This window comes from Triturus cristatus, chromosome 4_2, assembly GCF_964204655.1.
Source record: "Triturus cristatus chromosome 4_2, aTriCri1.1, whole genome shotgun sequence".
NCBI lineage: Eukaryota > Metazoa > Chordata > Amphibia > Caudata > Salamandridae > Triturus > Triturus cristatus.
The window spans coordinates 907146727-907290905 of NC_140586.1; positions in this window are offsets into that span (position 1 = coordinate 907146727).

A 144179-nucleotide genomic window follows, 5' to 3' on the forward strand; every position below is an offset into this window, starting at 1 on the left:
GGGGAACTGGTTTAGGCTGGTGAAAAATATCACACACCAAATGCAGCAGGCTGTTGGGGAGGTAGTGAAATAATTATATATTGATTTATGTGTCCTCTGCCCCAGACTTTCCCAGTTGAGTCCCAGTTATGTCAGGCCTTGCCTCTGGGTCAAACTCCTCTACGCTTCACTCTCTCAGATTCAAATTCAAACAAGCATTGTTAAAGCCAATAGGCCTGGCTTTAATGTACGAATGCATAAAAACGCAGGCATGCACAACTGAGCATGGGCTATTTGTATCTGTGCAACTGGCAACTACATCTCTGCCATACTTTTTATTCTAAAGAAATGCTGTGCTCTGTAACACCACCACAGCCGTATCAATCTATGAAGAATAAGCACACTGTATCTTTGGGTATAAAAAAAACTGTCACACAGAGACACAAAACAAATTGTGTGCACTTGTGCATGCTTGTAATTGCATGCTAGTAATAGTTAGGATGTTATAGCCATCCCTATTACATGAATGAATGAAAGAAATGTCTTATAAAGCGCAGCAAATGCCCGGAGGTGTCTTGGTGCTGTGCGAAACATAGAAGATGCGATCAAGATCTTAAATTTTCATTACTCTTTAATGGTTGATTAAAAAACTGTGTTTTAAGCTGTTTTCTAAAAACGGAAAATGATGGTGGGGAATCGTCCTTTAGGACGAAGCCGGAATCACGCTGTGCCTTCACAGCGCCAGCAACAGAAGGAATGCGTCTTTAGCACGCAATCGTTCTGCATGCAAGCCGTTACATCAACTTTATTTAGGGGGGCGCAATGGTGGACTGGTGTTGGAATTAAAGTCCAACATCTTCTCTACTGTTGCGCAGACTGGAGTCGGAAAAGTAAATGAAACTATTCCAATATCCAGCGCCCCCCTGAGGCAAAACTGTAAAACCACTTGCGTGCAGAACAAATGCGTGCTAAAGACGCATTCGTTCAAATGATGGAGTTCCTAAGGCATGGGTGAAAAACGCATGCGGAACTCCATCATACATTTGTGATGGTGCTGTTTTCAGTTCAAAGACGGTTAAATTGTGAGGCCGTAGATCTGAAAAAGCTTCTTCCGCCCCATGAGGCATGTTTAAAAGCCGCGACCACACTATATCTTGCTGAGCCTGAGCTGAGGATTTTGCCAGGGGTATACTATTTAAGATTTTTATAACCCTATTACATTTGTAAATGCTTGCTGTTAATGTGTTTGAGGTCTCTATATTTTACAGTTACCTTTACTGGTTTAGATTGGCTACTGAATGTTAAAATTGTGATTTTTTTTTAATGAATGAAGATGTCGTCTGTCCCATCTTGTTTGAGAGGCTTAGAGATTTTTATGTGAAGTTTCCTCATGAAGAAATACTAGCAGTATATCAAGCTTTAAATATAATGCCATAAAATATTGATGAAAGAATATTTACTACCAATATATTTGAAGGTAGGTTTTATAGGCTCTTTCCGATATCAAACAGTGTGAGGAGGATATATAGATGATAGCCTAGGTTTGGATATTACCCTTCCCAGCGCCTTGAGACCCTACGGGTATGTAGCGCGCTCTATAAGTGTCATTGATTGATTGATTGATTGAATTTTTGACAGGATTATGTGTTGTTCACATGGTGGTTATGGTTACCTCATATGGTAAGTTGTATTCCCATAAGTCATTTTTGAGTTCCTTAGGACTAAGAAAAAGGCCTTGTGCATTGGTCTATGAGAGTACTCCTCTAGCAAAATTGTGGGTAAATGTTAATGGAGACTATTAGGCTGTGATTACGGTTTTGGGGGTTGTCCTCGGGGCTCAATGTGTGTGGTATTTGAGGGTAGTTTTTTGTAAGTAAAAGGGTGGGATCTTTGATGTGTTTTTCTTGCATCCTGTTGGCTGGACTGGAATGAACCTTTCTTTGTTTTAGGCTGGTGGCCATTATAAGATCACGTGGAAAATGGGAAGTCTGTTGATATTGAGAAGATTCCATGTGTGACAGCTGAAAAATCCAACCTTCACTGATGTCTCAGTCTAGTGATAAAATACAGTTGTCAGGAGCTACACTCGTTTTTAAAGGTGTGCTTCAGTATCACCTGATTTGTGGCAGGCAAAATCACCTTTAATGCAACGTCAGCATGTCTGTAGAAGACCATTAGGAGCACAAATCACATTTAAGTGCTAAATCACATTAAGCTGCAAAAATAACTTTTAGGAGAAAATCACATTTAAGTACAAAGTCACTTTGGTGCGACATCAAGAGGAGTCTGAAAACACTGGGAGCAAAAATCACCTTTTGAGTAAAACAAAGATGTAGGAATAAAAAACATATAGATACAAAAGTGCCATTAGTGCTGCAGCACCAAGAGTCTGCAAACACTTTTTGGAGCACACATGTGCGTCCATTGTGTATTGTCACACCAAGAGCCACTCACCTGAATTCCCAGGGCTACTGCGGAAGTGAATGTCTTCCACCACTTTCCCTTGAGGTTAATCCTTAGTATCACAAGAGATGACTGACCCCAGGGGCGGGGGGGAAGGAAGGTTGGAGAGAGAGAGAGAGATGGTGTTGGTGTACCTGGATCCCCCGTGAATAGGAGGCGGATGGGTATTAATACTTTTGAGCAGCACTCCTCAAGTTCTTGTGGCCAGGTCCACTCCTTCACTCAGGAGAGGTACTCAGCAAAAACAACACAATCACTTCAGACAACCACACATGAATACTTTACAATCAGCCTAAGATGTGAGTCCTCAATGACACATACCAAACAAGCAGTGCTTAATTTGAGCCAGTGGTTTCCGGTGTTTGGTACTGGCCCTTAGTTATCAACTCTGGCAGGTATGACACTCTGCCACATGGTAGCACTGTTTGTCTAAAGAGATGAACACAACAAGAGTTGTTAATTATTTCAATATACATGAAAAATGACTAATGCCTGTGGCCCAAGCCATTCTATCAGCTTTGGGGGCCTGGAATACTCTGACTTATCACACTTGTAGGGTGAGAAGATTAGCAGTCATGTTGAATCCATCATTGGCGGAGCTGGCAGGGGCTATAGGTGGTACAAGCTGCAGTGGTACCCTGACGAGGGCCCTGGCACTTATGTTTTTTTACAAATTAAGCACTGCAAACAAGAATTACAATAAGAACTTTGAGTCCATATGAAGGGCCCTTGAGCACTGACCCTTGTGCTAAATACTGAGCATTTGTTCTTTAGCCTCGGCTCGGTTGATTAAAAAATCTTTATCAGTCCTTCATGTTGTGTTACATCACACAATTAGTCCTTTTCCTTTAGCCAAGGTTTTCTTATTCAAACTCAAATTGCTAGGGTGTCCTTGAAAACAAGGGTATAGCAAAACTAAAAGTGCCCTGAGAGCTGGTGCCAAAGATCTTGCCAAGGGGTGATGTTGCTGCTGATAGTAGGAGGTGGGATGAAAACTTTAATGATGCAGAAGGTTTCCTCTCTGCTGTTTGTGGTCTGCCGGAGCTGTCCACTTGGTGCTCTGTGTATGCTGGTGGTAGCATCTTAGGGCGTATTTGGAAATGTCTTTATACGTGGTGCCTTGACTTGTTCATCATTGACGCTCCAGTTGTATGCAGTGGTGCGTCGTCGGCCATAATTCCTCTTTGCACCAGCTGGCCTGTGGTCAGGCTCTTACAGTGGCATAGCTAGGCCTTAGGGGGGGAGGTTGCTGTCGATTCTTGCGACCGCAGTTAAGAGCGGGGAGGCTTGGCTTTAGGCAGTGCTGGTGATTTTTGTGGCTGCAACGGCCGCAGGTAAGACCGAGGGGAGGGGGGGCTGCCACCCCCAAAACTCGTGCCGCCTAGGGTGGTCTGACCCCCACTAGCTATGCCACTGGGCTCTTACCATTGGGTTTGCCCTTGCGGGGAGATAAGGTGTCTGCACATGCAGTGATGTACCTGTCGATGTTCTTAATGGCTTTCAGAAGGTTGCTGGTGCGCTTGGGCCTGTGCACAGAGAGGATGGAAGCCCAGTCCTCTTCTGTGATGCTTTTCCAGATACAGTTTCCTTTGCAGATGATGGGGAATGCAGTCCTTTTGCTTGACTTCTTCTTTCAAAGATGGTTTTGGCTGGAAACTAGTGATGTCGCTTCCTGTGCAGATGGATAATGGGAAATGCTGTGATATTACTTCCTGTGCAGACGGATGATGGGAAATGCAGTGATGTTACTTCCTGTGCAGACGGATGATGAGAAATGCAGTGATGTGATTTCCTGTGTAGATGGATGATGGGAAATGCAGTGATGTGACTTCCTGTGCAGATGGATGATGGGAAATGCAGTGATGTTACTTCCTGTGCAGACGAATGATGAGAAATGCAGTGATGTGATTTCCTGTGTAGATGGATGATGGGAAATGCAGTGATGTGACTTCCTGTGCAGATGGATGATGGGAAATGCAGTGATGTGACTTCCTGTGCAGATGGATGATGGGAAATGCAGTGATGTGACTTCCTGTGTAGGTGGATGATGGGAAATGCAGTGATGTGACTTCCTGTGCAGATGGATGATGGGAAATGCAGTGATGTGACTTCCTGTGTAGGTGGATGATGATGATGGATCATTTTATTTGCATGTAGAGTTTGTAGCATTTTAACAGATGCCATCAAATGGTGCTCTGCAACCGTTGTCGGTAGGCAAGTGAGGGGGGGATTGAGAAGTGAGACATAAACCAGGTGAGTACCTTCTCAAACTTTGCACAGTGGGACTTTTAGGTACACATTCATTATAACATTGCCTCATTTATTTGGGCAGCATGCATTGCTTCTGGTAAATTATTTTCTTGGTTCGGGCAGCTTTGCAAAGAGTAGCCTTGTGTGCTAAAGTCCCGGGTTGCAGGCCTCGTCTATATTTGGTGATCCGATTAATCGGTTTATTGTGGGACATTTCATTGGGTAAGAAGTGATTTGCCTGCTATTTATTCTTTTCCTTTCCCATTTCTAAATAAATTATACTATTTGATTATAGTTGATATAGTATATATTTGTACATTTGCAAATGTAATGTTTGAATATTTTTGATGAACTGTAAAGGCTTATGAAAAAAATAAAAATTCTTCTATAAGTCTAATTTCTTTGTTTGGGGGTTAAGTGTGGGGGATATTGCATTTACTGGTTTGGTCACTTTGGATGGTTTAGGTGGAATTTAAAGACAGTCAGAAGGTTTCTGGGTTCGTCGGTCAAAGCCTTTCAGAACACAGGGTGCCCAAGTTGCTTGAAAGCACTGAACCTTCAGGGGTCACTGATGGCCCAGGTACAGCCAGGAGATGAGGGGTGTCGGAGCGTGGGGGGTGTGGCGAGGTACAGCATGAAACCAGCGGGCAGAGGTAGAGGTAAGAGGGGACACCCCATGGAAGCCTTTGAATACCACCACGCACCCTGCACTGTGACCATCACGCACCCTGCACTGTGACCATCGCGCACCCCGCACTGTGCCACGCTTTAAGAAGACAGAAAGATCGCCGGGTTTGAGTAGAGTGATGTGAGTGGTGTCTGTACTCGTCAAATAGTTTGCTGGTGGCAAAGTTAATCATTTTTTTCATTTATTGTGAATACGTAAAGGAGGTCCCATGGGTCAGATATTAGAGAATGCAAACATTCTCATTACCAAAACATTGATCAAGGAAGTGGTGAAGTTAGAGAGTGCTCCCAGGCTGCGGGAGAGGAGAAGGGCGGAGACAGCAGATGGCACCAGAGCTGTTTACCACCTCAGCCTCTGAAAAGCAGCTAAGATCAATGTTGTTTATCAATAGATACACCCCCCCCCCCCCACCCTCCGGCCATTACGTCATGGATTAGGAGGCCAAAGTTCAAATTAGTTCTATGTGTACTATGCCATTATTACATATATACCTATGAACATAGGTACATACACACATCACATGTATTAAAAATAGAACGTTGATACATAAATTGTCAAGATAAAGCCATTCTTCACAATCACTGATTTTACTCTGCTGCGACGTATGCGTATAGTATGTTTTTCCATTTCCAATGCAATTGTTGAAACTCAAGAAAGAAAAGCTATTTTCTCTGAAACCTTAAGAGTCCATGAAGTAAGTTGTGATCACGCCTGTCATCCTAAAACTACTGGATAAAGAAGCGGTTGCTAGGAAACCAGGTGTAGTGGCAAAAGAAAACTCGCACAAAGGAATTGGTTACAATTAACTTCTATTTCCTCCTACGAGGAGCGGTGTGCGGTTATGACATACGGCGAGCTGCGATCAGAGCCGAGCAGCGCGTGGGATGATGCAGCGGGAATAGCTTTGCATATCTCAGGTGAGATGTGCATCACCGGGTACCACCACCAGCCCACGGCCGGGTCTCGCGAGAAGTGGCTTCAGGCGAGAAATGCGCAGAAGCCATCGCTGCCACGTGCCGGACTGCAGAGGGCATCGTCAGGATCAGCAATTGGATCATTGGTGAGAAAACTTATTGGTAAACGTAAGGATGAGAATGAACCCTAGTGAACGGGAGATTTACACAAAGGACCTGAATTATGGGATTTTGTCGTAGGGCAGCACCAAAGTGAAAGGGCAGGTATCAGGGGCACAACACCCATTGGACTCAAAGAGATTCAGCCCCCCCGTCGTGTGTGGCAGCCCGGGATGAGACACCTTCCTGGCCAAAAAAGCAGCCGCACCCGAGCACTTCACAGGTCTTTAAAAGACCATTTGAATGTTAATGAGGCCTTGCTGTTGTTTCACCCCTTTCTAAGAGCCCCTGCAGCTCCACTCTGCCTATTGCTTAAAGTTCAGCCCCCCCCGAAATTTTTGACCAGCCCCCTCCCCCCCCCCCGAAATTTGGCTCTAGTTGCGCCACTGGCAGGTATACACTGTATTTATGCAATATGTTGTGTTCCTGTCCTTTCTCCCTGCTCTGGCACTGTTTTGGCTGCCTGGCATCAACGCAGGCACACTTGCTCCACAATGCAAGGGTGCCTGTGTTGCCTGCAAAATTATTTTTGTGCAGGAAGGGCCACCTTCCTGTACAAAAACAATCCATTGACGCGTTTTGCTCTTTCTTTGTGTGTTGAAGAAAGGACCACACATAGAAAGAGGAAAAAGCGTGGAGAAATAAATATATTTCTCCTCATTACACCTCACCTCGGGAGGCGTACGGATTTGGCGCTTCTCCAGGTTTACATAATTTTGTAAATCTGGGGCAGCATCAAAATCCATAGGTGTTGTGTGGGGAAAACCTGAGCGCAGAGTAGGGTGGTGCAGCAATGTGCGCAGCGTTGCCTTACTCAAGATTTATGAGGCCACTTAAAGCCAAGCAGTGTGGCTTTGCGTGGCATCATAAATCGGAATTGTGAGCCCTTTGTCACGCATATACCACTTTACATGGTGCAAAGTTGATGCAGCGCTCTCATAAATAAACAACAAAGTGTGCCCACACCCATAACAGGATGGTAGATGGATGGGTGGTAGAAAACGTGTGAGAGACAGAAGTAGAGGTCTCTTCACCGGTACCACTAGATGAGAAGCTTCCTGTCGCCCTCACTCGGGCGAGCTCGGCCCTTCTTAACTGGGGTCTTTAGTTCTGTTTAAGAAGGGTTCTGTTCTCATGGATGTGGAGGCAACATCATGACCCACAATGTCGTGAGAGGTCTGTCACTGGTCCTATCTCTAGAGACCAGGTTGTCGTTTGGAAATTACATATGTTCCATCGATATTCTGGTGTTGATATTCAGGGTGTACACTCCTGCGATAAGGTGTCTACGAAAGGGGAGAATTGCCAGCTCTTCCCTGAAGGAATCTAGGGAGGTGCGAAGCCTTGGTGGGGAGCGTTGGGTGCAAAATAATTACAGACTCTTGTGGGACTGACAGAAAATGACTGTGATGTGATTTTTTTTTTTTTTTAACTGGGGGGCTCTCAGATAAGAGTTTCCCAACTTCTCTATGTGCAAAGCCCACACTGTTTTCCATCTGAGTGGTGGGATTACTGATGCATCTTCGGTTGAACCCTCTGGATCACCTTGGCGATCCCAGCCCTGCTGTCCAGGAGTGCAGTCCAGTTGAGAAAGCTACCCAGTATCATTAGTTAACTGGAGTGTGGGCTCCAAGCCTGTAGTAACCCTGTGAAGAGTAACTATGCTTTCGATCCACTGGTCACATTGAAGCACACAGGGCCCACTCAATAGGTTAATACTAAGGTACTGATTACGATCTTGGCGAACGGATTACTCCGTCGCAAACATGACGGATATCCCGTCTGCCATATTACAATTCCATTACATCCTATGGAACTTGTAATACAGCGGATGGGATAACCGTCATGTTTGTGACGAGTATCCCACCTGCGAAGATCGTAATCAAGCCCTGAGTCATGTAAATAAAGTGTCAGCTTTCTGGGTACTTGTCAGTGTTACAGACATCCTTGAATTCATCCCTGCCAATGGTGCTCGGACATCTGTTTATTCATGTTTTCTGCCTTTCTTTATTGAAGCAAAGTCTTCCTCTCTTGAATAAATAGCACTGACTAGAACTTTTACAGGCTTCTCCTACCTCGCTGCAAAGACCTGGAACTCCCGACCTCTGCATCTCAGGCCGTCTCCATCTCTGCCTCAATTCAGGAAGGACCTCGAGACCTGGCTCTTCGACCGAGCAGCCGATCCTCCCACCCCCTCAGAGCCTTGAGACCCTTACGGGGGAGCAGTTGCACTTTACAAGAACACTGATTGATTGACTGAGTACTGTTCTTCACGATACCTGGCTGAAACTTATACCACTCGCACTAAAGTGCTCAAACTTTCATTAGAGAGTGACGTTTACAAAGGGAGACCTGCCATGAGTGATGTAATATGTGAGGTAATTAGCAGTGCACGGTGAGGGGATGCAAGCTATAGTTATTTAATGGCATGAGTTATGGTTACTTCAGATAACTATAACTGGGGAGTTTAATTGTTTTTTTAGTATACAGCTTTATGTTTTAACTAACATTTTCACCTAACTTTAACATTTTCATTGAACTTCTAAGTTTTTTTAAATGTAAAATAGGATATTATTGAAATTCCAAACTATAATGTCACTTTAACCTTTGTCTTTACCAGTGAATTTCCATGTTTTTTTAGGTAAAGTAAGATGTACATTGTCGTCCATGGCGTGGACTTGGCCACCCTGCAGGAGCACAATGCACTCCGCACACGGCCTTCAGCCATGCGCAGAGTGTGGCTCGGCACAGGGACTTCAGGCAGGGCATGAGCCCCAACCCCTCTGGCTCCTATGCCCCTTTTTCTGTTTTATTGTGGAACAGATTCAATAGGGTGACCACGCTAGGGCTCAGGGTTGATCCGCAGATTTTTATAATTGTCCCCTGGGGGTCCTTCTGGGACTCCCCACCACAGGGCCCAGGAGGTCAGGTTACCCCTACCCTTTCATATATTATTTTCTTTTCTTTTTAAGGACTTGGTGACAAAACCCCAAGCCCTAAGATGGGAGCTGCAACTTTTGCTTCAGGTTATGGCTTATCAATCACAATGCATAGATACATGGCATGAAATATGCATAATATTTGAGCCTTAATTTCTCAAAAATGACTGAATGGATTTACACTAAATAAAAAAAGTATGCTTTCTGGATCAAGATCTAGCTTTCTGCCAAATTTGGTTAATTCCCTTCAGCTTCTTTTTGCAGTATCACTGTTCAATTTTCCTGTAGAAATTTGCATGGGAAAAACGTGGTTTAAGACCCCCTTTTTTTCTAGCCGAAGCTGAGGTGGATGAGGCTCTTTCCTGGACATTTTTGTGAAGATGTGTCAAACAGCGCCAAAGATATCAGCCAGCCAAAAAATCTATTTCCTAGATGTGTGGTCCAAATCTTGACTACCAAGTGGTGACTACCACTGAGTAAGAAAAAAGGAAAATACTACTGGAAAAAGTGCACAGTGCCTGTGCTCTGAGTTTTTACTGCCTTCCCACCTTGTTTATAACAACATGTCAAGTTATATCTTAAGATGACAGTCTTATAAGTTACTCTGTTTCAATGTATTGTACTGAATACCAAGCCAATGTAGCTTTCACTAGCGGGGCTCCTCCCCTTCCCCTGCTTGTCAATGGTGTAATTGCCTACATAGTTATTGAAAGACCAACCCGTTGGTGGTATTGATTGTGCTATATTCTTCATCTTTTGTGAAGCTCAACCACCGGCCATGAACAACGTCTGCTCACACTAATGCTTTGATCTAAAACACAAAGCATATGGCTTTAATTGGTGAGATAGAGGGACTATACCGTAACCATGCCTCACATCAACATCTACTTTCTCTCCCGCAGCTTACACATTAAGATATGATCCTATTTCCTTTAGGAACCTCTATCTGCCCAACCTTTCCAAAAATGCTGTAAAAAATACTAAACACAAACAAGTGACCACCCTAAATCCATCTAGCATTAAAGGTAACCATAAACACACCTCATCTTCTCTCACAACACTCTTTGGCCGCAATTATTTGTGAATCAGTTCAATATTAATTGTAAATCAAAATCCCCCATGGCCATAAACTATTGCTCGCCATACTCCACAGAGCCAATCTTTCAATGTCTATCTTCAATACAGACAAGGTGATGAGCCCATCAATTGGCCATAACGTTGAAGACCCACATTGTTGGGCTCTTCTCTGATGTATGAAAGTTCTCTTTTATCCCTCACCACTACTCCTTTCTCCCCCTCTCAAACAAATCTTTTACCTCCCATTCCTACTGCTCCCAAACACCATAGTCCCTTATCCGATAGAATTATCTTGAGCCTTCAGGGAGGTTGAAACTAGGAGCATTATAACATGTTGTGGGGCAGTTCACTACTCTGTCCTACTCCTGGCTACTTATTTCCTACTCCTGGCCCCACAAGCCCCATCAACAAAAGCCCTCCCGCATGGTGGAAGAATGTCCTGTGACCAGTGCCTTATCTCTCCTCAAGGAAATCCCGGCAATATTTATAACCATACACTAAGGCGAAGAAAGACGTTTCTCAGTCACAGCAGCCATTGTTTCAGGGGCTGACACAGCACAGCACTTATTGACCCTATTAACACAGCACTCACCCCTTTGATGAATAAAAGAAGGGATGAAGACAATACAGGGCTGTATTCTGCCCAATAGGCTTACTCATTGGTTGGGGCTGTTAATATTTGAACCACGTAGCTTTACACATGTTAATAACGCCACTAAACTAATATTGTCAATCCGCTTTTAGATGGCCAAGGGAAGCGCCCTTGCACTTGCTCTGCAATATTTATTTCTGTGATCAATTATGCATAAATACAAGTTTACAGTTTATTTTATCACCATGACAAACAGTCTTTAGCAATAGTCATTGCCCCTTGGTGTCTTCTGAGATCCTTATGCTTTGTGAAGGGCGACATGCAATTGCGCCCCCTTGCTAGCAATTTTCTCACCTTATATTAAGCGTGTGATATACTTTATTAAAAACCTTCAGACTTTTACATCCTTTTTGTTGTATAAAAACATCAAAGTTTGTATCAGTGTATTTGCAAATGAAGCTTATCCCTTTTCGCACGGGTGCATCTGACGGTCATTGTTGTTGCCGTGGAGGGTTTAAAAGGACCCTCTGGTGCATGCACCAGAGGGATTCATTTTTAATGTGTTCTACTATTGCTGCCTCACCTAAAAAATATTTTGCCCAATCTGCCTTACAGGGGGCGGGTGGCAGAAAGACCACTAGACACCAGGGAAAAAGAAAAACACATAAGGGTGGGGTCGGCCTGCCATGTGCATGGTCATGCTCCCACCTGATAAAAGGGTGCAACAGTATTTCTGCTCTCGAGGTTGCAAATTAGGGTATTTGCCGCAAACTGCCCCCAAGGGATAACATAACCATTGGGAAAAGGAGGGTGGGGGCTGCCCACTATGGACATGGCCATGCCCTTACCCCAAAAAAGGTGGAACAGTCTTTTTCCCCTTGGGGGCAGATTGAAGGTTTGCCCCAATCTACCTCCCCTGTGGGCAGGAAGCCCACTAGACATCAGGGAATTCAAAATGCCACCAAAGCAAATAAAAGGCGGGGGCAGCTTACACTGGCTTTGAGCCACACGCCAGCCCAAGACGAGGCAATAGCGTCTTTCTGCCCCCATGAGGGCAGATAAAATGCTTGTCCCAATTGGGGAAGGTGCACCAAATCTGCCCCCACCGGCAGGGGAGGTTAGAAAGCCCACTATTCAACAGCGATTTTGCATTTGGGGCAAAAGAAAGGAGTGCAGACAATGTAATCTGTCATTGCCATACCCCAGCCCAAAAAGGACAAACAAGTCTTTGGGGTTTCCACCAATCTGCCACTGGTGAGCCAGAAAGTCACAGCTACTCACGTTTTATTTTCATTTATTTGTTTATTTTATTTTATTTATTTGAGTTTTCTATAGCGCTAGCCAGAACCAAGGATATCAGAGAACTTTACTGGTCATGTGATGAAGTTTACAAGAGAGTCAACGTTATATAACAGTACAGCGTTAAGTGGTTAAAAAGTCACAAAAGTATATCGCAGGGACTGTTTGAGAAAATGCATTGATGACAGAATAGGAGACTGAAAAAGCAATGTGACCATCTTGAAGGAACCAGTCAATAAGGGAAACATAAAACAGCTTGTGCTTGTGTTGAAGTAGTTATTGAGCAGTAGAAATTGAAGGTCCCGTTTGAAGGAAGGAAAAGAGGAGCTGCAGCAGAGATCCTGGGGAGTGAGTTCCAGATCCTACGAGCATTTCCTGAAGTGCGCCTGGGAGGCTTTCTTCTTCAGAGTGGGAGAAATGAGAAGACGAGAGTTGAAGCTTCTCAGAGCCTGGACTCTTCCTGCTCTTGAAATTTTGGTTTCTAAGGGGCAGATTTATAAGCCCCATGCAACACATTTACGCCGCTGTTGCGTCACTTCTGTGACGCAGCGGCGGCGTAAATCATGCGCCATGTTGCGCCGTATTTACAACATGACGCATCTAGGGAGATGCGTCACGTTGTGAACCCCTGCGCCACATGAAACCTGCGTCAGGTTTCATGTGGGCGTTCCAGCGCAGGGTGGGCGTTCCCTCGCAGGTACGCCTCGTAAAAGTGACGCAGTGAAATCTACAAGATTTCACGGAGTCACTTTTACGGCCATGCTGCGTCAAAACCCTGCGCCTGCTTGAAGCAGGCGTAAGGATTGACACAGCATGTTAGGCATAGGGCACCCCCGAGCCATGCTGGAGCCGCGTCGCGCTTGCGACGCAACTCCAGCAATGCGCTGCATTTCCGCCAGGGGATGCGACACGCATCTGCCCATCCATGCGCCACGGCGCGCCGCATTGTAAATGCGGTGCATCAGTGGTGGCGCACGGGTGGTTTTGCGCATCGCAAGTGTTCTGGCGCATTCCTGCTGATTTGCAGAGATGCGCCAGACCTTGTAAATCTGCCCCTAAGTATTTAAGGTTTTAAATGTAAAAGGCTTTGTGGGTGATACAGGCTGTCTTGAAGATGCATCTTCCTTTGACGGAAAGCTAGTTAAGACTCTTGAGGGCAGGAGAGATATGATTGAATCTTTTAATTCCTGTGAGGAGTCTGGCAGTCGTGTAGAGAACTGATTGAAGGTGCACAAGGTGAAATTTCCGAGTTCCGGTGAGGAGGGCAGTGCCATAGTCAAATTTTGAGATGGCAAGTGATTGCACTACTGTCTTAAGATTGTCTGGGGGAATAAGCTGTTTGATTTTGTTGCATTGTCAGGTGTGAAGAGCGCTTCTTTGGCTGAGTTGTTGATGTACTCTCTCATTTGCACAGGGTGATGCCCAATTATTTAACGAAGTTAGAAAGCAAAAGAGAGCAGTTGGGCAAGAGAGCAGTTAAGCACGTCCAGAATCTTGATCCATTCTTGGACATGTAAAGGATGGTTTTTGGGGGAAAGGAATAGTAGCTCTGTCTTTTTGGGGTTCAGTTTAAGGTTAGTTGATTTTTAGCCATGCTTTTCCTCAATTAGTGTGGTGTTTAAATTTAGGAGGTCATTTTGTAGTAGAGTTGTGTGTCATTGGCATATAGGTGATATTTGACCCCTGCTTAGTTCAAAATAGCAGTGAGGAGTTCCATGAAGAGATTATAAAGGGCTGGGGAGAGGATTGAGCCTGAGGTACTCTTTGTGTAACTGGTGAATGTTTGGAGAGACAGCTGTTGATTTTTATTTGTTGAGAGTGATGTTTCAGATAGGACCTGAACCATCTGAGGACTATTCCATTGATACCAGTGCTATTTTTGAGAGTCTCAAGTAAAGCTGGACGATGTACTGTATCGAATGCCGCAGATAAGTCAAGTGGGATTAAAAGGCAGGCATTGCCTTCATCTAAAAATCTATGAATGTCATCGGAAATATTGAGCATAACAGTTTCGGTGCTACAGCCTTTCCTGAATCCTGATTGGAAAGAGTCATGAAAGTTGGATTCCTCCATATGTTGGTTGAGTTCAAGCAGGACACACTTCTACAATGTGTTGGCTAGGAAGGGAAGCTTGGTGATAGGTCTGAGGTTGTTGAAGTAGTTAGAGTCCTGGTTTTTTTAGAATGGGTGTGACTTGGCCTAATTGGAGGGATTTAGGAGCACAGCCCGATGAAAGAGAGGCGTTGATTATTTTGCTCCAAAATGGGGAGATGATATGGTTGAGGTACTGTACTAGGGTGGAGGGCAGGGGATGTGGGCTTCAAAAAAAGAGTCTGTTCTCAATGGAAAAATGTGATATTTCCATGCTGTGTTTTGGGCCCTTTTCTGTTGCAGGCACTAAGCCTACCCACACAGGTTTGGTACCATTTATACATGGGAAACACAGAATAGTAGCACATTTGTTATTTTCAGTTGAATTTCTCTGCATTTGCGCCTTCCACTTGTAAGTCAGTGTGTAAGAAAGAAGACATTTTAAAAAATTCCCTCTGAATCACATGCTATTATGGGTACCCACAAATTCAGAGATGTACAGATCACCGCAGATCCTACAATCAGTCTCCTGTATACATTTCAGAAATACAGAGGTTTCCTTCATACCGATTTCTGACTTCGTATTTTACCATATGAATTGCTCACTAATTGTACAGAATGAAAAACCATTGTAAGTCGCAGCTCATTTATTGGCTCTAGGTACCTGAGGCTCTGTACTACCTACAGACCTTGTATATCCCCACAACCAGAAGAGTATAGTGGACATAATGGTATATGGCTTTTGTAAAACAGCCATTGGGACAAGAAGTTACACATGAAAATGTTGTCACAAATTTCCCTTTTACTTACCTATTTTCAATACATTTGGTTTTTTTTCAGCAGTTCTTTGGGAAAAAGTTGAAGGATTTATAAACACGACCCCCTGACTGATTTCAGATTTTTGCCTACCTTTTAGAAATCTGTAGCTTTCCAGGATCATTTGTGCATTTCACACTGCTTTTCACCACAAAGTAGGTTCAAAGTTAAAAAAATCAGAAAAATGAACTACCTCTTAAGAAAATGTGAATACTGTGGTAAAACAGGGTTTGCTCCTGAATGCTGGGAAGATGGTGACTTTAGCACATGAAACCTTTTGCTGATGCCACCAAATGGTAGGGACATGAAAATTCCAACTTTCTAAAATGTACATTTTTAGGATTGTGACTTAAAATCCGAGTTTACCAATAAAGGTTTTAAATTACCATTCCTCAAATACCAAACATGATTTCCCTACCTGCTCCCAAATAAAAGTTATCACTTATTACATGTAATAAGGTAACCCACTGTTATCCTATGGGAGATATAGGCCTTGCAATAGTGAGAAACAACTTTGAGAGTACCTCACTACAAGGACACGTAAAACCTAATGTCCAACTTAATAAATATATTGCACCATGCTATATGAGCTGTCTAGGGACTACCCTAGGCATGACTTATGTGTATTACAAAAGAAGGTTTAGGCCTGGCAAATGTTTTATTTTAGGTCAAAATGGCAGTATAAAACTGCATATACACACTGCAATGGCACGCCTGAGACATGTTTAAAAAGGCTACTTAAGTGGGTGGCACAATAAGTGCTCACCTCAGCTCAATGTAAGTCTTCGCTGCACCAGCAGCTTCATCGATCTTGAGGCAGCATGGCACATCTCGGAACCGGACTCCGCATCGCAATCCCCTGTCGATAGCTCCAGCGACCTTGAATCAACTTGATGCAGGACATCACATTGCAGCTCCAGTCAATTACTCCTCTATACCTGTGCCGCGAAGGCCAATGCAAGGACTTTACATCTTGACGCACAAGGAGGACACTAGGTACTTTTACCAGTGGACTAAACACAGTCCTGTATCATGCCCACGCTCCTTGTGACTTGGATACGTTCCACCATGACCAGAAAACCGCAATTGACACTTCTTGCTTATCAGAGCTGCTTGCCTCCTGGAGCTTCAAAACATTTAAAATTGCATGTTTCCAGTTCTACTAATTGGAAGTTTGTCATTTGGGTCTCACATCATTTGTTACATTCTAATCTATTGTTCTAAATTGGTGTTTTCACTTTATTACTGTTCCTGTGCTTCGTAAATAATTTACATATTGCCGTTAAGTTAAGTGTGACTGCATTTGTGCTGTGCTACCAGAGGGTTACTTTAGTGACTTTCTGTGGTTCACACTGAGAAGGATTCCGGCTGTTGCTCGAGAAGGGTTTCACAGCAATCCAAATTCTCAGATAGCCAAATGCAAATCAGTCTTGACCTTGCTCTATTGGAACAGTCCAGCCCGAACTGTCAGGCCAGGTTTTCCTATCAAGGGTCATCAGCCAGGTATAGCTTGCTTCCAGTGGCACAGTGAGCCCGGGGCCCATATCTGGGCATACCGGGCACACTTAGGGCAATAAAAACAAGGTGATGGATGGACTGCTTGAATTAATCTCAGCCTCTGGCAATTGCTCAGGGTCAAACGGTAACATGCAAAACTGTAAAGTGCCATCAAATGTGTCTTAACTTCACCATCTACGGGGCATATTATCAAGAAACAGCGTCAAAATTATCGCCGATTTAGCGGCAGAAAACTACCGCTAAAGCGACGGTAATGGGCTTGATAATATGCCCTTGAGAATTCCAATAGAAGCCCATGTTCTGGTGTGAACATGGACTTCTATGGGAATTCTCACGGGCATATTATCAGGCCCATTATCGCTGCTTTAGCAGTAGTTTTCTGCCGCTAAAGCTGCGATAATTTTAACGCCGTGCTTGATAATATGCCCCTAAATTCTTCCAACTCACCCTTTTCAGCTGGATTTGTTCTTGTGTGCTATGAAAAGAGGACTTTTTTTTATCTCATCACTGATGAAATATTCGAGTTTGTAGAGTCAAGAAAAGCTTTAATCACAGAGCTATTAACAGGGGTTAGTGCTAGAACAGGTACAAATCAACTCCTGTGTTTAAAACGTCAATTCAAACCAAGCCCAATGACACAGGTCTATACACAAGCTGAACACTAAGCGGCACGCCATGAAGCAAAGAGAATACAGCTAAAATATTATGCAAAATTATTAAACAATTGCTGTATTATGTTGATTATGTGAATATTATTCCAGTTTTTCTGAGCACTTTGCTAAAATGGAACTGAGTGAGCAAGATCAAGCTGTTCAGTGCATGAACGTTGAAGTAATTACTGAACTAACACTGGAGCCATTAAAAATGACAATGTGCTGTGACGGCAGAAGTGAAGGCATATCGTTGAGCCCTACTGTTTCAGCTAAATGGGCCTATGGATCAGAATATTGAAATATTGATATTTCCCTCCCACCCCCACAAAATGGGAGAAAATGTCTGTGCTGTGGGGGTCATTCGTTTTTTTTTTATTTCCCAAAAACAAGCTCCCACTTTGGGAGTTTGTTTCGAAAAATAAAAAACTTTGGAAAAGTTTGATAGCCAGCCATCATGTTGAATGGAGCCGTCCATCAAACTGTTCTTACAGGCCAGGCACCACCATAATGCCATCTGCCAAACCCTGAATCCCACCCTCTCTCTAGAATGGCACAGTGGGTGAAAAAAGGATAGTTTAGAATGCAACCCCAAGCGATTGCCAGTGGTTAGACTAGTTACAGCAATCGTCCCATCACCTTTTGGGTATTAATTGCCATAGTAAGCCTGGAAACCTGAGACTGGCACAGTTTTAAAGGGCCTACTCCTGCTAATGGTTGCAAATTCTAAAAAAGTTGCACATTTGTGTCCATTCAATGAGTACATCTGTGGGTGGAAATTTGCCACTTTTTTGGTAGCCCGACCATTATTTCTATATTTAAGTTGATGACTTAAAAAATAAACAAGTTAGGACCTCTTCGAGAAATAAGGACAGCGAGAAAAACCAACACAGACAATGCAGACCCGACGTAGAGCACCCAGACCCAACTACCAAACCAAGAATGCATTTATTTGGGGGCTTTGAAGGGAACCCCAAACACCCCACTGAAGCTATAACATAACATAACATTTTTAAAGCGCATGTTCACCCATAGCTCTCTTGGTGCTGAATAACAGATGTTTATTATTACCCAACTCAATGGTACTCATTTTAACGAGCTCAGATGGATGAAAGGCTGAGTGGACCCGCCGGGATTTGAACCTGTGACCATGAGGTCAAACACAGGCCCCTCCAGTGGATGCATTAGTCCACTGAGCCACCAGACCCAGATTGCCCCGGCACTCACGTGCATGTATTAGCTCTAGAATTACCACAGTTATTCTAATAACAAATGGAGCAATCAAAGGAACTATGACTGATTTAATTAATTATTCGCATTTTCGGTGTACCAGTCGTGCCTTCTAACACATGCAAGTCAGGACTTCCTACACAGGCGAAGAATAGGAGCCCTCCCATGGTCTGCAGATCCTCATTCTGGTCACTTTTCGGCTCTACAGATGGGCAAATGGAACCCAGGAACCTACACACCCAGGCCTTTTGGTGCTCTGACTGGGAGCCCCGCCAGTTCTTTCCACCCAGCCAAGGCAGGGGTGCACCCCTGGGTCAGCAGAACTCTATCCTGTGAACTTTGTGGCACCACAGGCTGGCAAATGGAGCAAAGGCCCATGGGCCCTTCCTCGTGGGGCTACTGGAGCTCTGAGGGTGGCCTGATCACAGACTACCACTTTGCTAAAGCAGGGGAGTCCTCCCTAGGCTTGTGGAACCTTATCCTAGGCACTTTGTTACACCACCCGCCATGGAATAGAGTCCAGTCCAGTGTACCGCACCCCAGGCCTCTCCGAGCTCTGACAGAGGACCCGATAGTGCTTTCAATCAAGCACTGAGTAGGAGAAGCCTCTCTGGGCTTATGGAAGTCTATTTTATGTAATTTGGGACACAAAGAGCTGGTGCCAGGAGCCCCTGGTCCCTATCAGAGTTTTTAACCATGCAGGAGCTGGGGAGCCCTCCACGACCTGTAATTCCCCATCCAGGTTCTGGAAGGATGCCTCTAATTAGTCGATGAACCTGGCTATTCCCAAGGAGAATAAATTCAACTTGTCAAACCAACTGGACTGAAAGGAGCATCTGGTAGGTTTGGAAGTCCCTCTCCTCCCCCAACAATAACTATCTGGGGAGGAAAGTAATGAATATTTCTTGTAATCTGGGTGTCTTGGCTGCAAGAACATTTTTAATGTGCCCTCATCATTGTGGCTTCCATTGCTCCTCTTTGCTTGAAACAACAATGAAGGCTGAGTGAGTAGCCAATCCCTAAACAGACCAATTATGCCCGATTGATCTGAGTACAGTGCTGGGTAATCCATCCCTGAGCAGAACACAATGACTGCGATGTCTACCTTGCATCCCTGCCTCTTTTCTGGGACTGCAAGCACACAAAAGTGTAGTTTAGGAAAGTCTGTAAGGCAAGCAAAGATCCGGACCTGTGGGGACCTAGTACGGGGTGGCTGGGGCCTTTGCACAGTCTGCAGACAACCTTATGAGAAGCAGGTCACGTGTAACATCTCCATACTAATAAGGAGGAGGAAGGCCGCTAGCCTTGTAATCTGTGCACACTGCGTGTGAGGAGGGTTTGTTCAAACAAACTTATGTGACCTCCTGGAACCCTTGATGGGGCTCAAGCAACAAATTAGACATTTGGATTCCAAGGTCAGCTCATCCATTTAGTCACACCAGGCTTTCCTATGGCGTGTGCAATAGATGACTGGAATCAGAGAATGGTCATCTGGTCATACCATGCCTTCCAATGTAAGATGACGCTTGCCATTTGAGGGGTACCAGCGGGCAAGAACAACATATAGTTGGTGGCTGGAGCCCAGACATGGGCTCAGATCATGAAGAGGCATGGGTGCCTCCCACCGCTCCGATGAGAGCCGAATCAGAGCTTTTTACTCAGGTAAGGCAGGGAAGACATCCGATTGCCTGCTTGATGTCTGACAGCTTTGCACCCTGCCAAAGCAGGGGAGTCCTGCGGGGCCTGCAGAACACCGTCCTTAGCACTTAGTGACACCATGGCCAGCAAATGGAGCCCAGGCCCATGGGCCAGGACACCTGTGACTGCTGGAGTTCTGATGGGGGCCTGGCCTGAAGATTTCACCCTACAGAAGCAGGGGAGGCCCCACTGGGCCGGCAAAACCCCATCCTGTGTACTTTGCAATACTACATGCTGACAAAGGGAGCCCGGATCTGGAACCTACTGGAGCTCTGACGGGGGGCCTGTTCAGAGGTGTCCACCCCGCTAAAGCATGGTAACCCTTGCAGGGTCTGCAGAACCTTATCTGGGGCACTTTATGACAACATAAGCCTGTGAAAAAAAACCCGGACCGAGCAGCCTGCACCTCTGGCATGCTGGAGCTTGGACGCTAATCAAAGCTTTCTACCTGGTTAAAGTAGGGAAGAGTTCCAAGAGCCAGTGGAACCCCATCCCAGGCACTTCTGACAACATGTGCCAGCAAATTAAGTTCAGGCCCATTGTGCCACATCCCTGCCATCCTGGAGCTCTTATAGAGGACCCCGTTGGCGCTTCCAATCTGGATGGAGAAAGAGAAGCCATCTAGGACCTATGGAAGTGTATCTTCCATGGCATGGGGCATCAATGGTTGATGCCTAGAGCCCCCCTTCTAGGGCACATAAGTGTGTAGTATGGTTTCCACTTTTCCAGTAAGAACTGCAAGTTTGTTGGGCAACATAAACTTTGGAATTGGTGCCATGCTGGTGCACCCCCTCAGGATATGTCGGCCTTAAGGCCAGATAGCTCCCAGTGCCCCCATAAACCCCCTTAACCTAGACAGGTGGTAGATGGTTTGGACAACCTCAGAACATGACAACCCTAATCCCTCCCAGGAAACTTGGTAACTGATTTGCTACCAATTTGCTCAGTCACTCGTGTGGTCTCAGAGAGATATACAAGAAAGACACAAATGGGGCATTTTCAATATTTATTGAACAATCGTCTTTCTTGTATATAATATATGCGCTCCAATAATCAATAGACAAGATCTGATAAAAGTGATTAGAAGTATAAGGAAGAGAAAGAGAAAGAACAATTCCACCATTGTGCTGAAACAGTGTATATATGTTGGCATATAAGTACTGAGTATAGTATACTCCTACTTTGCGTTCCCTAACCTAAGTGTCCAGGGTGTGTGTGCTTTGGTAAGAATACCCTATAGGATGGTCTAACTCCCCTTTACCTGGATGCAAAGTATTTAGGTCCCTGTCTTAGTCACAGGTTGGACATCCCTCGCAGAGGGATAAACAGGAGCCAGCCGAGCTGAAACGCCAACACAGGGACGATCTCACAAGTGACAGCTGAGTGCTCCCCCTCAGAGCACAGACGCGTGTGTGTGTGTTTATTACAATAGCATCCATTCTTCCGCGTTGATGTCTCAGCTGAGCTGGCATTGTTTATTGAACAAAGTAGCCTCATGAACAAAATAGCAAATACCAACATTTCCATAATGTGCGTTGGTCCTTGTACGAAATGTTCAAGGTTTCCTGATAGTGTTCTTGCAAAGATGTTTTGTAAGCAAAGTGGTTTCGAAGACACTAACCCTGCACTGTCACGCAAGCAAATGTGTGTCAAAAGTCATTGTGTGAAAGAGAAGGCAACTTAAGAAAAGTGTGCATGTTAAAATGGCAGTGTTTCTTACCGGGCCTATCTGAGCGACATGACACCTGGATCTGTCGCACCTCCTCATGGGACCCTGGAGTAGCTGGGGATCCTTTCCCCGACCTGCTCTTCCCCACCCTGGGTATGGGAGGTTGCTTCTGGTGGGTGAATGAGCCTGGCAGCGCCCATGGAGCCTAAAGTCAAACCTTTTACACCCTCTTGCTTGGAAGAAGCATCTGGTAGGTGACTAGGATTGCTATAATCAGAGTACATGGAGTGACAAGAGGGGTTTGTGAGCACAGGCATTTGAAAACATTGGGGCAGATTTACAAGCCCTGTGCGCCACTTTTGCGCCGCCGTTGCGTCACTTTTGTGACGCAGCTGCGGCGCAAAGCTAGCGCCATGCTGCGACAGATTTACAATGTGACGCATCTAGGGAGATGCGTCACGTTGTAAAGCCCTGCGCCACATTAAACCTGCGTCAGGTTTAATGTATGCAGGGTGGGCGTTACGTCGGAAAAAGCCTCGGAAAAGTGACGCAGTGAAATCTACGAGATTTCACGCAGTCACTTTTCCGACGCTGGTGCGTCAAATCCTTACGCCTGCTTCGAGCAGGCGTAAGGCGTGACGCACCATGTTAGGGATAGGGCAGGTTGGACCAGTGCTGGAGTTGCGTCGCGCTTGCGACACAACTTCAGCACTGCGCCAACCTTACGCCGGCAGATGCATCACGCATCTGCTTGTCCTTGCGCCACGATGCACCGCATTGTAAATGCGGCGCATCTGCGGTGGCGCAAGGGCAAACTTGCGTGACGCATCTTCCCTGGCGCATCCCTGCTGATTTGCAGGGATGCGCCAGAGAACGTAAATCTGCCCCATAGTGGCTTGGCCACAAGAACATTTCAAATGAGCCCCCATCAAGACTTCCGTTTGATGTGACAAATCTTAGCCACCCAGGTGGTACTGCCCTCATTTGAGACACCTCAGCTCAATGCCAGTACTGGCTTGCTAAGACGCATTAGACTGCTCAGTCCTTTGACCGACCTGTTGTAGTTAGCTGAGCGAAGTGAAGTCGCGCACGGCCTTGAATCTCATGTACAGGAGTGATCCAGAGGCCATTCTACGTTCTCTACAGTAGCTCTACCAAGATTCCATATTTGAGAATGATCCATGTGGACATTGGGGCTCATTAGAGTTTGACCATCCGCGTACCTTAGAATCTGAGTATAATATGAACCGGCGAGTGCCCGCGAGCCGCCCGCTCTCCTCTCTCCCTCCCTCGCTGGACCCACTTCCTTTTCTCTTTTGCTTAAGGTAGTGTCTACTTTACATTTATTTTACTGGAGATGTACAGCGCTAGATGTAATTTATTTGAAGGTAAGTCTGACCACATTAATAACAATTTCTTTCCATGTAGCTCTAGAACCGAGCAAGGTAGGAAATCACGGTAATGGCTATTTTGATAACGGAACTGACCTCCTCGTATCCATCTCAAAAGAATGAAGGTGCTGAGTGAGATATGGCAGCATTGGAGTGATCTTCGTTCTGCACATAGAGCTCTGCATGTAACGAGGGCACTAAAAGCCTCATTACAAGTTGTGCGGATCATGGTGAGTTATTTACCATAGGTGGTAAATGCCATTAACTGAGGGTGGTGAATGCATTTTTAACTTGAGGCGTAACGTGGAATCGGTATTTACCACTCCGAATTATACATTTGTTGCCTTTTACCCTGTAAATCTCGCCAGGTTTGGCTGCCGGAATCCATGACAGGGGAACATTGAGGGCGTGACAATCATCACGCGAGCCCTGCTTCCGCTTCTTGCGCAAGCACGTGTTTGCACACGGATGGGGTTTTAGTCTGGAACTTGTGAATAGGGCCTAAGGCCCTAACGAGCCGCCCATAAATAGTTTTATATTTATCGCACATGATAACATCCGACTTTGCAGATTCCTAATTTATCTCATGCATGTCACCTGATTACAAGTTTTTGGGGAATAACGTGCAGATTTTGGTGTTTACAGCAGCATGTACTGAGCAATAATGGGTATTTTTCCCCTATAAATTTGTGCAGGTTTGAACTTTTGGAATTTATCAGAGGAAGCCATGAGAAAGTGATTATTATTAGCACACAATTCCTAATGTCGATCCCTGTGCTTCACGGAATTTAACCCTGAAGTCGTAAGGAGGGCCTAACAGTTTGATTCTCAAAGGAATTCAAAAGTCTACACTTGTAGGGCTACACCCGCTTTTTGATTGTAGGTAATGGCATTTCGGAAATTCAATATTGTTTCCAATTTTTTTTTCAGAGCTTCAACTGCAGCTTTGCAGAGTTACTCCTGGAAAACATTTTGGAAGTGTTTTTGCGCGCACTCTAGGATATATTCACAAGTGCGATTGTTCATAATGAACAACTCCAGAGTTGAAAATGACTTTATAGGTGTGCAAGAGCGCTAATACGTTTGAATCTATTTGGAATAGATTTTCCCCATTGAAAATCCCTTTTACCTACACTACTACCACTACACAATGGGGGCGGCAACAAGGGGCTCAGAATACGTCATTCCAAGACCCCTCAGCTATGGCAGGACAAGTAAAAGTGCGCCACCTTTGAAGGTCCTGTCCTCGTATCCCTTTCCCAGCCCCAGATGGCTGATGGATTTTGGCGCTCAGATTGTAAAGTACCAACCTGACACCTGGGTTTTCTACAACCCTGTACCCTGCTGCTATGGGCGACGCAGGTGTACCACAGAGGGCACACTGGCGGCACGCCTGCTCCTTCTACGTGAACACATGCGAAAGGCACACGAGGGACAGACAGGTGCCCCAGAAACGGGATGAACCAGTCAGTAAAATCGGGGATAAGTCGAGTCAGGACAGTGTGGGGCTTCCGGCTGGCAGGGGTCACTGTGATATGTAAGTTGTTACACTTTACCTAGCGCTACAAAGCCCCTCGAGGACGTTAAGGGCGTCACAGAGGAATATGTCCAGGAGTAAGGAGGTAGCATCGAGGTGGTCTCAGAGGGGTAAAGGGAGCAGCCGGCTCAACGAGAGCCGAGTGAGCAGCAGTGAGGTTTTCGTGGTGATGTGTCACACTTCCGTTGGTACTGGGGCGTGGGATGTGGTGCTCTCAAGAATGACGGTGATGCTGAGAGGGACAGTTGAAGACTGTGGGCAATAAGCATCTATCTCAAGATCTTCTGTGTGGTGGTTTATATTCCACAGTTTTCTAGATCTTCCACTAAAGTGGGGTAGAATGGAGGGGTGTAGAGAAGCATGAAGTGGAGGGGCATACCGTGAAGTGGGTGGCATAGAGTGGAGTAGAGTGGAGTGCTGCAGTAGAGTGTAGTAGTGCATCGTAGATTAGAGTAAAGTAAAGTGGTGAGGAGTGGCATAGAGGGAGTTGTGGAGAGTGGAGCAGAGTAGAGTGTCGTCAAGTGGAGTGCCAGGGAGTGCAGTAGAGTGTCGTAGAGTGGAGGAGCACAGAGTGCCATAGAGTGTCGTAGAGTGGATTGGCACACAGTGGAGCAGGGATGAGTAGGATGTTGTAAAGTGGAGTGGCTTGACTGGAGTAGAGTGGTGCAGAGTGAAGTAGAGTGGCGCATACTGGACTGGAGTGGTCCAGAGTGGAGTAGAGTGGCCTAGAGTGGAGTAGAGTGGCGCATACTGGACTGGAGTGGTCCAGAGTGGAGTAAGGTGGCCTAGAGTGGAGTATAGTGGTGCAGACTGGACTGACGTAGAGTGGTTAGAGTGGTGCTTAGTGTTGTGGAGTGGAGTCTTATAGAGTAGAGTATTATAAAGTGGAGTGAAAGGGATAGAATGGAGGGGCGTAGAGCATCATTGAGTGTCACAGAGTGAAATGTATTGGTGTGGAGTGTCGTAAACTAAAGTGGAGCAAAGTGTCATACAGTGGAGTAAAGGGATGTGTATTGTAATAGAGTGCATAGAGTGTTGAATAGTTGAGTGTTGTAGAGTGGAGTGGCTTGACTGGAGTAGAGTGGTGCAGAGTGAAGTAGAGTGGCGCATACTGGACTGGAGTGGTCCAGAGTGGAGTAGAGTGGCCTAGAGTGGAGTAGAGTGGTGCAGACTGGACTGGATTGACGTAGAGTGGTTAGAGTGGTGCTTAGTGTTGTGGAGTGGAGTCTTATAGAGTAGAGTATTATAAAGCGGAGCGAAAGGGATAGAATGGAGGGGCGTAGAGCATCATTGAGTGTCACAGAGTGAAATGTATTGGTGTGGAGTGTCGTAAAGTAAAATGGAGCAAAGTGTCATACAGTGGAGTAAAGGGATGTGTATTGTAATAGAGTGCATAGAGTGTTGAATAGTTGAGTGTTGTAGAGTGGAGTAGCATAGAGTGGCATAGAGTGGAGTGGGCAGTGTTGTAGAATGGAGTGTTGCAGAGTGGCATAGAGTATAGTTGAATGTTGTAGAGGGGCATAGAATGGAGTGACGCAGAGTAGATTGCTGTAGAGTGCCGTAGAATGGTGTAGAATTGAGTGGTGTGGCGTGTCATAGAGTGTAAAAAAGTGTTGTGGAGTATAGTAGAGTGGAGTGGCAAAGTAGCATAAGATGTCATAGCGTGGAGTGTAATAGTGTATCATAGAATGGAGTGTCAAAGATTGGTGTGTGATAGAGTGGAGTGGTGTAGAGTGGCATAGAGTGTCATATAATGGGGTGTCACAGGGTGTCATAGAGTGGAATGTCATAGAGTGGAGTTGTTAAAGTGGAATGCCACAGAGTGGAATGGAATAGAGTGTTGTAGAGTGGAGGAGTTTAGAGTGGAGTGTTGTAGAGTGGCATAGCGTACGCGTAAAGTTGAACAATGTGTTGGCAAGTGGAGTATAGTGTCATAGAGTGAATTGGCATAAAGTGGATTAGAGTGTCGTAGAGAGGAGTGGCATAGTGTAGAGTGGAGTAAAGTGTAATAGAGTGGTATGGCTTTACTGTGGAGTAAAGTGTCAGACTGGAATGGCGGAGGGTGGAATGTTGTACAGTGGAGTAAAGTGACATGGAGTGTTAGAGTGGCATAGAGTGTTGAAGAGTGAAGTGCCATAGAGCGGCGTAGAGTGTTGTAAAGTGTTGTAGAGTACAGAGGAGTGGTAAAGAGTGTCATAGAGTGGAGTGTTGGAGTGCAGCATAGAGTGTCAGAGTGGAGCATCGTAGAGTGAGGTAGAATGGAGTGGCACAGAGTGGAGTGTTGTTGAATGGGCTGTCGTAGAGTGGTGTAGATTGGAGTGCTGTGAGGTGTCCTAAAGGGGAATGACGTTTCATGGAGTGTAGTAGAGTGGGGTGACAAATTGGCATAGAGTGTCGTAGAGTAGAGTGTTGTAGTCTAGCATAAAGTGTTATAGAGTCGCGTGTCTTAGAGTGGAGTGCCATTTAGTGTCATAGAATGGAGTGTCATAGAGTGTTGTTGAGTGGAATGTCGTAGAGTTGAGTTGTTACAGTTGTTACAGTTGAATTGCGTAGAGTGTCGTAGAGTGAAGTCTCATAGAATAAAGTGCCTTAGAGTGTAGTGGCGTAGAGAGGAGTGGAGTGGAGTGCCTTTGAGGAAGGTGCTGTAGAGTGTCGTAGAGTGAAGTTGCGTAGAGCAGAGTGGCATAGAGTGTTGTAGCGTGGAGTGGCATCGAGTGATGTGGAGTAAAGTGTTGTAGAGGGAACTGAGTAGAGTGGAGCAGAGTGTCATAGAGTCTTAGAGAGCAGTGGAGTAGAGTGCAATGGGGCAGAGTGGAGTAGATTGACCTGGAGTTGCACAGCGTGCCATAGAGTGGAGTGGCATAGAGTGGTGTCGTAGAGTGAAGTGTCATAGAGTGGAGTGTCATGGGGTGGAGTGGTATATAGTGAAGTAGAGTGGAGTAAAGCTGCATAGTGTGGCATAGAGTAGCATAGAGTAGAGTGGTGTAGAGTAGAATGGCGTATAGTGGAGTAGATTGGCATAGAGTGGCGTGGAGTAAAGTGTCAGACTGGAATGACGGAGGGTGAAGTGTTGTACAATGGGGTAACATGTCATGGAGTGTAATAGTGGCATTCAGTGTTGAAGAGTTGAGTGTTGTGGAGTGGAGTGGCATAGAGTATTGTAGAGTGAAGTATTGTAGAGTGTCCTAGAGTGGAGCTGCGTAGAGTGGCATATTTTACAGTGGCATTTAATGTCATAGAGTGGAGTGGTGTAGAGTGGAGTGTCATAGAGTGCAGTGACTTAGTGTTGTGATGAGTGGAGTGATGTACAGTGTCCTAGAGTGGAATAATGTGTCAAGGAGTGTAGTACAGTGGCGTGGCAGAGTTGCATAGATTGTCAGAGAGTGAAGTGTCATAGAGAGGCATTTCATGGAGTGTTGTGGAGAGTCTTAGAGTTGTGTGTCGTAGAGTGGAGAAGTGTAGTGTGGGTAGAGTGTCATAGAATGGAGTGTGATAGAGTGCTAAAAAGTGTCGCAGCGTGGAGTGTCATAGAGTGGAATTGTTAAAGTGGAGTGGGTTAGAGAGGAGTGGCATAAAATGGAGTAGCATAGAGTAGAGTGGAATAGACATGCGTAGAGTGGCTTAGAGCAAGGTGGTGGAGTTTCACAAAGTCGAGGTAGCATAACGTGGAATAGAGTAGAGTGACAGTGTCGCACAGCAAAGTGTCATAGAGGGGTGTAGAGTGGTATTGAATAAAGTGTTGTAGAATGGAGGGGCGTAGAGTGGAGTAAAGTGGTGTAGAGAGTAGAGTGGAATGAAATAGAATGTAGTGTCATAGAGTGGAGTAGAATGACCTAGACTGGTGTAGAGTGCCAAAGAGTGGTCGGGTGTAGAGTGGTGTCATAGGGTGAAGTATTGTAGAGTGGAGTGTCATAGAGTGGAGTGTCATAGAGTGTAGTGGCATATAGTGATGTAGAGTGGTGTAGAGTAGAGTAACGTAGAGTCACATAGATTAGAGTGCAGTAGCGTGGCGTAGAGTTGAGTGGAGTAGAATGTCATGGATTGAAGGGGCATAGAGTGCAATAGAGTGGAGTAGAGTGTCAGAGTGCATGGAGTGGTAGTGCACTGTCATTAAAGACATTTTCAATTGAAACAAACATTACATTTGCACAGACAGTTTTACGAATAAAACTATACAGCCCTAAAACCATGGTGTGTGAAAATAGCATTACCCAGTGTATGGATTTGATCATATTAAAATATTTGCTTCCAGCACACTTCAAAATTACAATAATATGTGCTCCAGTTGTGCTTTTCTAATTCCTATATATTCTGAAATAATTGCACAGTTTATTGACATTTAAATTGTGTTGTGTGTTAGAAAAAAGTCTTTAAATTCTCCCCATTGTCACATAAATCCTCTTACTTTGAAGTCAGAGAAAGAAAAGTAAACACCAAGCTCCCTTGATAGAGAAAGAATGGCATTTGACCTCTCTTTTTGAATATGCACAAAAGGGGGCAAGAAAAAAACAAAATTGAATGTCCTTTTTCCAGGAAGCAGTAGTAGGCAGATGTTAAGCAGTTCCAATGGAGATGAAAGAAGGGAGAAAATAGTATGGTATTCTAACAGGCCAGGTGTATTGGAACCAGGAGGGTGATTCCTTCTTGGAAATAGAGCCATCTCACACTCTTGTGAGTGTGATGCTTCATCACAGGGCTTTGCTCCTCGTCAAGCCAGCGCTGCAATGATCGACAGGCACCCTCTAGTGTGCTCTTTGACGGAGATCTTTATCCAAATCCGCATGTCGTGTGCCAGTATAGGGCACAAGGTGTAGATGAGTAAAAAGTGAGGGTTGGGCTGGTGAGTGATGGTGATTTAAAAGAGATCAAGCAAATCTCTAGAATAAAGATTTTTTTTTTTCCAGTGAGTACGCCTGTCTGGTTAAAATCGTGGGAGCCACCTATGGAGACCATGATCTATGGTGACTTTTTAGAATCAAGAGGTCGACATGTTTCGTGCCAAGAGTACTCAATATGTGATCTGGGGCAATACTTCAGGAACAAAGAAAAAGGGTACTCTAATATGCACAATGCTTGGATCCCTGAGTGTAGAGTACGTGATACAAGTAGTAAAGTGTCCTTGATAATAAACCTAATAAGACTGACCCAATTAGGGTTACTTGTATGCCTTCTTGAGTACGACTAGAAATGCGTGCGGCATTTCAGCAAGGTCATCCTGCACATTCTTCCGGTGACCTACCCTGTCTCCAGCGCAGCTGAAGAATACAGTAAAGAGGCCATACTGAATCGGGAGGACTAACTCAAGCTGGGCAGCCTAAGACGAATGAAGCCAGCAAATAGAAAGCAAACAACCTTGAGTTACAAAACACAAAGCAAAAGGTAAGCAATGGGCAGAATGCATTCCCAGGCAATCTTGCAGAATGTCCCCAAGATGCCTTCAGCAAACCAGACATCTGTGCTATCAGATAGGCTTTGACCTAAGAAACTATTGCCCTCTACGGGCAGGTAGAATATGCCCTGCTTGTCAGGGTCATTGAGCTCTTGTATTGCAGAAAAACCTCCCTCCTTTAAGGTTTGTTTATGTAAAACAAAAAATAATGTTGACTTGATCCCCTCCCCCCATCTCCCCGGGTGAAATTGCCTTCACTACTCTGGTGGAATAACTTTCACGAAAAGGATCTCCGGAGACGGATGGATCTTATGCTATGGAGGGCTATCTTCCACTGGGAGGACAGAGAGGATGGCTCTGCCTCCCTTGCAGGTTGATGTCCTTCCATATGGGATTAATGAGGGAACCAGGGGTGGGGGATACTGTAGTACATTTTAATGAAAGATTCATTAAAGTAATGAGAACAAAGTCTGAGGTGAACGCCTCACTCAACACAAAATTAGGAACATACAATAATTAGATAAACTGAAACTAAACAAGTGAAATAATTATAAAAAAATACAATATTTTCCTAAAACTATCCTCTGCCCTTATTTTAGATGTGTTTTCAGTTGTTTTATTGTGACCCTTCTTGTTTGAGTACGTACAGCCATCGGCTACTGCTGTTTTGTGTTTTGCAATTTAGAAATGCATGTACAGAGGGATAAAATAAAAAGACCATGTTTCAGTACTTAGGTTTGAGGGCAAACCAGTATAAAACAATTATTTGAAACAGCCCAGATGTTTTCAATAATTATTCCCCAGAGATGTTGGGTTTCTATGAATCCCCCTGAATCACTCCTGTTAATCAGAATCCAGGTGCAGTGACATGTTAATGAATGGTGGGAGCCTTGGGCAATATATATTTTGAGGCCCCCTGCTTGGAACAACTTTAAACGTATTTCTCCCTTTTGGCTCATTCAAGCCATTGTGATGCCTAACAACTTTGAATCATATGTAAAAACTTCATAAACGTATATATGCAAAACACAGTCAAAGGCTCAAGCTACTTGGGGTCTGCCAGCCGAACAAAACCAAAAGAAAGCTTGAACTAGCATGAGAAAGCCATTTGTTTTGTTAGTTGTGATCTAGGGGCCATATGTAGGAAGCCCAATACCGGTCGGTAACGGCCGATTTTCGGGAAATATCCTGTTACCGACCGGTATTCAGGCTTTTGGTATGTAGGGGGCACATTTCAGGATTCGGTAATTTACCAAATCGGTAAAATTACCGAATCGGTAATTTTACCGATTCGGTAAATACCGAATCCTGAAATGATATGTAGGGGGAGTGTGTGGTTGTTGTGGGGATTCGTTATTTACCACCAACTAAATGTTGGTGGTAAATGACGAATAGCTGGAAAAAAGCATTTCCTTGCACTTTGAAGTGTGCAATGTGGCAGACATACATTCCCTTAGGGCATGTATGTGTGCCACATGTGCACACATGCAGGAATCAGGGGTGCAACAGGGTGTCACTGTGACACCCTGCCACCCTTGATTGTGCTCCCCCCATTACCGAATCGGTATTTACCGATTCGGTAATGGTAACTGGCTTCCCATTGATTCCTATGGGCCTCCTGGCCCATAGGAATCAATGGGAAGCCAGTTACCATTACCGAATCGGTAAATACTGATTCTAAATTACCGACCCATTCCGATTCGGTAAATATTACCGATGGATTACCTACATAGCATTTACCACTTCATAAATACCGAATCGGTAAAATTCGGTATTTATGAAGTGGTAAATGTTAGGCTACCTACATATGGCCCTAGATGTTTTATTTACTTTGCAACAGTAATATTCTATGTGGAATTAAGTGCCTAACCAGCTTGTTATTCCCATTATAGGAAAAACATACTTAGGGTGACTTGTTAAATGTTTATTGTAAGACATATGCATACAAATTGTAACTTTTGCTACCAAATATTCATAATCGCAAATATAATCCCCTTCACTACTGGCGCTCTTGTCACAACAATAACAATCAAAGTGGTACTTGTTCCTTTGGATAAAATCTAATAACTTTCCCCCAATTTCTCTCCCCATGCCTTGTCACATTCTCTTTTTTGTATGTGTGTACTTTTCTGGCTAGACAATAACCTGTGACCTTGCTGAGTAAGAGAAATGGGATGGAGCAGGGTACAGGAGATGGACAGAGGCATGAAGAAAACAGTATAACGAGAGACAGGAAGTAGAGTAGAAGGCTGGAGAGATAGAGTTGACGCAGAAAGATAAGTGAGTTTGGGAGATAAGTAAATAGGGATGATAAAGAGAGGCATTAGGAGAAAGATGTAAGTAGAGAAAGAGAGGTAGAGAAACATGCAAGGTGTTAAAGAGATTGGGAGAATGAAATGAAGAGAGATGTAGAGGTGTAGAGCACTGCACGGGATGAGATAAAGGGAGAGGTAATGTAGATAACGAGGTGATTTAGCTGCACAGACAGCTATAGGTAGAGGTAGACAGAGAGCCTTAAGAAAAACAAAGAGAGGCAAAGTAGACAGGGAGAAAATTATAAGAGGAAGAGAAAGCAGGTCTGGTAGAGAGAGTATTGGACCAAGAAAAAAGTAGACAGAGGAGTGACGGGTCGAAAGAGAAATGTGGTGTGGTGCAAAAAGAGGAAGTTGAGAGACATACCTAAAATAGAGAAAGAGTGATGTTTATACTGATGCAAAGAGTTTTAAAAGGAAGAAATGGCGAGTGTTAGAAAATATAATATTGGGAGGGGTAAGTATGCGCCTACCGCTTGCAATAATGCCAGCAACACAATATAAGGTCCTGTCAAGGACTCAATAAATGATTCCCTAGTTTAATCTTTGGTAGCTGGTAATGAGCAGGCAGGCTTAACTTAGGAACAGTTGTGTGAAGCATTTAAAAACACCAATACATTAAATAAGTAAGACACAACCCACAATAAAAATCCACAACCAATTTATAAAAATGGGAAATACTTTTATGAATAAAATGACAACAATCCAATATGGGGAACCAGAGAGATGAATGTTTAAAGAGCAAACACTTTTTTTTTTTGCAGAGTTTTATATAGCGCGGACTTGACCCGAATCCAATCAGGTATGAGAGCGCTTTACATAGCACCAGTTACGTTACATTAGGACACACATTCATTCTTTCTAAGGCACGGGGAGATTAAGTGACTTGCCCAGAATCACAGGATGTTCAGCGTCATTCTGGAGACTCGAACCCAGTTCCCCAAGTCTGAGGTCTAGCGCCTTAGCCGTTAGGCCAACTCCTCTCCCATTTCTAGTGCCTAAAAACATATAGCACCAACTTGAGACATCTGCTTGCACATGACCATCACAAAGTTGAAGTTTGAGGCCAACCGCCATGGAGCCCTGGTCGGATACATTAAGTGGAAGGCCCGGTCAAAATTTTACCTGCACAATTTGAAACTTTTCTGGAGGATTTTCTCTCTTTGTCGAATGAGGTTCCTCTTCAGCCCAGGATTCGAGTTGACTACAGTGGCTTGGCTCAGCACAAGGCCTCAGTAAAATCCTGGAAGTCTTGACTTCTGGAGCTTTCAGTAGGGGTGGGCGGAATTTGCATAGTCGCTCTACGCAGAGCTCCTCGAAACGGTCAAAAATCTCCGCTAACACGCAGAAATTCTGCGAATACACGGAATTGCTTGTTCGCGATGGTTTTTTCCTGTTTGCAAACGCTGTTTGCGTGCTCGGGGGCTAAATATCTTGGAACACGGATTTTGAGAACGCAAACAAGCAAAAAATTCCGTGAAGCGCAGAATTTTGGGCAATTTTGTGTTCCCCATGGAACGCGAAATTACCCAAATTCCGCGAGCGGAACGAAATTTACCGCCCAGGCCTAGCTTTCAGTAGGACGAATCTGAGATCCAAGCAGGGTCGGTGTTCGACATCAGCGGCTTGACTCTTGTTGACGGGTCAGTCACCTGATGGAACCTTTTCCAAAAGTTGCTCCAAACTTCTGGAACTTCTTCCTGAAGTTCCTCTTGAGGGTTTGAAGTGTCCAAAACAAAATCCAAGGTTCTAGAAGCTCTGAGATGGTCCTAGGAAGTTTTGTACCACAATTCCTACAATGCACCTGGCTAAATCCTTAAAAGTCCACTGGACGCACTCCAGGCTGGGGACTTCTTGGGGGGAGATGGTGCCTGTTGCTTCTAGGAAGTCCACTCCTTAATCATTTTTGAAGGAAGGCAAATTCCTCAGGGCTGTAGTTCCCCGTGTGCAGCAGGAACAGTCCTTCAGAGTGCATTCCTTTGGGGTGCAGACCAGGCTTCCAGCAGAGCAGTCCTTCTTCTCCTTGTAGTTTCAGATAGCAGATCTGAGTTGCCTTTCAGCTCTCACATATTTATCCAATGTTCTGGGGCGACGTGTAGGGGGCACCCCTGATCAATGGGGTACAGGGTAGGGATGGGCGGAATTTGCGTAGGCGCGCTACGCAAAGCTCAGCGAAATGGTAAAAAATCTCCGCGAGCACACAGAAATTCCGCGAGCATGTGGAATTACTTGTTCGTGATGCTTTTCTCCTGTTCGCGAACGCTGTTTCCGTGCTCGGGGGAAATATCTCACAAACACGCATTTTGAGAACGCGGACAAGCAAAAAATTCTGCGTAGCCGCGGACCGCTGAATTTTGGGCAATTACGCGTTCTCCGTGGAACGCGAAATTACCCAAATTCCGTGAGCGGAACAGAATTTACCGCCCTGGCCTAGTACAGGGTACCACCCAAAAGCATGACTGTTTCTCCCAAAGTGTCACATATTCTTTTCCCACAAAGCATTGTACTTTAATATTTAAATGGAGAATTTGTCGCCTTGGAAGTAAGGCTGACTAAGCCAACCTACTTGTTTGGCTCATTTTACGTAACAGTTCCTTTCCAGACCTCCTGCAAATTTCTGTCCTGGGGCTCCCATCTGGATAGGGGGGGTACAATAAGGCCTGGCTAGCCTTCCTTACTGTCCTGTTTTCTTTGAAGCCCAGTTTGTTTACCTAGCCCCCTTCCTGGCCTGTTTTCTGCAACTGCAGAGTTCCCCCACCGGATAACCCCAATCTCTACGCAGACCACTTATCAGCTTATCAAAGCAGTTTGGCTAAGCCTGTTAAGGGCTGGCCAATCAGAAGAGGCTTCTAGAAGGCTGGATTTGGGTTCCCAGAAAACAGAGTTCTATAACAGTGGCAAGTTGTTGGATTTATCATTACTAATCTTAAGTCTTTGAAATAATATTTTAGGGCACCACTGTCAATAGTTACACTGTATTACAGTATTCCTATGCTAGCCTATGGCGCTAAAATACTACAATTGTGGAAAAACGAAATTGGTTGTTTTTCCCTCACCAGGGCATATTAAGCATATTTTAAAATGTCCCTGCTTGTTTTTACATGACACCCTGGGGGCACCTAGGATAGACCTTAGGGATGTCTTATATGTGAAAATAAGGTAATTTATTACTTTGAAAGTACCTTTCAATCCAAAGTCGAATTTAATGTCTTTTCAATTTAAAAGCAGCTTGCAAAGCGGGGCTGCCTTTTAAAATGTTAGCAGGCAACACAGCAGGGCACACTTAAGTGCTTGAAAGCTGCTGGGCCTCTAAACCTACATATCCTACCATTTGCTATGGATTTACAGGTAGGTTGTCAGTGCCGATTGTTTTTACACCTAATTACCATATTCCATGTTAATCAGAACACTGAAGAAAGCACCTCTGAGTCATATTCATTAACAAGCATTTGCAATGCAATAGGTCTCGCATTTACTAGAATTTGAGCTATTGGCATTATAGATTACAATGCCTTTTATTAATGTGTTTGTTTTTTAAACAAATAAATGAAAGGCATTGTCATTTACAATGCCAATAGCATAAACTCTCGCAAATGCGAGACCTATTGCATTGTAAATGCTTGTTTATTTATTTAGGGTGTTTTATAAGGTGTGAACGCGATTTGCGGACATCGGAGCGCTGTACAAACAACTGAAGAAGAATACATATAAACAAAGAACAGAAAGCGAGTAAAAAATATACACATTAATAAAACCTTGATTAAAAGCTAATGACTCTAGTAGTTTATGGTATGCTGTAATAGAGATATTTATAAATGTCCATCCTTCGTTTATGAGGCTCTGTTTTGAGTCTCAAAGAAGGTTTCCCGAGTCATCATCATCAAAAAATCTTTATTCGACCTAAATTAGGTCATAAAAGAAAACACAGAATACATGCATAATAAAGTATAAATGATACATTATAAAAATTCTTTGAAAGTAAAAACACACCTCGTAGAACTGAGCCTGCTCTGACCTCGATCCGTTCCAGTTACCCGGGGGAACAATGTTTATGAGGCGTTCTTCTGGTAGGGGTGCACTTCTGTCCAATATTGGAATTAGCGACAATGTGGCATCCACTGCGTTCCAGGGGACAAGAAAGGAGCCTGTCACCATCCTTCAGGTTACAAGTATCCCCAGCCGCAGTGCATGGATGTTGTACACACAGAGCATACCAGTATGAAAAAATATGCTTAAAATATTGTGCAAAACAAACAGAAATGTGACCAGCCCCTGTCCCACGTGGTGGAGGACGAGTTATCTGAGATGAGTGAGCTTTGAAGGAAAGTGACGTGTGTGTACATAAACCCTCCGCTGTAACTGGATTGTTAACAAAAGTGAAAGTTTGCTGAGGGTGGGGGCTTCATCCCCCCGAGTCGCCCTGCAAACGTTTAACCTGCTTAGATATTTTAGAGCTATAGGGGTGTCAAAAACTCAGGGAATGAGGGAGCGGGCGTGAGTCCTATCACATCCTTCTGGGTTTCATATGTGCACACATGCATCACTGTGCAAGCAAGGGCCTAGCAAATGACGCAGTTGCCTATTGTTTTTAATTTGCCAATCCAAGATGGATCGGTAAATAAAAATAAATAAAAAATTCCCAGTACTTCGAAACTGCTGTTTATAAGGTTGAGTGGCTGATGGCATTTGCTGCCAAACTCTCCTAAATACATGAATAGATATGCATTTGGAAGCCAATATATAGTTTTTGTAGAGTTGTACATTGCGCGAACTAGACCCGAGAAATCTGGTATCAGAGCGTTTACACGAGCACCAGTTTCAATCCAGATGGACACGTTCATTTTAGGCATGGGGAGATTAAGTGATTTGCCCAGTAACACAGGGTGTTGAGCGCCGTTGCCGAGACTCGAACCCGGTTCTCCAGCTTTGAGGGCGACTGTTATAGCCATTAGGCTACATCCAGTAGATCGCGCATACTCGACCCGAAGGTACCTAAGCACTTTACACGAACACCAGTTGCATTGCAGAGGACACATTCATTTATTTTTTTAGGCACGGGGAGATGAAGTGATTTGCCCAGAGTCACAGGATGCTTGAGCCACCCACAAGACTCAAACCTGGTGCTTCAAAGTCGGCCGCTGTAGCTGTTAAGCCACACCCTTTCTTCCACCAGCTGCGTATTTACTGCATGTGAAAACAAGCACAACAAATCCTCTTACGCAATCGAATATCTGCCTTTAGCCTCTTTGCCCGTAGAGTGAAAAGAACAGCAAAGTTAATTATTTCTCATAATCAGTAGTTATGATAAGATAAAGGAGCATCGGATAATGATGCGCTGAAATAATGGAGGACCAGCGCACTAAGAAATATAATAATAGCACATTAGTATAACCGTGTATGCAAAGTACATAGAGCCGCTGCCACAGTTAACCAGGCTTTGAAGGATTAGGTAGGATTCCTAATCAGTGTGTAATTTATTGGCGCCCATGACACCTCTCTCATGGGCGTCGTTCATTAAATGTTGTCTGCTAAACAGGGCCCTCTAGCGGCTCAGGCGTTCCTGCCCCCACAGAAGTTATCAGAGGAAGCGGGTAACGCAGGTCACCCCGGTGGACTTCATTTCACGTGCTCTAGAAAAATCTAATTTAAACAAGGAATCATGCAAAACACGAGTTGACTGAATTTACAGGATTATTCCTGAAATTATTGCAAACCCGCTCTTTTCAGGTGTGAAACTCGCATGGCTGTAATTGTAACGTGTGTGGTAAAAAGTCCATCATTTAATACATTGTTACATCTCTTAGAGAGTGATTCACTGAAATATTCATGTTAAAAGAGTGAGGCTAAGTGTGTAAGACCAAGTTTATGGTCCAGTTCTTCATCCCCATTTAGGAGCCCTGAGAATCATGCATTCATGGTCCTTGGCGGCCAGTTTAGAATTAATTTGAAATTGACAATTTATTTTGATTGCTATGCTATATAGAAAGTTTGTTGAGTGAGAACGCATGGATAAGTAAGACAAACAGTGATCCTGTGCAAATCACTTAATCTCCCCGTGCCTGCAAAAAATGAATGTGTCCTCCTTGTGTACTGTAACTGGTGCTCGCGTAAAAGCGCTTTTTATCTTCGACCTTCGTTCGGGTCGAGTTCGCGCTATAAACAAGCCGAGGGGACAAGAAGGGCTGGGCGAGAAGGGAGGGGGAATGTCAGCAACAGAGGAGCCCGCGAAAGTGAAAGTGATCGTGATTACGATCGCTATGGAGGAAAGACACATGGCGCTGCGCGCGTGCACGTTCACGTGCACTGTAGCTTTAGGCCACGGCAGCACTTTGGGAAGCCCACATATAAAATGTCTCTTCGAGCCTTTGGCTCACGAGACCTAAAAATGGCACTTTCATGCTTACTTTTTTGTGCTGGCACAAAAATAGGCTGCCTAACTTCATGAACCACCTTTGCGGCACGGTGCTGTCTAGCATAGGATTTGTGGTGCCTGCCTATTTTTCCAGTATAAAATCCTTTGCATAGACTATTCTTAAACATTCCACACAATGTATGTATGCTGTACAACACAGTACACGTGCAATGTGTGGAATGTTTGGAGAAGTTAAAACATTTCTTTATGCTTGTGCCTGCTTCAAGGAGGCAGTACTTTTTTTGCATAAAATGCATTCTGCGTATTTTATTAGACTGGGATTTGCATCACAAAATATGGGTGTTTGCGATACCCTCCAAAGATACATCCAAGTACTGCCACCTTGACACAAAGCAATGCAAAACAGCAAAGAGACATTTGAGCTGAGGAAACAGCATCTTTTAAGGGCAAACTAATTATTTTGCTAGAAAGTAAATACCTTTGCTTGTGTTTGTCCTGCTTTACATTGCTTTGGGCCAGATGTACAACTATTCCGTTTTGCGGGCCGCAAATTGCGATTGTTTTGTAATGTAATATAATGTAATGTAATTGGGTATTTGTAATGCGCACGGCAACTCCACGGAGTGTTCCGGTGCTGAAGACCGCTAAAACAGGCAGAGTATGCTCCCAGCACCTGACTAGTACTACTGTTGAAATAGCCGGGTTTTTAATTTCCTCCTGAAGGCAAATAGATCAGATGTCTGTCTGAGAGAAGGTGGCAGACCGTTCCACAATCGGGAAGCCACCACTTGAAAAGAGCGGCCACCCATTCGGGAACAGGAAAACCTAGGGATGGTCGCCAGGTATTGCATCGAGAACATTAGGGTCCGTCGAGCGGCGTAGTGCAGCATCCTTTTCCTGATATAATGAGCCCCTGAGTTGTGTAGGGCCTTAAAGGCCAAGGTAAGAGCTTTAAACTGGACCCTCTTATGCACTGGAAGCCAATGAAGAGATTTTAAGTGGGGGGTCATATGAGCCCTGGGTCCTACCATAAGGATAGCTCTGGCCACCAAAATCTGGATCACCTGAAGGTGACCTAATAGATATTCCGGTAAGCCTAGGTATAGGACATTTGCGTAGTCAAGCCTTGATACAATCAAGGCCTGGACTACCATCTTTCTGAGGGGGACCGAGAGCAGGGTGAGGAAGTTCTTAAGCATTTTTAAAGGCCCAAAGCAGGTGCCGGCCACAGTTTGAATTTGAGTCTTCATGGACATGTCCGTATCCAGCTTAACCCCAAGGTTTTTTACGGTGGTAACTGAGGACGTCGGGGGGGGGGGGACATGTCATGTGGCCACCACTGGTGCCACGCCTCACTCGAATTGGAAACAAAAATAATAATTTCAGACTTTTTGGGATTACACTTTAATTGGTTCCCTCTGAGCCAGGAGAAAACCTCCGTTAGGCAGGTGTTCATCTCACTGCCTCTGAACACGGTGCCCTTCTCGCAGGTGAACTGAAGTTGCGCGTCATTGGCGTAAGATACAATTTTTGCACCATATTCCTCCGCTAGGAGCGCAAGGGGGGCCATATACACATTAAACAGGGCCGGGCTTAAAATAGAGCCCTGGGGGACTCCAAATTTTATGGGGGTGATGGGGGCCGAGAAGGGGAGGGATCATACTGTTTGCTAACGCCCACTTAAAAAGGAAGTGTACCATTTGAGTACCGTGCCTCCAATACCGCAGTCCTGAAGTCTTTCCAGGAGTCGGTCATGAAGCCCGGTATCAAAGGCCGCGGAAAGGTCTAATAGCACCAGTACCGCATTACCCCCCCATCCGAGGTAGTTTTCATAGTTTCAGAGACTTCTAGTATGGCCGTCTCCATACTGAAGTTTGCTCTGAACCCTGACTGACTCAGATCTAATAAGTTATTAGCCTCCACATATTCCGTAGTGATTATGTTTACATATTTCTCCAAGACCTTGGAAAAGAAAGGCAACAGTGAGATTGGCCTGTAATTACTCGCTATCAGTGAGTCTGCTGTAAGTTTTTTGAGCGCGGGAGGATTCTTGTGTGTTTCCAGCTCTCAGGCATTAATCCCTCCAACAAGGAGGAGTTCAGAACCCGGTTGACTGCTGGGTTAATCACTTCAGCAATTGACACCAATACTCTCGCTGGACAAGGGTCCACGGGGAACCGGATATTCAGAGCCTTCATTATCTCGAGGTATCTATCCAACGGGATAGGCGGGAACTGTGAGAAAGACACACCAAAATTAGGATGAACTCTAGGGGGAGCGGCTGTATTTTGACCCTCTGCCCGAGGCAGCTCCTTAAAAGAATCTTGGATGATTTTAATCTTCTCGAAGAAACAGTGCACGAAGCTAATAGTCCAGTCACTTGTCGGTGTAAATGGGCTGTCCATAGCATTGGGGTATGTAAAGTCTTTAACGATTTTAAACAGTTTCTTACTCTTGTTCCAATCCTGTTCACCTTTGGTGGATAGGAAGAGTTTCTTTTCGTCGCAGACCTTGGAGTAAAGGACTTTCAAGGCCTGTTCATAAGTGGCTTTGTCAGAGGGGTTAAAATTCTTCCGCCATACTCTCTCAAGGCATATACATGTGCTTTTACTTTTTCGGAAGGCCTCCGTAAACCATGGTGGCAAGGCCCTACTGGCTTTTGCTTCCCGGGTCGTGGAAGGAGCTAGCTCCAAAGAGCGGAGCTATAGCCAGTTCTCCAAGGAGAGTACATCTCTCTCCAGCATTCCATTTAAAGGAATAGGATGTAGCCTAAGTGCACTGTCCAGTTCCTCTACAGTAAGCTTAATAAAAGGCCTGAAACTATAAGGACAGGGCATGCAGTATGATAGAGGTCGGACAGATTCTTTAGGGACTCTGAATGTAAGCAAAAAATGATCCAACCATATTATGGGAAGAGGCACTTCCATTACTATACTGGCCGTTGAAAAAATCTGGTCTAAGATGTGGCCTTTTTCAAGAGTAGGATGGAAGACATAGGGGGCCAGGTTGAAAATACCCAATGATTAACACAGCCTGGAAGTCTCAGGTTCCGCAGGCTGATCCATATGGATATTAAAATCTCCAAGTACCAGGCAATGCCTGTATTTGGCAGCGATAGTGGCTATAACATGACCAATTGACTCTAAGAATTTTCTGGACGATACCGGAGGTCGATAGATAATGACCCCGGCAATAGATTGGTGTGCCGACACAGTTAGAAGAAAACCAAGGCCCTTAGCTCCCTCTATCTCTGCAATAGGGAGTAGAGAGCAGTAATAAATGTTTTTAAAAATTATGGCCACGGCCCCGCCCCTAACCCCCAGCCTGTCCTTTCTAAGGATCCGATACCCCGGGGGAATCGCACTCGCGATAGTGGTGTTGGAGCTGTTGTTTAACCAAGTTTCCATAACAAACTTTGGGGCATATCAGCAAGGGCCGGCGATAATTATCGCTAAGCGCATTTAGCGCTAGGATAATTATCGCCGGCTATCGCTGCTTTCTATCGCGGAGATATCATGCTATCAGCATTGCTTATCTCCAAAATGCAAGCGTTAGCTGGAAAACAGTGTGATTATCGCTGAAAATCCAGCGATAATCGCACTGTGACCGGCGATACCTTGCTGATAGGGCAGGGTGGTCTTAGCCATGTAATCCACCTTCCATTGGATATCATGGCTAAGTCAGAATTCAAGCAGACTTAAGGAAAGTAGCGATAGCCATGGTTAGCGCTACTTTTCTTATCGCTATGCTTGTTAGCGATTCCCTTGATAATTGGAGAAATGTCGGTTAGCGACATTTCTCCAGTTATTTCGGGAAGGAACGCCCACTTTGCATCTCTTTAGAGATGCAAAGCTGGGCGTTCAGTAAACCAGCGCTAAGGCATGGATTCACGCGTTAGCGTGTCCATGCTGATAAGGCGAAAAAATTATCTTGGAGGGGAGACAGGTTTGATCCTCCAGGGCTTGTGTACCACTTTTGGTTTGAGGGCTGCGTCGGAGTCGGAGGGAGAAGCAAGTTGGGAAACCTGGTTCTGCTGGTTCGGTACCTGCAAACTGCAGGGAAGTAGTACCTCTACTCCAAGGGAGTTCTTTGGTGTTTTGTCAAAGGCTGGAGGTGCTCCAGGGTTCTTGCAGGCTTCACAGTTGCAGGACGAGACAACACACCATGATTGTCCAGTCCTTAAGACAGCAGGCAGGGTTTGGTGCCAATTTTCTGCAACAGGGATTTAGTACACAGGTCAGCAGCTCTTCTTTGTCCTTATCTTTTTTGTGTCTGTCAAATCTAAAGTTCAGTGTCTAGGGATGCCACCTAAGTATTAATTTTAGCAGTATTAAAGGGGGGGGAGGTTGACAAGTAGTACCTACCTTTAGGGTGTCTACACCTTCTAAATGACCACTTCCTGTTGGAAGAGGCCCTGTCCTGACCCCAATTGGCTTCTTCCCTCTCAAACCAAGATGAAGGGAAATGAAAAGTGGTCTCAACATCACCTGACCCACCTTAGGGATAATGCTGGCTGAATGGGAACCCACCTCCTAATTTAACTAATTTTCCTGCCTGTCCTCCCGCCAAATGTGGAACAGGACAGGGGGTTGTCATCCTTCACTATCTGCAGATGCCTGGGTCACATTTCAAATGTGTCAACGCCTTTGAAACTTCCGACCTCGGAAGGTCATCCTGGCTTCGGGGAGGTGTGACGCAACTTCGCCCAGAGCAGGCTTTGTTCATGTGCTCTGAGAGTGCTGGCTCTCACCCCATGAGGTCAGAAACATGTTTGGTGGTGGCATGCTGGCTAAGACTAGTTAGAGACCTTACCAGTGCTTGGTAGGTTTACTGGGGACCCTCTAAGGTGTCTCATATGTGCATTTATTAATAAATCCAACACTGGCATCAGTGAGGATTTATTAACATGAGACGCTTGGTAGCAAACATCTGAGGGTACAGTGAAGCTATCATGGAGCTAGGAAACTCATGATGACAAGTATCCAGCTGGTGTACTCTCTATGGCTTCCATGTGCACTTACAATATCTAAGGATGGACTGAGACATTGTAGGGTCATGTCTGCTCATGCAGATATGTCCACACAAGGGATATAGTGCACACTGCCTTAGGACTCTAACGCCTGTAGTAGTGGTGATTTACGTATACCTCATGAAGTATCTGTGGGCATGCCACACAGGGATGTGTGCCATGTTGACTCTTCATTTTTTTCTGCACCAGGGCACGCAGCCTGCAATGGCAGTTTGCCTGGTCTTATTGAGGGGTCCCTGGTGTGGCACAATTTGTGCTGCAGCCCAAATGAATCCTCTTCAATCCCAATGCACTAGGTACCAAGGGTACCATTTACTAGGGACTTGCAGGAGTTGCTGATGTTGGGCCAACTGTGGAACCATTTTAGGGAAAGAACACTGGTACTTGAAACCTGGTTAGTAGAGACAAAGTACACCCCAGTCAAGGTTGAATAAAAAAACTGAAAAAAGTATGGGGCGGGGGATACTGCAATAAAAACCCAGTTTCCCACAAAACTGTAAATGAATCGATGAGTGATAGAAGGATGGGTTGAAGGGTGGATGGATGAGTTAAAGGACGGATGGCTGAGTGAAAAGGTGTATGGATGGATGGATGAGTGAACAGGAGGATGGATGAACAAAAGAATGGATGAATGAAAGAATAGATGGATGAATGGATGGAAGAAAGGGGGTTGAAAAGTGAAAGAATGGGAGACTGGGGTGAAAGGGTAGATGGATGGACAAACAAACTACTGCCAATTTAGAAAACCGCTGAAAGCGCCCCTAATTTAAAGGGATCTCTTTTCTTGTGGATGCTTGCTTTCTAGCTACTGTAGGCAGTGCCAAGATGCCATAGGGTGATTTGTGCGCTATATTTATTAAATATAAGTAACATGGATGAGTCGCTAGATGGATGAGTGGCTAGATAGACGTAACTAACACCCACAATGAAAATCTATTCCTCGCAATGAAACATGCCACGCCCACCAGTGTGATGTCATTACTCAAGGAAACCCCCGCCCAGCTAACACATTAACCAGGCCCAGACGCCAACCCCGCCCCCTAAAATAAACACAGATTTATATTAATTTGTTACCGTGCAGCAAGCGCACTTTATGCACAGCTGCTCGGTGTTCATTCTCATCCTCTTGTTCCCCCACCCCCAGGGGTGGTAGGGTGATGCCACTTTCACCCATTAACACCATCCGCCCCTGCCACTCCTACATTGTCCAAAGCTGCCTGCCTCACCCCCTGCCTTTAGATGAATGGAGGTCTTCCAACTCCGTCCACGGCCATGTCAATAACGCCCAGAGGCATATTACTCTACGCCCTCCTTCTTGCAATGCATGGGCACGATTTACAGTTTAATGGACAGGTACTCTCACAAACATGGCGGATATCCTGTCTGCCTTATTGCACTTGCTTTCGGATATCATCTCATAATTCTGGAGTCTCTCATGGCTGTGTTTTTCAAATATATCAAATCTATCAATTTCCCCCACACTTGACTTTCAATGCTGCTAGGTTTCTCAATTCCACCATGGTCCTTTCTTACTTTCATTTGAGTTCTTGTATCTTGGTTACACTTTCTGCTCACACATTAGAACATCTACAGTCTATTTTGAACTCTTCTATGTGTCTTCTCTTCTAGTTCTTCCAAAGACACACCTCCTCCCTTTTACTCTTTTGTGATTTATTTGTGTCATCTTTTCATGGGCTCAGGCTGACATGAGAAATCCCTGCAGTTACTAAGCTATGCTTTACTACGTTGTGTACCTGTGTAGTCACAGTGCACTTGAGAATGCTGCAGTGAAAGTCTCATGTAGCCCGGATGACAGGGAATGTGGTGCGGTGGTCACAGGTAGCTATAAGGCCAAACTTATGAATCAGGATTTCCTGTCTGAGAAATCTTGCAGGATCTGATGCCTTCTTCAGTTCAGGCAGATGTCGGGGGTGTTCTAACAAGTGCGCATGCTTAGGGTTTCTTGAATTTCGTTGACTGGTTTTCTCTCCACTGTGCTCCTGTGACTTTGGATCAAGTTTCTCACAGGATTTTCTTTTTGGATTTAATAGATTTTAGTAAATTTTCTTTTGTGACTCTTTTATGTGGCCTCCCTGTGATAGAGGTTTGCGAACATTCCTTTTGGAAAATGCTAAAAAGTCTGTGGGCCTTCAGAACTGAGTCTGGCTTTAACTCTGAGCTAATAACTAATTCATAAGCTGAACTCAGAAATCTGTCTTAAACGGGAACTTTTATTTTAGAGCATCGTTTTATTTTTTGTTGGACAATGTCATGAATGATGAGACATTCTGTTGATGCATGTCTAGGATTCTAATCCCAGTAAGTGTAATGATAGGTACTGAACCTTTCATAAACACGTGCTTATGATATCGATTACCCTGTAAAAAGGATAATTAACAACATTCCTTTTCGTTTAGTTCCTAGGACTACCAACATTGCCTAGACAGATTTAGGAAATACTTTGCCGGGAATGCTGAAAACAAATGAATCTAAAGGGTATTCGGTAATCCCGAATGGTGTTTGGCTTCTTTTTAGGCTGAGATTTAAGTTCTTGAAATCCTAAATGTGGGCCAATGTCTCGTGCTAGTGAAGTGATCCAGTTTTATCTCCAATTCCCCTTTCCTCATTCACATGCTCGGAACTTGACATGTTTCTTGGCCATGGGCTGGGCAGGTGAGGGGCATTGGGAACCACATGCGGGAGTTCCATTTAATTCCCTCAAGACCAAGCCATCCACTGTTCTCAATGGAGGGCTTTCATACCTGACACCCTGTTGGGATGGAAATGCCCCCTGCCTGCATGGTAAAAGGGTGGGTAACCAGCCGAGTGCCCGACTGCATGTGAAACTGCTACCCTGTCTTTTAGTTTGGCCATAGAGTCATGTAAATCTCGCATGTGCACCTTGGGAAGGAGAGGTCCTGAAACCTGTTCTGTGCCCTCATAGTGGAGATGGAAGCTCTGCCCTGAGACAAGACACATAAGGCAGTGGTGGTAGTTTACCGTAGTTTCTGATTCTTTGGTGCGACCAAACTGTTTTCTTCGTGTCAAAGAGAGTGAGTTCTGCTGACCCTTTCTCTTGATATGTTCCTTTGCTATATCAACTCCCAGGAGAGAGAGAGAGAGAGAGAGAGAGAGAGAGAGAGAGAGAGAGAGAGTATGGTGTGTGGGTGTGTATAGTGAATGTGTAGTGTTGTGCTGGAACAGGGCTGCTGCTTAGGTCTCCATGATCACAGCCGTTCGATCTATGGTAAGGCTGGTAGGGTTGAGGGTGGGACCTGTAGTTTTGGTTGTTCAAGATGATAATGTTTCTAGGCAGAACCTGCCTCTCTCTCCTGACTGCTCCAGGAAGGCCGATTGCAGCCATGTGGAGATAATTCACATTACTCTGTATGCCCCAGCTTTATGACAGCCATCACTTTCCACAAAGGTCTACTACGGTGGGTGATGATATTCCGGCTTGCTCTGGCACTCACGAATTACAGTCCAATTATGTCAACATCAATTGGACTGGCAGTGCTCCAAAGGATGAGGAGAATCACCCAACCACCCTGATTGGGACCAAAAAGACCTCTCTACAACAATAACAAGTTTCCCGAGCACACATTTAATCTTATTCAGTAAATCAGTTAATATGACACAATTTTCTTGTATTTTTCTAGATCATTAATTTTCTTTCTTACGATTTGCCCAGCCAGCCAACACGTGTTTCGTCGTCTAGGGTGGTCCCCACGACTTCCTCAGGGCTGTGTCTCTGAAACTTCCTTGTTCGTATCTCCACGCCGGTTCTACTTCCGTCCCGGCAGAATGATTAAAATAAATCTCCTTTACTAAACCTCCAATTTCCTATGTTCCTCATAATCTTACATCCATTATTTCCAGACCTCTTTCCCGAATATCTTCACCAAAGTATTATATATATCAATTTTGTCATGTATCCAAACTACGTGGCCCGAGTAGCTGCCACCTCTTAAGGGGATGCCAGTCCGTCCCATCTCCTCCGTGTACTGTGCAGAGTGCCATGGATACGGAAGCCACACGCGGCACAGTACGCGGCACAGTACTCGGCACAGTACGCAGTGGGTCCTATTCCAATGCGAGGTTGCTGCCATGGCCGCTTCAGTGGTGAAGCTAAGGTAGGTGTTATGTCAGGGGGTTGGGACTTCATTTGCACCTGGGTCCATCAATCCCTATGTCCATAGTATGATCAGCATTAAATACCACCTTTAGCAGGGAGAGAGGGAGTCCTGGAGGGAGGTAGCACCTGCAGAAGTGTGTAACTGAGACAATAATCCCGCTCTTGCTTTCCTATTGAACCGGTGTTGTTGTGAGATTCAAGTTCCTTCTCTTAACTGATAGTTAAGACCTTGGCTGAAATGTATCTGCTGGATGGCTGTGGAGCTCTGACTTCTTGCCCCATCACAGTGCGTCCCTGCGAAGCCCCAGACAGCTCGCCCTCGTTACCCTGAGAGTCACGTGCAGAGAGGGCGGTACTTGGTCCAGCTTGCAGAGCTATGGAGGGAGGGACCCCATGACATGAGGGACAAGCGGCCTCAAGCATCTTGGTCGGGGCCCAGTACTCCTGACAAACACAACAAACATTGTGTGTGACTTCATTTGGTGCTGAGGGGCAAGCTCTTTCAAGAAATCCCAAATGTGTAGCAATACCTGAAGTTTATGACCTGATCCAGTTTCTTCTCTCATTCAGATACACCTATTCCTCATTCACGTGATCAGAAGGACATTCTGATTGGCTTTGAATTGAGCAGGCGAGAGGAGGCGCAGGGAGTCCCCTATCTGCCCCCCCCCCCCCCCCAAGGCGAAACACTGCACAGTTTTCAGGTCAGTGTTTTTCTTACTGACACCCTCCTTCTTATCTATTCCCCCCTAATTCAAATCTGTGGTTTCTTTCTCACCTCCCACACAAAGGGATTAATTTGAGCTGGTGGTTTCCGGTGCTCAGCACCGGCACTTAATCATCAACGCCCACGCATTTCATGAGCACCAGTTAGAGAGACATTAGCTTACGTGGAGATTCAGGGGCAGATTTATGTGGGACTTGCGCCCCTTTTACGCCGCCGTTGCGTCACTTTTGTGACGCAGCGGCGGCGTAAACTCTGCGCCACGTTGCGCCTGATTTACATCGTGACGCATCTATGGAGATGCGTCACGGTGTAAAGCCCTGCACCACGTGAAACCTGCGTCAGGTTTCATGTGGGCGTTGGGACACAGGGGGGGGGCGTTCCGTCGCAGGAACGCCCCTGAAAAGTAACTCAGTGAAATCTATAAGATTTCACTGAGTCACTTTCCCAATGCTGATGCGTCAAAACCCTGCGCCTGGTTGAAGCAGGCGTAAGGGTTGACACACCATGTCAGGGATAGGGTAGGTTGGAACAGTGCTGGAGTTGCGTCGCGCTTGCGACACGACTTCAGCACTGCGCCAACCTTACGCCGGCAGATACGTCACGCATCTGCTTGCCCTTGCGCCACGATGCACCGCATTGTAAATGCGGTGCATCTGCGGTGGCGCAAGGGCAAACTTGGTTGACGCATCTTTCCTGGCGCATCCCTGCTGATTTGCAGGGATGCGCCAGGAAACATAAATCTGTCCCTAAGTGATTAGCCCAGAATCACGGGATGTTGTGCCGAGAATACAACCTAGCTCCTCAGTTCCAAAGTCGGCAGTTCTGGGCATTACGCCATATCCTCTCCCAACTTTGTTGGTTCTGTTTTAGGGCTTATGTTTTTTACAAATTAACCACAGCGGCACACCATGTTCTCCGTCTCAGTTTTATTTCTTCTCACTGCTTGCTCTTTGCGCTGTAAGTCCCTGTCTCTTTCTGTCTGCTCAGCTCCCGCATTTCACTCTTTTCGAACAGAGTACCTTCTGTCTCTTTCTTCAAGCTGATATCTTATCCGATTGATGCTTTTTGCTTTTCATGTTAATGCATTGCTTTATTTTGCTCAGGGCTTTGTGAAATTGATATACAATTTTAATGAGAGAAAATGAAATTAAGGTTTTTGAGCTGTCGCGATCTACGTGTGGTTATTTATGCAAAGCAGGGGCTTTTGATTTTCTCTCTCTTTCTTTCACTCACTTGAAGTCTCTGCTTTTGTGGGTAAGACTTGAAGTGTGGGCAGGTAAATCTGTTTGTCTCTGCAGCTCCACGCCTCCTGTTTGTTGAGACAAAATACTGTCCAATCAGCAACATATGCCATTTGCTCCGTGGTCATTGTTTGTGTGTAAAGACAGAGGATTCTGTGACAATGATTGGCTAGCTAATTATTTATCCTCCTTTTGGGGGTAAGAACAGCTTTGCATAATGAGTCCCTATGTCTCTCACACTCCTCTTGTGCATAGGCAGGAACAGAGCAGGCTCTTCAGCTCCACGAGTGTCCTATAAAGGTCTTAGGATCATATTGATCAAGGCTTGCGTTGCGATTGCACCACGTGTTGAAATGTGAATTATCAAGCCACGCAAGTCCATGTTGTGTGGCCATGATTGGCTTGATAAATCCAGAGTAACGCAATGCAGCACAAATCGTTGGGTTGTGTTACTCTGCCCCAGGGAGGCATTCCCTGGGTGGTGCGTGGGTGTTCCAACGCATCCACCCAGAGATTTTGGTGCATTCCCAGATTTACCTTTACTGATAGACTTGGGAATGTGACAAAACGCTACACCTTCTCAGGGAAGATGTAACGAGAAGAAAAGGAGAAATATCTTCATTCCTCCTCGTTTTTCCCTCTTTCTATGTGTCCTGCATTCTACAGCACATACAGGGGCGGCTCCTCCATTAGGGCGGAGGAATGTCGCTCCACTGCTTTCCAGCAGTGAGAGAAGCAGAAACATAAAATGGTATTTTACATACCATTTTATGTTTCTGCCTCTCGTGCTGCGAGAAAGCAGAAGGTAGGGTATGCTTGGTCGGGGGCAGACTAAAGGGTATGCCTGGTTGGGGGTGGGTATGCCTGGTTGTCAAGTAGGAGTGGCTTGCCCACTGTTGTGGGCCCTGACTGTTTGGTCTGCCCTCTGGGGCCGACCAAACCAGTCATGCGCACTCGACATTTTTTCTATGTAGGCTGCATGCTGCCTACATAGAGAAAATAGCCTCCCTACAGGCCCCCGGCTGGGTGCTGTCCTCACCAATCACAACACTACCATTGCACCATTGTGATAAGCTTAACCCCTTCTGTACTCATGACGGAGTGGTTTCTTCATGAGCCACGGTGGGCGTGTGCTCATGACAGAACCGCTCCATCATGGCACCCACCCATGGGGGAAGCACTGGCGCTACCCCCATGAGCAGCCCATCTACACCCCCAAGCATGGATGGCAGTGGAAGAGTTTCCGCTACCACCCCAAACCCCCCTTGGCGATCCTGTGATGTCTGCGTGCACAGCGCGCGCCGACATCATCGGGAAGCGCTGGACGCCTTAAAGCCATTTGCTTCCAGGCGTCCTTAGAGTAAAGAGGTATGTTTCTATGGTTCGGTGGGACGAGGGGGGCAGATCTTCATGCCTTAAGCCATCGGGGGAGAGGAAAGAGTTTTTCCTCTCCCCTGATGTCTCAATGCAGGGCATTCCTGCTGCATGATCGCGCACGGCGTCACGATTGTGCAGCAGGAATGCCCCCACTAGGCACCAGGGATGTATTTTATTTGTAAAGGAAGCAACCCCTTGGGCAAGGGTCGCTTCCTTAGGGGGCACATTATTTTTAAGACTTTTCTGATCCCCCTGGGGATAGATCGCCTGCATTTTCTGGCATTTCTGGCCCGGGGAGGAGAGGGGGGCATAAACGCCCCCTAAAGCCAGGGATGTTTAAAAAAATAAAACGGAAGCGACCTTGGGGAAGGGTCGCTTCCAGGGGGCATATTGTTTTTTAAATGTGTATTCTGCCCCCCCTGGGGCTAGATCAGCCCGTTTATTTGGCCTTTCTGCCCCCGGGGGGGGGGGCAGAATACCCCACTAGACACCATGAGTTCTTTAAAATTAACACGGAAGCGACCCCTTGGGAAAGGGTTGCTTCCAGGGGGCATATTTGTTTGATATGTGTATTCTGCCCCCACTAGGCACCAGGGATTTTGTTTTGTGTGTAATGGAAGCGACATGGTTGCTTCCAAGGGGGTCAAATTTGCTTAATGTTTTTTCTGCCCCTCCTGGGGACAGATCTGCCCTTGTTTTTGGCCTTTCTGCCCTAGGTGGGAGGGGGGCGGCAGAAAACCCTACTAGGCACCAGGGATTTATTTCTTTTGCAAGGGGGGCACATTTCTGTCTGCTGATTTCTGCCCCACCTGGGGGACAGATCGGCCTGGCATACAACCTCACCCGATCCCTTGGGCAAGATCACCCCCCATTTTTCTCAGCCCTATTTGAAGGCCCATCTGGCAGATTGACCATTTGGGTAGTGACATAGCATGTTATAATGTTAACTGTTTTATTTCTTTTGAATTGAAATTGTAATGCCTTATTTCCCCCTTTTTGTTCTAGTTCACAGCATTTGCTTTTTAGACTGTTCCAGGTTGCGGTTTCGTTACTGATGGTTCTGCTGTTTGTGTAGTTGCATGTGTTTGGTAAGAGACTTTTTTTGTACAATGTAAATGAGTTTCATTTCTCTGCATGAATGTGTTTTTTGCAAATGGTGTAATAATAGCAGGTTGTGTGGCTTCTGTTGTTTGAGTGTCAAAAGCTTTTTGCATTTGTGCTTGATGTGTATTTTGTTGTCTTGTAACTAATTTTTTTTTTCTTTCTTTCTAGTGGGATATCATTGGTTTTGCTGTTTATTTGTTTATTGATTTGAAAAATGTTATATAGCGCTGGCTAGACCCAGAGGTATCAGAGCTCTTTACATGAGGACGAGCAATTGCTCAGAGCATAGTTACCAGTACAGTTACAGAGCATAGTTACAAGTTGCTGGTGCGTAGTTCCATGTGTTAAAAACATATACGTAAGGGAAAAAGCAGGCATGGGGAGAGATTCAGGGGAGAGAGGATAGGGGCATGTGAGGTAGACAAAGAATGAAAAGGGGGAAAGAGGTGGGGGGTGAAGGAAACGGCAACCGGGAGACAAGGAAAAACAGTGTCCAACGTCCGGAGTGCTGTGATCCCAGTGGAAATGGTGTCATTCCCACACCTCTGCTGTGTGTGGCTTCCTTTACGCTGTTGTCTCTCTCAGTGGGGTCTCTGAGACTCCAGGGCATAAAAACTAGATCCTTCCCCAACAAGGGGAGAGGGAGTGCTTTGGCAAGGGGCGCCATTCCCACACCACCGCAGTGTGTGGTTCCCTTGATGCTGTGGACTCTCTCATGGGGGGTCTCTGAGATTCCAGGAAAAAAATTCTGGATCCCTCCCCAACAAGGGGAGAAAAGAGTGCTTTGGTAAAGGGCACACACCATGGTGGTAACTTTAGGTATAATGGTGTATTGCGTTGTAAAACAGTTTTAGAATGGAGGGGACAGTTCCAAAGTCTGCAGAATTGTGAGCAACCCCTCGTTCCTTCCAACAGCCCTCTTGGCGGGAGTGAATCTGAGTAGGAGTCCATGTATAGTCACCATCTTAAGGTCAGGCAGGTCAGAAATAGTGGATTAAGGCACTGGCTAGACCCGGAGGTATCAGAGCGCTTTACATGAGGAAACAGCATGTTACAAGTTGCAAAAGTTTCACAATAGTTACAGAATGAATAAATATAAAATACAGGAGTAATTTAACGAACACGAAAATAAGAATCAGAAAGCCCAGGGAAAGCTGGTAATCCACAGGAAGGAGACAGCAGCGGGGAAGAAAACGAGACAAATGTCCAAAGTCTGGCTGGGTAGGTGATGGCCACAGCGGTGTGCCAGAGCCAATCTACCCTATAACTGTTGGAGCAGCTCCACCGGGAGTCGGCCATGTATGCGTTTCAGGCTCTGCCAGAATAGAGTGAGGAACAGGAGGTGATCAAAAGTCTAGAATCCAAAGACGGGAGGTAGGAGCTGTCGAGGATGGCAGAAAATGAGAAGGAATGTGGTTTGGCAGCCATAGACTGAAGCGGGGTAGAGGACAGAAACCTGAACTTCAAAAGAGATAAGTTCTCAATAGGCCACTCATGGGGACATTGAAGAAATTGAGTCTGGGCGCCATTTTAGAGTCAGGCAAGTCCCAGGTAAGGAGTGATGCTTAAAGGGGACTGCTCAACCCTGTGACTCAGCCGTTTGTCTTTTCTCTTGTACTGAGATACTGAGGCCCTTTCACTTAGCATTCCATTCAAACTGTAAGCCAGCATTCCTGCGTTGAGCGGGCTGACCCAATGCGTGTTGCTGACTGTGGGGGAGGGGACCAGTCAGTATGTTGGGGTTCGGGCCCTCGGAGGGTGGAAACGGGCCGTGAATCCCAAAGAGAATACGCTATGCTAGGAACGATAAGGGGGGAGGGAGATGCTGAAGTTTGTGCAGAGTAGGTACTGGTGAGTGTAGCTGTCTCTTGCAAGTGAATCGTATCGTTTTTGAGTATATAGGGGCATATCAGCAAGCTGGCGATGAAAAATTATCGCCGCTTTAGCGTCCGTTTTCGGAGGAAAGGCGGTGATAGTTTTATCGCTTAATCAGCAAGGTCACGCTAACGCGTGATTCCTTGCTGTAGCTCCCTTTCCCATAACGCCCACCTTTGCATCTCTAATGAGATGCAAAGTGGGCGCTCTGTCCCACAATAACTGGAGAAATGGAGCTAACCGATATTTCTCCAATTATCAAGGGAATCGCTAACAGGCATAGCGATAAGAAAAGTTGCGCTAACCACAGTTAACGCTACTTTCCTTACGCCTGATTTCACCCTGACTTAGCCATTATATCCAATGTAAGGTGGATATAATGGCTAAGTATGCCCTGCCTTATCAGCAAGCTAACACCAAAATGTGTGAGATTATCGCTGGATTCCCAGCGATAATCTCACTTTTGGTCGCTAGCGCGAGGAATTTTATCGCTTTTGAGATAAGCGTTGCGGATAGCACGATATCTCAGCGATAACATTCCACAATAGCCTACAATAATTATACTAGCGCTAAGTGCGCTTAGCGATAATTATCGCCGGCCCTTGCTGATATGCCCCATAGATCTTTGTGATAAAGGCACACATTTTTTTTACTTACTTATTTTGCACAGTGTTGGCTGGTATTGACTTGTTTGTACAGTCTCCTTTCTTAGTAAGGATAATGGCTAACCGCAGGATTACTGCTCAGCAGGTTGTTGGTATGCTTTTTGAGTCTTCCTCTGACCATGGTTCAGAGACTGACTCTGAATCTGAGGCAGAGGAGGGAGAGGAAGATTCAGGCAGTGAGTTTTCTCTCCACATGGAATCATCGGATGATGAACCTACTCTCAGTGCGGATGAAGCTGCTCTTAGTGCGGATGAAGTGCCAGTTTTAGAGGAGGACATTGATGTGCCGATAGTCAGCAAGAGGCATCTGGGCTGCAGCCTGGGGCTGCAAGGCTTCCAGTTGGAAGTGATGACCTCTGGGATGCCCCAGGCATGGTGCAGCCAGCATTGCCAGACTTTATTGGTGTTCCAGGGTGTAGAGTGTATACAGAATTTGTTTTGCCGATAGCATTTTTTCTGTTGTTTATAGACGATGTATTTTTGGCAGATATTGTCGAGCGGACTAATTTGTATGCCAAACAGTTTTTGATGGACAACAGTGCCAGCCTTAGGCCCCACCCCACTCTAGAGCTACCCGGTGGACTCCCACAAATCTGGAAGAGATGAAGAAGTTCTTGTGTTTAACTTTTTGGATGGGCTTGCTAAGGATGTCTTCTTATTGGTCTACTAGTCCCTTGATGGCAACGGCTATATTTCCGTCAGTCATGAGTCGTGGTAGGTATTTGCTTCTGCTTCGCATGCTGCATTTTGTCAATAATGGTTTAGAGTTGCCACAAGATCACCCTGAGTGTGACTGTCTTTTTAAGATTTGGCCTGTCATTGTTCACTTTGTAGATCGATTTTCTGAGATCTATGCTCTAGGGAAAGAAATGGCAGTGGATGAGTCTTTAGTCTTGTTCAATGGCCTCTTGGTTTTTAGGTGTAGGACCTGGGGTCACCGGGCCCTAAAGGCGTAGCGTGACTCGAGCGGTTGGGCACCCGAAGGCTTACGTGTGAAGCAACCATACAGCACACACATCCCCTGAAGCAGAAAGCGCACACAATAAATGACACCACACAGTATGTTCACTTAAAAATCAATCAGGTTTATCTAGTTCAAATGCAATTCATTAGATTCTCACTGGCAGTACCATCATACGTTTAAAGGCATTTCATTACCCTTTAAATTGGCAACCCTTAAAACAGTAAAACGTCAGGTTCTGAGAATATAGGGCTGCGCACAACAATTAATAGCGCTTAAAAATCAGGTTGCATAAACATTGCACATAGTGCTACACATGGGAGTTCACTAGCACGGTGAACCAGGCCCTAGGAATATAGTGCCGCACACAGCAGGTCAATAGCGCTTAGCAATCAGGTTGTCTGAACAGGGCACCTGGCGCTACACAGGGCAATTCATTCGCACTAGGAACCAGGCACCTGGAATATCGTGCCGCCCACAGCAGTTGACAAGCGCTCCCAAATATGGCATTTAACCCCACCCTGCAGCTTACAGGGATAGCGCTTAGGAATCAGCGCCCTGCACGTAGTGCGCCTGGCAGACTCTTGGCGAGTCGAAAATGTCAGTTCCACCGGGCTCTTTCATTAGGCGGAGTTCAGGCACAAGCGGGGGCCGGGGCCCAGTTCTGGCAGGCTCTGCGGGAAGCGGGGGCCTTGTGGGGAGTCTCTCCGGGGGAGGGGCGTGCTCCGGGCCTCAGGGGGGCCTCCCGCCCTCCTCCCCGGAGTTTACCTGAGTCTCTGGCCTTCCCTCGGCCCTGGCGACGGGTTCTCCGGCGGGATCCCTCCTCCTCGCGCCGCAGCTGACGTCCAGGCCGCCCGGCGATGTCCGGGCCGAGGGCCTCCCTTGCAGCTTCTCCTGAAGGTAGGTGGCGCAGGGGGACAAGGCGCGGGGCTCCCGGTCGGGTCAGACGTGACCGGGGAGCTCCGCCGGCGTCACGGGCACTTCTGGGGATTCCTGCCTTGCTTCCGGGGTCGCGCCCGCAGCCGCCAATGGCAGTGCGGACTGCGGGGGCGCGGCTCCGTCCACCAATGGGGATACGGCGGGGGCGGCGTTTGGCAGTCCGCCCCCGTCAGGTGATGCGGGTGCTGGCTTCAGGCCTACGCGGCCGCGGCAAGACGCCTGGGCCCAACGAGGCCTTCCCGGTGCCGGGGATCGCGATTCTTCGGCTGCGACGGCAGCGGCGGGGCCCCGGGCTTCTCCGCGGGCCCCGGTGATGACAGGGGGCAGTTTCCCGGCCCTGGGCCGTAGCGGTGAGTGCGCCTTGAATCCCCACAGCGGGGGGGGCTGAAATAAAGGGGCGACTTCGGCGACCAGCGCCTGGCACAGGACTGACTAGGGGGGATCCCAGGCAAGGTCGGGGAGCGCAGGGGTCACAGCGCTAGTACCTGGTTGATCCCCCAGCAGTCCAGCAGGGAGTTTTTAGTAATAAGTTTCAGTAGTCAGTTTCCGCCCTCAGCTTCAGCCTTAAATTCCGGCGGTCAGCTCCAGCAGAGTTTCAGAAGTAGGTTTTTGTAGTCTTGGTGGCGCAGTTGGTTCTCGCGCCCTTAAAAGTTCTGTTCCTTGGGGGGTGAGTTGGTGACTAGTTCCCTCCTAGTCAGGCTTGGCAGGTCATTCTGGGGTCTCCCTATCGCTGGGCCAGATCAGTGGGTAGTACAGGATCCCTCACTCACTTAAAGGGCAGTGCCTAAACCCTGTCACCTTCAGAGGCATAAGTCCCTGTCTAGGCCCTACCGCCTAAAACTCCTGCGTGGGTTCCCCAGGTCTGCTTTACCCCAACTAACTAGAAAAAGTTCCCTCCCTCTGTTAAGTAGCCCTAGGTCAGGTGACCACCTCCTAAGGCGGCAAAAGTAAAACCCCACCCTTCTTCTAGAAGGTTCCAGCACATTCCAGGAGCTTCCCCACTCTAGGTATAGGACAAAAAAGGCGGGCTGGTGTCGCAACATTGTTGTGGGGTCCCAGCCAGCTCCTGGCAGCTAGGGTGCTACTAGAAAGGCCACTCCGCAGTAGCAGGGGCCTGTGGCAGCCATCTTAGGGGAAGGGAGCGCCTGCACCTTAACACTGATTGGCAATGAAAAGGCGCCCGGAGACCTAAGTCCAACACAAAAATGAGGGTGGAAAAAATGAGGCACGATGAAAAATACAGGGGGAGACCACCCTAGGGCTGACAGGTCTAACACGCGTCCCCCCCAGCCGAAAGAGGGGAGAGCTACCCAACCTCTAGGGAGTTCTCATCACTAAGGCGGAAAAACCGGGAGAGACCGTCAGCATTGGCGTGGTCAACTCCGGGCCGATGTTCCACCCGAAAGTCCATCCCCTGTAGGGAAATGGACCACCTCAGCAACTTGGGGTTTTCGCCTCTCATCTGCATGAGCCAGCGAAGGGGGCGGTGGTCCGTCTGAATCAGGAAGTGAGATCCAAAGAGGTATGGCCTCAACTTCTTCAGAGCCCAGACCACCGCAAAGGCTTCCCGCTCGATGGTGCTCCATCGCTGTTCCCGAGGGAGGAGTCTTCTGGAGATGAAGGCCACAGGTTGATCTTGGCCTTCTGTGTTGAGCTGCGAGAGCACCGCACCTATGCCGTGCTCTGAGGCGTCCGTCTGTACAATGAACTCTTTACTGAAATCTGGGGTTGCGAGTACTGGAGCGGTACACATCGCTTGTTTCAGCGTTTCAAATGCCTCCTGGCAAGCAGCGGTCCATATGACCTTGCGAGGTTGTTTCTTGGACGTCAATTCTGTCAAGGGGGCTACGATGGTGCCATATCCCTTGACAAACCGGCGGTAATACCCAGTGAGGCCGAGGAAAGCTCGGACCGCAGTTTGGGTCTTGGGGGGCTCCCAGGCCATGATGGTCTCTATTTTGGCCTGGAGGGGTTGCACCTTACCTCCGCCCACCAGGTGTCCCAGGTACACGACAGATCCCTGTCCAATCTGGCACTTGCTGGCTTTAATGGTTAAGCCAGCGCGTTGCAGCGCCTGCAATACCTCCTGGAGGTGTTGCAGATGGTCCTCCCAGGTGCTACTGAAGACAGCTATGTCATCCAGGTATGCCGCTGAGAAGGACTCCAGGCCAGATAGTACCTGATTCACTAACCGCTGGAATGTGGCCGGAGCATTTTTGAGCCCAAAGGGCATCACTCGGAACTGGTAGTGGCCCTCGGGGGTGGAGAATGCTGTTTTCTCCCTTGCTCCATCGGCCATGGCAATCTGCCAATATCCGGACGTCAGGTCAATGGTGCTGAGGTACCGGGCTGCTCCCAGCCGGTCCACCAGCTCGTCTGCCCGTGGGATGGGGTGAGCATCTGTCTTCGTGACAGAGTTCAACCCCCGGTAGTCCACACAGAACCGAAGTTCTGGCGTCGTACCCGGTGGGGCCGCTTTCGGCACCAACACCACTGGACTAGCCCACGGGCTGCTGGAAGGTTCTATCACCCCCAGCTCCAGCATCTTTGCCACCTCACGCTGGATGCTATCCTTCACTCGGTCAGAGAGCCGGTAAGACTTGTTCTTTACCGGGGGGCTGTCCCCTGTGTCCACATCATGGGTACACAGATGAGTGATTCCAGGCGTGAGGGAGAACAACGAGGCGAACTGTCCCAGGACATGGCGACAGTCCCTCTGTTGCTCTGGGGTCAAGGATGGGGAGAGGACTACACCTTCTACCGAACCATCCTTCTCTTGGACCGCAAGAAGGTCAGGAAGAGCTTCACTCTCTTCCTCCTCGCTCCCATCCGTCACCATGAGGAGAGCAAGCTCCGATCGCTCATGGTGCGGCTTCAGGCGGTTGACGTGGAGCACCCGATGGGGCTGACGGGGGGTCTTCAGGTCAACTACGTAGGTGGTCTGGCCTCGTCGCTCCACAATTTCGTACGGACCAGTCCATCGGTCCTGGAGGGCACAAAGCTCCCCAGGTTCCATGACCCACACCTTCTGTCCAGCGTCCAACTCTACCGTCCGAGCGTTGCGGTCGTACCACTCCTTCATGACGGCCTGGCTAGCCTCTAGATTCTCTGAGGCCGCCTTCCACAGCTTGGCCATCTGGCTGCGGAATGCCAGCATGTAGCTGACAATATCCCGGGGAAGCTTCTGCGAAGTCTTCTCCCACCCCTCCTTCACTAGGCTGAGGGGCCCCCTAACGGGATGGCCATAGAGCAGCTCGAAAGGGCTGAACCCGACTCCCTTCTGCGGCACCTCACGGTAGGAGGACAGCAGGCAAGGGAGGAGGACGTCCCACTTACGCCTCAAGCCCTCTGGCAGGCTCCGGATCATTCCTTTCAACGTCTTGTTGAAGCGCTCCACAAGTCCGTTAGTCTGGGGGTGGTAAGGGGTGGAGAACCGATAGGTCACTCCACACTCCTTCCACATGGCCTGCATGTAGGCCGACATGAAATTCGTGCCCCTGTCCGACACCACGACCTTGGGGAATCCCACTCGGGTAAAAATCCCCAACAGTGCCCGCGCCACCACCGGTGCAGTGATGGTCCTCAGAGGAATAGCCTCTGGGTACCTTGTGGCGTGGTCCACCAAAACCAAGATGAACCGGTGTCCCGCTGCGGTCGGAGGGTCCAATGGCCCAACAATATCGATACCGACCCTCTCAAAAGGGGTCCCGACCACGGGGAGCGGTTCCAACGGGACCTTCAACTTAGTCCCAGTCTTGCCACTGGCCTGACAAGACTTGCAGGTCTTACAAAAGGTGTCCGAGGCAATCCTCATCCTGGGCCAATAAAAATGGGGGACTAACCGTGCAAAGGTTTTGTCCTGGCCCAGATGTCCGGCTAAGGGTATCTCGTGCGCTAACTCCAGCAGGAAGGCCCGGTAACATTGGGGGACCACTATGGCCCTCGAAGATCCATGTACCGGCACCCTGGGCTCACTGTATAGGAGACCATCCTCCCAATACACATGATAACCTCCCAGTTCCTGACTGGCCACTTGGGCTTCGGCCTGCCGCCGCATGCCTTCAAGAGTGGGGCACGTCCTTTGTGCCTGACAAAACTCCTCCCGGGTAGGTCCTCCTTCCACATGCCAGTCAGCAAGGGTCGGCAAGTCCTCCACAGGAACGACATCTACCTCCGCGGACTCCGGGGGCACCTCTGCGGCCTCCCCATCCATCTCACGGGCGTGTCCTCCACCACCTTCTTCCTTCCATGTTTGGCTTTGGGTTGGGCCATGATTCCAGGCTCCAACCCAGGGTGAGTTCCATGCCGGGCAGCCATGGACCGCGTGCTTACGCAAGTCCACCCTGGTAACCCCAGCATCTCTGTATGAGCTCGAAACTCTACTTCTCTCCACTCGGTGTGCTCCAGGTCGTTCCCTAGCAAACACCCCACAGGCAAGGCAGGGCTCACCGCAACTCTCAGCAGGCCTTTGACTCCTCCCCACTCAAAGGGAACTTGAGCCACTGGATAGTGACTCACACTGCCGTCAGCCAATACGGCCGGATGGAACTCCTCTGGGATTACTTGCTCTGGGGACACCAGCCGCCTCACGACAGTGGTCATGCTGGCCCCTGTGTCCCTCAGAGCCTCCACCCCCTCCCCGTTAATTCTCACCTTCTGCTGGTATTTAGCAGTATTCGGGGGCAGGGACACTACGGGAACCATCTCTCTATCCCCGAGTGAAACCAGGGCCAGGCCTGTCCACTCCCCTTCCCTATCTAAGGGCAGCTCCACCCCAAGCGCTACACTACTTACCCCGGGGCTCTTCCCGCCCGTTGGGGCTGGTGGTCGCTTGCGACACTTGGGATCTCCCTTGTAGTGTCCAATCTCCCCACATTCGTAGCACCGCACAATCCTTGGCTGCTGACTCCTGTCAGGGTAAGTGGGTCTTGTGGAATTGGACGGGGGTGGGGTTCCTACTCCCTTCCCAAACTTATTTTGGGGACCTTTCGAGAACTCCACCTTTTTATCTCCCCCCTCTTTCTTCTGGGGGAAACCCTGTCCGCCTTTCGAGCCATCTCCCCCGGGGCCCTTGTGAGACACCCGGGTGCTCACCCAAATATCTGCCTCCTCCGCAAGCTCACGGGGGTCCGTTATCTTGCGGTCCACCAGATGTTGGCGCAGCTCCGGAAAGCACTTATCCAAGAGGTGCTCCCGTAAAAAAAGATCGTACAAGCCCTCGTAATCCTGTGCTTCGCTGCCACGCACCCAACCATCTAGCGCCTTACGGGCGTAATCAAAAAAATCCACCCACGTTTGCGTGGACAGCTTATGGCTGCCACGGAACTTCTGCCGATACCTCTCGGGGTTGAGGCCAAATTTCTTAAGCAGGGCTTCCTTCATGGGGGCATACCTGACCTGATCTGCCTTTGCTAAATACAAAAGGGTGTCCCTGACATCGGGAGGTATGTAGCGATACAGGCCACCCCCCCAGCTACTCTCAGGTACCCCATGGGCTGTCAAGGCCACCTCGTATGCTTCCAGCCACTTGGCGATGTCATCCCCTCTCGTGTAACTGGCAATCACGTCTTTGGGCAAATAGAATTTTGACTCCTGGGGAGTCTTTGGTACGCTGCCACCATCGTCCCTATTGGACGCATTCAACTGGAGAGCGCGCAGCTCCAACTCTTTAAGCTGAAGCTCGTGCGCCAGCTTCTTTTCTTCCATTGCCCATCTCTTGTTTTCTCTTTCCTGCTCTAACTTGGCTAGCTCCCACTTCAACTGCCTCTCCTCCCTCCTGTCCTCATATTCCTCTGGAGACGCGCTTCTCCTGGACCCTGCCCTACTGCTGGCCCCAGAACGTCTCCCTGGTGGCCCCTTTTCGGACACATCCCCATTGATCAGGTCTAGTACCTCCTGCGCGCTCTCCTCCTGAGGGGCATCCTGCGCCTCCTGTCCCTCATCCCCTCTTCCCTCTGGGTGGGCTTCTACCCATGCCCTTAAGGCGGTGCGGAGTTCCGGTCCTTTGACCTTCCGCACCCCAGGCACCCCCATCTCCTGCCCGAATTCCCTCAGTTGCCTCACAGTGTACCCCTCGAGGTCAGCTAACCGGAACTCCATCGTGACAGGCGGGGACCTAGATACTAAGGAAGAAGAGGAAAAAAAAAAATCCTAGGATGTGGGGGACAGTTTCCGGCTACTGGGATTCTACACCCTCAGTCTGGACAGTGGAATTCACTCAATGCAGTAATTAACAGTTGAAGAGCTTAACCACAAAAGGCGTCTAATTGCGGCGCCCTCCGCTTCACTGGAGGGTGCTGTATGGTCACAGGTCCTTATCCCACCGCTCGCCAACAATGTAGGACCTGGGGTCACCGGGCCCTAAAGGCGTAGCGTGACTCGAGCGGTTGGGCACCCGAAGGCTTACGTGTGAAGCAACCATACAGCACACACATCCCCTGAAGCAGAAAGCGCACACAATAAATGACACCACACAGTATGTTCACTTAAAAATCAATCAGGTTTATCTAGTTCAAATGCAATTCATTAGATTCTCACTGGCAGTACCATCATACGTTTAAAGGCATTTCATTACCCTTTAAATTGGCAACCCTTAAAACAGTAAAACGTCAGGTTCTGAGAATATAGGGCTGCGCACAACAATTAATAGCGCTTAAAAATCAGGTTGCATAAACATTGCACATAGTGCTACACATGGGAGTTCACTAGCACGGTGAACCAGGCCCTAGGAATATAGTGCCGCACACAGCAGGTCAATAGCGCTTAGCAATCAGGTTGTCTGAACAGGGCACCTGGCGCTACACAGGGCAATTCATTCGCACTAGGAACCAGGCACCTGGAATATCGTGCCGCCCACAGCAGTTGACAAGCGCTCCCAAATATGGCATTTAACCCCACCCTGCAGCTTACAGGGATAGCGCTTAGGAATCAGCGCCCTGCACGTAGTGCGCCTGGCAGACTCTTGGCGAGTCGAAAATGTCAGTTCCACCGGGCTCTTTCATTAGGCGGAGTTCAGGCACAAGCGGGGGCCGGGGCCCAGTTCTGGCAGGCTCTGCGGGAAGCGGGGGCCTTGTGGGGAGTCTCTCTGGGGGAGGGGCGTGCTCCGGGCCTCAGGGGGGCCTCCCGCCCTCCTCCCCGGAGTTTACCTGAGTCTCTGGCCTTCCCTCGGCCCTGGCGACGGGTTCTCCGGCGGGATCCCTCCTCCTCGCGCCGCAGCTGACGTCCAGGCCGCCCGGCGATGTCCGGGCCGAGGGCCTCCCTTGCAGCTTCTCCTGAAGGTAGGTGGCGCAGGGGGACAAGGCGCGGGGCTCCCGGTCGGGTCAGACGTGACCGGGGAGCTCCGCCGGCGTCACGGGCACTTCTGGGGATTCCTGCCTTGCTTCCGGGGTCGCGCCCGCAGCCGCCAATGGCAGTGCGGACTGCGGGGGCGCGGCTCCGTCCACCAATGGGGATACGGCGGGGGCGGCGTTTGGCAGTCCGCCCCCGTCAGGTGATGCGGGTGCTGGCTTCAGGCCTACGCGGCCGCGGCAAGACGCCTGGGCCCAACGAGGCCTTCCCGGTGCCGGGGATCGCGATTCTTCGGCTGCGACGGCAGCGGCGGGGCCCCGGGCTTCTCCGCGGGCCCCGGTGATGACAGGGGGCAGTTTCCCGGCCCTGGGCCGTAGCGGTGAGTGCGCCTTGAATCCCCACAGCGGGGGGGGCTGAAATAAAGGGGCGACTTCGGCGACCAGCGCCTGGCACAGGACTGACTAGGGGGGATCCCAGGCAAGGTCGGGGAGCGCAGGGGTCACAGCGCTAGTACCTGGTTGATCCCCCAGCAGTCCAGCAGGGAGTTTTTAGTAATAAGTTTCAGTAGTCAGTTTCCGCCCTCAGCTTCAGCCTTAAATTCCGGCGGTCAGCTCCAGCAGAGTTTCAGAAGTAGGTTTTTGTAGTCTTGGTGGCGCAGTTGGTTCTCGCGCCCTTAAAAGTTCTGTTCCTTGGGGGGTGAGTTGGTGACTAGTTCCCTCCTAGTCAGGCTTGGCAGGTCATTCTGGGGTCTCCCTATCGCTGGGCCAGATCAGTGGGTAGTACAGGATCCCTCACTCACTTAAAGGGCAGTGCCTAAACCCTGTCACCTTCAGAGGCATAAGTCCCTGTCTAGGCCCTACCGCCTAAAACTCCTGCGTGGGTTCCCCAGGTCTGCTTTACCCCAACTAACTAGAAAAAGTTCCCTCCCTCTGTTAAGTAGCCCTAGGTCAGGTGACCACCTCCTAAGGCGGCAAAAGTAAAACCCCACCCTTCTTCTAGAAGGTTCCAGCACATTCCAGGAGCTTCCCCACTCTAGGTATAGGACAAAAAAGGCGGGCTGGTGTCGCAACATTGTTGTGGGGTCCCAGCCAGCTCCTGGCAGCTAGGGTGCTACTAGAAAGGCCACTCCGCAGTAGCAGGGGCCTGTGGCAGCCATCTTAGGGGAAGGGAGCGCCTGCACCTTAACACTGATTGGCAATGAAAAGGCGCCCGGAGACCTAAGTCCAACACAAAAATGAGGGTGGAAAAAATGAGGCACGATGAAAAATACAGGGGGAGACCACCCTAGGGCTGACAGGTCTAACATTAGGCAATACATTCCTAGTAAGAGGGCACACTATGGAATTAAGCTGTATATGCTGTGTGACAGTAGGACTGGATATGTCTCTAATTTCAGGCTGTATACCGGTAAGGAATCCAGGATTAACCCCCTTGGTTGTCCATCCACTTTTAGAGTGACTGAGAAAATTGTGTGGGAACTTGGTAGAGGACTTTTTAACAAAGGTCACCATTTATATGTAGATAACTTCTACACTGGTTTGCGGTTGTTCAGGGAATTGGCCAAAGTGGACACTGTTGCTTGAACTTCTAGTTTTGAAATTTATAGACAGGAAATATGTCTACATGCTGACTACCATCCACGATGAAAGCACTTTAACTTTGACTGTTTGGGGTCAGGTTGCTGAAGCGCGCACACCTGTGTGCATTTTAGAATATAATAGGCACATCGGTTGGTGTTGATAGAGTAGATCAGAGGTTGGAACCTTACACTGCTCTTCGTAAGGCTTACATTTGGTTTAAGAAGTTGGCTATCCATCTTTTCCACTTGGTAACCTTTAATGCTTTTGTTGTATTCAAGGATTCTTGTCCTGAGTCAAAGTTGACTTTTGCTAAGTTTCAGGAGTCTGTAATAGGCAGCCTTGTTGTAGTGGAACAGGCAAGTGTTCCTAGAGTTAGAGTGGTGGAGGATGTGGCTAGATTGAAAGATCGCCACTTTCCTGATCACATTCCTCCCACACCCTCAAAAGACTTTCCCAGTAGGAGATATAGAGTCTGTTGGCAAAGAGGTACGCGGAAGGAGACTCGTATGTACTGCCCCAAGTGTCCTTCTAACCCTACGCTGTGTGCGCCTGCTTGTTTTAGAATGTACCACACGCAAAATAATTTTTGGGAGCATCCATGAGTGGTAAAGTGAACTGCCTGTTCTTTATTGTTTTATATTTTTTGTTCACTTTAAAGGTTGGCATTTGTGCAATGTATTTAGTTTCAGATTTTGTGTTAGTAGATTTTGATCTATTTACAATTTTTTTGTGTTTTCTTTTTTGTATAAAAAAATCCTAAATGTGATGGTGGTGTATGTAGACTGGTGCTTGGCTGGCGGTGTGCGTGGACTGGCACTTGGCTTGTGCTGTGCATGGACTGGTGCTTGGCTGGCGGTGTGCGTGGACTGGCACTTGGCCGCCGGTGTGCGTAGACTGGTGCTTGGCTGGCGGTGTGTGAGTAGTGACTTGCTGCTGGTCACTACACACACTGCTAGCCAAACGCCACTCCACGCAGTCCTTGAGCTGGTGTGGTTGCTGTGTCAGGAATGTGGGCGTGTGAAAGTGATGGGCTCTTGAAAGGCGCTGTCTGCAGGTGTGAGTGTTTTAATGTACTGGGCACGCGGCTGGCGCTGCGAATGTTTTTGTATGTGCCACACGTATGAAAGGTGTATGAATGGCCTGTAAAGAGGTTGGTAGATTTACAGCTCATGAGCTGTGAGTCAATGGTTCAGTTTCTCATCCTTTAAATTATTAACAGTATATTTCATTTTTGTGAAATCTAAGGTTAATACAACTGTATATACTGAACCATCACACACCCTTGTGCCAAATCCAACCAGTATGTATTTGTGCTTGAGGAAAAGGTGGTTGTGCAAAAATATTTGTCTTTTCTGTCTTTCTCAAGCAGGGTTTACCGTGTCCCTTTTTGTGAATGTTGTAATGTGTTGGTTTTGTGCCTGGTGGTGTGAATGGTCTTGTCTGTATCATGCATGAAAGGTGTGTGAATGGCCTGTAAAGCGGTTGGAGCCTTGACGTGGCTTTACAGCTCACGAGCTGCAAGTCACTGGTTCAGTGTTTTGTCCTTTCAATTATTGACAGTGCATTTCATTTTTGTGAAATCACTTGTTAATAAACTTTTATATACTGAACCATCACTCGCCCTCGTGCCAAATCCAACCAGTATGTGTGTGTGCTTGAGGAATAGATGGCTGTGCAGTAATCTTTGTGTTTTTTGTCTCTCTGCCAAGGTGTACATTTCATCTAAGAAAAACCTACCAACGGTAGATATTGTAGTAAACTAATCACCCATGGGAGTACATGGTGATGTCTCTCTTGTGGATCCCAATAAGTTATCTTACCCACAATGTCCTGCAAACCTCAAAATTGTCCTTGCATTATTGTGCCCAAATTTTCACGCTGCAGAAAGGAACAACAAATTTCCAACTCCCCCGCATTTCTCCAAGTATCCCAATAGAAATGGTACCTCACTTGTGTGGGTGGGCTAAGTACCCGCAGCAGGGAAGGGCCCGAAACCTATTGAGGCCACATCAAAATTACCTATCACAAACCAACCTGGTTTTGCAAAGGGGGGCCCATGAATTTTTGGCCCCGGGCTCGGTGGCCATCTGGGGAAACCTACCAAACCTGCACATTTCTGAAAATTAGACACCCGGGGGAGTCCAACGACGTATGGCTTGCGAGGGTCCCCCAAAATTCTCCTACCCAGAATCCCCTGCAAACTTCAAATTTAGCTGAAAAAATCACTTTTTTATCACATTTCTGTGTGGGAAAGTTCTGGAATCTCCGTGGATCCACAAATTTCCTCCCACCTAGCATCCCCCCAGGTCTCCCGATAAATATGGTACCTCACTTGTGTGGGCAGGCATAGTGGCTCCGACAGGAAATGGCCCAAAGGTACTGTGGAGACTTCAAAATTACCCATAACAAAACTACCTGGTTTTGGGGGGGGCACCTGGGGTTTTGGCCCCGGGTTCGGCGGCCATCTTGGGAAACTACCAAACCCAAACATTTCTGAAAACTAGACACCGGGGGGAGTCAAATGAGGTATGGCTTGCGTGGATCCCCCAATGTTTTCCTACCCAGAATGCCATGCAAACCTCAAATTTAGCTGGGGGAATTTATAGGTTTGCTAGGTTTCCTTAGGTGCCGGCAGAGCTAGGGTTAAAAAACTACAGCAAGGCACTTTGCAAAAAAAGGGTAATTTGGGGTGGGTGGAATTTGTGGATCCAGGCAGATTGCAGAACTTTCCACCACAGAAATGTGAGGAAAATGTGTTTTTTTGGACAAATGTTTAGGTCTGCAAGGGATTCTGGGTAACAGAACCTGGTGAGAGCCAGTCAAGTCACCCCATCCTAGATTCCCCTGGGTGTCTAGTTTTAAAACATTTATAGGTTTGCTAGGTTTCCCTAGGTGCCGGCTGAGCTAGGGTTTAAAAACTACAGCTAGGCATTTTGCAAAAAAAGGGTAATTTTTCACTATGAAAATGTGGTGTGTCCACGTTGCGTTTTGGGCCGTTTCCTGTCGCGGGCACCAGGGCTACCCACACAAGTGAGGTACCATTTTTCTTGGAAGACTTTGGGAAACGTGGGCTGGGTGGAATTTTGTGGATCCGCGCAGATTCCAGACCTTTCCACCACAGAAGTGTGAGGAAAATGTGTTTTTTTAAACAAATTTTAAGGTTTGCAAGCGATTCTGGGTAACAGAACCTGGTGAGACCCAGTCGATTCACCCATCCTGGATTCCCCTGGGTGTCTAGTTTTCAAAAATGTATAGGTTTACTAGGTTTTCCTAGGTGCCGGCAGAGCTAGGGTTTAAAAACTACAACTAGGCACTTTGCAAAAAAAGGGTCATTTTTCATTGTGAAAATGTGGTGTGTCCACATTGCGTTCTGAGCCGCTTCCTGTTGTGGGCACTAGGCCTACCCACACAAGTCAGGTACCATTTTTATCGAGAGACTTAGGGTAACACAGAATTGTAAAGCAACTGTTATTACCTATTGAGTTTTGATGCATTTCTGCCTTATAAATGAAAGACAATGTGTAAAAAAGAAGTCATTTTGAAAAATGGCCTATAATTCTCATGCTAGTATGGGTACTCCCAATTTCGGAAATGTGCAAATATCTACTGTTTCTAAACTCTATATTATGTTCACATTTCAGAAATACATAGATGTCTTTCTGTTATATTCATATTCCTAAAGATTCTAAGTTGTAGTTGTTAGAATGTACATGCCTGCCTAGCAACGGGATGACGGGTGGGCATTCGGGGAAGAGAGAGGGACACGGAGGCAGTTGTATGACGAGCGGCATGTAATACATCAAGGGCTTTCTGGATTTGGAATAAATTCATATGAAGTTTCCTGGCAAGACTCTTTATTACAAAATTGGCGAAGAACTTGGGATCATCTCTTAAGCGACGGGGGAGCACATAAATACATGGTAAATTGTAACGGCATTCGATTTCCTGAGATCGACGCTTCATTGAACAATTTCCAGAGATCGACGCCTCATTGAACAGCCCTTGAATAAACAACTGCCACCAATACCAATTTTTCCATGCATACTTTTTCCCAAAATAATTGATATATACCAGGTACATAATAAAAAACCATTGCAAGACGCTGCTCAGTTATTGGCTCTGGGTTCGTTGGGTTCTTGGTGAACCTACAAGTCCTATATATCCCCACAACCAGTATTGTCCTGCGGATGTATCGGTATATTGCTTTCAAACAGCTGTCATAATTAGAAGAAGTTACAGGTGAAAACGTTGACACAAATAGCTGTTATTTTCAACTAATTTTCGATTTTTCTTATATTTAACTGTTAGTTTCTATAAAGTATCCTTGAAGGATCTACACAAATGACACCTTGCTGAATTCAGAATGTTGTCTACTTTTCTAAAATGTATAGCTTTCCAGGATCCATTATTACTTTCATACCCATTTCTCCCACTAACTGGAAGGCGGTTGAAAGCACAAAAATGAGCAAAAATAGGCTTTATCCCAGAAAAATTCCAAAACTGTGTAAAAAATGTTGGTTTTCTGACAAAAGTCTGCTTGTCTCTGAAAGCTAGGGAGATGGTGATTTCAGCACCACAACCCCTTTTTTGATACCATTTGCAGGGAAAAAAACAGTTGCTTTAATCTGTAACCCTTTTTCCCATTTTTCCACACAAAAAATAGCTGTATTTTGGCTAATTTCTGGGTCCCCTTCAGGGGAATCCATAAAACCCTGGGTACCTTTAGAATTTCCATGGTGTTGGAAAAAACAGGAGGCAAATTTGGTGTGGATACCTTATGTGGTATAAAAAAGTCACAGGGGCCTAAGTGCGAACTACCCCAAATAGCCAAAATATGGCTTAGCACAGGGGGGGAAAAAGGCCTAGCAGCAAATGTGTTAAGAGAGGGGAGGTAGGATGAAAGCTTCCTTTTCCAGGAGTGGAGGCAGTGCAGGACCCAGCCAGGAGCGGAGGCGGCATGGTACCCGGTAGGGTAAGCCCAAATGTGGTTTTTTTAACACACGCCCCAACCCCGCGTGAACCCTCGCGCAAACCCCCCGTGGCATATCCCCCGCCCCGCGAGTCAATCAATCAATCAATCAAAACTAGCTTTATGCGATTTTGGACATTAAAATCATAAAAGCAAACATATTAAAAAGTTACATCATCATAGTTTACATTTATAATTTGTCATTGCGCTACTTTCGTGAATAAATTCCTATAAATTCATAATATACATGTAAACATTCTGTAATTCCCTGGGCGATCTAACTCACACTAATTAATTCCAACCCAATTACGTCTTTCACGGTTCAGTTATTGAGACCTTTCCTGGTCCTCAATACGCTCTTTAAAAAAGCCACCATAGAACCAGTGCAATAACAATTACCCAACATCTGTAAGTATACAAAGCCAGGACGACATTGCCTCCATCCTCCCTGTCTTAAAACTGGTGCTAGCCATCTATGCCTTTCACTAGTGTAAAACTTACAGAATAAAACCATGTGCATTGTACTTTGTGACGAGATATTGTCGCAGGGACATTGACAGAGTTCCCTTGACCAATCGTTGGTTGCTGGGTAAGTAGTCATTTGGTGAAAGGTCCCAAACCTAAATCTCGTTAAAAGGTATCTATCATATCCTCCTGGGACGTATAACAAGTATGGTTGGATATTGCACGTAATATTAAATAGTTGGTGTTTACTACCGTAGGTTTGTTCAACTCTAGGGTTAGCCTGTTTCCTTCTAAATGTAAATGTAAATGTATGGATACTTGTATAGCGCACGACTACCCGGAGGTCTAATGAGTCATGCATACTTTTTTAAACTCCTTCCGATTAATTAAGATTCATACTGTCAGGTGAGATAAAATATTCTGGGTGACCAATATCCTGCATAAAATTTTCAAGTATTTCAGCCATAATATTTTGCGGGCATTGTCTAGTCTCATTGCGTCCCTTATTATTTCCCTACTAAGGCCCGTGCTATCTGTGGTCCAAATTCTATACCATAACAGTACCGACTGGGCCTTAACTAAATCAGAAATATATGCAACTCCTAGCTCAGAGTGACAGTTAAAAACAGGACGGCTAAAATAAACCTTAAAAAAACATTTTCCATGCGTTGAATTGGTGTGCAATCTTGAAATCCCCAAATGCCTGCCCCATAAATTGCTATGCTCACACACTTTGCTTGATAAATCCCTAGCAAGATTTCGGGTGGCCTTTTCCTAACTGTTTTGTAAAATTTATGAGAGCCCCGTGAGTCGTGACTGAGCACACATAGAAAGAAGAAAATGCCTCTGGGGTTTGTTTTTGTGGAGGAATGTGCCCCTTCTTGCACAAAAACAATGCTCCTCCCAACATAGGCCTCCTTGCACCAGGTTGCAAGAGTGCCTGCGTTGGTGCTACACAGCACATTGTGTCAGCGCTGGGAAATGGCAGAAATGCACCGTGTTCTGATAAATAACGTGCACTCCTGCCCTTTTCCTGTAACGTAGCACAGCGCGGAAAGCTGCGTTCCATTTTGATAAATATGGTCCTTAGTGTCCTCTGTTCTCAGTGGATGGCATCTCTTACATAACCTCAAACCTCTCACATCCCACTTTATTGGGACTTAAAGGCTAATTCAAGGGCCCTGAGATCACAATTTAGGAAGAGGTTTAATCACATGGGTTCATTGAAATCAAATCCACACTGGTGGCCATCTTTGTTATTGGCCCCCGCATGTGCACACTTCCCTCACGTGGGGTCCTATTTTTGCATTTTTTTCTAACTTGGACCCTGAGAAACAGGGATGTCAACAAAGCTCCGGGAATGGTGCCTCCATATTGAACACAAAGAATCTAATTTACATGGCCAGTGGTTAACATGAAAGACAGACAGGGCTACTACTCTCCTGGACCTTCTGTGGACTCCCCTGCTCTAGGCTTTAGCTGAAGAGTTTTATAACTATATGCACAATAGAATTAACGCAATATAATACAATGAACATGTAGTTGAAAAAAAGACCTTATGCTGAGGAAACGGTACTTATACTAAAGTAGGCCTCGAATTTCACAATGGTTATGGGGTCTGCAACCATCTTTCAGCATGTACTCTTTGTTTCCCTGACTCACCCTGCACTCTGACTATTCATGCACAAGCAACTTTGTAAACAATGTTTTGAAATGCAATGCCTCTTTCCCAGGCGCATCTCTGTAGCACGCTGCTTCACTGAGAGCCAAGGTTCCCAAGGCCTCACCGTTAGGAGCCATTGAGCCTTCTCTGCAGAACTTACCACTGTACATTAAGTAGTGACGTGTATTAACAATGTAAGCGTCAGAAGAGCAACAGGGATTGGACCTGCATTGTATCATTCTGAGGGATAGTGCTGAATAATGCTCTTTCAGGTACTGTAGTGTTTTTTCTTTAACCTGATTGGTTCAGACTTTGTTTCTCTTGCACAGTTGTCTTGAATGTAGGATCTCACATGCTTTAATGATACAAGAAGCTCTTTCCTGAGGGTGTGGGACTCCCGCTCTCCTGATCTTTAGGAAGCCACACTATGTCGGTCTGAATTCTGATTTATGAATTATTTTGTTTCTGCTGAACTATATAATTTTTCTGCTGCTTTATTTTTTGCGTTTTTTTCTGAGCTAAGTGATACTTCTTGATTTAGATGACGAATTGACAGATTCTAACCATTAATTTTGCATTCTGTAGTTCAAATTCAAATTTCAAAGCTTTATTCGACGGCATGTCATAAAAGCAAGTATACATCCTAACACAACACTATAAATACTACAAAATGGAATTCATTATTTTTTTTAAAAACTCATTAAACCATGGTGCTGTCGATTACAAAGATAAAAAAAAAAATCAACAACAATGAATTAAAACAATTCAGAAAAAAACATAATTTAAAAAAATAATCATACATTATTCGATGTCATAAAGTTCATTAGCTATCTTCTGGAGGCTTTAAAGTGCGGGTGCGTATAATCCAGGCTCACCCTAAAAAAATTTTGCGACAGCAATTGCCATACAGGGTGTACAGTCTGATTCAAGTATTCTTAAAGCCTCTGTGTACCTACGTGTCCCCAGATTTATACACACTGGTTTTAGCCACTTGCGACGAGGGCTAGTGTACAGGGGACATACGAACAACAGATGGCCTATATCCTCAGTCAGCTCTTTACAACAGTGACACTTGATGTCCCGAGTAGAAGACCATTTATGGGTGAACGCTTTTACAGGAAGAGTCCCAATTCTGAACTGGAAATACAGTTTTCTATCAGAGGGCCTTTCTATGATATCCCAATAAGCCTCACAAGATGGTAGGGGTTTAATGTCAAGAAAGCCGTCCGTTAGCTTAGCATTTGAACCAAAACTATGGGCAGACATCAAAATCATATCCCAGTAAATTTTTTTCAAAGTTGACTTAGATGGGAAGCTTGAACCATTTGGGTCGACCCATAGGTGGTCTAGTTCCAACTTTGTTAACAAACCCCAGGCTAATTCGGGAGTTGTCATAATCCATCTCCAGTAAAGTAGGGGACGTAACCGTGCTAAATCCTCTATTTTTTTCATGCCAAGATTGTATGCAAGCGGAACGGTGGGGGTACTTTGGGAACCCCAACTAAGCAGCGTATAAACTTGTTTTCTGCCAATGTTAATTGTTTCAAGTTAGTAAAACCCCACAGTTCCGAACCGTACAAAGAGGCACTTATGACCTTCATTCTGTAGTTATTTAAAGCCTTCAATAAACCTTCTTTTGTTATATTTTAATATGTGTCTCATTTTCTTTATACAGCCTAACCTGCTTCACTATTTACATTGCAATTTGCATTTAAATTTGATGATCAAGTCCAGTCCACGTGCAACAAAATCCTTAGGGGATTAACACCACTGCAGGTCCATCAAAAGCGCTTTGAATTTGACACGAGTAGAAAAAGCGATGTCAGTTTTATTGAGTCCTTTGACTAGATTGCTGACGGTTAATTTAGCTCTTTGACTGGATTACTACTAGCTAGAGAGCCATACGTGTCCAAGGGCAGACATTAACAACAATAGGGTAACAATATTGATGGTACTTAGAAACAAACATCCCCTCAAATGCACAACAAATTTTGGGATTCTGCGGATATCCTAGCGAGGTCTCACCTCACTTTCTGGCACTGAAATATCAGAACAATCAGGAACACTTGGGGCCTGATTTAGGGGCATATTATCAAGCTGCAGCGATAATTATCGCTGGCTGCTCTTTGCATGAGGATTTTTATCGCCGGCTATCGCTGGAAATGTTCGCCAAGCTAGCGCTGTATCAACAGCGCATAGCGCAATGGCGATAATTATTCCAGTGATAGCGGTGTTTTCCATGGAACATCGCTGGTTTTCCAGCGATGCTCCATGGAAAACGGCGATATCCTTAGTGATAGGGCCTGTGGTCTTCGCCACACAACCAACCCCCTATGTTATGTATGCCTTAGTCAGGAATTTAACAGACGTTAAATTCCTTCGTTAAAGCATACTTAACGCGATTTCAAATATCGCTAACCCTCGTTGTTAAAATTACGAAGCAGGGTTAGCGATATTTTCCCATGGTGTTTTATCAGGCACGCCTCCTTTGCATCTCATTAGCGATGCGATGGGAGGCGTGCTGAGAAGGGGCACCAATGCAAGGAAACACGCGCTAGCGTGTCCTTGTTGATAATGCAATAATATTATCGCCGCTTTTCGCCCGAAAACAGGCTCCAAATCAGCGATAATATTATCGCCGCCCCTTGTTAATATGCTCCCCAGATCTTGCAGAACGGATTACTCTGTCACAACGGTGACAGATATCCCGTTTGCTGAAATATAAATCACATAGGATATAATGGAATTCATATTCGGTAGATGGGATAACCCCTACTGTGGTGACGGAGTAACCCACCCGCAGAGATCTAAATTAGGCGCTTGGTCAGGTGATAAATGACCGGTGACCTGTTTTTAGCCCCTGCAATCAACCCCCAACCTCTGCCTGCTGCATTGAGCTGGCCTGCCTGGCTTGGAAAACCGGATGTTTCTCATGTCTATCAAAAACATTTAAACAGTACGGGCCTCTGTTTCTTTGCTGTATGTCACTGCTGCTCTATACAACTCAAATCTTTCAATCAGACAAAAAGGTCAGTGACATGGCCACTTAATAAGTAACATATTACGGATTAGTGCGGCCCTGGGCTATATGAATTTTAGGGCCCCTTGTTCTGGCCTTTAAGTCATCAAGGGGCATATCAGCAACACCCGGCGATAATTATCGCTCAGCGCTCTTAGCGTGAGGATAATTATAGCCGGGTAACGTGGATTTTTATCGCTGAGATAGCGTGCTATTAGCAACGCTTATCTCTTCAGCGATAAAAATCCTAGCGCTAACTGCCTAACGTGAGATTATCGCTGGAAAACCAACGATAATCTCACGTAGTGTGGCGTTAGCTTGCTGATAGGGCCTCACAAACTTAGCCATAATATCCACCTTCCATAGGATATCATGGCTAAGTCAGTCCTAATGCAGGCGTAGGGAAAGTAGCGAAAACAGGGGTTATCGCTACTTTTCCTGCCGCTATGCTTCATAGCGTGGGGCTTGATGATAGGAGAAATGTCGCTTAGCGATATTTCTTCTGTCATGTTAGGTTAGGAACGCCCACTTTGCATCTCATTAGAGATGCAAAGCTGGGCGTTAGGAATCCCCACGCTAAAGCAAGGTTTCACGCGTTAGCGTGGCCTTGCTAATTAGGCGATAAAATTATCGCTGCTTTTCGGCCGAAAACGGCCGCAAAAGAGGTGATCATTTTTTATTGCCAGCTTGTAAATATGCCCCCAAGTTGCCTAACAATACTGAATTATATGGTAAACCTTCAGAAACAAGTATATGCAAAAAGCACCAATGGCTCGAGCTGCCTGGTGTTCTGGCCGCCAGCCAAACAGCACCAAACGAAAGATTTAACTTGTCTTCATAAAGCCATTTCTTTTACACTTTGGATTTAGACTTTTTCTTTTTCGCAACAAGACAATGTTATTTGGAATTCAATCCAGTACCTAACCAGCTTGTTACTACTTATGCACATTATGCTTGCAATTGCAGCTTTAGTTGCAGAATCTTTGCGGCATATCATCAAGGGCATTATCGCCGCTTTAGCGGCACTTTTTGCCGCTAAAGTGGTGATAATTTTAACGCCCTATCAACAAGGCAGCGCTAACATGCATTAGCACATGTTAGCTGCCGAATTCCCAACGCCTGGCATCTCAGCGATACACATCGCTAATGAGATGCAAAGTAGGTATGGCTGGAAAAATTACATGGGAAATTATGGCTAAGGCAGCTTCACGATATCAGCAAAGAGCCTTAGCGATAATAATCATCGCGTTAACTATGCCTTAACGCAGGAATTTAACGTCTGTTAAATTCCCGACTAAGGCATCCCTAACATGGGAGGTGGATTATGGTGATACGGCCACAGGGTCGTATCACCAAGGCTATCGCTGTTTTGAGTGCAACATCGCTGGTTTTCCAGTGATGTTGGCCCATTTCCCTGGATATCGCTGGAATATTATTGCACTGGAGTAACGCGTTGTTGATAACGCGCTAACCAGGCGATAAATTCTGGCAATAAATATAAAAGCGCTAAGCGCCTTTGTAATCACAAATATAACTCCCTTCGCTACTGCCCTGCTTGCTGCAACAGTGCAAACCAAAGCGCTGCTCTGAGGAATCCCACCATTCCATTGGCCAAACTTTAATCGCTTTTTCTTAATTTCTCTTACTCTGCCATGTCACTTTTCTCTTTTTATATGCATGCCCTTCTCTGGCTAGAGAGTTACCTATGACTCCCCTGAGTATGAGAAGTGGGATGGGGCCAGGATATAGGAGATGAACAGAAGCATGAAAAAAACAGTGGAATGAGTGATGTGAAATAGAGAAGAGGTAGAAACACAGTTGACGTAGAAAGACGTGAATTAGAGGGAGAAGTGAATTAAATAGAGAAAGGTAAGGTAGCCAGGAGGAAAAATAAAGAGAGGTAGAAAGAGAAATATGTAGGCAGAGAAAGAGAGGAAGAGAAGTGGGTAAGTTTTTAGAGTGCAGTAAAGTGGTAGGGAAAAAGATAGGAAGAAGGCAATGTAGGAAGACGCAGAGGAGTACAGTACTCCAAGGGATGAGGTAGAGAGAGAGAGAGAGAGAGGTAATGTAGAAAAAGAGGCGAATTAGAGACAGCAAGAGTGAGGTAGATGGAGAATGTTGAGGAAAAACAAAGAGGCAAAGTAGAGAGAGAAACATTAGAAGAGTTTGATGAAAACTGGTCTGGTTAAGAGAGTTGTGGGAAGATATAAATGTAGAGAGACAGAGGTGCAGGCTAGAAAGAGAAGTGTGGTATGGACCGCAAAGAGGAATTTGAGGAATTTACATTAAATAGAGAATGAGGTTTATACAGATGTAAAAAATTGAGAGAGGAAGAGATGGTGAGTTAGAGAGATCTATAAAGAAAGAGATTTAAAGAGATATTTGAGGTGGAAGGGGTTAGTTGGAATGAGGTCCAGAGAGCGATGTGTTTGTGTGAAAGTAGTTGATGATGGAGACAAAGGGATAGATGTAGCCAGAAAGGAGTAAGATATTTAGAGAGGTTAGGGAAAAAGAAATAAAGGTGGAAGGAGAGAAACATGAGCTGGTAAGGTGAGGTAGTGAAGTAATGGGGAGGTAACCTGGGGGCATATTATCAAGCACGGCGTTAAAATTATCGCTGCTTTAGCTGCAGAAAACTGCAGCAAAAGCGGCGACAATGGGCTTGATAATATGATGCAGAGAATTCCCAAAGAAGCCCAGGTTCACACTAGAACATGGGCCTCTATGGGAATTCTCAAAGGCATATTACCAAGCCCATTATCGCCGCTTTAGTGGCAGTTTTCTGCAGCTAAAGCAGCGATAATTTTAACGCCGTGCTTGATAATATGCCCCCTGGGAAGTTAGGTAGTGAGAGAGGGATCAGTGGGATACAGAGGGTAAGGTAGTCAGGGAGATGTGAGGTGGAGAGAAAAATGCAATGGAATGGTGAGGGGCAGTGGGGAGGTAGGGAAAGGTTTGTGAGAGAGCCTAGCTAATAGAGATATGGAGAGAAGGATTGAGAGGGGAGGTAAAAATAGAGATGATGTTTGACAAGTGAAGGAGAAAAACAAGGTGGTCGGCTGGAAAAACATCAGTGAGCTACAGAGAGAGGGAAGAGGCAGAGAGAGTTGAGGCAGACAGAGGGAGAGAGAGAGAGAGAGGGAAGCGGTAGAGAGAGAGAGAGAGAGAGAGAGAGGCATAGGCAGAGAGAGAGAGAGATAGAGAGAGAGAGAGAGTGAGAGAGAGAGAGAGAGAGAGAGAGAGGGGAAAGAGGTAGAGAGAGAGAGAGAGAGAGAGAGAGAGGGACAGAGAGAGGGAGAGAGAGAGAGGGAGAGAGAGAGAGAGAGAGAGAGAGAGAGAGAGAGAGAGGAAAGAGGTATAGAGAGAGAGAGAAGAGGTAGAGAAAGAAAGATAGAGAGAGAGAGAGAAGGAAGAGGTAGAGAGAGAGAGAGAGAGAGAGAGAGAAGGAAGAGGTAGAAAGAGAGAGAGAGAGAGAGAAGGAAGCGGTAGAGAGAGAGACAGAGAGAGGCATAGGCAGAGAGAGAGAGAGAGAGACAGAGAGAGAGAGAGACAGGGAGAGAGAGAGAGGAAAGAGGTAGAGAGAGAGAGAGAGAGAGAGAGGGACAGAGAGAGGGAGAGAGAGAGAGAGAGAGAAGAGGTAGAGAAAGAAAGAGAGAGAGAGAGAGAGAGAAGGAAGAGAGAGAGAGAGAGAAGGAAGAGGTAGAGAGAGAGAGAGAAGGAAGAGGTAGAGAGAGAGAGAGAGAGAGAGGATCTCGTGTGATGGACATTCACGCACAGAGAGTAATAGAGAGATGCAGTTTAGTGAAGTATACTGGGAATATTTAGAGAGAGGCCACGGTGGACAAAGATTAGGTAGAGAGAGCTAAGATAAATAGATAGGATCAAGGTACATAGAGAAGGAGAAAGACAGGTTAAGAGAGAGGGTTAAGGCAGATGAGGTGGGGTGAAGTAAGGAGAGAGAAATAGCACAGAAGGATTATTTATCAATTTAATTGCCATCAAGTGCCTGAGAGTGTGAGGGTTAAGGGTGTGCAGGCCAGGCATGCATACTAAGGAGAAGATGTATTATTTTTTAGCACAGTAACCAAAGTGGCTACATCCCCAAAGGGGATAAAGCACCAGCTTAGTTAGCCACATTCATTAAACAGGCATTGGCATAGCCAATAGGTCTCGCCTTTGGGAACTTATAAGTGTTTAGCTAGAGCTATTGGCTGTGCCAATGTTTTTAAGCTATGCTATAGAGCATTGTGACTGCTGTGCAGCATGGTGAAAAGTTATAATAAAAAAAGTGTCATAGCATCTTTGTTACCTTATATATAACCAAGAAGACATAATGTACAACTGAAGAGCCCTATTAAAAAAAGAATGAACATAAAAAAAAATGTTGACTAGTTTTTTGGTCCTTGCAATGCTGACAACTTCTTTCTGCCTGTTTTATTGCTTGTTTGTTATAGCTTTTTTTTGTCATGGGGAGGGGACATAAACAGTGGGAGAGTGGAGGTTGGGAAACAGTACCTGAATTTCAGCACACGCAGCGGACAAACACTGGGGGAGAATCAACAGATGCCAGATACCGAGGGCATACTTAGGTGGTGCTGAGTGATGCTGAGGTGGTGGTGTGCTGGTGCGGAGGTGGTGCTGACTTATGCTGAGGTGGTGGTGCTGCTGCACTGGTGCTCAGGCTGTGCTGCTGCTGAAATGGTAATGCGTTGGTGCTGAATTGCTGCTGAGGTGGGGCTGTGTTGATGCTGATTTGGTGCTGCACTGGTAGTGGTGCTGTGCAGAAGCTGAGATGGTGCTGTTCGGATTTTGAGGTGATACTGCACTGATGCTGAGGTGATGCTGTGGTGGTGCTGAGGTGGTGTTGCACTGTCTACCTATAGCATATATTGTTACGCAACCTCACATTACATGCCATGTTTGGAGAGCACGAGGAGGCATTCCTTGATATTAATTTTATTTCACCAAAAATTGAAACCAAAAAGAAAGCACTAAAAGTCTCCAGCTTGCCGGACATCGTCCTGAGCTCCCTAGGTGGCGAGGGTTGAGCCCGGGTCTCAGCAAGGAGAAATCCTCACCGCCCCCCCTACCCTGCCGCTGAGATCCGGATGCTAAGCTGCCTCAAGGGCTGACCAGCTGCTCTTGGGGCCTTCTTGCCATACCATTTGCCGTCCTGCAGTGAATGCTGGAGATCTGTTTGTGAAGCGCTAGGTGATGGCAGCATGCGGCGAAATGGCCCGTCACTGCTCTGGTGAGTGAACGAGGGTCTTGAGCGCGGAGCGTCCCGCCTGTTTTCTTTCAAATATGACGCCTGACACGTCACATACGTACGGAGGTCCTGATGACTGTTGGTAATGTGCGCTCCTGCTCTCCGAGTTGATTTCCTGAGGTCTGGTGTTGCTTCCCCTCATCCCCCACTGCCGCCTCTTTGTGCCCTGTTTGCCCTGACTGTGCGAGGAGTCTTGGGCGTGGGGGCTACTGACTCAGCGAGGTGCTTCGTAGCGAGTCACGGCGGTTCTGGCCTGCCCTCAGGGACTGCCGGCTCTTCTGGATTCTACTTATGGCTGATTTGTGGCTACCAAACGAGCCTGTTATATAAATACATTGGTTCTGTCGGGAATTTCGAATTTCTTTTAGAAAGTTCAAAAAAATATTCATTACATGTAACAGATATCAGATAAATGAGGAAAGAAGTACACACCAATAAAAAGTTTGCAATTTGGTAATTTAAGGGAATAAAGTATTATGGAATGTCGTAATACATAAGTTCAAAAGAGCAAAATATTGGTGACTTGTGGTGATAAAGTGACGTGATGATAAATAGTATATACAATATATTTCAAATGCGGCAAAAGTGAATAAGTAAAACAGAAAGATACATTATTTCTTGATATGTCTTTATGCTTTTTCACATATGCTACACAATCCTATGTGAATTAATCTGTGATCAGAAGCATTGTGTAGACATATAAGGGTGCGTCGACGTTTCTACCCCATGTACTGTGCAAAATATAATAAGCGTCACGGAGGGTCTTCCTCAGGACAGTGCAGATGGGCATACAGCCCAAGCGCAGATTTTGGTTAATATCTGTGGGCGTGAAGGTTTTCTCAGTCAGAGTTGTAGTCCTGGTGAATCAGGAGGAGGCCTTGAAGATTTCAAGGATCTTTGAGGTAAAAGGATGATGTCTTCAAAAAATTTGGGATTTTAAGTCAGTCGCATCATTTACACGATCTGTTGTTCAGCATGTCTTGTCAGCTCTCAGTCTCAGGTATTTATATAATACGCCCACCCAGGTTCTGAGGGACAACGGGACACCCCATTATTTTTGCTCAATGTACCAAGCGAGCCTGGCCTGTTTGGAGACTCTTTTTGGGCTGTTGTTGTGCATTCTCGGGCACCCATTTTGTTTTTGTCTGTGGCCTGATGTTGTTGTTTGGCTGCCACTTCGTCCCCCTACCTTCGGATCTGAAGACGGCACCCCCTTCCCTGGGCTCGATGCTCTGCAGGTCATGGAACTAGAAAGGAGCCTGCCCCACTACCAACCTATGGCGGCCATCTTGGAAGGGGCATGCATTCTACCTATTTTCCCACACTCATCTAAGGTGGCCATCTTGAGGTGGGTCACTCATTCTTCCTATATTCCCTCACCTGGCCCTGCTGTATTTACCCCAATACCACATATTGTGAGGTGGTTATCTCCTATGGAGTTCAGAAATGACTTGCCTGGTTTGCCTCCCATATAAAGAGGTAATGCCATTCTAGGGATGGCCTTCTAGTCATCATTGTCCAACCCCTGGTCTCCTAGCCCTAGTTAATCTGGCCATCATGAGACTAGTCGACCCTAAGGAACCCGAGGGGCGTCACTAGCAATAGAAATTAATTTCTATGTCTGCTTTCACGTTGAACTCTTGCATCACGTCCATGAACGACCCATGCTTGTGACGCTTGGACTACCGATGCCTCCTATGGTTGGGGCTGAACTCTGCCCTGACGCCTGCTTACCCACTCCTCCTAAGTGTGCTGACATGACGCTTGCTAATATGGAGCCTAAACCTGCAAACCTCTTCTCTCCTAACCTGGAACCGACTAGCCACAACGCTTTCCGAATCAGATATTCCCCGAACCTATCTAATAATGCTGCAAAAAACTTTAAACATAGGCTACTTAAGTCACATCTGGAAACCCTCATCTCAGACCCTTACTTCTCTATCAGAAAAGGTGCTACCATAAATGACCGCACCTTCTACACTAAACATCATGCTCAATGGCGGATGGCCATTCACTCTCTGCTCAAGATCTCCTCTTCCCTGAAAACGCCACATGGTCTTAGATTAATAGTTGCGCCCTCCTCGGATTACAGAGCTGAAGCCACAATCTCCCTCTACAAAATTGGAACCATCCTTATACAAACCTCAGACCGCAATCTAGTGCTATTTGACAAATTTTTCCCCACCATCTTGAATACAGTGGCTAACGTCAATTTCCCCCCCAGTGCAAGGGCGGGACCCCCAGCGGTCCCCCTGCCCTCGCCAACTCTATCCCCTACCTCGCCACCACCACCTGCTGAGCCCACAGCTGCTTCAAAGGGCCCCCTTCTACCTACCCTAACTCTTAATAACAACTCCCTTCCAACACAGTCCTCTCGCTAATCCTCCCGCTCCCTCCCCTGTACTGTTTGCTAGCCCTACCCCCCCTAGCCCCACTTCATACAGCACTGCCCGGATTCTCCCCAAGAGACCTTCTTCCAGACCAACACACAATCCCATCGGGCTCCCACTGGCCTCCAGGGGTCTTTATCCATTAGTCCCCTCAACCCCTATCCCACCCATCCTTCAGAGATTACAGCGCCATTTCCCAGAATCCCTTCCCTTGGGGCACATTCAGTCACCTTCCACCATACTTTACCCCAACCTCACTAGCTCCTCCCCTATCATACCAATTCTGAGCGTGCAGCTCCATTGCCCAGAATCTCTTCCCGCTGTGCACACTCAGTCCCCACCCGCCCTACTTTCCCCCGACTTCACTAGCTCTCTCCAGCTACATGGTCCCTGGGACCTAGCCTCCCAAACACACACCTCACTGGAAGGCCGCCTAAGCGAGATAGCACTCTGCCTACAACAACTCAAGACAGAGGTTCGTAGTCTACTACATATCCCTGCGGCTTTGTCTGCTAACTCAAGACCAAGCTGTGCGACCACAAAAAATCACCTTCTTCCCCCCGACGCTCGTAAGTCCCCATCTCATGTGTCCCACATACCTCATAGGTGGGCCTCCGCTCTGCTCCCTAACGACCCTGCTCACCCCTCCAGATGTAGAGCCTCCCTTTCCGATACGGATATCCATTCTCTTCTACATTCTTATGTTCTAGCACATCTCCCCACCATAGCAAACTTGCAACAAATTGAATCCATCCTCACAGATCCCTTCAGGGAACCTAGGCCTAACACAGAACCTTAAATGAGAACAACCTTACGCGAGTCACCACCACGCTACCCGCTCCAACAGACGCCATCATTATTCTCAAATGCGTGCTACTAAATTGTAGATTGGCAGCTAAATACGCTGCGGACATTGCCGACCTCACCCTGGCGCAGGATCTTGACCTTGTAATGTTGACGGAAACCTGGCTAAACGACTCACCGGCCCCCTTCCTGGACCTTTTAATACCTCCCAAATATGATATCATTAGGCTGGACAGATCCTGTGGGCAAGGTGGAGGCATCGCATGTTTACATCCGAGCAATCTTACAGTGAAGGTACTACAGACTGACCTACTGGCGTCCTGTGAATACCTATGTATTCAAGTGACTGGTGGCAACAATCACTCCGGCAAAATGCACACGTTTTACAATCCCCCTGGGGACAACCTTCCCTTCACAGAACAGATCATGGACATTATTTCGGCCAACGCAGACTTCCATGGCACTCAGATCTTCCTGGGAGATTTCAACCTCCATTGGAATGATGCAAACTACATGGTGGTCAATAGCCTTAAATCCTTCCTTCTTGACCTCATCCTAATCCAAATCTGTGACAGCCCTACTCATATCAAAGGAGCTACCTTAGATCTTGTCATTGGTAAGCCCAACTCCATCCTCCTTGATTCGATCCTCCCATGTGATTGGACAACCACTATTGCATCACCTTCCGTATCCTGGAATTGGTAAGATCAAGTAAAGCCCAGCCCAAGAACCCAAAACAGTTGAAAAGATGCCTAAGGAACATCAACCCTCATGATCTCAAAGCTCTCTGTGATAACATCCTGTCCCCCCCCACCGAATATGTAGATATCTGGCCCACTATAATCACGCAATGCTGAACGTACTAGACTCGGTCGCTCCAGTACAGCTTAAAAGAATCTCCTCTAAACTCTCCAAACCATGGTTTACTGATAGTCTTAATTCAGAAAGAAGAAACTTAAGACTTGCTGAAAGGTCAAGGCGGTCCTATCCCTCCCTTGAGCATCTTTACCACCTAAGCTCCCTGAGAAGCATATAAAACAAATGCATCAGATGCTCGATGGCCACTTTTTTCAGATCTCAGCTAGACCAAGCAAAAAACCATCGCAAAAAATTGTTCCAACTCATCAAGGCCCAAGCCAATAGTCATCCGAACTCCGTACCTCTGTGACAAGGGACATTGCCTAATTGCTAAGAATTCACAGATTTCTTCACAGATAAGACCAGTAAGATTTAAACTAAATTACGATCTGCCTGTGACCACCTGTCATTCAGTCCACTGACTTCCCTCTGTCCACCTGGTAGGGATTTTATTGGCCCGTCGCAACCCCACCTCCACAAAAACAATGCATTGTAGAGTCTCTTCCAAACCTTGGATAAATGCGCTAAACGCAAAACGCTGTTGACTCTGAAACCTTCCAACCACTACAATGACCCGCTGCAATCGAACCTTTTCCCGGACATGAGATCCTCCTTACTAACATTGTGGACCATGATCGTCAATGCATCACTTCCGCAAGGTGCTATTCCAGATTGCCTAAAATCGGGTCAAGTAACCCCGATTTTAAAGAAACCTACTGCTGATCCTACGGAAATTCACAACTTTTGCCCAATCTCCAACATCCCCACCTTAGCAAAGCTCCTGGAGAAATGTGTGTTTGCCCAGCTTTGCAACCACACCGACCATTTCCAACTCCTGGACCAATGCCAATCTGGTTTCCACTCGGGACATATCACAGAGTCGGCTCTAACGCACATTGTCGATGATACGTTAAGAATGCTGGACCACAATGAGTCGTGCCTACTGATACTTCTTGACCTCTCGACAGCATTTGACACTGTCAAACACGATAACCTAATTAATCTCCTGGAACACAGTATGGGGTTGTCTGGGCCTGTGCTTAATTGGTTCTCTTTATTCCTCCTGAATAGATCCCAACGCTTCAAGGTGAACCAATCCCTGTCCCATCCACTACCGGTTACGCTGGGGGTTCCCCAAGGTTCAGCACTCTCTCCAGCGCTTTTTAACTTGTTCATGGAGCCTCTAACAGAAATACTGAAATCATCCAGCATTTACTATTACATGTATGCGGACGATACTCAACTTTACCTGAAGATCACCTCCCCTGAGGACATTCAGTCCCTCAACTCAGTCCTGCTGGAAACACAAAGCTGGCTGACACGTAACCACCTAAAACTAAATCCGCTAAAACAGAGGGGCATATTAGCAAGGGCAGTATCGCCGCTTTAGCGGCACTTTTTGCCGATAAAGCGGCGATATTCTTATCGCCCTATTAGCAAGCTGTCGCTAACAGCTGTTAGCGACAGCTTAATGGCAATAGTGGCTGTTTTTTTATCACTTTGCATGTCAGCGATATTTATCGCTAATGGCATGCAAAGTAAAAGTAATAGGAAGATGTCACTCACACAACTTCTCCCTATTAGCAATGCCCGCGAAGTGATAAAAAAACTCGCGCTAACCGTGATTATCGCTGGATTTTACCACCTGCTAAAATATGACTTAGCCATTGTTTTCTATGGGAGGTGGATTCTACGGCTGGATCCTCACCTGCCTATTAGCGACCTTTTCCTTAGCGATGGGAATTCATCGCTGGAATTCCCGCGTTATTGCTGGAGAATCGCCGCTATCACTGGTTTATTATTGCCTTGGAGATGAACGTTGATAATAACGCGTTATCTCCGCGATGTAAACCAGCGATAGCCGGCGATAAAAAATACAGCGCTAAGCGCGCTTAGCGATAATTATTGCTCAGTGTCAGACCTTCGACAGGAAACCACTAACCTGCCAAGCCAGATACAGCGGGAGCGATGAAGGATGTCAGGTAACCCTGTCCCCACTACGGAGCAGCCCTTGAGCATATGTGTGTCACTCAACAGACAACTCCATAACAGGGGAAAGGGAAATAAGGGACAAAGGAAACAATAAAGGTGCCGCTGCGAAATCACACTCAGGGGAAAGGTACATGGGTAGAAACCTTGGTCCAATCCGGGTTCTCCGGCTGACTAGCCCCGTGTTCCCTGCAGTGAGAAAAAAGCACAACACACGTATACCAACAGCAGCCAGTAGCTAGGGTAGTACAATGTAAATTATATGTAGGCACTTACGTCGCAGTGCTACCCTGAAGCAGATCGCTAAAGGCATGAACACAATTCAACACAATTTAACATCTGTGTCATAGTAACAGAATGATATCCAAGCTGCTTCAGCCGTGTGCCCAGACAGTTCAACAGTGTGTGCATATAATGAGCCTCGATGATTATTAGGCACATTGATTAGCCCAGTTTATTTGGCATTAAGGAAGTACGAAAGGCCCTTCCTATAAGGTTGCAAGCTGGGCTCTGCAGAATGCCTGGGGAAACAACAAGCCAGTGGAAGAGCTGGAATTTTGGAGCTAATGTGTTTGGGTGTGAATAAAAGCATTGTGGCCACTTTGTGACCTATTTGGTTTGCTTTATTTAGTTAAATTAATATTTTTTGTATTGTAAGCTGCATTTTGTAACAGAAAACAATTTTTACAAATATGACATTTCCAGAAAAAGCGTGTTTTCTTTAAATCCATTTCACAGTGGAGAGAAGAAAAGGAGAGGAAAAGCAGTTGGGTACTTTGCGACCACTCTGCTTTGCTTTATTTAATTAATTGTTCATTTTTAGTATTCTAAACTTTTTTTTTCTTTCCGTCCTGAGGCTGCACTTCCAAACAGAAATATGTCAAACAGACAACATTACACAAACCTGATTACGCCAAATTGTATTCCCTGCTTTCTCTATTAAAGTTACGACTTATGGTCTTTTATTTGCTTGTTAAAAGTGGTGGAGGGGAGTAAAACAATTCAAGATTATACTTTCAATGTAGTCATACTCTAAAGGACCACAGACTACGAATTTCAATTTTGTGGATTTATTATAAGGCCAAAAATAATTGAATATAAACACACCTCAGTATCAAAGTATATAGATACATGAAAATCAATACAGAGCCGAGTCTACAAATATAATTCTTTCGGCATAAAAGGCATAAAGTGATGAATTCCATAATTAAAATATACAGCAAAGAATAGAAGCCGAGTCCAATTCTCTTTTCATTTGGGAAGAAAACAAAGCAAAGAAAAAATATCTTTCTCTGCACTGCTCTGAATGAGAGTCCTACCAATATTTCTTATATCATATTCCAAAGATGTCAGCACGTGTTGACTTCCTAAGAAATACTCACGTCAAAATGGGTCTAATAGCTTAAGGCTATGGAGCTCACTCTAAGATGTTACTTCTCCTCGGAGAATCAGCAGAAGTCTCTTGAATCTGTCCCTGCACATCATACAAAAGACAATGTTCAACCCACAATACGTCATATGGTAAACTTTTCCATTTGCAGCATTTTCAGTAGCTTTCCGTAGGAGTCTTAATTATCTTTTCTTCGTCTTCCAGTGACCTTGGGGTTCAGATAGGCCAGGCACGAAAGGAGTCCTCCCTTCTTGCCTTCCAAACTTCTTCAAATACATTCCGGATATCTCCTTAAATCTAATAATACAAGGCCAAATTCCTGCACCTGCAGTAGGATGAGAGCACACTGTCTTCGAGCACAAAAGGGATTCATTTAATTATTTCTTGAGCAACCAAGGAGAAATGAAACTCTAAACAACTTACAGTTGGGCCTACAATTCAGGCAACTTAAACTAAACACAGTATATACTTCACGTGTATAATTTCATCCTGCACATTACACATACAGGAAGTATAAGTGTTTCTAATACATGTAAAATCCTACTTGAATGTGCACACTACAATTCAGTGCTATTATAACGTGAAGAAATGCATCTTAATAATCATAAACACTGCAAAACGACAAAAATACATGTGAGTGCATTTCAACAATGAGTATAGTGCACCCATACGATTTAGAGTGCCGTAAGCGCTCTATCATTTTCCCCCTCTTATGACTAGTGTCATAGCACCAACATTCTATCCTCTCACAGCTTTCTCCTTGTAGAAAAGACCAACCTAAACAGAAGTTGTAGCTTGTCATCCCTGTCTAAATCTTTCTAACCCCTTAAGGCGCAGATAATGACTGTCCTGCAGTCGTTCCAAGTGCTGCTCACGCTTTTTCAAAGAATACTCATTATGGCCTTTTGCCATTTATAAGCTTTGATGGCTCCCAATTGTACAATTATACAATTGACAGCAATTATGATAGGTTTCAAGCTGTATCCCATCATTCCTTGTCCAAGACTGCCAAACCAGCTTCCAACCTTTCTAAATCCCTTACAAATTTGTTCCCAGAGTCCATCGGCAGCCAGATCCTGTAAATCCTGATGTATCTCTGAAATGTTCCTAATGTACTTCTGTATATCCCGACTATTGTCAGGAATATACGTACAGCACTGTTGAACTTTCAATAATTTACAGACTCCTCCAGCTTTTACTAGTAACACATCTAAAGCAAGACGAATTTGAAGAACCATAGCCCTTATCGAAACCATCGTCCCATCAACAAGTAATAGAATTTGGGCCATATTTATAGAGAGCTTATCCACCAACGTTGCCAATTTTCTAAATTTCATATCATTCAAAATCACACCCACACTAGGTATCATAGCTCCAAATACATCCCCAACAATCTCTCCCGCACTTGCACCACGTTTTCCTCTGTGAGACCCTTTTCCTTCCAAAGGCCATAAATCATCTACATGGAAGATTTTGGGAAATACCACAGCCAAATAACATGTACCATACCAATTCTTAGGCAGTTTCACATAAGCATTTTTTCCACACACAAAATACACATTTGGCATTATTGTTAATTTATCCAATAGCGCCTTTCTAATTGACTCCTCAATCAAGAAAATGTGTTCACAATCACTCTCACCCACAAATATCTTGTCATAATATGTTGACGGGTGTCTAATACACAGTTTCCCTTTTTGCTGAAAATCTAAAGCTACTGAACCAGAACTTTCCTTTGCCTTATGATCTAATTCTTCCAGTGTCCATGGAATAACCTTATGCTTCGGATCTGGTCTAAATAAGGTCTGCCTATGCAATTTCTATCTGATCTACAAACTTCTTTTCAATGTCAAATAACATGCAGGTCAAATTGTGTCTATGGGCATAAGAAGTATATAAGGTAATAGTAGGCACAAAATACTTACACATCCTCTCTACCTCCTTATAGTAATCGTATTTATTCAGGCACTTAAGAACTGGAACTTCTGAGAGTACCACATCATAATTTGAGAAGTAGTACTCAAAATGTGCCTTACTATAAAACATACTTAACAACACACTACATGTGATGCCATATGTCACAGGTAAATGATGATATTGAATGCCTTATTCTACTGATGCTTGCAGTTGCATACACACATAACTATCTATCGCTTCCATTGTATCAACATACTCATACAACAAATGAGCATATGCATTCAGCGTGAAATCACCTTTTCACAAATCTATGTGTAACATCCGAGTAGTTTCCCTTATCATCTCTCTATCCTTTGCGGATGCACCCCCTTCTAAATCTGAGACAGGTAAGTGTTGCCTGTTCTCCCTTCCCTACATCATTTTGAGTCTCAACCAAAGATGTAACATTCATCACAGTTAGGACAATAAGCACTACAGCAATAAGGGTACCAATTATGCATTTCTGCTTGCGTCTTGAATTACCAGATTCCATTTTTGAACCACTGGTTGTTTTTTTTTTTGTTTGTTTTTTGAAAAACCTTTATTGACAGTTCAATCAATAACAAGTATGGGCCTACAACCCCCCGGGGCCGGCCGCTAAGCAGTCAGAGCAACAGAGATCAAATGTTAACACAGGTAGCACCTCGGGGAGCAGAATCTTCATGCTAATATAGTCTGGCCAGTGAACAGCGCAGGTAGGACACCAGGATAAAAAGGGTTTTCATTTTATAATGGAAAAAGACAGAAGGATCAGGTGCCGAACAATTTCCCAACAGAGATAAGAGGCAGGCAGAATGATAAACGTAAGCAATAAACAGCAATCTATTGGATCAATGGCGCAGACACAGGAAATTCAGGATGGGGAAGAATATCATGCCCAGCTGCGCCTGCAGTCCCCTGCCTTAAAGCCCAGAGAACACCCCGGAAATTGTGGCACACATGAAAAGGCAACGATTCACAACAAAGGAGGTGTACCACGCTGATCCCAGAAAAGAGAAAACAAGAAGAATCAGAGAAGAAAAAGGAGGCCATGGAAAAAAGAGACTAAAGACTAAAGAATCCCCTCCCCCAACCCCCCACCCTGCACCTCTGCAGATGAGTACGGCCCCCCCCCCCCAGCAGTGTGCCTGTCGCCCTGGAACCAGACCCGAAATATAGAAGAAACAGGGAAAAAGGAGTAAGAAAAGAACCCCACCAGAAGGGGGGGTAGAGAGAGTATTAATAAACTGGAGGAGGGCCTTCAAAACATGCCCCCGGCGTCTCCCTCCCGCACATTATGTTTCCCCCAAAGCAAACAGTAAGCAACACAAAATCGACCATGTCAAAGAAAGATGGGGAGCATTTTACACCTACTATACCGACAGTTATACCATGAGAGCACGCAACCCCGAGCCCGCCCGCCTATTAGCCGACCACCTCTGAAAGATCATTCTTATCCTTGGCCACTCTTGGCAAATCCGCCCATGCATACCCCTCGACCCGGCGCCATGTCCAATGCTACACGGTAAAGGAGCGTCCAAAAACGACCAGGAAGCGACGCACCCCGGTGGGGTGGAAGTCTCTGAGTACCAACCCAGTCAGCATTATGGAGGAACGTCTTTCCCAGTGCTGCCCCAGGATCTGCACTGCACACAAGGTCCAGGAAGGCGGAATCAGCCAGAGTAGACAACCGTTGCTTGAGTTTTCCCCGGGTCGCCGGAGGCCGCGCACCGGACAAGGCCACCCCCCCCCACTCAGGTCCAATACCTCCGGGACAGATCAGACCCACAGCCAGCCGATCACACAATAGTAGACTGTCCGGAGTTTCCAGCTGGTCACTAGTCACAGGGGTGGCCCCGACATTGTCGTCCTGAGTGCAGTGCAGGAAGTCCCTGTGTATCTGAGGACAGGCAGGCCGCAACTGTCCCAACGCTGATGCCACACCATCAAGCCTACTCCCCAATACCCAAACGCCATGAAGCAAGGTGGAATGAAGGGCACCGAGAGCCTCGAGAAGGTCACAGAACCCCAGCACAGCTCTCTGCGATCGCTCCGCTACGCTCCCCAGAGTCGCACACTCCCGCTCCTGCTGTGACCTGGTGGACAGGATGGTAGACTTCATCGTGACAAGATGGCCGCCGGGTAAGTCCAACCCGTATTGGGACCGGGACCCAGGGGCAAGCGCATCAAGGTCCATGTCGCTGGCAAACAGGGTTCCGGAGGCAGACCAAAAATGTATCCATTATGTAGTCACAGGCAACTGTCGTCCCCACCACGGACCAGCGCCCGCGAAAATCCGGGAGCAGCCCGCAGGAATCAGGGCGAGTTACGGGCGGCGTTCGGGCAGCTCACCGTCGAAGGCAGAGGCAATCACCGGAGAGCCGTGGAACTGCCACCCCGGGCATGCACTTGTTCCGCTCCGCTTAGTGGTAGGAAGCGACCACGGCGAAATGTAGGCCGATAGTCGCACCGATCCGGCAGTCCGACTCCACCCAGTCACCAAAGGCCGCTGTTGTTAAACTGCCACCCGGCCAAGGTGTCCACTCGAGGTCCCGGCTCCAGGGCCGCACAGGCCGCAAATTGCAAATACCCGTTTCTCCGGCGGTACAGCCGCCAGAAACTTCGGAGTCACTCGATCGGTTGCCGCTCTCATTCACAAACACGGGCGCATAGCGCAGGCTGAGGATCTAATGCAGGATATCCGTGCGGGATACGGAGGTTCACGGAGCCGGGAGTCTACGCTGCTGTCCCGGTCGCCATCTTGGCTCCTCCTCCACTGGTTGGTTTTGAGGTGCAAACGTAATCAACAAAAGTCTATTTTCTTCTTTTCTTGCCTTATCCTGTTATTTACATTGTCTTTTAATTTTCTTGTCCATTCGATTGTTGCAATATTCAGTCCAATAGTACTAAACCTATTGTAGAGATGTAGTCAGCCCTAGCCCTTAGTTCTACTTTTACTGAAAGTTCCTAATTTTAAATCTTCTTCCACATGGGCTTAGGTTATCTTCTTTCTAAAGCCTAATAAGTTCTTCTTTCATAGTTGAAACTTCCTCATTAATGATATTAGATCCAAGTATGGTAAGAACAAGCTGCAGAACCTCTGCACAAATTTCTCCTAGTTCCTGTGCAGTAGGCTGTCGACCAAAGGTAGGGAAAACAACCTGATTAAGGATCAAAATCCTTAAGCCACTCAGCTTTGGTGGATCAGGGACTGTCAGTGTTAGAGCTCCAAAAGCCTCAACTCCAGGCACCAGCAATTGAATATCAATCGATAGGGTGTCCCCTCCGTAACTCACTGTGCCAGTCCCCAACCTCCCGGAATTTCTCGGTCTCTGCATCTGCAGCCAGGTATGTCCACACAGGAGATGCATACTTTTGAGACGGTACCCTCTCTCTTCTGGATCGTCTTAGACCATCTGGTCTCTCTTTGGGTTCACTTTGATCTGATTCAGACGTTTAAGGAATCGGAGCATGATTTTTCTCAGATGCGAGCCTTATATTTAGCCTTTCCTTTCTTTCTTGCCATTTTTCTGCTTCAGCACCTTTTCTCTTTTCGTCTTGAACTGATCCTTCTGCACCAGGCCGTTTACTCTGATCTAGTTCAAAAGTCACTTCTGCAATCTCATCTATCTCAGGTTCTGAACTCAACTCTGAAACAGCTTGCGCTCTTCTTTCTTGCTCAGTTGATTGTTCAGCCTCATCACGAATGCTTACAACCTGACCTGTTCCTTCATTATCTGTTGCACCCTCGGTCGCTCTTCTCGGAACAAGGGGAGTCGTGTCCTCCACAGGCCCTGGAAATCGACGAGTATGCGAAGCGTGAATCCAGTTTGGCAATCCTCCACACTTTACAGCCGTACTCGTGACCAAAATCACCTGGAATGGTCCTCGCAAGCGAGCATCAATGCAGCTCTTACTCACGGCTTTCGGACCGGCACCCAGTCACCAGGGTTAAGATCATGCAGCAGGTCTCTCAAGGTGGATATAGTCGCAGTCTTAACCTGGTGGGACACATAATTAACCACATCAGCCAGTCCCCTACAATAATCCAATACCAAATAATCTGTGATGTTTATCAATGCTGTAGCTGGCATTGTAGGCAATCGCATAGCTCATCAACACCAATGGCAACACATCCAAGTGTTTATAGCAGGCACAATTAGGTTGTAGCTGAAGGCAGTGAGAGTTTCTCTTTGTGGGGCAGTATGGTGTTTAGTGTGGGAGAGGATGTGGCACTATGGCCAGAACTGTCGAATTTGGAACTGGGGAACCAGTCCACCAGACCACTCTACAGAGGGAGCATATTCCCATGCTACACCTTACAAGGCCCCACTAGACCTTAGAAGACTTGATGTCTTAGCACAAGCAGGTGTACCCTAGTGGTGTCAATTGTGAGTTAACCTTGAAGGCCTGTCCACCACAATCCATACTGAAGTTCATCTCCAGTCTTGCGGGCAGGCCTACGAAGCAGCACACCCTAGAGCAACAGTGATCCAGTCACTGTGACTCTGTCACTGAGGTTACATGAACCTTGAGCAGGTTAGGGCGGTGCGAACGGTGTGACCGCACTGGGTCCCTATTTCGGTGGGTGCGTAGTGTTTGCAAGTATATTATGGTTTAAAAAAAACTTGCTGCCTCCTTCCTGGCCTCCAGCAATTTTCAGAAACAATAAAAATGTCATGATAACTTCAGTGATTAATGTTCTTCCTAGAGAGAGATCCAAGTTTTGTCTAATGGAAGGGTTGACTCCTGGAAAGGTAGCACAGAGGGTTAATGTGCCTGCTGCAAAGAACATGTACCATGCCGATCACAAAGTGCACTGCTTTAATGGGGGGACCATGATGAATTGTCATTTAATGTCAGCTGTAGATGATGGATCCCTGAACAGTGTCATGTATGTGCATGTTTGCATTGTGCTGAGGGGATTAGCAGGTAATTGTTCACGCAGCTCTCTGATGGATGTCACATGCGGGTTTTCTGAGTCCCCAGATAGATCATGCAGTCTGTGTGTTCTCTTTTGTGCTGCCAGTCACTGGTGTATTCAACTGTGTAGCCTTGGACCGTGTCATGTATGTGCATGTAACTTGCATGATCGAGGTTACTATGTGTCTCTCGGTCCTCTTTCAAGTGCTTGCCGTCCTTTTTCCCCAGCAACCCCCCCCCCCCCCCCCCCAGTGGCGGCAATCTGAGGGATAGCCCCGGGCGCCACAAGCTCTAGCTATGCTTCTGCCCACTGGGTCGCTGGCGGCATCCGAACAATGCTTAAACCACCAAAATCGGCCCCCCATACTGAAAAAAAAAGCAGCCCACAGCTGGAACTGGACCCCGTCCCCTTGGGCATTGCTCGAGTGCCCGCGTTACCAATCCGACCCTGTCTGGGTGTGGAAAAGAGGAGGGGAGGAAGGGAGGGTGAGTGCTAGTCCACTGCATACCTATGATCCATCCTTTCAGATCCTTCACATAGAGGAACAAGAGGAGGCAAGCTGGGATGAGTGAGGTGGTGGGGCATGGTGTGAGGCAGGGGCAGGCTGGGGTCCCGTGAGTTTTTGGAAGGGAGGGTCAGGGGGGAAACAGAGACAGTGGGGTTGGAGGACTGAGTTGAAAATATAGGCTAGTGAAAGCAACCCCAGTGCGGCGCTTGTGAAAGGGCACCACGCTGATAAAGAGCTTAGTACCCCCAGGGGCACCCCGCTGTCCCCCCTCCCCCATAATAGGTTACCCAAATGACACACACAAGACAGTTGGTGTTGGGTAACAATGCTCCAGGTTTATTACATAATTCCAGAATATGTAATGGGTGGGTTATCTTACGGGCGATCCAAGGGCAGGCAACCAACTGGGTCGCCTGCCCGCCTGATGAGCCGGGCAGCGCGGGAGCGATGCCCGCCGTTGCTGCCCTCCAGGTGATTCTTTCTATGACCACGTGCCGTTGGTAATTCTACTCACGCCCCCCTATCGGGGCGGAGCGTCGCATAGCAAGCCGCCGGTTGTTCAGGCCCACAACCGCCCGCAGGACTAGCGGGGCGCCGACACGGCTTCCGGGACCTCCCTTGAGGCTCCTCGTTTTGGCTCAGGCACCCCCTCTGGTGCCGCGCAGAGGTACCCTTTGTACCGGCCTGCTTCCAGATCGCCCTGTAACTCCGCCTGCAACGAAAAAGAAAACATTACAACGCTCAGAAACCCCCCCCCCACCCGATGCCTACGCCGGGTAAGCGGTAGGGAGGGAAAAGGCGAGGTGGGCGACAAAGAGGTCGCCAGGAAGGGTGGGGGAAGGCTAAATAGCCTCCCCCTCACACCAGGGCCAGGAAGTGACACGCATTGCGCGTCACTTCCGGCCCAGCCAGAGGAGGGGGCTCCGGTCTGCGTCCCCGCCCCCCCCCAGTGGGAGGGGGTGGGGAGGGGTGGGGAGGGGTGACCGGTGCCCCGGGGCCACTAAGGCGCCGTTCGCCGATTGGCCCCCTGCGGGGGCCGCGGTCATTGGCATAGTACCCCCAGGGGCACCCCGCTGTCCCCCCTCCCCCATAATAGGTTACCCAAATGACACACACAAGACAGTTGGTGTTGGGTAACAATGCTGCAGGTTTATTACATAATTCCAGAATATGTAATGGGTGGGTTATCTTACGGGCGATCCAAGGGCAGGCAATTAACTGGGTCGCCTGCCCGCCTGATGAGCCGGGCAGCGCGGGAGCGATGCCCGCCGTTGCTGCCCTCCAGGTGATTCTTTCTATGATCACGTGCCGTTGGTAATTCTACTCATGCCCCCTATCGGGGCGGAGCGTCGCATGGCAAGTCCCCGGTTGTTCAGGCCCACAACCGCCCGCAGGACTAGCGGGGCGCCGACACGGCTTCCGGGACCTCCCTTGAGGCTCCTCGTTTTGGCTCAGGCACCCCCTCTGGTGCCGCGCAGAGGTACCCTCTGTACCGGCCTGCTTCCAGATCGCCCTGTAACTCCGCCACAGCCCTGGAGGCGGCTCACCGTCGCCGTCAGGGCCCCCACCAACCTAGTTCTTACCTGCACCCTCTCATCTCCAATGCTTCGCTTAAATCTAATAGAAACAGGTCCATGCCTACTTGGGACAGGTGTACCCCATCTAAGTCGAAGTACCCCTTTATATTCCCCCTAATCATCTCGTGGCGAAGGAAACCTAATCCCCTTTGTGCCATAAACTTATGCATAGCTCCGTTAATACGCCTTCTAGAATGTTCTACCGCTTCTATTGATTTGGCCCCCCACCAGGACCTTCTGGGGATGATATCTGACCACACGATCTCGCATTGGCCTAGACGCTTGCAAAGTTCCCCTAGGTACCTCTTCATTGCCAGCAGCAACAGCCTTCTCCCCAGGGTAATGAGGTCGTTCCCCCCAAGGTGAATCACCAACATGTGGGGGAGGGTAGAGCCGTGTGATCTTAGTCTCTGCTTGATCTTGTGAGGTTCCGTGTGAGACGGAACGACACTTTTTGAGTGGTGTCGAATATGGATGAGTTTGGTGTCTACGAACCGCAAATGACGAGTATAGTGGGTGTACGCAGTTTCGCTATGCAACCACGTATGGTTCGTCTCATTTTTGGGTTTGTTCATCCGAACCCTCGGGTTCCATCTTAGATACGGCATCCATTTTGTTTCTTGCCCTCAAGTAGCCAGCGAACGGACTTTGTCCGCTCTGTGACTCTGGTACTCCCAAGCTTACACGAGGGACACGTGTTTTTTTTAGGGTGACTTTTACGATAAGGGAAATGACACGGCGAAGGCAGATGGCCCGCTCGAGGCTCATCTTGCCGTGCTAGTCTATTGTTTCAGTCATGCATGCATTGGACACGAGGTCTTTGATCCTGTCATCAAGTTTCCTTTATTACTCCCAACACTCTTTTCTAACCTGTTGTGCATCCTTGTCCTTTCTTTGCATCTGTTTTTGTCCCCTCTCCTAATGTGTTTACGGTCAGAATGGAATGTGTTTTATTACAGAGAAGAGATGTTTTTACAGTTGGGAACCGGCAATGCTGCTGTAATTATGTTCCGGCCTCCTGAAACATGAACACGACTCTTTTGAAGTTTATTGTGGGAACTGAGTTGTAACCTTTGTTCGCCATACTGTGTAATGGCAAAAACGTGTATAAAAGGAGCGACCCACTTTTACAATTTGAAGCAGTCTCCGAGAACCTACACGTTGTGTACTTCTTGTGATTACTGTATCCCTGCAGTAAATAAACGCTGATCTCTGACGTCGCTGGAAGTGTCCCGTGTCTCTGTGTTTTGTACTCCAGAACAGGTAACCCACGAAGGTTTCAGGTGTTGTCCCCTGGCACCGCTGGGTCTTAGAATAACCCAGTCCTTCACTTGTTCCTTAGCTCAAACCATCTCATGCCCGGGAAACCCATCCACTCCACCTGAGTCTGTGGGAAGTGCCGCATCCAGTTTCGGCGCGACGCCCATTGGGCAGCCCGAGCGACAAATGAATGCCTGATCACCCACACCAAGCGCCCTAATAAACAAGAGACATGGTGCGCACACAAGGTTATTTTAATCAGAGAGGGTTATTTCAATAATACAAATCACGATAAATCACTGCAAACACACGATTAAGTGAAGCCCGCCTCACGGGCGAACATATCTTTTATAGCAATCAGATTCTCAGCGCCCAACTTTCTTTACCTGGGCGGTCGCTAAACCCGCCAGGTGGGCGGCAGTGGCGGCGCCAATGCGGAAGGAGTGGCTGGAGTACCTTTTCTCTGGCTGGGCGAGCCCCGCTCTGGCCAGACTGGCCCTGATCATCTGCTCAAACTGGTATCTAGTTACCGGGGCACAGTCCCTATGCAACAGCAGGTATCCAGGGGCGGGGGGTCTGCACTCCAAAAACACCTTTACCCAATGTACTGGGCAGAACCTGGGGTCGCTAAGGGGCTGAAGAACCACATTAATCCCACGCCCTGCCTGATGAGTCTTGGACTTGCGTAAGTGAATGGACAGGGAGTCGGAGATGGACACATCCAAAATAGCCAGGGCATCCCCTGAACAGTCGTCCTTAGACCTGGCCACTAGCTCGCTGATTCTGAATGCCCCGAAAAAAGCTAGGGAAAATGCTACCGAGACCAGCATGGCCTCGTAAGGTGAATGGGTGACCAGCCCGAGGACACCCAGCATGCCCTTCAGAATTTCGAAGTCGATGGGAGCTCGGTTGTCAGGTACCCTTGGCTCCTCCCTAGCCCAACCCTTCATGGAGGCCCGAATGGCAAATGAGTTAGTGGGGTCCGCCCCACCGGACAACCTGGTGTCGTGGCTCACCGCCGCCAAGTGACTACCCACCCAAGACTGACTTTTCCCCTGCCCACTAGCCCACACAATAAATGCTCGGACTTGGATCACCGTCGTAGCCCCTGAAGTGCCCAGCGGAGGTGGGGCATGGTGTGAGGCAGGGGCAGGCTGGGGTCCCGTGAGTTTTTGGAAGGGAGGGTCAGGGGGGGAGCAGAGACAGTGGGGTTGGAGGACTGAGTTTAAAATATAGGCTAGTGAAAGCAACCCCAGTGCGGCGCTCGTGAAAGGGCACCACGCTGATAAAGAGCTAATACCTGCAATGTTTCCTGGAGACCAGGGCCTGTCCATGGCCGGGGGAGCTGCAAAGAGTAGACACAGACCAGTGACCCCTGCTCTGAGGATGGCTGCAGAATAACCGGTCTTCTCCGTCGATTGCTCTGCGGGAGCCTGTTGACTAAATTGGAGGGGGCGAACGGAGAGGAAAAGTAAAGAAAGGGAAATCAGCGCTCGTGAAACGAGCACAGCGCTGATAAGTGATGCTTTATCCATCACTAACGTGAAAACGAGCACAGCGCTGATTAATTACGCTTTATTCATCACTAACGTGAGGGGCGAAAAGCAAACGTACTGCAGCTGAAGTCATGGTGTGCTAGAAAACGAGCACTCCGGAACAAGAGATGAAGAATGGAAGAGGAAGGTAACTGTAGTTGGTCGGTGCTGCTTTTAAGATAACGGAAGTGAGGCTTCACTGCTTGAACCATTTAGCAAGCAGCAAAGAAGACAGACAATGGATTGAACCAATGAGAAGGCGGCAGGCGGGACATAAGTCTTTTTCAAGTCCCTTTCCCCTACTACAGGTCATCCAGACAGCGCATGCGCTGTCTAGGATCGACCTAAAAAGGGGGATTAAAAATGCTGCTAATAAGTTTGAATTGATGGTTATGACGTCACTGTAGGGAAAGAGTGGCCAGGTATTTTACTGCAAGGATAGTTTTTGTGCAGGTGTTTTATGACGTAAATAAGAGATGGTTATTACGTGATACTTGGCTTTCAAGGTGTCATTCCACCGCGCCATTACTTGCCTTCACACACAGAAGAGGCATTGTCCTCTATGTAGGTGTGATATCATGCATGGTTTCTTGATAACTTGTACAGTGCCTTATTTTGCTCTAAGGTGCTGATTGTGACGCCGTTAGTTTCCTACAGAAGGAAAACTCGAAGTCTAATCTAGGAGGGAGGGCGAGATGATGCTACTGCAGTTAGTGAAGCGCTTAGATGTCAATATGTAGCGCCGTGTTCAATGTGAGCTGGAAGCAGTGCCAGAGACCGATTTTAGTGTCAGTAAAGAGAGAAAAGGGACCCGATTAGAGCAGTAATTAGGGAGTGATGGGGATGTGACAAAAATAGAGAGAGCTTAAGGTTTATGATGTCACCACAGAAATTGTGAATTTCATATAAATTGGAATTATATCGCCAAATGATCGCAGAAGACTCGCATTTTTATAATTAAAGCTGTTTCGAGAACTCAGGACCGAACCATAATAGGACTGAAAGCCGTCGAAGCTTAGAGCCGAATTTGCATCTAACAAGGTATATAAAACAGACGGCCTCCTTCTTTCAGGCATCACTGATGAAGTAGTCAACTGTCTACTTGGAGTTCTTTTCCCACCACAATATAACTAGAAGCAGCCAAAACAGTACCATCGTTCAGCGGCGTAGCTAGTGGGGGGCGGTGGGTGGCGGACCGCCCCAGGCGGCACCATTTGGGGGGGGGGGGAGCGGGGGCGGCCGTGAGGCACTGACACGTTGCGGAGGCCTTTATAGTTTATTTGGGGACACTCACTGACACTACTGTCAGTCAGTGTACCCAAATAAATTAATAAAGGCCGCCGCAATGGGCCAGTGCCGCGCGGCCGCCGTTTGAAGTGCAAGACCTGCGCAGCAGCACCTCACATGACTTCCTTCCTGCTCCATGCGGCGTCAGTGGGTGTCTGCGGTGCCTCTGTGCCTGAGAATGAAGTTGTGGGAGGCTCCAGGGTCAATGAGCGCACCTCACATGCAGGAATTATTTTTATTTAAAAATGTGTCCCTGCGAGGCTGCGACCGGACCCAACCCCAAGGATCGCAGCGGCCTCTGCAGCGCAGGGCACACCTTTGTGTAGCTTTTGCTTCTGAACCTGAATCATGCCCGGGGAGTCAGTGGGGCTATGAGGAGGCCGGGGCGTTCCGAATTGCCGCTCGCCTGGAGTGAGGTAATTATATCGCTCACTCTGCTAGTTTTTAATAAAATTAAGAATGTGCCTTTAAATTATACAGCACTGAGCCACACTGTGACAAAGTTGTGGGAAGCTGTGGTGGCAATCAGCGCTGCTTGCACCACAGGAATTATTTAAAACATCAAGTCAGCCCTGCCGCCTGTGACCCTCCCGATCCCGCCCTTCGGACGGCGGCGGCTTCGGAACCCAGAGCACTCGGTTGTGCAGCTTTGCTGCTTACCTGTAATGTTGCGCCTGTGACGCAACAGGCGCCAATAGTAGCGTGAGGGTCATGTGACCCGGAATATGAATAAAGGCTGGTCGAGTGCGTGCGTACTCCACTAGGGCTACGACCGTGAGACCAGGAATACGTCCTAACACTGGCTCCGTCCATTATTGAAGGCCTAGACATCACCGCGGTAGCCCCCACGACACCACAAGCTGGCGACGAGGGTGGGATGTGCCCTCTCCGACCCGTGCGCTGGCGTGGCGGCTGTGAGCGCTGTCCTCGGCTCGCGGCACTTGTGCCCCAGTGCGTGTTGGTCGTCACGGGCCCCATCTGCATGCAGCGCGGTACACCCGCTGCCCTGAGCGCGAGTGCTGCTGACAATTCATGCCCTCTGGGTGGCGGGAGACGAACGGAACGCCGCACCTCCGCCCACGTGGTCCAGGCCTTGCTGCCTGCTGTGCAGCTGTTCACCTCAGGCCTTGCTGCTCACTGCCACGTGTGGGGCCCCTCGTTCTCCCTCCAAGACGTGCCTCAAGCCTGAAACTGCACCCACACTACCTGTGAGTACCTCTGCTTTCTTAGTGGTGGAGAGAAATAATGGGAAAAGCAGGCCCACACTCATCAGTGCAGCAGCCCCTAGCACCACTGAGAGGCCCAGCAACAGGAGGGACAGGGGACACCACCCATGGCAAGAGTCCCAGCATAGGGGGGTGAGAAGTGTGAGCCCCAAGAGAAGGCCAGTCCACGTGCACCTGAATTGCAAGCTTGTGTCCAATACAGAAAGGTCATAGAGGTCAGGAGGGACCTGGGTGACAAGGCACGACAGGAAGATGGCCACTATTCCACCCATTGAGCCATTCACAGTGGAGGGGTCGCCATCGTCGCTAGCGGCCAAATGGAAGGACTGGGTGGACCGCCTTCGAATCTTTTTTGAGGTCCCCAAGGTCCACAAGGACCAGAAGCGGGCAATGCTGATCCACTTGGGAGGAAAATACATACACAATATCGTCAAAACGCTAGCCGAGGCCACCCCCAAGAGCCACCACATGCTGATAAATGCCCTCAACGAACATTTCGAACTAATGGCCAATCAGGACTATGAAAGGTTCACCTTCCGGCAAGCGCGCCAACTTCCGGAGGAATCATTAGACACGTACCACGCTCGACTAAATAACCTAGCGGCCACGTGTGGGTTTCGCGACGAAGCCGAAGAAATTAGGGGACAGATAATCCAGGGGTGCGCGTCGGCCAAGCTGCGAGAACGCATACTAGAAGAGTCCGGCAAGTCCGTGGCAGAAATACTAACCCTGGGGCGGACCAAAGAATTGTCAAAAGCGCGGGCGGCACACATGGAGGCGGCTCTCCAAACACCAGTAAAACGGGAACCAGTAAATGCAGTAACAACCAAACCCCCACAGAGGTGGAGCAGGAAAGGACCAGGGAGACCCTCTCCAGGACAAGCCAAATCCTGCGGATACTGCGGAGGACCACCACACTCGGCAGCCGAGTTCCCCCGCGAAAGGCAAAAGATGCTCGGGATGTGGGCGATTTAACCACTTCGAAAAAGTGTGCTGGTCAAAGAAGTATCGCAAACCTCGCCAGGTAGCGAACACTCTCAAGGAAGATGACCCCGAGCCCAGTGACATGGACGATGATGAGGAGGAAGAGACAGTGGTGCACAAAATCCACATGATCGGTACCGCCACCCGAAAAGCAAGACGCCTACCCTAATGCAGCATCCGGGTAGGATCCCAGGAGGTTACGCAGAGGTAGACACAGGGGCCACTATCAACATCATGGCGTCCACCCTACACAGCACCATGAATCCAAGACCAGCTCTCCACCCCTCGACCATCACCGTATTTGCATATGGTCAAGACGCTCCCCTGAGGATACGGGGACGGTTCCGGACGACCATAGCACATGGCTCACAGTCCATCACAACTAACGTCTATGTTACCGAAGAAGGCCAGGGGATGCTTCTGGGGTGCCGAGCGGCTGAGGACCTGGGAGTCATAGCATTTGCCTTCGGAGTACACCAAGAGTCCCTCCAGCACCTCCTTGCGGAATTCACGGAAGTATTCCAGGGGATTGGGAAGTTCAGGGGGAAGGAAATCCACCTCCATATTGACCCAACAATCCAGCCGGTCGCCCTACGACACCGGCGATTAGCGTTCCACTTGCGGCCCCTGGTAGAGGAGGAGCTCAAGAAGCTGGAGGCAGCCGGAATCATTGAGAAGGTGTCGGGTCCCACTCCGTGGGTGTCCCCGATCGTTGTTGCTCGGAAGCCCAAACAGCCGGGCGCAGTGAGAATCTTCGTCAACATGAGACTACCCAACGTCGCGATCAAGCGGGAACGTCACATCACCCCCACGATAGATGACCTCATTGGAGAAATGGCGGGAGCCTACTGGTTTTCAAAACTTGATCTGAGGTCCGGATACCATCAATTGGTGCTAGACGAGGCCTCCCGCAACATCACCACGTTTTCAACACATGTGGGGCTCCGGAGGTACACAAGGTTGAGTTTTGGAGTGTCCAGTGCCGCGGAAGTATTCCAAAATGTCATACAGGAGTTGATTGCGGACATTCCCGGTGTCATCAATGTCAGCGATGACATCATGATACAAGCTAAAACTATCCAAGAACACAACGAACGTCTCCTTCAAGTGCTACGCCGCTTGCGGGATGCAGGCCTCACTCTTCATCGAGAAAAATGTGAGTTCCTACGCCAAAAGCTACAGTTTTTTGGCTACACATTCTCCACGGAAGGTGTCAACGCAGAGAACGTTCGGGACATTAAAGAGGCCGTCGCTCCCACCAACGTCACGGAAGTTCGCAGCTTCCTCAGGATGGTAAATTACTGCAGGAGATTCATCCAAGACTTGGCTAACCTAACATTACCACTGAGGGAACTGACCAAAGAATCCGCCACCTGGAAGTGGGGCCCTGAACAAGCCCAGGATTTCGAGAAAATCAAGGAGGCTCTCTCAGAAGCTACCACACTGGCGTTCTTTGACCCCTCGAAGCTGACATTAGTCGCAGTGGATGCTGGCCCGGTAGGATTAGGAGCAGTTCTCCTGCATAGAAGGAACCCTCAGGAAGAGTGGACCCCCGTGGCATTCGCCAGCAGAGCCCTTGAAGGACTGGGTTATTCTAAGACCCAGCGGTGCCAGGGGACAACACCTGAAACCTTCGTGGGTTACCTGTTCTGGCGTACAAAACACAGAGACACGGGACACTTCCAGCGACGTCAAAGATCAGCGTTTATTTACTTCAGGGATACAGAAATCGCAAGAAGTACACAACGTGTAGGTTCTCGGAGACTGCTTCAAATTGCAAAAGTGGATCGCTCCTTTTATACACGTTTTTGCCATTGCACAACACGACAAACAAAGGTTACAACTCAGTTCCCACAATAAACTTCAAAAGAGTCGCGTTCATGTTTCAGAAGGCCGGAACATAATTACAGCAGCATTGCCGGTTCCCAACTGTAAAAACATATCATCCCCACAGTTAAACACATTCCATTCTGACTGTAAACACATTAAGAGAAGGGACAGAAACAGATGCAAAGAGAAAAACAAGGATGCACGACAGATTGAAAAAGAGTGTTGGGAGTAATAACGGGAACTTAATTACAGGATCAAAGACCTCGTGCCCAATGCATGCACGACTGAAACAATAGACCAGCACGGTAAGATGAGCCTCGAGCGGGGCCATCTGCCTTTGCCGTGTCATTTCCCTATCATAAAAGTCACCCTCAAGGAAACTCGTGTCCTTCGTGTAAGCTTGGGAATCCCAGGGTCACAGAGCGGACAAAGTCCGTTCGCTGGCTACTTGAGGGCAAGAGACAAGATGGATGCCGCATCTAAAATGGAACCCGAGGGTTCGGACGGACAAACCCAAAAATGAGACGAACCATACATGGTTGCGTAGCGAAAACGCGTACACCCACTAAACTCGTCATTTGCGGTTCGTAGACACCAAACTCATCCACATTCCACAACACTCAAAAAGTGTCGTTCCGTCTCGCACGGAACCTCAGACGCTCCTTTTGCCCTCATGTAGGCAAGCACTAGTCAAAATCGGAATCAATTTCGATATTCATCAGATCGTTCAACTGTTGCTGAAACATCATTCTATCCATCAATGTCTCCTTGGTAACAGATGGCCGTCTTATACACGTCGTAGCACAAAGGCCACATAAGGCAGGACCACACTGTACACAAAGACAACACGTGAATAGAAACGTTACAACAACCCCTACGATCATCAGAATCTTCCAACTCCAAGTGGATATCAAACCCCAAAACCATCCTAGAAGTGTCCAATTGCCTTCGTCCACGTGTATGGACTCGGAAATCTTGTGCAACTTCGAGATGGCTTGGTAAACAGTTGGAGCATTGTCAGGAATAAAAATGCAACAGCTCGAATGGATAACTTTACACACACCACCTCTATCTGCGAGAACAACGTCTAGAACCATACGGTTCTGCAACGTCATGAGTCTATCCGCCTGAAGTTCAGCTGTTAAATTACCAAGGGCACTCGCAGTTATATTAGCAGTCGACTCAACTACACGGGTCAACTGTCTTAGGTTCCTACTATTAACCATAGGTCCCCAAAATGGCAAGAAACCCTTAAAGAAGTCTCCTGCTTCTTGACCGGCAGTGTCCTCTTTGCTAATAACGCCTCTCACAATTCTAGTCTTGTGATAGTCTGAGGCAACTGTAAAAGTCGGTGGTAAAAGATTCGCAATATAACAGGTACCCGAGAAGTCACGGGGTAACCATGTATATGCACGTTCATAACATACGAAATAAGTGCCCTTAGCAGTCAGAAAAACAGGGGAAGAGAGCATCGGTAGGACATACGTGTCAGTACAAGCACTGTTCCCAAGTTGTGCTCTCGGATTTCGACCCAAACCCTTCAAGCAGAAATTACCGAGGTGGGGTACGATCCATATTGGGGACGAACTCTTGAGCTGTCTATCACCCACTGACGTACTATACTCGGCCTCACTCAGATCCTTATAGGCTTGCACCTCTTCATCTGGAATAAGTGATGCATCAAAGACATCTCTATCTAGATCAGCAATCGCTATCGCCAAAGGCTTGTGGTACGGACCAGGACCAAAGCTTGCAGAGCGTGGCTCTCGACTGGGGTAGGAATCTAGTGCACTACGGAACATAGTTTGGAATGCTCGGGCTGACCCTTGGGAGCTATAAGGAAGAACCAGATACGGAATACCCCTATCCATGGTATGTGGCATTAACCCACACACCCAACAGTTGGTAGTATTCATCACCAACTGATGCTGATGTAGGAGTTGAACGAAGGAGTTATTCATGAATTCCGCACGTCTAACCTGTTCGTGTTGAGGCAGGGGATGAAAAGAATGTGGGGAAACAGTGGTAATAGAGCTTAGTTTAGGAGAAAGAGTAGGTGAAACAGAAGGTAATAACGACTGTATTCCAAAATACACTCCACCCACCAATAGCATAGACACAGTCAGAAACAATAGGAATACCTGAAACAGAAAACATTTTGTCTGTACAATCTTATGCAATTTTGATCTTTGCGCCGACATCCTTTCTACTTCCAACAGCTTAGAGAATGCCATCCCCTAAAAACCGTCCGTACGTTCTTGACGCACTTCGTTCTGAGTAGCAATTATCAATTCCCAGGAGTTCCTAGGAGTCGACAAAAGTAACCGACCTAGTGTCAGAAACCTGCTAAACAGAAAGGAGTACCCGCACGGCCCTACGGTTAACCCGGATGATAGGTTTTCTTAAACACTCTGCTTTAATACAAATCTCTTAGCAGTGAACAGCACATAAAAAGAAACTCAAAAAGAAAGGATGTAATTGTTCATAATGTTCGTAGCACCAGGGGGGGAAAAAAAACCAAAATTTTATTAGTCCTTGCTACGTGGACGAAGAAAGTATCGATTTCTTCCAGGTTGAGTCTGCTCTACAAACAATTGTTCAGCTGGCAAAACAGTGTTCGGTGGAGTGGACGACGATTCAGACCTTAAGTTCTCTACGACTGATGACTCCACAGGTGTGTCTGGCAGCGACGAATTGTCTCCTACAGGTTGAGCATCACTAAACGGTACAAAGCATAAAGGGGTCTCAGTTTCCGTTGCCGCAATCCCAGTTCTCACCCAACCATCTGTTGGTGAGGGGATTGGTACTTTTTTTGTGTGGCCGGCGTGAACCCAGTTCTTTCTGCCTTCCAACCGAACTGCAGTCCTCGTTGTTAATAAGACTTGAAAAGGTCCCACAAATCTCGGCTCCAAGTTACGTTTTCGGCCAAAATTTCGGGTAACGACCCAATCGCCTGGCCGGAGCTGATGTCCAGGACCCTCTGTCTGTGCTGGTAGAGCTTCAAAGACCTGTTGGTGAATTAACCTCAATTTAGTGGTCAAATCATGAAGATAATCAATTAGCATTGGATACTCAAGACTATCAAAGGCCTTAGGTCTCGGGACTCCCCAAATGTTCGCAGGGCGGCCGAACACAATCTCATATGGGCTAAGCCCTACTCGAGAGTGTACAGTCGCTCTGGTTGACAGGAGAGCCAGAGGCAAGGCATCAGGCCATGATAGACCAGTCGTAGCTTGTATCTTTGCAAGTTTCAGCTTCAGGGTACCATTGTACCCTTCAACTAAACCCGCTGCCTGAGGATGATTAGCGCTATGGAATTTCTGATGAATTCCAAGGCCCTTACATACACTCTGCATCACACTTCCCATGAACTCACTTCCATTATCTGACCACACGATCCGTGGCATTCCATACCGAGGAAAGTATTCCTTCAGTAGGACTTTCGCTGTGGACAGGGCAGTGTTATCCTTAAGGGGATAGGCCTCAATCCATCTGGAGAACGCACAAACCACAACCAAAACATACTTTAGATTATTGCATCTCTCCATATGGATGAAGTCCAGTTGGATAACCTCAAAGGGACAAACAGGGGGAGCAAAATGACCAGGTGGAGTGGGGGTGCCCTTGCCAGGATTATGCATCAAACACACCATGCAATTCTTAACCACTCTCTCAGCACATTTAGCAATACCATCATTCTTCCATACAGGGGACAAAAACTTGCATATCCCTTTCGCACTAATATGTGATAACCCATGAGCCATCGTCACGAAAGCTAATACATACGCATCCGGTAACATCCACCTCTGACGTTCCGACAAGTCAACCCAACATCCATGCATATCCAACTTTCCCGTACTTTCTTTCCACTTGGTCTTTTCAGCTTCAGTGGCCTCGTTCTGAATGGCTTTCACACTCTCAACAGTGTCTTTACACATACCAGTTTCCGTCGACCATCTCGCTGGACTTGTCACATACATTCGGGTTGCAAGATTCTTAGCCGTTTCCTTAGCAATCTCGTCCGCAAATGCATTACCACGACCAACATCATCCGTCACTTTCCGATGTGCACTACATTTAACGATCGCCACCTGTTTAGGCAATGTAAGTGCATCCAAAAGATCATTCACGAGCTGCCCGTGTTGGATCTTCGTGCCATGCGATGTCATAAATCCTCTTTCTCTCCACAATCGTCCAAAACTCTGCGCAACGCCGAATGCATACTGACTGTCGGTAAACACATTCACTCGCTTTCATTTAGACAAAACACATGCTCTTGTCAATGCAATCAACTCTGCCGCTTGCGCTGAATTCTGATTCAATCTCGCGGTCTCCACAACCGTGCTCAACGTCACTACAGCATACGCAGTCATCACATCGCCATTCGGCAATTTAAAACAGGAACCATCAACATACAAAGTGCCATCGGGATCTGTCAATGGAGTGTTTTTCAGGTCCACACGACCCTTTGTTTCTTCCTCAGTTCGTAAATAACAATCATGTGGTGGTACATCATCTGATTCCATATTAGTCGGCAATAATGTCGCCGGATTCAATACATTACAACGCTTGATCTGTATATGACTTGCCAAAAGGGTTCAACTCATACCCAGACAACCTTGCACTCGTCAGATGTTGAGTTTTTGTCCGATTCAGAAGAGTGTCAACTGCATGCGGAACCATCACTATGAGCATATTATCCATGACCAAACCTGCGGATTGTCGAATAGACGCCGCAGCTGCCGCCGTCGCCCTCAAGCAACTCGGCAACGCTCTAGCTACCGGGTCTAAGGTCGAGGAAAAATATGCACACGGACGCTGCTTGCCACCAAATTGTTGCGTCAAAACACTCAACGCACAACCTTCCCTCTCGTGGACATATAGTGTAAATGGCTTACTGTAATCAGGAGTACCTAACACAGGAGCCGAACACAACGCATCACGCAATTCAGAAAAACTTTTCTGACAGTCTTCCGTCCATGGCAGAGGAGTCGAAACATCCTTGCACGTGAGCGCTATCAATGGCTTCGCTAACAGTGAAAAATTTGGAATCCACTGTCTGCAGTATGACGTGATACCTAGAAAGGCACGCACATCTCTCTGAGTTGTTGGCACAGTCATTCGAGCAATTGCTGCAATTCTTTCGGGGGTCAACCTTCTTCCCGCCTTTGACAATAAGTGACCTAGGTAGGTTACTTCTTGACAACAATATTGCAGTTTAGAAGGTGACACTTTGTGATGTAAGGCACAAAGATGCTGTAACAGTGACACTGTAGCAGTCTTGCAAATCTGTTCAGTGTCTGCAGCTACCAACAGATCGTCAACGTACTGAATCAAGGCCGCACCAGTTGGCAGCACGAACGCATCAAGTTGACTCTTTAGGGCCTGGCTGTAGATCGATGGACTTTCACAGTAGCCCTGAGGTGCACGTTTGAACCTGAAGCTACGACCACCTAATGAGAAACCGAATAAATCTCTGCTTTCCTTAGCAATCGGAATGCTAAAGAACGCATTCTTCAGATCGATTACCGAGAACCATGATGCAGAGGCTGGAATCAGAGTCAGCAAAGCTGTAATGTCATGTACCAAGGGAAACTGTGGAACAACAATTTTATTTACCTCCCTCAAATCAATAACTAGACGATACACAGGAGGCTTGGAGGGATCAGTTCGCTTCAAAATAGGCAACACAGGACTATTACACCCGTTACCTCGTGTTTCCTCAATGACATCTTTATCGATCAAATCGTAAATGATCGCTAATAGTGCTCGTTCACCATCAAGGGAGATACGATACTGGGGTATGCGCGGCAATCGTGCGTTGAATTTCAATTGAACAACATAAGGGGGTATATCCAGCAGGCCCACATCATTAGGACCTGTCGCCCACAAAGAAGCCGGAAGAGAACTAAATTCCGGTGGGAGCTTATCAATCGACAAATACATAGGGGAGATCACTCTCTGACCCAATGTAAGCTCCACTCCCGCGGGAGAGCAATACAAAGTCGCATGTAACCGTTTCAACAGATCCAAGCCCAAAAGATTCTCACCACAACCAGTAGTCAAAATCAACGGAGCTTCTAACTCAGAAGACCCAATTGTAAGGGGCAAAGGGCTAGAAACTGGATTGCTAACGGGGGCGCCAGAGAATCCAACGGAAACATTCGTTAAGCCAGACAAAGGCGCGCCAGGGATTTTCGAATGCATGATGGAACTTTTCGCTGCACCAGTGTCCAACAGAAAAGGCTCAACTACGCCCAATGTGGCAACTGCGACATAAGGCCCTCTCTGATCAACCGGAACTGATACTTCTCCCTTCCTCTGTCTACGGCTGTCCTAGTAGATACCATCCGCGTCAACATCATGCTCAACATAATAGTCATCCACATGATACTGGGCAGATCTACCAGACGAGAGATCGCGTCGATCGAAACAATTTTGCGAGTCTGAGGAAGTGGCAAGACGCTCGGTCTGATTCTGAGTAACACCGCGACCTCTACCACGTGAAGCTTGCTGAGGACCACTACGACCTCCTCGAACCGAAACACCATTGTTTCTGTCACGTAAAACTGGACAACTAAACTTCAAATGGCCCTCACCCCGACAATACGCACATTGATTATACCCCAACACAAAGCGAGGTGCAGAAGAGTCATTACGCAACTCTGATCTAGAAAACTGCGATTGCGATCGATTTGGCTGTTGCGAGTCATTGTAATTTGAGCGCGGAGGATACGCTTGCTGCAATAAGACCTTAGTTTTAAGATCCTTCGTTTTCTTGTCTGCGCGTTCGCTTTCTTCTTTCTCTCTGTTTTCATAGTACTGGGCCGTAACTAATATCTGAGCAGTGGTTGAAACAGCCCACGAACTTTCAGAATTCTTCAGCTTGTTGCTGAGTTCAGGCAACAAATTCGATACAAATTTATCAACGAACAACCGCTGACCACCCTCAGAGCTCATGTCCTGACCACTATGATCAATAAATGCCTCCTCAAATCTCGTAAAGAAATCGGAGACACTTTCATCCCTCTTTTGTTTGCACGCAGACAACTTGTCCCAATTAACGCGTATTGCTGGCATAAGTGTCTTCATAAGGGTAATTATCCTCTGGGGCAAATCCGCAATAAGCTGTTCAGGTTTAGCCCCACCAACTTGCTGGGCGTCTGCCGCCGCAAGAGCAGCCCAATCACCGCCTAACTCGGCCGCGTGATTCTCATGACGGATTTTCGCCCAAATCGGCTGAGGCACTACATTGACAAACAACATGTCAATATCGGCAAGGTTCATAACGGTAGCATCCACTAGTTGGGACAACTCCTTATAATAACCTGCAGGATTTCTACGGGGATCGAGCAAGGTTTGCTTTACCTGCAAAACTTCCGATCGCTTCCAAGGAAGGTGTATCCAAACTCTCTGAAAACGTGCTGGAATAGCGGGATTAGCATAAGGATCACCTGGCATCCATACTGGGGGAACTTCCCGCATAGGATACTGACCAGGTTTTGCCATCCACTCTTCGGTCTCGTCCTTAAACAATGCTCGAGGTTGCACTGTACATCGAAAAGATAACAGACGCTCCAGAGCACATCGAACATTATCACCTACAATCACACCAGTCGAAAATTGATTCTGGAGCTCAGAGACCTCGAGCGGTACATTATCAACCGCATCATTATCCCACTCTTCTCTCAAAGCTTTACACATTTCCTCGAACACGAGTCTTTGCGTGGGCGCATTAAACTGGGAAAATGTCTCGAACACTATACGCGAAGTGTACGCGCCGTTTTTACCAACGACTCACGTTCCCTACCATCAGGAATCTGACTGCGCCTCTGAGCAACATCAGAAAGAGTCGATCCGAGTATTGGCCCAAAAAACAGAGAATAGAGAGTAGCAACAGCGTTAAGGAGACGACTACGAACAGAAGGAGAAGAAGAAGAAGAAGAAGAAGGTACAGGAGCAACAACAGTAGGAGTAGAGACGGTAGCGGTGGACGGGGTAACAGGAGTAGTGGTAACAATAGGCTGATAAGGGACTGGCAGAGGAGCAGTAGGAAGAAGAGCTGGTAAAGGATGATGAACAATCTGCGGTACAAGAGGATTCGGGAGAACAGGAGGAACTACTGGCTGACCAGCAGCCGCCAGAAAAGCAGGTTGAGGAATAGGAAGAATCATAGGACCCACAGTATCTGGAGCATAGGGAGGTGGTGATTTCAATAGATAAGACAATAACGAATCTTCTATCGCCTCCTCTCCCGTCTTATCAGAATTAGACGGTAACGCCGGATAACACTTATCCACCGCCATGTGATGAAGTCGAGCACTGACTTCCTGCTCCTTCTCATCTGTGTCTCGCTGATATTGTTCTGCATTTCGCATCACCGTAATAACACCTTCTCTCTTATTTTTCTTAATCTGTTTGATTTCTTTCTGCTTGGCCTCTTTGCGCCATAACCGGAAGGAATCAAACATGGCCGGCCTAGCCTTCCTTTTAAACAATTTAGCTTCAAGATTATCTAAGACGGCAGTTCCGAAACTACCATGTGATGGCCAACTAAGAACACCATCATTTTTAGTGTAAGGAACCCAATATTCATTATATACGATAGGACCTACACCATGGCGACTATAGAGCTCATAAATTGGAGTTCCAACCGGAGGTATCGGACATGAATCCTCCAGCCGGGAATCCGTGCTGCAACATTTAAGGAAACCAAACAAAGTACTACGGCCAGGCATCGTGCACACTAACCGAGTTTACAAACTTCGAGGGCTATCGAATTATGATGTCCTTGCACAAAAAATGCAAGACCCTCAGTTTTTGGCAATTGCAATCGTCAAATAAAACCCAACAACTAAGAACCAACGACTAAGAACCACAAATGCAATGGAACCATGCAAACAACAAAGTAACTCTGGGAGCGACCCACAAATACTTAACTGAAAGAGCAATGGCGTCACCAGGAAGGCCCGTCTATCGTCTCGCCGTACAAAGGACTACGCCAGGCGCCAAAACAGGTCGACAGTCAGGGCATCAGTCCGTCGCAGCCGTTTGGAAGCGGGAATCTTCGCGGGAAAAGACTTTGGGCCACTTATTTCGACAACTGGATCGATGAAGCGGGGTGCACCTTCCCTCGGAGATTTCACACGAAGTTCCTCACGATCGTCGGGCTTTGGACCGGTACCGCTGATGTCGCCCTACGTTGGGCGCCAACTGAAGGACTGGGTTATTCTAAGACCCAGCGGTGCCAGGGGACAACACCTGAAACCTTCGTGGGTTACCTGTTCTGGCGTACAAAACACAGAGACACGGGACACTTCCAGCGACGTCAAAGATCAGCGTTTATTTACTGCAGGGATACAGAAATCGCAAGAAGTACACAACGTGTAGGTTCTCGGAGACTGCTTCAAATTGCAAAAGTGGATCACTCCTTTTATACACGTTTTTGCCATTGCACAACACGACAAACAAAGGTTACAACTCAGTTCCCACAATAAACTTCAAAAGAGTCGCGTTCATGTTTCAGAAGGCCGGAACATAATTACAGCAGCATTGCCGGTTCCCAACTGTAAAAACATATCATCCCCACAGTTAAACACATTCCATTCTGACTGTAAACACATTAAGAGAAGGGACAGAAACAGATGCAAAGAGAAAAACAAGGATGCACGACAGATTGAAAAAGAGTGTTGGGAGTAATAACGGGAACTTAATTACAGGATCAAAGACCTCGTGCCCAATGCATGCACGACTGAAACAATAGACCAGCACGGTAAGATGAGCCTCGAGCGGGGCCATCTGCCTTTGCCGTGTCATTTCCCTATCATAAAAGTCACCCTCAAGGAAACTCGTGTCCTTCGTGTAAGCTTGGGAATCCCAGGGTCACAGAGCGGACAAAGTCCGTTCGCTGGCTACTTGAGGGCAAGAGACAAGATGGATGCCGCATCTAAAATGGAACCCGAGGGTTCGGACGGACAAACCCAAAAATGAGACGAACCATACATGGTTGCGTAGCGAAAACGCGTACACCAACTAAACTCGTCATTTGCGGTTCGTAGACACCAAACTCATCCACATTCGACAACACTCAAAAAGTGTCGTTCCGTCTCGCACGGAACCTCACCCTCACTGAAACTGAACAAAGATATTCCCAAATCGAAAAGGAAGCCATCGCTATCCACTGGGGGTGCCACCACTTCCACCTGTACATATACGGGAAGCCTTTCGTAGTAGCAACAGACCACAAGCCGCTGGTGGCACTTTTCTCAGGAACCTCTACTAAACCGCCGCCACGGATTGAAAAGTGGATGCTGCAGCTCCAGAACTATAACTGCAAAGTAGAGTATCAACCTGGGTCTAAAAATCCGGCTGACTACCTGTCCCGCAATCCTTGGAAGGCCACGGCGCAGGAAATGGAGGATGCCGCAGATACCGAGGAATACGTCAGGTGTGTCACCGCTTGATCATGTCCCATACCCATTTCCATGGAGAGCCTACGGGAGGCAACGAGCCAAGATGAATGCCTACAGCGCGCCAAGATAGCCATCCAGAACAGCAGCTGGCACAGAGCCAAGGAGGAATGGAAAAGTCTAAAAAGCCATGGCACAACGAGTGATGGACAGTTTACACCACCTCAGAGACGAGCTCACCGAAGATGATACAGGGTGTCTGTTGAGTGGACATCGGCTGATGATTCCGACATTCTTAACCCAAAGAGTGGTGGAACTTGCACACATTGGGCATCAGGGCATGGTCAAAACAAAGTTGCGGCTTCGCACTAAGGTGTGGTTCCCGCTAATGGACGACCTTGTGGAGGCCACGGTCCGGGCCTGCACGGCGTGTCAAGTAACTGGGGAGATGCCCCGACCTGCTCTGATTATCGTGGAACCCCGACCGAGAGCCCCGTGGTCTCGAGTGAGTCTTGACTTTGGCAGCCTTCCGGATGGTCGCCACACCTTGGTGGCCATTGATGACCACTCCAAATATCCGGAAGTTGAAATAGTGTCAGTGCTCAGGGCCACGGAGATCATACCAAAGCTCGAGAAAATCATGGCGGCCCATTGTATCATGCAGGAACTGAGAACGGACAATGGGTCGCCGTTCCAAAGTCAAGAATTTGCATCATATCTGCAAGCCCTCGGCATTCACCATCGGAGAATCACCCCTTGGTGGCCCCAACCAAATGAGGAGGCTGAGAGATTTATGCGAACACTTAACAAAGTGATCCGGATTGCACATGACAAGGCCCAGTACTTGGAGCTGGCCATATTCACGTTTCTTAGGAGCTATCGTCAAACGCCCCACACAACAACAGGCATTGCCCCGGCTCATCTGTTAATGGGGTGGGTGGTCACCGACTCAATCCCCCATCACCTGGAGTGGCAGCCAGAGACCCCCAAGGACAGCCTCATAGATGCCCGGCGCCGTAAATCACACGCGCATGTCAGCCTCCGGCGAAGAGCCATGGTGCCCAGCATCCAAAGAGGGGACGTGGTGCTACTCAAAAACTGAGTCACCAGTGGAAAGTTTCGCCTGACCTTTGAAAAAGAACCCTGGACGGTGGTGTCCGTCAGGGGAACCCGTGTCATGGCCACTCGAGGGAGAGAGAGAATAACACGGAATGTTTCACACTTCAAGAAATATCACCCTGAAAGATCCAGACAGTCACCTAACCAAGGGGAGAACCGTCCCAACACGCGAGCGGTGGAAGAGGCCAGGCTGCGTGGAGCCGAAATGGGCCGACCATCGAAGAGGCGGGAGAAGCCAGAGGGCCCGAGAACCAGATGCCAACTCCGCACCGATGAGTCAATGAACCAGTGGAGGGCGATGCCAGTCACTCTCAAAGGGTTGTGGCCCCTACCGGTTTGCTAGACAGCAGGAGCGGGGACTCCCAGAGCCGTTGTTGTAAATTGAAACAACGATGTGATTAAGCATTTACTAAAGACATTAATTCCTCTGTTATAGATCGTGTTTTCTCTGTTATGTTGACCGAAGCTTGGACTCCATTTTGTATTGTCATGCCTCCACGTGTTCCCCACGAGAAGAGTCCAACCTCTGTGTTAGTTGCTCTTGTAATCTGCCCAGTAACAGTCTATAAATAGCTCCTTTGTCTATCTGGCACATGCCCAGACTTGACCACATCTGTTATCAGTTAGCCTTGCTTGACCATGTTTTCGCGGGCTCAAGGAGTGCGTTAGCTCCGCCCACATATTGATTCAGTATCGAAAATGACCATAAATGGTAATGTTCTTCGTCTTCATGTTGTATCCACCCACTTATGAGCCCCTCTACTGTGTATAAAAGGGGACCATGTACGAAGGTTCTGTGTGCTACTCTATGCAATACTGAAGAGTGTTGTGTGGATTGTAGGACCACCCTTAAGGGTTAATAAATGCTGTCTTTGTACTTTGCAGTTTCCGTGCCAACTTCCTTATAGATTCCATTACAGGAGAGCGAACCCTTGTGTCCTGCGGGCCTAGCTGGGGCCTGTATTCATCAATTGGCGCCCGTCACGTGGGGCTCATCGGCGACTCGGATGCTCGAAGGACTGGTCGCGACGAAGGTGAGGAATTGGGCCGGGGACGTGATCACTGCCAGCGGCGTCTTAGCCCTGGCATCCCAAGGTTTTTCTTCCTTCCCTTCCGAGCTGACCGTCTGGGTGGCGCCGGTCCTCGACTGAGACCTCTTCTGTCGGTCTTGCCGTGAAAGCCGTTTGGGCGATTGTGGAGCTTGGCAGTTGGAATCTGGACTCTTGATTGGTAAGAACCGGTGTACGGTACTTGCTCCGAGTTTTTGAAGCCTGATCTGGCTATTTGAGTTTGATTTGTGATGATTAGTCATATTTTGAATTTGTCTTTGTGAATATATATGCGTTGCAACACATATAGGCAGGTAATGTGGAGAGATTTCTCCAGAGCTGTGTAACTTTGAACGGCACAACGATTAAGTGCCATTTTTCTACAATATTGCATATTTTGCATTATTTCTGAGCATGCCTGCTTTCAGCGCACTCCGTAAGTGGTGCTGCTGTTTCGGAAACCGGTTGAACCTCGAGGAATCTGCTCCAGCTCCCCCAGAGGGGACTCCTAATAGGGATATGTATGTGAAGCATGGTCTTTCTTCCATAATGTACAGCACGGTATGGAGGAAATATACAAAAAAAGATCCTGAGTTGCGATGGCCTTTGTATGGATCGTTTGATATACGTAAGATTGAGTATGTGGAACAGTGTATGTGTAAGCGGCGTGCTCGTCAGGATATGTTTGAGTGTGTGCGGTTGTGGGTGAAGGAGGTGCGTGAGCGAGAGAAGCGTGAGAAAGCGCTGTTTGATAAAGAACAACGGAAGAATGATCATGTGCGAGCACAGGAAGCGAAGCGACGGGAAGACAGAGAGCAGACGGACAGGCAAGAGAAGGAGCGTAGGCTACAAGTTTCGGGTCAATACGTCGTTCGGCAGCCACTTTATCCTGTCCTTAATAATCTTGATGATGATTTTTCTTTACTAGATCGCCCTCCGCCCCCTTATGTCGGCGCATCTGCTCCAAGGCCGCAAGATTCTGGCCCGGGTATGGGTAAGGTAGATACGCGGTCCATGTTATCAGCCGACCAAATGGCTGAGCTTCGGCAAATTTCCTTCCGTGCACTTTCGGCAAGATATCTATAGAGGAATTATTTCATACTTGGGGGTCGTGGCAGGAGAGAGATAAATTGTATTTTCTGGGTCATTTCGCGGATGAAGTGATTGATGCTTTCCGGAAACGTTCTGGTGTTTTTGAGCCCGACGAAGTATCATCGGATGCTAAAGCATTGCGTAATGGTGTTTTCTCTTTTTCTAAGGCTCCAGATACGGTTCGGCGGCTGTTCGCCTAGCGGGACGAGGTGCTGGTCTATAAAGAGAAAGCGCGCCAGCGAGCAGGGAAGGAGAAGCAGTCGGATTCGTGCACATCAGAGGGCCACTCATCCACCTCCCAGTCAGATAAGGATGACATAGTGCATGTTAAACCAATGCGAGAGGCAGCGCCTTTGTATGTTCCTCCTAAAGGAGCGGGGACTAGCTCGGACATTACCTCCGCCGATGCTAAGGGATATTTCGTGTATAATTGGGTTTACACTCCATGGCATAGGGCTGATGTTATGGCATTGAAGAATGCGCTGCCCGACCCCCGCAAGAATCCAGCGGCCTTCTATGAAGAAGTCGAGGGGGCCTTGAATTCTTGCGTCATGACTTTAGCAGATATAGATTTGTTCTTTGGGCTTATTCTACCACCAGACATGTGGCGATCTGTGCGGAAGGTAGATGATGTTGCCACTTTTAAGGCTCGATGGTCTGAACTGGAGGATGAGGATAGGGAGAGGAAGCCTGCGCAGAAACCGCCCCAGAATATTTTAGATCTCCCTGCTGCTATTGTGGCTAAGTTGAAGACAATTATTCCCCCTAAAAAAATTGACTGGAATATGTTAGCTGCATGTAAACAGAAAGTTGACGAGTCAGTTGCGGACTTCTTTACGCGCTTTGAGGAGACGTTTCATGATTTTAGTGGACAGTCGCTTACCGACGATACGGGACGCCACCTTTTTGCGGATAAATATGTAGCTAATCTGCTGCCGGCAGTTGCGGCCCGTTTAAAAGCGAGTGAAAGTTCTTGGTCCTCCGCTACACCGACGGCCCTCCTGACTATCGCCCAGTATTATGAGCGTCAGGAGCAAGAAGCAAAGGGCCAGGAGGAAAAGAAATCGAAAGATTTGAAAACAAAGGTGATGTTGGCGCAGCGCAAGTCTATGGCCCGCCTCGACGGGGTAGTAATAGAGGCAGGGGAGGATCTTATGGTCCTCCCTCGGGCCGGTCTGATTTGAATAGGAATCAATGTGCGTATTGTAAGCAATCGGGTCATTGGGCTAGGGACTGCCCGGTGTTTCATGCATCGCGCCAGGGGCATACCCACGGTGGCCCGCGAGGTAGAGGGGGTTTCTCGAACTTTCGAGGGAATTCTAACGAACAGGCTCGTCTTGAGTCTGCTGGGCAGCACCGAGATAGATCAAATGTCTTCGATCGCCAGCATCAGTATCAAGCGTCAGGGATTGACAGGTCGGGGTACCATGACTCTCAGCATGCATAGGAAAGCGTTGGATGGGGGTTAGAATCAGTTGAGGTGCCGGTCGATCAGAAGGGCCCTTATGTATCGGCTGAGGTTTTGGGCTCTACTGATCAGTTCCTAGTGGATACAGGAGCGACACGTAGTGCGCTATCAAAGCAATTGGTTCCGGGGGCTCCCCCATCCGGCTTAATGGTCACATCGGTAGGGTTCGATGGTACACTCTCCCGAAGCCCTCTTTCACAGCCCCTCATGTTTAAGGTTGATTCTTTTTCTGCACCCTGTCCGTTTCTGCTTGCCCCGTACACACCGGACAATATTATGGGTCTTGATATGTTAAAGCACTTTAGGGCTACTATCCGCTGCTCCCCTGCTGGTGTGCGGGTAATATTGAATGACAATTACCCCCGATCTGAACGGATGTGTACAATGTCAGAGGATGCGCTGTTAGCTACCCTCCCTCGTGCTTTGTGGGCAACTTCGGATACTGATGTGGGACAGATGGTGATTCCACCGGTCCACATTAGCGTCCAGGAGGGGGCGGTGTTACCACGCCTCCCACAGTACCGTATTTCCCAGGAGGGCGAGGAGGCTCTCATACAGATAGTGCAGGATTTGATAACGGTTGGGGTAGTCGAGGAAGTCCCCTACAACATTTGTAACAGTCCGATTCTTCCCATACTGAAAAAGGATACGGATGCCAGAGTTTATCGGTTTATAATTGATTTGAGAGAAGTGAACAAGATCGTGATACCTCAATACCCAGTGGTTTCCGATATCACGACGTTGCTTACCTTGGTCCCGCCTACGGCGACCATGTTCTCAGTGATTGATTTGAAGAATGCCTTCTTTTCCATTCCCATTCACCCTGATAGCCGATATCTTTTTGGGTTTACATTGAATAATAGATCTTATCGTTTCTGTAGGATTCCCCAGGGCTATACAGAAAGTCCTAGCATTTACAGTCAGGCTTTGAAACGACAATTGGATTCCTTTGTTCTGCTCGAGGGGGTCGCCCTCATTCAATATGTTGATGACATCTTACTGGCGGCTGACACCCTGGAGTTATGTGAAAAAAGTACGTTATCCTTACTTTCCTTTCTAGCATCCCGCAATCATAAGGTATCTAGGAAGAAATTGCAATTCTGTAGACCAAAGGTGACTTATCTGGGTCACCTTTTGTCTAAGGAGGGACGTGCACTCACACCGGATCGTATCCAAGTAATTTTGGACACACCGAGACCGTCCACGCAGAAGGACGTGCGTGCATTTTTGGGCCTTGTCTCTTTTTGTAGACAGTGGATATTGGGGTTTTCACACATAGCTAAGCCATTGTTAGCCCTTTTGACAAAGGACACGCCTATCCCAATCCCTTGGTCAGATGAGTGTGATACTGCTTTTCAGCAACTACGACAGGCCCTTTGCTCAGCACCAGTGTTAGGAACCCCTGATTATGCAAAACCCTTTTCGTTGTATGTGCATGAGAAAGATGGATGTGCATTGTCAGTTTTAGTGCAGATGCACGGTGATAAGCAGCGCCCTTGTGCATATTTTTCGGCTGTACTTGATCCTGTCGCCCGAGCATTACCCGGGTGTTTTCGCTCGGTTGCGGCGACAGCTGTGTCAATACGCCAAAGCGAGGGAATTGTGTTATCTCATAAGCTGTTGGTATTAGTTCCCCATGCTGTTGATGCCCTGCTTAATCAAACAAAGACGCAGCATTTGACCAGTGCCCGTTTAACGGGATATGAGTTGACGCTTTTGGCTCCTCATATTACGTTGAAAAGGTGCGTAACGCTAAACCCGGCAACATTGCTGCCATACCCCGAAACCCAGCCTGAGGCGCGGAAAGCGCATGATTGTATTCTCGTGACTGAGGAACAAACAAAGGGTCGTATTGATCTCCAGGATACGCCCTTTCCAGATGTAGATGGAGAACTGTGGGTGGATGGATCCTGTCTGAAGCTACCAGATGGTACGGCTTCAGCAGCATATGCAATTACCACATTACAAACGATAGTAGAGACAGCACGCATACCACAGAAATCAGCTCAAGCAGCGGAACTGATAGCATTAACACGAGCATGTGAGCTCAGTACAGGATTATGTGTGAATGTTTATACAGATAGCCGCTATGCCTTCGGAGTAGCGCATGACTTCGGCCTACTCTGGAAGGAGAGAGGGTTTTTAACGTCACATGGAGTACAGATAATGCATGGAGAGTTAGTTCATAATCTTTTAACTGCATTGACATACCCAAAGAAAATTGCCATTGTTAAGTGTAGCGCCCATAGGAAAGTGGTTGATAAAGTTGGAGAAGGGAATGCGTTAGCGGATCGAGTAGCACGGGAGACTGCGATGCAGCCCGGTACTACTGCCATGTATGTAGTGAAGTCACAGGTGGAGAGATGGCATGATGCGAAGGAGGAAGTGCGAGAAATGCAAAGGACCGCTTCTGACAAAGAGCGGGAACAATGGGCTAGCGAGGGGGAACTGGATGACGAGGGTTGCTGGAGAAATAAGCAGATGGATAAATGGAAATTACCCACGGCCTTTGTACAACCTATGGTTCAGATGGCACATGGGCTAGCACATGTTGGAGCTTCCGCAATTGTGAAATTGCTTACCCAAGTCTGGGAGCATCCAGAGATTGCTAGCACGGCAAAGAGGGTGGTGCAGACCTGTATGATCTGCCTGAGGTACAACCCAGGAAAGGGGACTCGAACTCCAGCAGGAGGGTTTGTGACACCCACTGCACCCTTTGAGGTTCTGCAGATGGATTACATCCAGCTTGAGCGCTGTAATAATCTGAAGTATGTTCTAGTAGTGGTCTGCGCTTTCAGCAAATGGGTTGAAGCGTACCCTACGAAAGACAATACTGCAATGACTACTGCGAAGCTGCTGCTAAAGGAGTTTTTCCCCCGATATGGCGTTTGTAGACTTCTGTGGAGTGATAATGGCCCTCACTTTGTAGCAGATGTTATAAAGTATGTCTTGAAGGGTCTAGGCATCACTCAGAAGTTCCACGCCGTGTTTCACCCTCAGTCTGCAGGCCTAGTTGAGAAGTATAATGGTACACTGAAGCTTAAGATCGCCAAAATTCAAGCTTCGACGTCTTTGACTTGGCCAGACGCTCTGCCACTGGCGTTATTGTCAATTAGATCAGTACCGCACTCTCGAACTGGCCTTACGCCATACGAGATCGTTTTTGGACGCCCAATGAATATTTGGGGTCCACCAAGACCTAAGGCTGTGTATGATGTACCTTGTGTAATGATGAGCGATTATCTGGCACAGTTAACGGATAACTTGGTTTCTATCCATCAACAGGTCCGAGAGGCGCTCCCTGATCGGTCTACCGGCGAAGGACATGGTCTCCGGCCTGGTGACCATGTCATGGTGAAAGTCTTCGACAGAACGAACAGTTTGGAACCGAGATGGGTGGGCCCTGAGCAGGTCCTCCTTGCAACGAGGACGGCTGTGCGAGTCTCCAACAGAAAGAATTGGATCCACTCCCTGCACTGTAGGAAGGTGTCGCCCGGATTGGTGGAACCTGCCGTGCTGACCGATCAACGAGAAATTTTGGCTGCAGAGACAGGCCGTGCTGCGGAGCCAAACGCTACTGAGGAGCTCTTTCCGGACCACGCGACTTCTGGAGGAAGGCGATATCATCTTCGACCAAGGAAGTGAGTTTTTCCGGTACCGGGACATACTGTCAGAACGGCCCTTGGGTTAGTGAAACGGAGAGCCGATGAGGCAAGGGGGGGGGGATCAGCCCTGCATTAGTGTAGCGACACCCGTCTTGGCCCGCTGGTGAAGAAATCAACCGCTGCCCAAGGGGAAGAGTTCTGACAGACTTTTAGTTTCAGGAAGATATTGGGTTTCATTTTGTTTTGATATGGAGAAAAAGAAAATACTTTGCGCATTAGGGTTCATGTTGACAGTAGCCATTGTTGGGATAACCACATGGTTCGTGGAGGATGTAACTCCCGCTCGGAAGATTCTTGTGTTGACAACTCCGGTGCCTGAGGAGCACTACTTTTATACATTACCGTATCAAGAGTTGAAGCATCGACAATCTTACTTGAATAACACTTTCATCCAGATGCTGCATCATACCCACGTTGCTACGAATGCTACGAACTGTTGGATATGTGGGATGATGCCAGCTCATCAGAAGAAAGGAGGAACGCCATTTATACCACTTCCTTTCTCTCATAATGGCTCTTGTAGAGCTTGGTATACTTTGCTTTTTGCCACTCGGAAACCGACAGTGGGACGATTGCTTTTTAGACTTAATAAAGAATGCCATCAAGACAAGAATGGGTATCCACAAGCGAATGGGACAATTTGGGAGTGGGAAGAGTACCGACCAGACAATGAATCCATTCCCTACATCTTTACGAACACAAGAGACACTGTGGGAAGAGATAAATTTGTAATTCAAGTAGCACAAGCTCAAGCGGACCTGTGTGTCCAGAGTGTGGGTTTTATTCCTGTTGGTGTTAGTGATTGTATTACTGTTTTGAATATTGATGGGTTGAACAATAGTACCTTCTTGGCCTCCCATAATACGTATTTTGTGTGTGGAAATAAAGGTTACTACCGTCTGCCAGCTGGGTGGTCTGGGGTATGCTATGTATCATTTCTATTACCTCCTGTATTCTTAGCTCCTGCATCTTATCATAAGGATTTGAAATTATTGAATAACGTGACTGTAAATAGGTATAAACGTACTTTATCAATTGATGATATAGATCAGACTGATACCAGTCTGCAACAGTATATTGATTTTAACTTAGGACTGTTTTTCTTTGTTGGAGCTGCCCTGAACAGTAGGAAGATCCGAAGATTAACAAGAGTGGTAGAAGCTGTGACAAATCAGACTGCTGCTGCTCTTGGGAATCTTACGGAGGAATTACAGATCACTAGAATTGTTGCATTGCAGAATCGTATGGTATTAGACGTTATGCTAGCTGACAGAGGAGGAGCATGTAAAATTATTGGAAGTAGCTGTTGTGTGTTTATCCCTGATCATACGCCATCAGTTTATAATGCCATCAATAAACTGCATAAAATTGCAGCTGAGATCCATACAGAAAACGGCACTTGGTCTTTTTCTGGATGGTTTTGGGCGTTAATTACCGCCTGGGGATGGAAGGTTCTAACTGGTCTCTGCATTATTGTAGCGGTTCTGTTTTCATGCTGTATTTGTATCCAATGTGGTCCCTTGCTCTGCTCATTATGTGTATCATTCTGTATCCCTGATAAGAAAGCTATTGCTGATGTTGCCCACCAAAAACGTTTAGCTAAAGAAGTTGAAGAAATGATGACAATTGATATATATGATGATTATCCTAACAAGCCGGATGTCTTCAGTAAATGCTGAAAGGGTCGTCTGTTGTAAATTGAAACAACGATGTGATTAAGCATTTACTAAAGACATTAATTCCTCTGTTATAGATCGTGTTTTCTCTGTTATGTTGACCGAAGCTTGGACTCCATTTTGTATTGTCATGCCTCCACGTGTTCCCCACGAGAAGAGTCCAACCTCTGTGTTAGTTGCTCTTGTAATCTGCCCAGTAACAGTCTATAAATAGCTCCTTTGTCTATCTGGCACATGCCCAGACTTGACCACATCTGTTATCAGTTAGCCTTGCTTGACCATGTTTTCGCGGGCTCAAGGAGTGCGTTAGCTCCGCCCACATATTGATTCAGTATCGAAAATGACCATAAATGGTAATGTTCTTCGTCTTCATGTTGTATCCACCCACTTATGAGCCCCTCTACTGTGTATAAAAGGGGACCATGTACGAAGGTTCTGTGTGCTACTCTATGCAATACTGAAGAGTGTTGTGTGGATTGTAGGACCACCCTTAAGGGTTAATAAATGCTGTCTTTGTACTTTGCAGTTTCCGTGCCAACTTCCTTATAGATTCCATTACAGGAGAGCGAACCCTTGTGTCCTGCGGGCCTAGCTGGGGCCTGTATTCATCACCGTGGCCTGTCGCAATACAGCCTGAGGGGCAATCCTGAACCATCCTGCCGGTTGAAAGACTACCTAACGTAAGACTGTTTTATTTTGTTGTATTAGGTGCTGTTTTGGGGTCCGAACATTGGCCTGGAATGTGACGCTAGGCTGAGAGCTGACTCTGAGGGTTTTAGCAGCAATGTTTGCTTTGATGTTTGTTGGGGAGGAATGTAATGTTGGGCCTGTGACGCAACAGGCGCCAATAGTAGCGTAAGGGTCATGTGACCCGGAATATGAATAAAGGCTGGTCGCGTGCGTGCGTACGCCACTAGGGCTACGACCGCGAGACCAGGATTACGTCCTAACACTGGCTCCGTCCATTATTGAAGGCCTAGACCCTAGTCCCGTCTCCCGAGTTGTCTTGGGCCCCCGCATCACCGCGGTAGCCCCCACGACACCACACTTACCTATGTTTGAATAATGCCCGGGCGGCATGGTTTGCCCCGGAAGTCATTGCGGCTACTACGAGACAGCCGCTCCGTACCAAATTGCCGCACGTCTTGAGTCGGTCAGTGCATAGAGTGAAGTAATGGTTCCATAGAAAAGTACCCACTCTTGGTCTCTTAGTTTTATCATAAAGCTTTTGAGAGAGTGCCTCACACTGACCTATTACTCATACTCTTGATTCACAGCCAGGTGCAGGATTCTCCAAGTTCATTATACCGAGACTTTATGACCCTTCTGAGTTCATTTTTTCGATCCTTGGCACACTCTTTCCTTTCTTTGCCAAATCCTTTCATAGTTTATACTTTGGGATTTTTCCAAGTGCCAGGGCCTTTCTGTCCCTTGTAGTAAGTAAATAATAATCTTTTTACACTGCCATACATTCCAGCCTGCTAATTGGGTTTCGAAAGAAAACTGAAATACATTTTTACTCTTACGTTTTTCACAGAGCTCTGTTTAAGCTAAATAACCTAATGCCCTGATGATGATGATGTCTTAGATAAACAGAGGTCGAAATGTCGTCAATGCACTTTATAATTGGACCCATAAAATTATTTATTAGTTATATATGTTACAATGAATTCACTTTGTACCATTAGTTTGGGGTTGTGTGGTCCATTGCCGGATCTCGCATGTACACACATCTTGCTCTTCGCGTAACCTCGCTCTGCTCTTTTACTAACCTTATGCAGCATTATATTATTTTTCATTGTTGTGTCCAATTGTACGGCCTATGCATGCTTGAAATTGTTATTTTTTTGTTCAGCACATCGATTGCATTTCAAATATATTCTATTTATACTATTTCAGAAGAAGCATATGTGCATTAATCATCTTTAAAACAGAGAGCTCTTGCAGTTCAAGTCTCCTCTTCTGTCATTTGTTGAACTCACAGTAAACCTCACCCTTTCAAACCCCCCCCCCAAAAAATAGAGTGAAGTAATGGTATCTCTCACTCTACTAGTTTCTCATGAAATTAAAGATGTGCTTGCTGCCTTTTAAACTAGTAGCGCCTAGTGCGCAGTCATGATTATCTTCAGCTGCCTGCTCTGTTACAAGATGTAGTTTTGCAGTCACTCACAGCCTGTGTCTGTTGAATCACTCGCTTTCACGAGACGCGCCACTCCACATACAGCCGCACTAAAATCGTGTTAGGCCGCTCGACGTTTCTGAGCCACACTGTGTCACTTAAGTCAATAGAGCTGTTAGAAGGCCGCCTCAGAGGGGCCCGGAGGGGGCCCTGACTGCCCTGAGACCCACCCTCGAGGTATCGTAGCCGGGCACTGGCGGGAGACTCCTCAGGGGAGGAACCTCGTATCTAGGATCGCACACTCGGCACCACACAACAGAGAGACACCACACGAGGAGTTCTTAAGAGCAAATCTTTATCAGATCGAAGTGGTAGGATCTTTATGATCAGCCAGGCAAATATATACAAGCAGAGCGTGGGCTCACAGAGTCTTGGAGGGGGTTAGGAGGTAGCGGGACAGTCTTTGGGGATATGGATCAAATGCAGGAGCGTACCCGGCACACAGCTCACAATCCTCGAGCTGGGGGATACGCTTGTCGTTGTGGGGTCCGGCGGGACCAAGAGAGTCGGTGGGAGCCGCGAGTCACTCAGCAGGGCTCGGTTACAAGTTCGGTGGTCTTACGATCTTCGAGGAGCCGCGAGTCACTCAGCAGGGCTCAAGCACAAGTTCGGAGGTCTTACGATCTTCAGGGAGCCGCGAGTCACTCAGCAGGGCTCAAGCACAAGTTCGGAGGTCTTACGATCTTCAGGGAGCCGCGAGTCACTCAGCAGGGCTCAGGTACAAGTTCAGAGGTCTTACGATTTTCAGGGAGCCGCGAGTCACTCAGCAGGGCTCAGGTGTTCCAAGGCGAATCTGCCGGACAGTCCCAGAGCACCCCTTGTTATAGGGCGACTCCTCTTTGATGTCCGGAGTCTGTGCAGGCAGGGGTCTTGTCACCTGGGGGTCGCTTGTTGGGGTTTCCTGCCATTGTCTTTTGATCCTTTCAGGGCTGGGTCGGGAGGAGTCCCAGACACCCAGCAGGCGTGGAGCCAGCCCTCGGGGAGGCCGGCAGGTCGATCGAAACCCACCGTCCCAGGGAAGCGCAGAGGTGTGATAGAAACTGCTCCTCCCTCTCTCATCCCAAGGGGAGCGTGATGTCCTCCAGCCGGAGTGGCGCCTCTAGGCCAGGGTCGTGCTGGGGCCGGGCAGCCATCTTGGTGCATGAAGTGGGCACGCGGGCCCGGTGTGGCCGAAGGGAGGAAGGCCACGGACGGGGAAGTCCGGGTTGGGTGCGTGTGAGTTCTGGTGGGAAGGATCGGCTAGGCCGTGGGTTTGGGGGCTGGTGTGAGGTGCAGGGGCCAGGTCTAGCTATGTTACGAGGGCCGGGTCTAACAAGAGCCTACTGTAGCTCTGACAGCATGTGGGGGTCATGGTGTGATCTGTGCCTTGGGCAGATAGAGGTTCCCCAACCGAGGGAGGGGTGGGCGTGGACCTCTCAGGGTTAATGATTTTTATTACGGTTGGAATCAAGTTAGCTTTTGGAAAAAAACATTTCTACTCATTTATGTTGCATTTTTTTAATCAACCCCAGTGTGTTTCCCTCCTCTTCATTGGTTAATGTTACTCTCGTGAAGGTGTCACTCATTGTCATTGAAATGTCACTCATAATTTCACTGAAATTATAAAAGGTCACACATAGCAGTCTGAAACCTTGGCAGCTATGGTGCTTTCTCTGTTATGTGTAGAGGGAGTGGGTTGCAGGCAATTGGCCATGGACACAGGGACAAACCAGCACAGTATAAGGGGCAGTGTTTTAAATGGGCCTGCACTTCAAAATACTACTCTCTTCAGTAATGGAACTTTTGTTTCGCAGTTTTGTAGCACTACAGAGGTGTTAAAACTAAAAGTACTACAATGTTCCTTGTATATTGAGAGATGGGAGTTTCATCTAGTGGCAGGTTTCATTTGTGTGAGGTAGCGCAGGTGGTTAATATCATAGCTTCCAAGTATTCGCATTGCTAATGTGACATTTCGAATGCATTTCCTACCGATTACTTTAACTTGGATTTATCTTCAAACATACAGTGTGCCTTTATTTTACATGCTGTTACCTGAAGGTGAAGACAATCGAAACTTGGCAGAGAATAAACATATTTTGTCCTTCCAGCTTTGTTTTTAACTTACTGCCCCTCCCAACCCTCTTCCCCCTCATCCGTGCTGGTACTGTTCCAACTACAGAACTCAAGTTAGTCTAGTGATCAGGTGCACTAGACTCACCTGTAATATCCTGAAGGTGCTGCCAGGGGCTTCGTGGTCAACCCCAGTGTGGTGGACCGGTCTGCAGACATTGCTGAGGTCATGGGCGGGGCAGATAGGGGACAGGGGACAAGGGTCCTGCACAAGCTGTGATGTTATGAGTAAGATGTCACAAACAGGGTCATTAGAACTGATGTAAGTTTTGGGTTTCCTTCTGCTTTTCCTTCAGCGGTGTAGCTAGGTGGGGGCGGTCGGCCCCAGGCGGCACTATTTTGGTGACAGGGGCTGTCTAGCCCTGGACCGTGTCATGTATGTGCATGTAACTTGCATGATTGAGATAACTATTAGCGGCGATACTACATGTCTCTCGCACCTCTTTCAGGTGCTCGCCGTCCTTTTTCCCCAGCACCCCCCCAGGGGGGGTGGCAATCTGAAGGATAGCCCCGGGCGCTACAAGCTCTAGCTACGCCTCTACGTTGAAGAGACATTAGTGAGCTGTATCATTGAAATTGGTTTAACGCCATTGAAAATCGATGGTTTTTTTTTGTGGGGCTCCTTTCTGCCGGCAGTATGCCCCGTCCAGATGTCTCTAGTCCATGCAAAGTGTTACCTACTCCTGGATGTCCATCAATAACGTATCTACCCTGCCTATGGTAGTCAATCCATTCCACCTACCCTAATCAGCTCCACTTCTGCCTCGGCTCACACCAGGTAGGGCCCGAGCCAGCGCTCCCGGCACTGCAGGTTGTCGCTTGCGATGCTGGCCGGGGTCTCGGTGGCATCCAGGGATCGCTCCAGCCACTTCTTCTGGGCCAGCAGCAGGTCGGTCTCAGACGTCAGGCTCCCAATCTCACGGCACAGCTTGGAGCGCCAGAAGTGCAGGTCCTGCAGCCGCTCACCCAGGGCTTTCATCACCCAGGACTGGCTGCGCTGGGACCTCGCCTTGGTCTCTGCCGCCAGCTGCTTGGAGTCACATTGTCCACGCTTCGAGGTGTCCCAGTCAGAGAAGGCCTGAGCGAAGCCGGCCTGGCACCACCCACTCGCTCGGAAGGTACTTAGCGGTGCAAAAGCCGGCGGTGGCTAGGCCGGAGGAGGGTAGGGGCAGGGCGGTCTCACAAGGTCCCGGGGGTGGGATGGAGCATGGCGTGACACTCTGGGGGACCGGAGGGCGAGAGATGAGCACTGGTGATTGCCAGGGCGGAGGAGGGTAGGGGCAGGGCGGTCTCGTAAGGTCCTGGGGGTAGGATGGAGCATGGCGGGACACTCTGGGGGACTGGAGGGCTAGAGATGAGCACTGGCCATGGAAGCACAGGGCACGGAGCGCTAGGTGGCACAAAGCACACTGACATGGCTACGGGAGAAGACCGGCTCTCGGGGCTCTGGACGCGGCGGCAAAAATAGTGCTCACAATGTAAATAAAACATGCCATGCAACACTCGAAGTAAAGGGGCCATTAGACATGCAAGGATACTCATGACGATATGGCTGTCATAAGGAGGGACTAACAGCCTATAAACCAATCAGAAGGCAGCATTTAGAAAGGAGAAAGACACAAGCCAATGAAAAAGATGGGCGGATAGTGGGCAGAGCTTCCACTTGGCTTCCACTCCATACTGAATACTGCATGCCTCTCAAAGCGAGCAGCTCATTCATGCTGCTGCGTTAGACTCGGCCTAAAAAGGCCTGTTGCTGCTCACTTCCCTTGCTCTGGCACACAAACAGGCTGCCTAGCGCCATGAACATCCTGTGCACCAGCGTGCTGCCTAGCATAGGAGTTACATTGGAAGCCTGCTCATCTAGTACAAAATCCTATGGCTAGGCCACTCTTAAACATTCAACACATGGTGCACTGTACAACACAACAGACATGAAATGTGTCATATTGTTGGAGAAATACAAATATTTCTTCACGTTAGTGCCTACTTCAAGGAGGTGTTTTTTATGCAAACCACAGCCTGGCTATCTTAGATTATTGGACTTTGCATCACAAAGTATTGGTTCTTTGACAAGTCCTCCCAGGTTACACACAAGTAACGCCTCTTTGACTCATAGTAGTGCAAAACAGTGAAAATCGATATTTGACCTGAGAATCAGGCTCCTTTCCAGTGCAAAATAATTTTGCTCTGAAAGTAAATATCCTTGCCAAGGTTTGTGCTGTTTTTCATCCCTTGTGCGACTTCGTCCTGGTCCAAACCATTGGTAAGTCTGTCCCTAAGTTTCCTTTGAGCAGGCTCGTCTGCCAAATTAGAAAACTACGCTGCTTTTTAAGAGCAACGCTATTCTGGCAAGAATTTCAACTTGCACATGTGCTTTACAAGGGGTAAAAGCTGCTACTCTGAAACCAGAGATGCTCAGCACAGGCAGACTGCAACACCCCTGCTGCAGTAAGAGCCAGGGCGGCTACAACACACAGGCAGGGACGTGCTTGAAGGATTCTGTCTTCCAAAGGAAAGGCACATGCAATTCTAAATGTGCATGACATTACAACACCAATATTGCAAGTAGCTGGTTTTATTACCATCATCAAATGTGAAGGACAATATGATTGCAAACATGGTAATAATAAAAATATATATCTGTATTAAATTGACTGAAATGCTTCCAACAGGAATCTAACACCTGCATAGCAGGGGTTGGAAGTCCAGCAGTGTGCATCTCAGCCTTTCATCCTCCTGCGGTTGATAAAAAGGGTATCATTACAGAATATTGTCAGTGCAGCAAAACTGTACAATCTCCAGTAGCAAGCAACATTTAGAAAAAAATACATGTAGCATCTTGCAACAACTAAATGAAATGCACTGAAATGCACCACCTGAGTAGCATTTTAACACTATGACTCTCAATAGACATCTTAACTCTTTCTGGACAATGCGTAAAGGTGTGCAGATGTTCTGCAAAATTATGTGTAATTACACACAACACAAATCCAGCTTTGGCGCAATGTTTTAGCACAACATGGGGAATAAGTACAAGGAAGTGGTCATGGCTTAACGTCTCTCTCCGCCGCTTCTGAAACGCAAGGCTGCACCATATTTACAAGAATGTGGTGCAGCCTTGCGTTTTTCCGTGCGTTGGTGCTAGGTTTAGCAAGTTAGCACCAACGTAGGCATCCTTGCACCATGGTGCAAGGGTGTCTGCGTGCAGGGGAGGATTGGTTATGTGTAGGATGGGGTCCCTTCCTGCACATAAACAATCCTAAAACGCCATTTTGTAATTTTCATGTGTGCTGCTTCATTCAGCACACATGAAAGTCACAACATGGCATTTTTTTAAAGGATTGTTTATGTACAGGAAGGGACACCTTCCTGCACATAAACAATCCAAGGCATTTTGCTATTTCCATGTGTGCTGCACAAGGCAGCACACATGGAAAAAGCAAAAACGAGGAGAAATAATGCATTTCTCCTCATTTCGCCAACTTAAGAACAGGTTTCACCTGGTCTTAATTTTGGTGTTGCCTCCTATATACGCCATCCTTGTACATAGGGGACAGCATCAAAATGAATGTGTGTTTCGGTGGAACGTCCAACGCAACACTCACTGCCTACCCCTTTCTCGCTAAGCATAGCGTGAAAGGGGGCCTTATTTACAAGGCAGCGTTAAGCCACATTAAGTGGCTTAGCACTGCCTTGTAAATAAGGCGCAGCACCTATTGCCACCACAACATCAGTAAAAGTGACATTGTGGTGGCAATAGGGGAATGCCCCCGTGTGTTTTCACATCCATTTTAAACAATAGGATGCATTTTGCACTAAAAGCCACAAGCAGGGACAAGAATGCCTCCTGTATTCTGGTCATTTCGGTTCTTCTTCTAGACTCGTGCTAACTTGTTAACGCAAATGGTAAGGATTAAACAGGATGTGTGTAATAGAGTAATTTCTGGGATTTCAAATAACAAACATAATGTAAAATTACCAAACTGATGCAAAATTGCTACAGCAGAAGTTTCACCCAGCCCTAGTTATGTCACCTATTATTGAGTAATGGTGGTGATTTCAAATTAAGGAACGGTTCTGTTACGTTCTTGTCAAAGTTCATCTTACCTGACGCACTGAGCTGGGTATTGTAAATGTAATACTCTGCACCATTGTACCCTTAACTGCTCAAAAAACCTTTTCATGAAGTGCATTGACTATCCAGAGTTATGTAGTGCAGAGTCCAGAAAGAATATATTAACTTTTCCATGTCTGTTTAGGATTTTGTTGAGGTTTGCTTTGTGAAATAGTGACAGAGTATAGGTGTTAGCCAGGGCTACCGGTGACAAACTCCTTTTGTTATTCTGCATTTATGTGGTTGTGCCAATGTATGGGCTGGAGAAGATGAGTGAGAGATAAAGACTCTTGTACCAGGGACTAGTGTCTCCCCACTGCTTCCTCTCGGTGCGAGAAGCTGAAATATAAAATAGTAGTTATTACCATTTTATCTTTGGTGGCGGCCGGGCAGGTGGGCGGGGCTGCTGTGCAGCGGTGCAGGAGTGGTGTGCCCACTCCTAAGTGAGCAAAGACTGTTTGGTCTGCCCTCTGGAGTTTCCCAAACCAATCATGCGCACTCTGCACTCCTCCGTGTAGACGGCAATGCAGCCTGCATGGAGAACATGGCTGGGCGGCATCCAGATCCAATCACACCGCTGCTGGCAGCGTAGTGATTGGCCTAGTGGAGGGAGCCTGGCAGCCTGCTTCATGTTCTTGCAGGATGCAGGAGAGCCGGAGCAGAGAAGACGCAGGACCCGGCTGGCGGAAAGGTACGTTTAATTTTCTTAAATAATTATTAAATTAACCCCCCCCCATGAACCCCCTTCCCCACGCGACCCCCTGGTCCCCCCACCTGCGAGCCATGCCAGCCGCAACTGTCTTATACATACCAATAATGTGCTTGGTTGCTGCATAGAGGGTTCAGCGTTTGATACCTCATGCAAATACTGTGTCGAAGCAATAGCAGAGGTGTGCTTCTGGCTGAAGTGGAGCCAAGTGGAGTGAGATATTCATTCTCATAAGCTTTTGCCTACCATATGCATGTGGGTGGCCGGCTCTGTTTTGGTGGATCGCTAAGGTCCGGCAATGCTTTGCGTTTGGGGTGCTATCTATTAAGGAACAGACACATCTTCACTTCTTTTCTGTATTCTATGTGATCTTGGTTGTTTTCTTGTCTTTGCCAAAAATAAGTTATGTCATTTTGCGGCCTAAACAAAGAAGGATGTCAGTCCAACCAACCAACAGGGTTGGATTGCCAAAGCTTCATTTGGATTAACCAATGGGCAATGAAAAATGCTTTGAAGGAGGCGCAACTGTTGTGGGTAGCCAGTGTAGTGTCTTAAGAGCTGGAGCAATGCAGCTACCTGGGCAACGTTGGAGTCATTGCCTCAGTGTTGCATTCTTTGTAAGCTTCGGAGTAGACATATTGCACCTGTGAGGATCTCGGTTTTGGATGTGTCGAGCCTCAGGTAGTTGATCAATATCCATTGGTCCATGGCCTGAGGATAATGCAGGTGAATGAATGAATGAGTACAGGGTTTGGTAGACTGCACTGCTACTCAAAGAATGTCCTGACGCTAAAACTATGGTACCCACCGAATTACTTAAGAACCCACTGGTAAGCAGAAGAGAAACGCCAAGTTTTAAGCCTCCCACGAAAGACTTTCTTCATGGAAGAATCCATAGGTCCTGAGGAAGCTAATTCCAAGCTTTGGCTGTTAAAATCGAAAGTACTTACCTCCCCTCCCTGCACGCTTAATGCGAGGCACTGCCAGCAGGGTGGTGGACACGATTGCAAAGCTTTAGTGGGACAGTAAGGGAGGAATCTGTTGGCGAGATAACCTGGCCTGGACAGGAACAAATCCCAGTGGTCCAAAGAGCAAGACGATGCTTTATGTGTATGAGAGAGTTAGGAGAAGATTCAGTCTAGGACAGTTTCTTGTAATCCAAGATCTGCTAGTTTTTTTGTAGGGTGCAGCACTTGATAACAGACTGTATCAAAGTTAACAGATGCAGAAGCAATGTATGGCAAGTACATTCTTGCCTGTCATGAGGATGAGTGTGTGTTCTGTTTCTGTGTCAGGACAACAACCATTAGGAAAGTGGTAGAGAGGCTGTTTCCTTCCAGGAAGTTGAAGAATGGAGCCAAAGCCGCTATTGCAATCAGTTTGCATCTACTTATTGGAGATGAGCTGGTGGTAGCTGGCTGAATCCACTGAGCCAAGATTCTTAATTGGATCTGTGTGCAGTCCTGAGTTCATTGGAGAAGAGGTCTGAGTTTAGGGAATTGTTGATGATGGTTTGGACCTAGATGGAACAGGGACATCTTAAGGATTTTGGGGGCCCTGGGCCAAACATATTTTGGGGGCCCCTCTTCAGAACAGCTTTGAATTTATGATCCAATTCGAGCCCCTGTTTTCCATACAGTTTACGCTTCCTCAGCTGCGTTAGCGATACTGTTTGCATCATAGGCATTAGCCTATATATTCCCGATCTAAATGGACGCGCGCAGCTGACAGCGGTAGGATTTAGTGTTTCCTGCCCTGCTCGTAGGTTTTTTTTAATACTTTTTAAAATGTATATGTGTGGCTGAATTACTCTGTGCTTTTTAACAATTTCTCCTACCTACGCGCACTTGCACTTTACTTGATTCTGTTTGCCTACACCTCCTCAGCTGCTTCGATTCGCATCTCGCTTCTCCTCCAGTCCTGGTCCGCCGCGGCTGATACGCCGATTGTGCGGACAGCTGTGGCTACTATAAGGCTCCTCACATCCACCCACGTAGTTTCCACTTCCTTAGCTGCGTTAGCGATCCAGTTTGCATCATAGGCATTAGTCTATATATTCCTGATGCAAAAGGATGCGCGCAGTCGGCGCGCTGCGTCAAAGGCGCACCAAAGGCAAGCCCGTCTGCGCACGGAGGCGTCCGGCGCCGGCCATGCTGCCCAGTTCCCCTCCGGTGAGTTTCTTCCACTATATTACAATAGGGAAACACTGCTTAGTCTTAGGCGGCTACCATTATGTCAGTGTACAGAAGCTGATCCGAGCTTGGAGGTAGATTTTCGATGCAATAAGTGCAACTGGTCTCTCCTCCTGCCCAGGAAACCCACACCCAAGATCCTCCCATGCAACAATAAGTGTAAAAACAATAAGAAAAGAAAGGACTTAAAGGCCACCCTTTTAAATTGTCACTCTATGCAAAAGCATGAACCACACATTTATGGTCTACTTTTAGACGAACAGCCTGATCTTTTATTTCTCACTGAGACCTGGCTGTCTGAAGGCTCCAACCCTACTATCATAACCCTACGGGTTATAAAATCCTTAGGAGGGACCGACCGAGTGGGAAGGGGGGCGGTGTCACCATAATTTACAATCAAATACTAGACCGCTCTCCCATCCCAATGGAAAACCTCGAGGGCGCAGAGTCCTTAGACTTCCACTGTACCTTCTTCCCCCATCATAGCACAGCTGTTTTACTAATTTACAGACCTCCCAGTGCAATTGGAAATGTTATTACTACGCTTAATACAGCCACCACCTCCCTGGTCTTAAAATACAACAACTGCCTTATTCTGGGAGATTTCAATATACATATGGACAATGGAATAGACCTTCAAACAATTTCCTTGTTGGAGACACTGCAGGCCTGCAACATGTTTCCATCTATTTCTTCGGCCACCCATGAGAAGGGCCATACCCTAGCCAAATCTTTCACAACTTTGACATATCAGTAAGCCTACCTCTTCCCATTATCTGGTCTGACCACCTCCTATTAAAATTCTTCATTCCTAACTCTGCCACAGCCCCTCGGGCTAACGCAGGGAAGAGAGTCCCTAATTACAGGACGTTCCATAAAATATCCATCCCGATGTTAGCAGACGCCCTCGGTCTATCCTCACTGGAGCTGTCTGGCTGCCCTGACTCGGACACCCTCTCAATAGATTCATGGCTCCGAACTAACATTGATGTACCTGTACCGGTAGTTTCCTGCTCCTTAAAGAGTTCGCCCCCACCAGCTCCATGGTTTAACGATTCCCTCAGATCTAGCAAAAGAGATTGTAGAAAAATGGAACATAAATAGCGTAAATCCTATCTACCTGTGGACAGGAAGGTGTATAAAGACAACTTAAAAGCTCATTACATTCTCGTGAAGGCAGCCAAGAAAAACTTCTTTCAAACCAAGATAGAAAATGCCGAAAATAAGAGTAAGGTAATCTTTAGCATAGTTAAATTATTTACCGCCTCGAAAGCTGGCACAAAGTAAGGGCCATGCACGCAAGAATGGTCTAAGCAAATAGCTCAATTCTTCCACAAAAAGATCCCCGTGATCGAACAAGCCTTCACTAACATCTCAGAGGAAGAACTGACCTCCTACCTTAGTTCTAATAGCAAATTTCACCTCTTGGATCCTCCATCTTTACTATCTTTCCCTGAGTTTCAGCTTGAAGAGTCACTGACCTTTCTCACAAAAGCATTAAGTCTGGCTGTCCTACCGGCCCATGTCCAGCGAATATCCTGAACCTATTAGCTTCCACCATAAACCCCACTGTAAACCAGCTCCTTAATGCTTCCCTCTCCTCAGGCAGCATGCCGAAATTATGGAAGAATGCTAAGATTCTTCCACTGATGAAAAAGGCTAACGCCAAACCGACGGACCCTGCCAACTACAGGCCAATCTCCCTTCTTCTGGCCCTCTCCAAAGTATTAGAGAAGCATGTAAACAAGGCCCTCCAAAAACACATTGACGATGGGAAGCTCCTTCATGTGTCCCATTCCCATTTTAGGGCTAACTACAGTACGGAGTCCGCTCTGCTGGAAGTGGCTGAATTTCTCAAAGGTACGCTGGACCAGGGAGGCAAGGCTGTTCAGATACTGTTCGATCTGTCGGCGGTCTTCAATACGGTCCCAATTGAGAGGCTCCTGGAGAAACTTGCTAACATCCAGGAGCCTTAACATGGATGTCATCCTTCTTGGCAAATGGATCTCAGGACATCTGGCTCCCCCCTTTCTCATCCCCGGTTCCAGCCATGAATGTAGGTGTCCCTCAGGGCTCCATTCTCAGTCCTACCCTTTTTAAAATATATCTATCCCCCTTGCATTTCTGATAGAGGAGGAGAGCGCCAAAATTGTTTCCTATTCTGATGACACTCAGCTGATTTTTAAGTGTGAAAAAGGAACCAACTTTGACGGGGCAAAGATTAGATCTTGCCTCACAAAGGTTTTTAACTGGCTTAAGATCAATCAGCTGAAGCGCAATCCTGACAAAAGTGAAGTTGTTTTCTTTGGTAATCCAGAAACGCCTGACTGGAGCTCTTGGTGGCCAAAAGATCTGCCGCCCCCGCCCGCTGAAAAGGAGAAAGTAAAAAACTTGGGCATTGTCATAGAAAAGACAATCTCCATGCGTTTTCAAATCCAAAATCTAACTGGCGCTTGCTTTGTCATACTCCGGATGCTAAAAGTATTCCAGCCACTGTTACCGCTTGAGAGCAGAAAGATCGTGATGCAGGCTCTGGTGACATCAAAGCTTGACTATGTCAACAGCGTGTACCGTGGTCTTCCCAAATCCCTTATCCAGCGCCTACAAGTGGTACAAAATGCGGCGGCCAGAGCCATCCTGAGACCTAAACCCAGATCTAGTATGACCCCTATTCTCAAGTCTCTACACTGGCTCCACATAAAAGAACGGATCGACTTCAAAGCGAGGACCATCTTCTTTAAAGCTTTCCACGGCTTAGGAGCTGGCTACCTAAATAAGCGTGTTAATCGCTATACAACAGCTAGACCCCTAAGATCCTCCAATGCCAACCTAGCCCTCGTGCCTAAAAAATGCTGTGCCCGCACTGGAGGCAGATCCCTCAGCTTTCTAGGTGCAAAATTGTGGAATAGCCTCCCTGAGTCTCTGAGACTAACCACAGACCTACTCTCTTTCAGGAAGAACTTAAGCACCTGGATTTTACTAACTGATGGGTCTTTTACGCACGTTTTCCTCCTGCTGTCACGTGCCAGGACACTCTAGTCTGAGTAGTTGCGCACTTTATTAAATACACTATTTCATTTCATTAGGTCCCTGACAGTGCAAAGGAACACTCGTTCAAATTCTAAGGGCCTTATTTATGAGGCCTTGCTTCACTTTTATGCCGCAAGTGCGTCACTTTTTGTGACGCACCGGCAGCGTAAAAAATGTGCCATTTAGGCAGATGCATCACTTTGAAACTCCTGCACCACATTATACCTGCACCAGGTATAATGTATGCAGGGTGGGTGTTGCCCCGCAAAAAGCCTTGTAGAAGTAGTGCATTGAAATCTATGAGAACTCAGTGCGCCACTTCTAGGACGCCATTGCCTCAATATCTTACACCTGCCTCACAGCAGGTATAAGCCTGATTCAGGCCCTTTCGGACACATTGCTGGAGTTGCGTCTATTTTCAGACACACTCCAGCAATGCGTCACTTTTGCGCCTGCAGATACGTCAGAAATACTGACATATCTGTAACTCCTTGCGCCATGATGTGTCATAGAGTAAATATGACGCATCCATCATGTCGCAAGGAGGGCACACTAAGAAGTGACTCATCCCTGTTTTCACACAGCGATGCATCACTTCTCATAAATAAGGCCCTAAATGTGTTTACATCTAATATTCCCGGATAGTTATGTGTGTTTTTAATATTGTAACACAGCAGCAGCTCAGCAATATCACTGCAAATAATCTTTGTAACGCCCTCCCATTTCTGATATGTAAGGCCTTGTTTTAATCTAAAAGAAACTTTTTTATGTATATTGCATGAAACATAAACACAACATTTCTCTGCAAAATGGCTATACTAGACTCACAAATAAGGTACATAAAAAAATTAATTAAAGGAAAACAGTATTTAAAACAATCTGTTTAAGAAATATTCAAGGTCATTAGGGCAAAACTCTGGAGAATGGAGCTGACTCTGTCAGGGGGACCCCTGAAAGGCTGTGGCCCTGGTCCAGAGCCCACTGTGCCTATGCATTAAAACATCTCTGAGATGGAAGTGTTAGTGAAAAGTTAGAAGTTCTTAAATACTTGAAGTGGACAAGTGTCCGATGGGGAGCCAACCAGAATACTGGCCTTGAGCAAATCCTTAAATTTTTGGGGAAGTCGCTTGAAGGTGGCCAGAATGCGTTGTCTGCTAGCCGACATTGTGCTGTGCTTTAAGGTTTCTGGATGAAGGTAGCATGAGGCTTGCTTCTGAGATATTGTCCCAGGGTTACTGGGTTTTCATGAAGAGATGTCTGTACCCGCATCACAGGGGGCTTAGCATAGTGCGATGTTGGCAGCGGTAAAGGCCGAGTTGAGGACGCTGCACAAATCCATTATGGGCATTATGCTTTGGACCTCCAGTGGGAGTAGTGGCCTTTTTGGTTTCTCTGTTGGTCAATTTGGATATCCTTGTGTAACATTGGAAAAGGCACTTGTTTTGCAGTCATTCAACATCTACTGAAGATCCAAGGTTCTGTTTTCAGTTTTCAATGTCTTTACAGTTTCACAGAGGACGGTTGGTATTTTGGGCGTGAGGAGTCTTGACTAGCATGAGTATGCCTGAAGCCTTTGGATCGTCCTCACTTATGTGACTGCGATGGCAAGGACTCAGTGAGCCGAGGTGGATGCACGGACTTTGAGTGTGTTCCAAGATCTGTTGAAGGTCATTACTTTTTGATGCTGTACCGGCAGGCAGGCAAACATTGAGGACTTCATTTATGAAGTTTTGGCGCACAGCAGCGCCACGTGGAATCACGCTGCCCCGCCTTCCGTCAAAAGAAAAGGGCAGGGACGTGCTGTATCTATGTGTATTATTATCAAAAGGAACTAGCTGACGGGTGTAGAAGCTAGATGTCTGTGTTAGGAAAAAACATTTCTTTTTAATGAAAACCCTCACCCTCCAACCTAGTTGCTTCATCATCAGGTTGAGGACCTACGTCATCGGAGTCCCGGAAGCAGGCCGCAGCAGGTACGAGGAGCGGGCCAGTCATCTTGACGAATGTGTGACTATGGGTCCGGCCCCCCGAAGGGTATTCATGTTGCTGGCTTTGAAAATTTCATCGCTTTGAGCATTTTTTAACTGAGGACTCACCCTCCCATTGGGGTCGCACCTTAGCGAGTGCGGCATTTCTACCGGTCACATAAATTACACATGACCATCATGTATTTACATTGCACATAGGTCCTGACAAAAGCCAGCCAATGAAGCTGCCTGGCTGAAACATGTAGACCTGACCTTTACAAACAGGATATAGGAGACATACTTACATCTCCACACATATCCGCCTTATTGCTTTTAACACTGCCAAGGGCCCTCCATTACATGTTGTGACTACAAGGGACCCATTGGACAGACTTTTAACTTTCACTTATTCACTTCACTGCACACTCACTACAAAAAAAACCCGAGGTGCACTCGGCACCTTGGGTGGAACCCGACGATGAAGCATGCCACCAACTAGGTTGGTGGGTGAGGGTTTTCATTAAAAACAAATGGTTTTTCCTAACATAGACATCTAGCTTCTACACCCGTAAGCTACCCGTAAAAACACTGTTCCTCTCTCTCTCGTTTGATTAAGAATGTATCTATGGGATACAGTGTATTTCTATCCTTTTCCCCAGTGCCGGCACACAATGGGCTGCCATGCGCCAATGCAGGCACCCTTGCACCATGGTGCAAAGGTGCCTGCATTGCGGGGCTGATTGATTTTGTGCAGGAAGGGACACCTTCCTGCACAAAATCAATCAATTCAGGCGATTTCCTCTTTCTATGTGTGCTGAAGAATATGCAGCACACATAGAAAAAGATAAAACCGAGAAATGAAAACATTTCTCCTCATTGCGACTCCCTAACACCACCCCTGGGGTGGCATTAGATTCTTACGCATTCCCAGGTTTACGATTTCTCGGAAATCTGGAAATGCTTCAGACTCCATGGGTGTTGCGTGGAAACACCCACTGCAACACCCATGGATCGCCCCTTTCAAGTAGTGTTCTGCGTGAAAGGGGGACAATTTACAAGGCCCTGATTTACGTGGCCTTGTAAATATGCTGGGGCATATTACGCCATGGAACGTCAAAAAAAGTGATGTTCCGGTGCCGTAAGGAGCCTCATGAATGAGGCCCGGTATGAGATGAGGTGTTGGTCTCCTCAGATGACCTGAAGTATCCTGCTGGAGAAAATAATCTGTCCTGAATTTTTTTATCTCTGTAAGTCAGTCCAGAGGTGACTTGCATGAAGCTGATAGACGCTAAGTTTAACAGGACGGATCTTGCTTTTAAATTTGTATTTTTTCATTTAAACCATATTTTCTAGTCTTTCAGCTTGCAGAAGTAGTTGCAGGTTTTGTGGCCAGATGTAAATAGACTTCCGTTTTCAATTTTCTTATAGCAAATTTTTGCAATTCGCTATTACAAAATCGTAAACGGCTATGTACAACAGTGTTTTTTACACTGTTTGCAATTCACAATGGGTCGCAAGGTATCTGCCTCATTAATATTCATGAGGCAGACCGCAATTTGAGA